Raw genomic sequence first — 144,179 nt, forward strand, 5'->3', positions numbered from 1 at the left:
CATCCCAGACCTGGACTAAAGCATCCGCCAACTCCTGGACAGTCTGTGGTGCAACGTGGCGTTGGTGGATGGAGCGAGACATGATGTCCCAGATGTGCTCAGTTGGATTCAGGTCTGGGGAACTGTTGGGAAATTATGATTAAAAGACTGAACAAATCATTTTAAATGGAATTGTAACTAAGTAAACTTATACTCTGTTTTATTATATCTGATTAACAATATGAGTTCATAAGAAGGGATTGTGTGACACAGACAAGGAGTAATTAAAGTTAATGAACACCATTCCAACTAGGAAGGAACTAATGGGTTGGGGACTATGTAAACAAACAAGGTCGTTAGCCTATGGTTGACCCTACAGAAACTTAGCTCTGGGGTTTTTAGATAAGACAGTGAGTGCATTCCTAAGTTTTCTGTTAATTAGAACTGTCAGTTCAGTGGTGATCGATAATGTTGAGGGGTCAAAAGTTATCTGGGAGTGTGTTAGTAAGTTAGAATGAACTTTTCACCTCACTTTGTCCCGGTTGAGAGGAGGGGATTCTGTTAAAGCAATAAAATGACGTCATGATCTGTATATAAACTGTTGTTTGTGATTAAGTGGGAGCGTGCTCCGAGAATAAATTATATTACCTATTATTGAAAGACTGGTCAACGTCTATTTTATGCAAACAAGAAATCTTAGAAATTCTCATAAAATAGATTAAGGGCTTTCAATTGATGAAAGCACATTGGCATAATTCAATTACAGTAACAGGAACGGGCGGGCCAGTCCATAGCATCAATGCCTTCCTCTTGCAGGAACTGCTGACACACTCCAGCCACATGAGGTCTAGCATTGTCTTGCATTAGGAGGAACCCAGGGCCAACCGCACCAGCATATGGTCTCACAAGGGGTCTGAGGATCTCATCTCGGTACCTAATGGCAGTCAGGCTACCTCTGGCGAGCACATGGAGGGCTGTGCGGCCCCCAAAGAACTGCCACCCCACACCATGACTGACCCACCGCCAAAGCAGTCATGCTGGAGGATGTTGCAGGCAGCAAAACGTTCACCACGGCGTCTCCAAACTCTGTCACGTCGGTCACATGTGCTCAGTGTGAACCTGCTTTCATCTGTGAAGAGCACAGGGCGCCAGTGTCGAATTTGCCAATCTTGGTGTTCTCTGGCAAATGCCAAACGTCCTGCACAGTGTTGGGCTGTAAGACCTGTGGACGTCGGGCCCTCATACCACCCTCATGGAGTCTGTTTCTGACCGTTTGAGCAGACACATGCACATTTGTGGCCTGCTGGAGGGGATTTTGCAGGGCTCTGGCAGTGCACCTCCTGCTCTTCCTTGCACAAAGGTGGAGGTAGCGGTCCTGCTGCTGGGTTGTTGCCCTCCTACGACCTCTTCCACGTCTCCTGATGTACTGGCCTGTCTCCTGGTAGCGCCTCCATGTTCTGGACACTACACTGACAGACACAGCAAACCTTCTTGCCACAGCTCGCATTGATGTGCCATCCTGGATGAGCTGCACTACCTGAGCCACTTGTGTGGGTTGTAGACTCCGTCTCATGCTACCACTAGAGTGAAAGCACCGCCAGCATTTAAAAGTGACCAAAACATCAGCCAGGAAGCATAGGAACTGAGAAGTGGTCTGGTCACCCCCTGCAGAACCACTCCTTTATTGGGGGTGTCTTGCTAATTGCCTATCATTTCCACCTGTTGTCTATTCCATTTGCACAACAGCATTTGAAATGTATTGTCAATCAGTGTTGCTTCCTAAGTGGACAGTTTGATTTCACAGAAGTGTGATTAACTTGGAGTTACATTGTGTTGTTTAAGTGTTCCCTTTATTTTTTAGAGCAGTGTATAATATTTTCCACCCTAATTTGCAAATAAATTCATGAAAAATCCTACAATGTGATTTTCTGGATTTTTTCCCTCATTTTGTCTGTCATAGTTGAAGTGTACCTATGATGAAAATGACAGGCCTCTCTCATATTTTTAAGTGGGAGAACTTGCACAATTGGTGGCTGACTAAATACTTTTTTCCCCCACTGTATATCCTACGAACGGGACATTAAAAACGAATATCTTATGTTTCACCGTGGAGTCGTGGCTGAATGAAGACATGAATAACATACAGCTGGCAGGTTATACACTGTATCGGCAGGATAGGTCTATGTATATTTGTAAACAACGGCTGGTGCACAAAATCTAATATTAAGGGAGAACGTTTTCCTGTTTGCCTTAAGCGAACATGAAAATGCTCATCCAGAGGTGGCGCTCCTAGTGGCCGGGGACAAAACAGTACAGGACTGTTTTGCTAGCACAGACTGGAATATGTTCCGGGATTCTTCCGAGGTCATTGAGGAGTAGACCACATCAGTCACTGGCTTCATCAATAAGTACATCGACGGTGTCATCCCCAAAGTGACTGTACTTTCATAACCCAATCAGAAGCCATAGATTACAGGCAACATCCACACTGAGCTAAAGGGTATAGCTGCCACTTTCAAGGAGCGGGATTCTAACTCGGAAGCTTATAAGAAATCCCGCTATGCCCTCCGATGAACCATCAAACAGGCAAAGCATCAATACAGGACTAAGATCAAATCATACTAGACCGGCTCCAACGGATGTGGCAGGGCTTGCAAACTATTACAGACTACAAAGGGAAGCACAGACAAGAGCTGCCCAGTGACAGGAGCATAACAGACAAGCTAAATTACTTCTATGCTCGCTTCGAGGCAAGTAACACTGAAACATGCATGAAAGCATCAGCTGTTCTGGATGACTGCGTGATCACGGTCTCCGCAGCCGATATGAGTAAGACCTTTAAACAGGTCAACATTCACAAGGCCGCAGGGCCAGACGGATTACCAGGACGTGTACTCCGAGCATGCGCTGACCAACTGGCAAGCATCTTCACTGACATTACATTTTCAACCTCTCTCTGTCTTGTTAAAAGCAGACCACCATAGTCCCTGTGCCCAAGAACACTAAGGTAACCTGACTAAATGACTACCGACCCATAACACTCATGTCTGTAGCCATGAAGTGCTTTGAAAGGCTGGTCATGGCTCACATCAACACCATTATCCCAGAAACCCTAGACCCACTATAATTTGCATACCGCTCCAACAGATCCACAGACGATGTTCTCTCTATTGCACTCCACATTTCCCTTTCACACCTGGACAAAAGGAACAGCTATGTGAGAATGCTATTCATTGACTACAGCTCAGTGTTCAACACCATAGTGCCCTCAAAGCTCATCACTAAGCTAAGGACCCTGGGACTAAACACCTCCCTCTGCAACTGGATCCTGGAATTCCTGATGGGCCGCCCCAAGGTGGTAAGAGTAGGCAACAACACATCCGCCACGCTGATCCTCAACACAGGGCTGGTTGAGAGAATGTCAAGAGTGTGCAAAGCTGTCAAGGCAAAGGGTGGCTACTTAGAATCTCAAATATAAATTCTATTTAGATTTGTTAAACACTTTTGGTTACAACATGATTCCATATGTGTTATTTCATAGTTTTGATGTCTTCACTATTAATCTACAATGTAGAACACTGTAAAAATAAATAAAAACCTGGAATGAGAAGGTGTGTCCAAACTTTTGACTGGTACTGTAAATAGCACTTTTCAGTAGTGCTCAAAGCATGCCATTCCATGAGCCCAGAATTTTTGCTCCAACTGTAATCAATGAGCCCAATCAGTCCTCCATGACAACAAAATCATAAACAACAGAGTAGGGCTGGCTAATAAATCCTTAGTTTTGAGGTTATGCTCAGGTAAAGCAACATTGGCTAATCTATACTTCCATATTTCCAAGTCCTATTATTGAAGATCAAGATCATATTGGAATGACTGAGATACTGATAGACATTGGTTTTTAAAGATACGATTAAATTATATCATATGTAGTGGAAATCAATGGGTTTAGAAGAAGCCTACATAACCAACCCATAAAGTAAAATTTAACATCCATATGTGGCCAGCTATGTAAACTTTAACATTGATTTATCCTACAATAGCTGTTGTTCAATTGTTAACTGGTCTTCTAATGCCTCTTAAGGGGAAAGTAATCCAAAAGTAACTGAATGTAATCAGATTCCATTCAGTTTGGGTAATCCAAAAGTTACATTACTGATTGAAACTTTGGACTGTAACGGATTACATCTAGAAAGTAACCTACCCAACCCTGCTTACCAGAAATTCGACTTCCCCGTTCACCATTGGCTCCAATTTCAATAATTTGATTAAAATGTTATATGCCAATCCTTCAGCCATAGTTCTAACAGGCAATCACTGCCCTACTCTGTTCAGAATGACTAGAAGCAATAGACAGTACAATCCAATTTTTCCTTTGCTATTTTTATTATCCATGGCACCCAAGGCAATAACACTAATTTGCTTAAAATCTATTGATCACTTCACCTAATTATATGCAGACTATATTTCAGTAAATCTAGACGATGTATCTGAATCGCATCCAAACAGATTGAAGTTTATAAATCAATTCAAATTCGTCTCAAGTTATAAAAATGGATCTAACCAAATTAGCCTTACTGCCTCTCAAGACCCTGATGAAGGATCTCTACTTATGGAATCTCAATCATTTCCCAGTTTAAATACTTGGGATTAGATATATTTCCTTCTTTAGATAAAACCATTGACAAAACCTTTACAGAAAGCGCAAATCAATTCAATACGATCTCGTTAGATGGAATAATATCCCAGTTGCTTTAACAGGCAGAATATTTATAGTCAAAATGAATACTTTGCCACGACTTCCCATGGCTATTGGGATAAAATTCATAGTACGGTTTCAAAATGAAAATGAAATCTGTACCCTTGCCGATATCATAAAATGATTTGAGAACATTCTAGGATTTGAAAGATACATACTAAACAGATATAAAGCCCTCCATCACCCCCCCCCCCCCCGACAAATCAGACTGCCTCCATCTTACTTCTTACATTCAAGCAGGAAGTACAAAAGGTAAGATCTGTTCACCGCTGGTCTGACCAATGAGAACTTATGCTACAAAACACCTTTGATCACATGGACTGGGAAATGTTCAAGGTCGCCTCCGACAATGTCAATGTGTATACAGACTCAGTCACAGGTTTCATCAGGAAATGCACAGGGGATGTTGTCCCAATAATGACTATCCCAACTAGAAACCTTGGGTAACTAGCAACATCAGCACAAAACTGAGAGGATGGACCAACGCATTTACAGTGCCTTTGTAACAGGTATGAAATGGCTAGCTAGTAAGAGGGGTGTGCGCTAATAGCGTTTCAATCGGTGACGTCACTCCCTCTGAGACCTTGAAGTAGTTGTTTCCCTTGCTCTGCAAAGGCCGCAGCTTTTGTGGAGCGATGGGTAACGGTGCTTCGAGGGTTACTGTTGTCGATGTGTGCAGAGGGTCCCTGGTTCGAGACCAGGTAGGGGTGCGAGGAGCGGGACGGAAGGAACACTTGCATTCATGCTGTTGACCCGGATCACTGGTTGCTGTGGAAAGGGGGGGAGGGGGTGAGTGAAATGGTTAGCGGGGTGCATGCTAATAGTGTTTCAATCGGTGAGGTCACTCACTTAGACCTTGAAGTAGTTGTTTCCCTTGCTCTGCAAGGGCCACAGCTTTTGTGGAGCGATGGGTAATGATGCTTCGTGGGAGGTAGTTGTTGATGTGTGCAGAGGGTCCCTGGTTCGGGGTGAGGAGAGAGACAGAAGCAACTCTGTCACACTTTCAGAAAGTATTATACCCCTTGACTTATTATTTTGTTGTGTTACAGCCTGAATTCTAAAATCTACACACTGAATTGTGATACAGTGAATTATAAGTTAAATAATCTGTCTGTAAACAGTTGTTGCATAAATTACTTGTGTCATGCACCACGTAGATGTCCTAACCGACTTGCCAAAACTATAGTTTGTTAACAATACATTTGTGAAGTGGTTGAAGAAAGAGTTTGACTCCAACCTAAGTGAATGTAAACTTCTGACTTCAACTGTAAGTCAAAACTGTAACTAGGCTGCTCAGGAACAGTAAATGTTGTCTTGTTAAGCAGCTCCACTATATATTTGGCCTTGTTTTATGTTATCGTCCAGGTGATTTTGTCTGTGCTTAGCTCTATTCCATTTATTTTTATCCCTAATCCTTGTTGATGACAAGCATACCCATAACAAGATGCAGCCACCACCACCATGCTTGAAAATATGAAGAGTGGTACTCAGTGACATGTTTTGTTGGATTTGCATTCAGGACATACATTTTAATTTCTTTTACATTTTTAGCAGTTTTACTTTAGTGCCTTATTGCGAACAAGATGCATGTTTTGGAATATTTGTATACTAAACAGGTTTCCTTGTTAGGTTAGTATTGTGGAGTAACTACAATGTTGCTGATCCAGCCTCAGTTTCCTCCGATCACAGCCATTAAACTCTGTAACTGTTTTAAAGTCAGCATTGGCCTCATGGTGAAATCCAGGAGCGGTGTTCTTCCTCTCCGCCAACTGAGTTAGGAAGGATGCCTTCATTAAGTTTGCCTATGACATGACGGTGATGGACCTGATCGGCGACGAGACAGCCTACAGGAGGTTAGAGCCCTGACGGAGTTGTGCCAAGAGAACAGCCACTCTGTCAACTTCAGCAAAACCAAGGAGATGATCGTGGAAAACAGGGGGAGCACATCCCTATTGTTATCGACAGGGCTGCAGTGAAGAGGGTAAAAAGCTTCAGGTTCCTTGACAAATGACCTGACATGGTCCAATCACACCACAGCCGTGGAGAAGGCACTACAGTGCCTCTTCAACCTCAGGCAGCTGAAGAAATTCGGCATGGGCCCCTCAGGTCCTCAAGAAATTCTACAGCTGCACTATCGAGAGCATCTTGACCGGCTGCATCACTGGTACAGCATACATCACTGGGAGGGAGCTCCCTGCCCTCCAGGACATCTACTCCAAATCGTTAAGCACTCCAGTCACCTGAGCCACAGACTGCTCACTCTGTTACCATCTGGCAAGGGGTATCAGAGCATCAGGTCTCGGACCAACAGGCTCCGAGACAGCTAGTACCACCAAGCCATCAGACTGCTGAACAGCTAATCCCAGCTGTCACCCTGCACCTTAGAGATTATTTGCAATGACTACCCACACATCCAACCCTTACACACAAACCTATACACAAACACATGTGCACTCTCAAACACACACACACCCAGCCAACACTCCTGTCCTATTAGACAGCATATTATTTATTCCAATGCGTGACCAAGTCACTACCTACTTTATATTTGTGAATACAGCCCTATATTACTATCCATACTGCCTCTTATTACTTCTATTACTTGTTATCTTTTGACCTGACTCTGTTTATTGTTATTGGCTGAATTACTGCATTGTTGAGGGAGCTACTACATAAGCATTTCACTGCACCATTTATACCTGCTGTAAACTGTATGTGACCAATAGATTTATTTGATTTGAAGAATTATATGACCTGTATAGAAATACATGCATGCCTGTATCTCAACTAGAAGAATTGCATTATCTCCTCAATTTTCTCATTTACAACTCACATCCGTGCTTTGAACTCAACTCATTTTCCCAGAGATGTAGATTAGTCACCGCCTATGCTGCTGACAACGCCACGGAGAGAGGTTGGGATTGTTGACTTGGCTCGAAGCAGACAGAGTTTGCATCTCAAATGCCACCCTATTCACTTTATAACACAATGACCAGGGCCCAAATAGTGCACTATATTAGGGAATGGGGTCCCATTTGGGACACCAACAGTCATTCTATTCTGTTTCCCCATCATCAGGACTGCTCTATGCAGCCTTTCATGCTGAAAGCTATAGCTCCAGCTAACCCTCTGGGGGTAACTCCTGCAATGCTGCAATGCTCACTGAGTTGATGTAGAAACACTTACAACCAGACGTGGGCCCCCACTTCATCAACCACATTGATGTGCGAACATTAGACACACTTGATTTTGTCTTAAAATGTTAATGTATCCAATCAACTTGGATTTGATCTTGGAGTAGGCAACATTTCGGTGAGACTTAGAGTAGATGCCTTAGCCAAATCTGGCCTCTTCTTAGTGTTTTGGTGAATCTTGAGGATGAGGCTGTAGCCAAATGTAGCCCATTCTTCTTACATTGGTTTTGCTTGCAGTGAGGTGGCATGGTGTTATGGCTGTGGGCAGAGGGAAGTAAGAGAGCTGTTATTTACATGCACTACATTAGAGCCCTGGGGGTAATACAGGGGTATGGCAGTATAATGAAGAGGAGGTTAACATTGTCAACACCTTATTCGCTAATTGGATGAAAACGTTGTATGCGTGAAAGAACGTAATTAGTTACAAAATATCACAGCTTTTTCAGGGGCAAGCCAAGGGTATAATGTATTACATGTTGCTGGATGGTCAGTGTTGTCTATTGTTTAAGCTACACAGCAGAGCTCATCTTGTTTTATCATCTATCATTACGGAGTGGAACTGAAAAGCAGATTAAGCATGCTTTCATTTTATTCAATCATGTTTGATAAATACTTACAAATTCTCTGCCATTTATATGCACGTCTATTACTCTTACTCAAGATATGTAATGTTCGTGCTCAATACTTTGTTGTAGGGTAAGTTCATAGAAACGGGGTTACTCAGCACACCTCCTGCACCCGTTGCCATTGGCCCTTTTATTTCCTGGTATCTTTCCTGGTTCCAATTCTGTGTTTTCCCTTATAGTCCCATTAACTGTCCCCTGAGGAAATCTTACTCCAAAACAAGTGTGTGTGGAAAGAAGCACTTTTCTGCTTATGAGTGAGCCAGAGCATTTGAAGGGGTGGTGTTACATTAAAGCTAATGACAATATGTTTGTCTCACTTGCAAAGACAAAACGGAGGGGCAAATTAAGGTTTGTTGTGACATATTATTTCTTGATTGTATTAGAGCTCTGTGCAAACCGGCTAAAGCATGAAGTGATGTTACCCAAGCTGACAGGAATTGATGGAATGACCTTCTAGCTTGTTAAACTCCTGATAACCTCTCCATGGGACACTGAGAAACACGTGGAAAGAGACAGTTATGCCTCTATGATGAATTTGTCACTTATGTTCTACCTACAAAACACGGAGGTTGCATGGCCACAGGAGATTTGCGAAGCATACTGAACGAAAGGTAACTAGGGAAACAATGCATTAAGTAATGGTATTGGCTACATACAGCCGGATCTTGGATTGTCATTTAGCTGTGTTGATCTTGGCTCATTTTACGTAAATGCTGGAATTATGAAAATGTGTTACCCTGTTCATTGGCTATGCCATTTATAGTAATTTTGTTTGCACATTTAACAGTCCAAAACATAAAAATAAAAATCACACTATTGCAGTTCACATTATCAGCTTCCAGAAAATGTGAAAAACCAGTCAAACCAATTTACGAGCTGTCAATAATGACCTGGGCTCAGTGTGGGAAATTCCTTCATGTTAATATATCACAGATGACAATCTGCCTGAAAATGAATTGCCTTCTCCACAAGGTAATCTGCAATGAGGTGTGTAATTAAGAACATGATGAGGACGGTGCTACGCGACATCATTTGTGTGTTTTTAGTTTAAGCGATCACCGACTAAACAAGTGGAAAACTGATGATGCTCTCAAACCCTTCAGATTATGACAAATACATTGGAAGAGGATAGTAATTAACTGCTGCACTGAATGTTTCTAGTACTAGGATGTTCCTGTAACAGATTCAAGTTGAGAATATTCGAGCAACGCTCAGAAGCCCAGGAGCATATTGAATTAGTCAGGAAATGAAGTGAAACATAATCCGTGACAATAAAAAAATTAAAAATAAAATCAAGCTTAAAAATGTCTCCTTTAATGTTAATATCAGTTTAGTGTGAATCCCTTTTAACGTCACCCAACACAGGATTTAATGTTCTCCAGCACACAACATGGGACCCACCCTTGGCCCTGCTCTAGTTTGCTAACCCCTCTAACGGACTCTACTGCTATGGGACAAAATAGGGTGGGGGGGGGGGGGGGGGGAGACAGACAACGTATAGAAAGGGGGTGACAGTAACCAGGCTTCGCCCACGGAGGGGAGAGGGAGCTGCTGGATGGTTGACCGTTCACACCCGGTCGTAAATTCAAAGAGAGGGAGACTCTCTCCCTCTTTATCAACCAAAGGAATGCCTTTTTCTAGAGAAACCTCTGCCCGCCCAAAACTCTAAAGTCCATAAAGTGAATGGAACAATATCTCTAATGGAAAGATGTGGGAAAATGTAGAAAACTAATGTAATATTGGTTTTTTATTTTGTAATGTTATAAAAAAAAAACGGTATGGACTACATAGTGTAACTTGGAAAGGATACCCCTTATATCTGTCAAGTTTTCATACAATGTGTTTTGCATACAATGTGAAAATAACGTGTTTTTGTTGAGATAGGAATGTGATTTTCTAATAATATCCTTTGCACATTAAGTGGCCACTCCCCGAGTGAGGTCAGAAGAGCGTGTCAGAGGGACAGAGCCATCTCCTTTGGCCATAGTGCATAATAGCCTTGGCAACGAAATTAACATTAGACCAAGAAACGTGAAGCGAGAACTACATGTTTTAAATGGTCGAAACTCTGAACCTCAACACAAGGTGAAGAAATAAACTCACCTTCCTTTAGACCAGAGAGAGGAACAGCTTCAGCTCATGTCTATCATGTTCCAAATCCAACACAAGGAGGAAGAGGCGAGAAGCTCACCTCAGACAATCACTGGGACAGCTGATGAGATGGCATCAGATATCAAGAAAATATTACCTAAACAACTATCCTACTATGCTCATCACCAATGGGAATCATTGACACGGCTGATTAGCCTGTCTTCAGAGGACCAATCTTCCAGAACGAGTGGAAGGGAACAGTTCCACTCGTTCTGCCCCAGACTACATGACAAGTCATTGAAGCCACAGACAACTACGGACATTGACCTCGTGGACAATCAGAGCCTTACACCCACAACTTTCCGAGAAGGCATGGTTCCGACTGAGATACACGACGAATGAAAGCATTTCACACAAATACATTGATTTTTTATTCCAAACAGGCGGCGGTTCATGTGCAGAAATTACACCAATTGCTCTGGTAATAAATAATGCGCAAGGCTGAGGTTTTTGCAGATCCAAGGTTATGAGCATTCAGAATAAGTATCTGATAAGAGGTAATGATTAATAAGGTAACTATATTTATCTATGTTATAGGTAAAGACCTTAGTTTTATTCGGGAGATGGTAACTCTAAACAACTTCTACCGTGGAGCCCCAAATCCTAATTATTTAATTGTTACATAATCATTTAATCAGGTAACAATTAAACAGTTAGTGGATTAAATAACAGTCATCAGAATGTGGGGATAGGCTCTCGATTTCTAGGGCCCAACGATGCCCCACAAAATAACAGTCTGTATGGTGATATCCAGATCCGCACGGCTCCCTGTCCTGGACCTCGAACGGTCTGAGACTCTGCTTGGCGACGTCACCGATGGCCCCGCCTCAATCAATAGTGGCTTTAGTGCCATCAATAGTGGGGCTTTCAGTACTGTGGAAGAAGATAGCCCAGAGAGAGAAGAGTAGTGTAAGGGGAACAGAAAAAATCACATCCCTTACTTGGTGGAGTTAAAGCTCCTAGATCTGCACTGTACCAATGCCTCTCTCAGTCCTCTGCTTTTGGATCACCTCAACTCCACAGCCCCAGTTCGTCAACAGCACAGCCGCCCACTTTCTCACTTGATTTCGCCAGGAAGACTTCTCATCCCGCAGACACTGGTCCAGTGCAATCACAGCAAACACCCAAGACATGGCCACTTGCATATGGGACCGATCCCCAAAAAGAGACATTATCCACTCAACTCCCAGCCCCGAACAACACAAAACACAGGGCTTTTAAAGGACAGCTACCTGTCTGATTAGCTAACTTGCTGCTGGTGCGTCTGATCACACCAGCCCTGCCACCCACTTATCCACATAACTACCAATCCATCTCGTGACATTATCATACAATCAAGTTGGACAAAAGTGAAAAATAAACTTCTGCTCTCTGTTAACTGTTATTATGTTTTGTGCCTGGTTTGTTAATGCAGTTAAGCCTCCACATGTGTTAATGTTAACACATTACAGTAATAAATAACACAAATATATGAGAACAATATTTTTTGGTGAACAAATTTTGGCGTTATAATAACGTTGCAACGTAGCAACATGGAAAATCATTGTGGAAATCAGTTGCATCTAAAGTCAAAATCCACAATGCAATGCTCTCTCTGTAGGCTGGCTGGCTAGCTAGCTAGGATTGTCTGACATTCTGCTGGGTGGGGCGTTATGTGTTCCTTCATTCATTGGATTCCTATCTCCTTTCTATAATATCTCTGGTAATGGCACCATGCAATGCACCCTGGACGAAAGAGGCAGACAAATAGGAAAAATATGCTAGACCCTCAGTTAAATTACACATTTTTCGAGGTAGGAATATCTCAAAAGTGTGATCAATGGCTCATTCGAGAGAAGACATCCTCCCAAGTTATGACATCGGTCAGTATTGAAATCTGACATGTACAGTATGATAGACGTTTTTGTGATCTAAAAGTCACAATCCTATTAATTTCCAGTGTAGTGAGAGCGATTTTATCACAGTGCTAGGTCATACCGGTCGGATTTCTGCCTGCTTGAACTCCAATAACTCAGATACATGTGAAAATATGAAATGACTCAGGGAATCAATAGAACATCACTCAGAGATGCACAAAGACAAAAATTCAAAATGGGTGAACCGTTCCTGTAATACCAAAACGACACCATTTTTCCAAAACAAAGATCAATTTATAAGTAGAGATGTTCAGCACTTCCTCGTAATTTGCCCTTATAACGGTATTGCTGATTGAATTCAGTTTCAAGTGGCACTCCACTTCCCAATTTAGGTCAACAGCCGGAAATACAAAATCACGCTCATCATAACAACAGGGGACTAAAACGAACAGACAATGCATGATTATGAATCTGTCGCAGTGTACACGACGCGGAAAGGGTGTCCATGCAATCTGGTGTGGGGCCTATAGGGTTAGAGTGAGGTTGCTCAGTGGGTTCAGTGCTAGAGACGTCCTTGGCATTCAGAGCAGATAGGAGGGAAAGATGGGTCATCATAGGAGCACAGCATACAGAAATCTGTGGAGGTAGTCAAAGTCTTTTTTAACTGTAATGCAGTTCATTGGTGATGATGACATGAACATGTGTTGGGGTTGACATCCATACAGCATTATACTCTGATTTTAACCTCAACATAGTGTGAAATACACATGTAAACAGCCTAAATGTAAGCAAATTTTGCCTGTGGGGCAATGAGGAGATTCATGGTCTTTCCCCACAGTATCATTCCCCCTCTCGTTTCCATGGCATTTCCATTGTTTAGGTTGAGTTCCAATGACCTATTTACCACATCTATTTAGCTTATCCAGTTATTTTTGTCTGGTTTCATGGTCAATAAAGACATGGGATGAAAATGTATTTATGTTGTCCCATTGTAATCCCATTTTTTTGTTGGTTTCATGGTCAATAAAGACACGGCAAATTTAATAATTGAAATGTATTGATCTACTGCTTAAATCTTTTAACGACAACTGCTCAGCAATAATATATCCCAAAAATATTGTAGGCCTATTTATTTAGACAGCATGTTTTTATCAAACAGGGCTCACATGCATTGAAATAAACAAACACTGCAAAAAGGTAGAATATCCATGTATTGGTCTTTTTTCCGCTTTCTATGAAAAAAGCCCCTTGGTAGAGAAGATGAGTAATGTTAATGTCAGGGACCGCAGCACTGCTGTAGTCACAATGTCACATATAATCTACACTGTCCGCTTCAGTGGTTTCCCTGGTAATTCATATCACAGATTACTTTCAACTGTGAGCAACACTGAATTAATTGCAGATTTGTTTGCTCGTACTACAATATAGGCTGGTGTGATACATATCATAGGGCCATTACAGCTTTCACTGATTACATTTGGAATGAATAGACCCCCCCCCCCCCCCCCCCCCCCCCCGTCTATTGTCAATTGGTGTGTTTCTGAAAGTCACAGTTTGTTCCAAACACTGTTTAGAGATAAACATTGGTTAGATACTGTAGCTCTAAATCCCCTGAAAGGAAAGGGCTGTAGACATTAAAGCCACCCCCATCCTCCATTGTGTATGAACTCCCTCTTATCATGCCCTTCTTTCGCTAATCTCTGCACTGCCTCAGTCCTCAGTCCGTTTTTTACTTGGGTCTGTCCTCTACCTTCTTCTCTTCTTTCCCAAGTTAACACACTGGTCGGGTTTTGTCAACAGATCGGAAGGATTTTGAAGGAGGCTATATTAAATCTCTCGAAAGGCGTCTTTGAATAACTGAGTGGATTTCGATTTCGATTTCGATTCGTATTCTCAGAGAGCAGTTCCAAGAAGGACACATCTCAACCCTGGGCTGAGCTTTCCCTTTGAACCTCTGTTCTTTAGATTCCTGCGGTAGGGTTTCAGGTACAGAGTGATCCGCAAGCCGTTCATGCCTAAGATGACAGAGGCTGTTGATGTATTGTTCAGTAGAAAGATGAATGGTGTGGAGCTATATGCTTAGAGAGGCCTGACCCGGAGATGTGCCTGTAGTTCTACTATGTATTCAGGGCAGAGCGCCTTCCCTCTACTCGGATTGGCAGGCCCCATGCTTCTTCCATGATCAACTGACAGGTACCATGTTGAATCTCTAGCTACAGACACAATGAAAGAGGCAAGTAAATCCATGCACAGGGGCAGATCATGAATCAGGCAGCACACCACTAGCACATGGCACACCCCCTCTACAAGGCAGGGATACGCAACTGTCCCTATGAGTCATTTCAAGTTGATAGGAAGTACGCTTGGAGAATGAATTATAATACCTGCCACTAAGTGAGACATTGTTAATAGGATGACTTGTCGTCAAGTTTAGTCATGGATTGTATTCAGCCAGTGAATTTGCTTCATACGGTATATGGCACTGTAAAGGGTTCAATATTAAACCCTTTTGTAGTCTATATAGAACCTTTTGGCTGTATACCTATGGTCAGAATGTAAGAACCCTTTTTGGAAAAATATTCTATATAGCCTACGAGGGTTCTACAGGTAACTGCCAAAGTAAAAGCATCGGCAACATAAAGTGTCTTAATAGGGCGTGGGGCCACCACGAGCCACCCGAACTGCTTCAATGCGTCTGGAACTCTATTGGAGGGAAGCGACACCATTCTTCCAAGAGAAATTCCATAATTTGATGATTTGTTGATGGTGGTGGAAAAGGTTTTCTCAGGCAGCGCTCCAGAATCTCCCATAAGTGATCAATGGGGTTGAGATGTGGTGACTGAGACACACACACACACACACACACACACACACACACACACACACACACACACACACACACACACACATACTCTTTAACCCATAAGAGTCAAAGCTCTATCTAAGCCGGGGGGGGGGGGTCGATTAAGCAATATGGAATTGTTTTAAGAAGGTTATACCAAGGGTCATTTTGCTATTTGAGTTTGAATTTGAAGACCACTTGAATTATAAAAAAAAAATTGAAAGAATTATTTGATAAAGTATTTTATTTGGCCTTACTGCTTTTAGCCCATACAAACGACAGACGCATTGAATAACATATTCACGACATGGAACAACAGATAGTCCCAAATACATTTCAAAAGGAAGTTTGTCCTAAAATGTCTCTCCTATATCTGAGCGATATAAGGAAGGTCATGTTTATATTTATTTAACCCCATATTTTTGGCATTAAATAGTCTCCATATATACTTCCATTCACTTGTTTTAACTGGTTCCAGGGGCCTTCGGACGAGTCTTGTGAGGTGTCCTAGAGCAAAACAACCAACATGTTTGTGAAAGTCTCACCTTTGCTCAGAGGGGTCATATTAGTTTGGACGCGACAGAAGTTGGCAGATTGGCTGTACCGACTTCAGACGAGTCTCCTGACACTTGTGGAGGTCTTAAAGCAAAATGGAGAACACCATTGTGTTCGTGAGAGTCTCGTCTTTCCATAATAGTTTGTAGGCCAAAATGTTTGGATGCTACAGACGATTTTGTGAGAAGACCGATTTTCATGGTCCGACAAACACCGCTCTAGCTCTGTCACCTCTCACCACAGATGCGGAAATTTGACATAGGCGGATGTGGTGGATTAAAACACATTCCATGCAAAAATGGACATCTCTAGTTTAAACTGATGGATTTTTATGGTGATTTTTTTTAAATTCGAAACTATTGTAAACCTATGCTCATTTCAGACCCCTCTTTCAAAGTGGACATTTTTATACACTAAGCATGGTGGGATGCTAAGTGCTTAAGTAACCTGCTTCCTTTACTCAAGTGTTTCCTTTATTTTGGCAGTTACCTGTATATAGAACCTTACAAAGTGCCATATATGAAGCAAGCGATAGAACCCTTTTTCGTTCTATATAGAACCCTTTTTTCTAAGAGTGTACTAAACCTACAATATTCTAGAATATTCTATTTTTGGACTGAGGGTTAAGGCTTTGACTGAGGGTTGAGGCTTTGTCATTGACCTATCACTTCAAATGCACAGTTGTGCCTTTACTACCCTGTCAAGTGTCAGTCCAGCTGTTGTCAGCTCACTGTCATAAGGTCCCTGCCCTTTTGAAGTTTTCTGCCATGAATAGTTTATACAATAAATAGCACATTTGACTCCATATCAATTTAATTCAGTATAACATATTGCTCAGATGCTCTGTGAATTGACCTGTCTATTTTCCATTAGAGGTGCAATTTCATTACATTTTAAACATGTTTGGTGCTGCTGTAAGTAGAAAGGCAAGGACAGTGTCTGTTTTTACATCTAGTAGAACAACATTTATTTGTTGTGCAGCATCCTTCAAAATGCCAAGGCATGTGTCTCCAGTAGCCACTGCTTCTAAGAGTTGGCAATGTGTGATAATGTAATCTTGTGTATTAATCAGTGTACTAGGCATTGGTGTTGGTGGACATACTGTACTGCAGACCCAAGATGGTAAATTAAACTTGCAGTGGTTCTAATCTCTGCTCTGACACCACTGAGTAATGTTCACCATAACTGTTATTACCCTGTAGTAATGTATAGTGTGTGTGTGTGTGTGTGTGTGTGTGTGTGTGTGTGTGTGTGTGTGTGTGTGTGTCTGCAGCATGTTGGTAATATGTCAGCAATGGTACGGCAGAGACTCCTCCAAGCAGGCCATGCAATAGTGGTCGAAGTTGGCATATCGTACATGACACTAGGTCCATTTTAATCTAAACTTTAACTCATACGTCTCCATAGGGAGACTCCACTGCAATGCTAGCAGTTAATGTAAGCAGCTAAGGGATGCTCCTCTCATCTGCTCCTTCAGTACAAATCCCTCTTCTAAGGGTCCCAGTTTGAGCACCTGCCACCGTATCATAAATGAATGCATCTTTAAATCTGATAAATCGGTGTATTTTCCCGTGTGTAGTTGGGTATTTAATTGATTTCAGGCTACCTTCACTGTGGCTGCTGGCTGCTGGTAAGGATGTTTCTCTCTGTGCAGAGTCGACTGCATCGAGGCTGCTCAAGGCTAAACTGATGCCAGTGGTGTAGTGAAGGGTATACACCGTATTTTTCACTGGGCATTGCGTATACTCCCTTCTTAATCCCCAGGATGCGTATCCTAAGTAGTGTAGTGGAGGTATACACCGTATCAATTAATACGGCTGATGGAACAGATCAGAATGTTTAGCTTAAGACGTTCATGAACTGTTATTTGTTCACATTTTAAAGGCAGCATTGTGCACGCGGTGGTAGGTCCAAGCATGAATGTGCACCGATCATGCAAGTGGTTTCATGGACAGAGATGGAAATATCCATTAGGAATTTAGAGAGGGTAGATCTAAAGATTCAACAACTATCATGGTTTTCTGTCACGACTTCCGCCGAGGTCGGTCCCTCTCCTTGTTCGGGCGGCTTTCGGCGGTCGACGTCACCGGTCTTCTAGCCATCGCCGATCCACCTTTCATTTTCCATTTGTTTTGTCTTGGTTTCCCGCACACCTGGTTTGCATTCCCTCATTACTCGTCTTGCATATTACCCCCTGTTTCCCCCCATGTCTGTGTGTGGAATTGTTGTGAGTAAATGTATGTGTACTCCAGGTTGGTTCGCGCCGGGTTATTGTAACCTGTGTGCGTTTAGTTTTCTTAGTACCGTGTTCTGTTCGACCTCAATAAAGGGCTCCGTTTGCTCCCCATTTCTGCTCCTGACTTTGCTGCAGCCAGTTACGCACACCTGTACAGTTTCTAATGTGACTAGGATCATGCCGTTGGCTGCTAGACAGTGAAAGAAAGTTTAATGCATGTGCGGAAGTCTTTATAAAATAATTGTGTCTACATTTCTATGGTGGGATTTTGTGTATAGGCTACTTTGAGGCAATGTAAGACATGCCTCATAATATTACAGGCCTAATCTTCTCCTGGTAGATGGAAAGCCTTTCCCAAAAATATTATCTTTTAAATGTTAACTAGCTGTGCCTGGCAGAAAGATATCATGATTATTTGCATCAATCCATTTGACCACTTGTTTTCGAACTCCATCTCATGTTCTACAGAAACATTGCTAACCAAACAACAGCGCTAGTTGCCTGAACACTTGTCTTAAAGGGTAACTACATTAAAAAATCTCAAAAGTGGTTTCCTAATGTGGTTTTAAGCATTGTTAAAGACATAGAACATCCACTTGTCTTTTTACTGAAAGAAAAAGTGTGACTTTCAGAGCAAAAGCCTCTGATACCCGGGAATTTCTGACTCAGTTAACAGCCTCATTTATCTGTTTCAATAGTAGGCCTACTATTAGCTTACTGCAAAGTACAGCTTGGGTTGGCCTGACTCTGAAAGACCAATATGGGATTTATCCTTTGAGATCATTCAGCGTGTGTCACTGTTTCTCATATAATTTCTCACAATGGGCGCATTTCCTTTGCCGGGCGGGCCATTGGGGAATTGTTTGGCAAAATTAAAGTATACCCACTTCTTCAGGCACCACTACACCAATGACTGGTGCTAAGCTCAACAGAGAGAGGGGGAGGCTAGGAGGTATTGCTATCTCTCTCTCGCTCTCTCGCTCTCTGTGCTGCAATATATTCTAATCTCAGACAGAGCTATCGCTGCAGACTGAGGCAAAATGTCTCCCAAGCACGTTCAATCGATGTTGTATGGTTCTTGATTTGGCATGTGGATGTACATGTATTCCTCACAGCAGATCATCTCGATTCTAGAACACTAAGGGGAACAAATGGCCACAGTGTTCCATGTATTCATAGCATCATAAAGAGTCCCTTTTATCTTCATCTGACACATTTGCTTAATCTCATTCAATCTCAAAATAAAACAAACCTTTGGAGAATCTGTTATCTGGGCATCTATTCAAAAAGATGTTTGATATTCATAAGAGAACGTCTCCTTTATTGATATTCATTCCGTCTAAACTTCTGTGTGTCTTCCTCCTCCTTTTGTCACGCATATATTCTGTGCACAACATACAGAGTACTATTTACAGAGTATGTTATGTTATGTTTTGTCACCCACTACAAATTCACATCTATTCTCCACACACATACTCTCTTCATTTGATCACTCTGTTGTCGCAGATTATTTGCCTGCATAGCAGGAAATGCTAACTGTACTGTATTCAAGGTTAACAAGGCTTCTAAAGTTTGTAATTTCCAATTTAAAATGTCCATTTTGAAAAAAGTCCCGTAAAACCCTTGGCCTACAATTTCCACACCTCTGCAGAAATCTAATTAACACAATCAAAAAATCCCTATCAAAATCTATTTCTTTAAAACTAGAGACATCCGTTTTTTTTGCATGGGCTGTGTCTCAATCCACTGCATCTGCCGATATATAGCAGTGTTTGTCAGCCCCTGTGACATCCCGAAAATCGGTCTTCTCACAAAAAGTCTGTAGTTTCCGACCGGTTTGGCCTACAAACTATTGTGACCACTCTATAGAGACTCTCATGAACACACCCACAAGCCCATAGGATGCCCACAAGCCTCACGGGACTCGTCTGAAGGTCCCTGCTACCAGTTTAAAAAATGAATGAAAGTACAGTGCTTTCGGAAAATTATTCAAAACCCTTGACATTTTTTACATTTTGTTACGTTACAGTCTTAATCTTTTTTTCTTCTTGTATTTTATCCCCCTTTTTCTCCCAAATTACAATCTTGTCTCATCGCTGCAACTCCCCAACAGGCTCAGGAGAGGTGAAGGTCAAGTCATCCTCCCGAAACATGACACGCCAAGCCGCACTCCGTAACACCCGCCTGCTTTACTCGGAAGCCAGCCGCACCAATGTGTCTGAGAAAACACAGTTCATCTCAGTCAGCCTGCAGGTGCCCGGGCCTCCACAAAAGAGCTCCCCAGCCAAACCCTCCCCTAACCTGGATGACGCTGGGCCAATTGTTTGCCGCCCTATGGGACTCCTGGTCACGGGCGGTTGTGACAGCCTGGGATTGAACCAGGGTCTGTAGTGACACCTCAAGCCACTGGGCCAAGCCACTGGGCCACTCGGGAGGCCCGTTACAGCCTTATTCTAAAATGGATTCAATGAAAGAAAATCCTCATCAATTTACACACAATAAACCATAATGTTTGCAAATGTATTAGAAATAAAAACAGAAATACCTTATTTACATAATTATTCAGACCCTTTGCTATGAGACTTGAAATTGAGCTCAGGTGCATCCTGTTTCTATTGATCATCCTTGAGATGTTTCTATAACTTGATTAGAGTCCACCTGTGGTAAATTAAATTCATTGGACGTGTGTTGCAGCACCGAAGGTCCCCAAGAACACAGTGACCTCCATCATTCTTAAATGGAAGAAGTTTGGAACCATCAATACTCTTCCTAGAGCTGGATGCCCAGTCAAACTGAGCAATCTGGGGAGAAGGGCCTTGGTCAGGGAGGTGACCAAGACCCCGAAGGCACATGACAAAGCTCTTAGAGTTTGCCAATAGGCACCTATATTAATCTGAACCTAGAGGAAAGTCTTTGTCCTCAGGTCTGGAGCGAAGCTGAAGTAATTCCACTACCCAAGAGTGGTAAAGCGGCCTTTACTGGTCCTAACAACAGACCTATAAGCTTGCTGCCAGCTTTTAGCAAACTGTTGGAAAAAATTGTGCTTGACCAAATAGAATGTCATTTCTCTGTAAATAAATTAACAACAGACTTTCAGCATGCTTATAGAGAAAGGCACTCAACATGTACTGCACTGACACACATGACTGATGATTGGTTGATAAGAAGAAGTTTGTGGGAGCTGTACTGTTAGATTTCAGTGCAGCCTTTGATATTATTGACCATAACCTGTTGTTATGCTATGGCTTTTCAACCTCTGCCATATCGTGGATTCAGAGCTGTCTATCTAATAGAACTCAAAGGGTTTTCTTTAATGCAAGCGTCTCTAATGTCAAACATGTGAAGTGTGGTGTACCACAGGGCAGCTCTCTAGGCCCTCTACTCTTTTCTATTATTACCAATGACCTGCCACTGGCATTAAACAAAGCATGCGTGTCCATGTATGCTGATGATTCAACCATATACGCAACCACAGCTAATGAATTCACTGAAACCCTTAACAAGGAGTTGCAATCTGTTTTGGAATGTGTGGCCTTTAATAAACTGGTCTTGAACATCTCTAAAACTAAGAACTAAGAACATTTGGTACAAATCATTCCTTAAGTGCTAAACCTCAGCTGAATCTGGTAATGAATGGTGTGGCTGTTGAACAAGTTGAGGAGACTAAATTACAAGGCATTACCTTAGATTGTAAACTGACATGGTCAAAACATATAGATTCAATTGTTGCAAAGATGGGAAGAGGTCTAGCCGTAATCGAGATGCTCTGCTTTTTTGACATCACTCTCCAAAAAGCAAGTTCCGCAGGCTCTAGTTTTGTCTAATTTTGATTATTGTCCAGTCGTGTGGTCCAGTGCTGCAAGGAAAGACCTAGTTAAGCTGCAGCTGGCCCAGAAGAGAGTGGCACGTTTTGCTCTTAATTGTAATCAGAGGTCTGATATAAATACTCCACATGCCAGTCTCTCTTGGCTAAGAGAGACTGGCAATCCCCGGTTTAGACAGCGATTGGACTCCAGAGGGTTAATTATAATCCACTAAATAAATCACATTTCTTGTTGCTGTAGGGTTATTTTCTACTGTGAGAATCTGGTCAATTTAAGATTGTACACCTGTACACACCACTATGTGAAAGCAAACTGAAGTGACTTGAGTGGGGGGTTGATCACAACAGGAATTAGGCTATTTGTGAAGTGAGTGACTATAACTGCTCTGGACTGAGTGAGGAGGGATCTGCCCCTAGACATTTTCTACGGTACAATATCCTGCTGACTGGCTTGCTCTCGCCTCGCAGTGCCATAGAAACGGCGTTCCTGAGTGCAGTGGAAGCGCATTCTGTCTAGGAGCTAGCGAGGGAGGGGATCGAGAGGAGAGAGAGAGTGTGAGAGAGAGAGGGACTGAGTGAGTAAAGAAGAGAGAGTGAAAGAGAGAGGGAACAGGGAAACATAGTGAGAGAGACAGTCACCGGTGAGTACCATGCAAGCTGTCACTTTATATTGGATGAGTTTGTGAAAATCCTTTGCTTTGAGCTCTTTCTTTCTTTTGATCTTTGATTTCTCCAGGTGGTTTTCTCTGATGGTATGGCTGTGTGAGAAACAGGTTGTCAGTTTTGGGGGGATGAGAGGAGAGAGAGAGAGAGCCTAGCCCTGTCTTGTCTGTGTGATGCTTTGGTCTTCGAGGCAAGCGGATGGACGGTACACCTCTGGCTTTTGTTTGCTGAATGGCTCAAGTTCATTATTGTTGCATAATTAAATTGTGTATGCATGTGGCACAGTGTGTGTGTGCGTGTGCATGTGCGTGTGCATGTGCATGTGTGTGTGTGTGCGTGTATGTGTGTTTGCCTCTTCAAAGAGGGGGCTATCCACTGATCCTTTTAAGCGGGGACAGACTGCTCACTTCTTATTTGTTGATTATGTTTTGCCACTATTTCAATCCAACCAGTGTCAAATCAGTGTCTTCTTGGCTGTGAAACAAGTCTGACCTTCTATTTCGAATAGTGTCTCTTTCTCTTCTGTATCATTTATGAAGTACTGTGTAAATATTTGATAAGAATGATTTTCTACTGCCACAGCTTTTGGCCGCATCTTTTTTCACACCTTAGCTTCAACCTAGGGTGAATTTGCCAAAATCTGACTTATTTTCTGTCTCTTGTATCTATGTAACTTTTGTATATCTCGTGTATTTACTGTATTTTGATCAATATACAGTACCTGCAGAGTCTATATCTCTTGTGTTTTCTAATGTATCTCTTGTGCATCCATAACTACGTAGTCAGTGGTCCTGTACAATAGTACTGTAGCAGGGGCACATGTTTAGCTGCATAGCAGGAAATGTACAGCAGAGAGTCAGGTTAGTCACAGGTGTCTGCTATTGTTTCCTCCCATCAGGTAGTTAACCCATGTTCTCTGTGGACACATGAGCCGTGCATGGGTTTCATTATCAAACCTCAGCAGATGGATCAGGGCTCTGTCACATTGATTAACGCTCATGGTCTGCTGCCAAGCTAATGTGAGAGACGGACCAGGGTGCCCTTTGCTTGCTTTCATCTGTAGCTAGCACATGTACAACACAGATCGGACAGAACATCATTATGTAGTTCACTGTGTATTAGGTTATAGAAGTCACTGGGGTAAGGTACTTATAACTATACTGAACAAAAATATAAACGCAACTTGTAAAGTGTTGGACCCGTGGTTCATGAGCGGATATTGAAGTCGGAAGTTTACATACACTTAGGTTGGAGTCATTAAAATTCGTTTTTCAACCACTCCACAAATTTCTTGTTAACAAACTATAGTTTTGGCATGTCGGTTAGGACATCTACTTTGTGCATGACACAAGTCATTTTTCCAACAGTTGACTGTGCCTTTAAACAGCTTGGAAAATTCCAGAAAATTATGTCATGGCTTTAGTAGTTGGCTAAGGTGTATGTAAACTTCCGACTTCAACTGTAAATGACCCCAGAAATGTTCAATATGCACAAAAAGCTTATATATTACCAAGATAATCCATCCACCTCAGAGGTGTGGCATAACAAGAAGCTGATTAAACAGCATGATCATTGCACAGGTACACCTTGTGCTGGGGACAATAAAAGGCCACTCTAAAATGTGCATTTTTGTCCCATAACACAATGCCACAGATGTCTCACGTTTTGAGGGTGCGTGCTATTGGTATGCTGACTGCAGGAATGTCCACCAGAGCTGTTGCCAGATAATTTAACGTACATTTCTCTACCATAAGCTCCCTCCAACGTCATTTTATAGAATATGGCAATACATCCAACTGGCCTCACAACCGCAGACCACATGCAACCATGCCAGCTCAGGACCTCCACATCCGGCTTCTTCACCAGCGGGATCGTTTGAGTCCAGCCACCTAGACAGCTGATGAAACTGAGGAGAATTTCTGTCTGTAATAAAGCCCTTTTGTGGGGAAAATCTCATTCTGATTGGCTGGGCCTGGCTCCGCAGTGGGTGGGCCTTGCTCCCAAGTGGGTGGGCCTATGCCTTCCCAGGCCCACCCATGGCTGCGCCCCTGCCCAGTCATGTGAAATCCAGACCAGGGCCTAATTTATTTATTTCAAATGATTGATTCCTTACATGAACTGTAAACTGTAAAATCGTTGAAATGGTTATTTTAAATTTAAATTTTATGAATTGATTTGCATTGGTATTTATAGGGATAGGATCTCTTGTTGGCAGTGGATTGTGTCTATAAAGAATTTTTCTGCCAACCTCAAATTGCTTTAGATTGTTTGTGGATGGCTGGGCATTCAGTGAAGAATGATGATTGCATCTCTGTGGTAGGTATTGGTCCCCCATAGAGATAAGACTTTTTTATCTCTGGGTCCCCCACATACCTTCACCTGTTCCTACGGTGCTGTTCCAGGCTGCCCGTCACTCTGTTCCCAGCAGAGTACAGCAGTAGGAGGGAGCCTAAACTAAATAAATCCTTTCCTGCCTAATCAGTTTTCCTTTGAGTCATGCCAAAGACTGGACCCTGGTGGCGTACGAGGCGGGCAAGCGGGCAAGAGGCTGGCGGCGTGTGTGCAGGCAGGCAGCAGCCGTGACATGATTGTGGTTGATTAGAATGACCGCAGGGGTCTTTCTCTCTCTCCCTTTTTCTGAGGAAGAAAACAGAGGGATGGATGGTCTTTTTTCTTCATGCTGCACATTTGACAACTTCTTGTTAAAATGTCACTTGCCTGTAAAAAGCCCCAGTGAGGCAGCTCAATGTGTGACTAGTGATGCACAATGGAGCAATAAACGTCACTGAGTAATGTGCGTGTGGTACGGTTTTCCACAGTTTCCAATGGCCTTTTGGAGATACAATCTGTGGATGCAGCGCTGACGCTGTCAAACGTGCCCTTCTGGGTGATACATGATGAAAGGCTCGATGGTGATGGTAGCCATTCCTCGAGTTCATTTTCACCTTCAATGCATCATGATGACGTTGCCCTCTGACTCCGACCACTGTGGCCCTCTCATTGGTTCAGAGACTCACAACGATGATGCATCAACATCATCTCTGTATGCTGGCTGGAAGTTGTGTTTCACGGCAGAAGACCAAGGTCAGATTACATCAAGGCCATTGTAACAGATGTCATCGTTAACTCTCTTGCGTTGTGTAATAAAGAAAGGAATGCCGGCCAGTGGCCCCAGTTGGTCCCAGCACATTAGATGTGCAATGCTTGATGTTGTTGATGGCTGTAGATAACATTAACCCCTTGGATAGAATTTTCAGACTGGGATTTGCAATAATCAATGACAAAAATGAAAACAATATGACAAAATACAACATGTGTAAGTACCTCATAATAGATAGTGACAGCACATTAGATGTGCAAAGCTCAATTTTGTTGATGGCTCGATTGCATGAATCTGTAACTCTGTATTAGCAGGGAGCTAAATACAGTTAGAGACCATTACATTTAGAGCATGCTAGCTAACGTGTTCATACAGCAATAACATACAAAAGCACATCACAGGAAGCCCCCAATATCTAACAAGTACCATACACATATACATCAGGAAATGTACACAGAATATAGTATTTCAGACTGGGAAGAATTGGCATTCGCAATCTCCCTCAATCTGCAAGCGTAGCCAATGACAGTACAGTTATTGAACCAACCATTTGGAATACATAAACACTGAAAACATATTGCTGCATTGGGAAGTGGAAACATAACCAACCCTTTTACACCGCTATAGAAAACAATATTTAACAGCAGTTTGGAGTAGTGGCTACTGACTAAGGAATGGCTTATTCAAAGACGTTGTGAGTTTTTCAACACAGGATTTCAATGGACTGAAAAATGGATGTAAGCTGTCAAGAAGGAGGCACATGAAGGTTGTCAAGCGTCAGAATTCCAAACTGACCATGACTGGTCCTGTTGAATACGTTTAGAATGAACATGAAACACTCTTGATCAAAAGGAGTAAGTAGGCTACTCGTCTCATTTTGAACTCTGCAGTGGACCTATATGCGGTGTGGGAGTGTAATGATTGTCGTTGGGAGAAGGAGAAGAGGACCAAAGTGCAGAGTGGTACGTATTCATAATGATTTTAATAAAGATTAATACTGGAACAAAAACAACAAACCGACAAACGAACAGTTCTGCAAGGTGCAACAAAAACACTAAACAGAAAATAACTACCCACACCCATAGTGGGAAAACAGGCTGCCTAAGTATGGTTCTCAATCAGAGACAACGATTGCCAGCTGCCTCTGGTTGGGAACCGTATTAGGCCAAACACATAGAAATAGAAAACATAGAAGACAAAACATAGAATGCCCACCCCAATTCACGCCCTGACCAAACTAAAATAGAGACAAAAAAAAGGAACCAAGGTGACGTGACGTGACCAAGGTGAACCAAGGTGACCAACGTGACAGCACCTCCCCCCCAAAGGTGCGGACTCCGGCCGCAAAACCTAAACCCATAGGGGAGGGTCTGGGTGGGCATCTGTCCGCGGTGGCGGCTCTGGCGCGGGACATGGACCCAACTCCACCATAGTCTTGGCCCACTTAAGGGGCGCCTTTGGAGCGGCGACCCTCGCCTCCGACCTCGGACTGGGGACCATTGCAGCGGGCCCCGAATAGACGGGAGACTTCGGCGGAGCCGGAGTGAAGGGCGTCTCCGGCAGCTCCTGACTGACGTGCGGCTCCGGCAGCTCCTGACTGACGGGCGGCTCCGGCAGCTGGAGGGAGACTCTGGAAGCACCGGACAGGCGGGAGAACCTGGAGGGAGGAGACGGAGAGACAGCCTGGTCCTCGGAGGAGGCACAGGATAGACCGGGCCGTGGAGGCGCACTGTAGGTCTTGAACTAAGGACCTGCACAGGACGCACTGGGCTGTGCAGACGCACTGGAGACACAGTGCGAAGAGCTGGCGCAGGATAACCCGGGCCGAGGAGACGCACTGGAGACCAGACGCGCTGAGCCGGCTTCATCCCTCCTGGCTTGATGCTCACTCTAGCCCGGCCAATTCGAGGAGCTGCGATGTAACGTACCGGGCTGTGAATGTGCACTGGCGACACCGTGCGCTCCACCGCATTACACGGTGCCTGACCAGTACGACGCCCCACCCGGTAAGCACGGGGAGTTGGCTCAGTACTCCTACCTGACTCCGCCAATCTCCCCGTGTGCCCCCCCAATACATTTTTGGGGCTGCCTCTCGGGCTTCCTTGCTCGCCGTGTTCCCTCAAATCGCTGGCTCACTTTTCCTGCTGCTTCCACGCTCCTGGCTGCCTCCACCTGTTCCCATGGGAGGCGATCCCTTCCATCCAGGATCTCCTCCCATGTGTAGGATCCCTTGCCTCCAGAATGTCCTCCCATGTCCATTCCTCCTTATAGAGCTGCTCCTCCTTACCACGCTGCTTGGTCCTTTGGTGGTGGGTAGTTCTGTAATGATTGTCGTTGGGAGAAGGTGAAGAGGACCAAAGTGCAGCGTGGTATGTATTCTAATAAAGATGAATACTGGATAAAGATGAATACTGGAACAAAAACAACAAACCGACAAACGAACAGTTCTGCAAGGTGCAACAAAAACACTAAACAGAAAATAACTACCCACACCCATAAAACATAAAACAGGCTGCCTAAGTATGGTTCTCAATCAGAGACAACAATTGCCAGCTGCCTCTGGTTGGGAACCATACCAGGCCAAACACATAGATATAGAAAACATAGAAGACAAAACATAGAATGCCCACCCCAACTCAAGCCCTGACCAAACTAAAATAGAGACATAAAAAAGGAACTAAGGTCAGGACATGACAGGGAGGTTGAAACCTAAAGAGATAGTGAGAGGAAGCAGAAAGCCCATGACCTGAACTTTGAGTAGCCTCACCCACAGCCGTTGATTGAAGTGGTGTCAATCATCGCAACACTATACTGAGAGCATTTGAACTAGTCTAATGCACCACATGCTCTCGTCTTAATGCATCCTCATGCTGTCATTTGCAACATCCCCCTGTGAGGATGTCCCTTTATCAGTGTTGTGCCTGTGCGACTTCGGGGTCGTTGTCACGCTGGCATAAAATGTCGGGAGACAGGTGCAGGAATGCGTAATGTTTTTTAAATTATACCCAAATTACGGCGAAAACCAAACAGACACTATACAAAACAAAAGGGCACACTTATACTAGTACTAATCAGTGGGAATGGGTGACAGGTGTGCGTAATGAAAGTTCCCGGAGGGATCCGTGGCAGTACCCCGACACGCGGCACCAGCAGTGCAATGACACCAGCCTCGGGGACGCGCACAGGAACGCAGTGCGGGTCGATCAGGACCCGATGCAGCTGCCGAAGTTGCGTAGTTGTCAGAAGGGCCAGTAGCAGACGGACAGGTTGTGGCGGCATCGGACGGCCCAATTGTAGCTGCTGAAGTTGCGTGGTCGGAAGGACTCCTTGTGGCAATCCTTGTGGCAACGTCAGACGACCCAGTTGCAGCTGCCCCAGTCGCAGCGTCGTCGGACGGGCTATTCCCGCTGTCTTCCTTAAAGGTCCATTATTCTGTCACGTTGGTATGAAGATGAAGTTGATGAAGTTGATGAAGATTAAGTTTTTTATTAAGCCCAAATTACGGGGACGAAAACCAAACAAACACGTAACAAAACACAGGGTAGAATCCCAAAACAAAAGAGCGAGGAGTACTTCGAATAAATAACACACGCGCACAGTGATTAACTCACAGGACTAGACCCGTAATTATCTGCGCAATCGACAATGGCACGAAAGCCAAAACACGCAGCACAGGTATTCACACGCACCGACAGACATTGTAACAATAATCAACAGGACACTGGTAAACCAAGAACACACTTATACAATTACTAATCACTGGGAATAGGGGCCAGGTGGGCATAATGAAAGTTCCGGAGGGATCCGTGACAGTCGTCTTAGACTCCATTAAATGTCCATCTAGCTTAGCGCTTTAATAAACTATCAAGATGTGTTAATAACCTAATAATAGGAAGCAAGACTTATCTCCATTTTTATTATATTCATCCACATATCTTTTCATACCCAATCAAAGGCAACAAGAAACCATCTGCCTTTCCACTCTATGTACCAGCACTCATATCTTTATATGTGACAACTGGTAGTTAGTGGTTATTCATTGCTGAGAAATGGCTTGTTTTTTGGGCAATAAAGCATTTTGTGGGAATTAAGCTTTTTTTCTGATATCTATTTAGATGGAAAATGGGCTTAATCTATTTTTTATAGCAGCTCGAATGAGACCTGACAGTTTTATTGTGATACCTTTGGAAATTAAAACCTATGAAGTGGCATGGCACAGCGTTGGGCTGGGCTGCTGCAACCTGATCTCAGAGCAAAGGGTTTTATGTTTTGCTAAAAATGTGTGCCACTCCATTTAGTATGATATGCTACTTTACTTAAGGTTGCATTACATTGTTCTACCAATGTAATAGTGGTCACATTTGACACGTTTAGGATGATATATTGCATTCAACTGCTTTAGTATGATATGCTACATTAGGTTAGGGTTTAAGGTTAGGGTTAAGGTTAAGGTTAGGGTTAGGAGTTAGGTTAAAGGGTTAAAGGGTTTTAAGGTTAAGGTTAGCGGAAGGGTTAGTTAACACACTAAGTAGTTGCAAAGTAGCTAAAAGGCAGTAAGTAGTTACGAATTAGCTAAAGTTTTCTGTGATGAGATTTGAACATGAAATCTTTGGGTTGCTAGACGTTTGCATTGTATGCCTACCCATCCATCCAACCTGACCAATCACCCTCCTTTTGTTTTTGCCTTAAGTAACCTACTGTCCATTCCAAACGTAACATACAGTATCAAACTAATTTGAGTGTCCTGGATTTACATTTACAAAGTTACGTCTAGTCAATGTAATGTAGCCTAATGTAAAGTAAAATATCATGCTAAATGGAGTGGCATGAGTGAGTGAGTGAGTGAGTGAGTGAGTGAGTGAGTGAGTGAGTGGTTAACAGGAGGGGCTGGGTTTCAACGAGGCTAAGTCATGATACTCCCGTACTGTATAATCAGTTATGATCTTCTCATATGTTGAAGTTATGCAGAGTGTGTCAGGAGTTGACATTTCCTCACAGAGGATGTAAGCAATTGTATAGAATGCATAGAAATAGAATGACTAGAACATGGCATCATTGACTTGAATGGTGACGCCCGTTTGATTCCTTTATTCGTTGTATTCATTTATTCTATTTATTCTATACTTTTAATCCTATCTGATTGCCGAAATCCGATCAGATAACTTTTAAGAAACTGGGTCTTGGAGATAAAAATGAGGAATAAAAGCAGGGTTGGCATGCCGAATGGCACAGGCCCCCTCATTTTCTTTCCATTTGTACACTGAAAATGCACAAGAGAGCCTATTATTTATTATACACATAATTATTTCAAAAACAACATATTTTTGCGCCTCTGAATAATAGGCATTATGAATTTAATATGAAGTAGACATGACCAGAGGGCTATCATTGTCAGTTTATTGTCCTCGTGAAAGCAGGGCGTGGAATTTACATGTACACATTTTATGTCATTTCGCAGACACTCTTATCCAGACTTATTTACTGGAGCAATTAGAGTTAAGTGCCTTGCTCAAGGGCACATCGACACATTTTTCACCTTGTCGGCTCGGGAAATTGAACCAGCTGCCCAAACGTTCTAACTGCTAATATACCTGCCGCCCTATACATATATTACAATACATATAATACACCATTAATTTCTATTGGGCGCAACATCATCTGAAACACAGCTAAAACAAGCTGCAAATGCATCCAGCAAATTTGTAGAGTCACACACGTGATGTAGTCATTGCGTGCTAGGAATAGGGGACCAAATACTACACTTTTGACTACTTTAATACCAGACTGGCCTCAGAGCCATACGAAACACATTCCACGTATTTCTGAACACCTCCAAGACGTATAATATCTACTAATAGAAATGAAAGAAGGGAGGATGGGTGGGTGGGTGGGCATAATCTGCGACCGTCTAGCAATCTAAAGGATGCATGTTCAAGTCGAATGGGGAACAACTGTAGCATTTTAGCTAACCCCTCCCTTAACCCTTATTTTTAAACTTAACCCAATTAATCTAAGCTTCTACATACTGTAAGTTCACAGAACCTTTGTCCTTTTAATTCCCGTAACCTTTCACGTAAATTACCCTAACCTTTGTTGTTAGTTCACCTTACCATCAACGTAAATTCTCACCGTAATTGTCCTTTGTTGTTACCACGCAACAAGCAACCTGGTCTCAGAGAAAGACATACTGAGTGTACAAGATATTAGGGTCACCTTCCTAATATTGAGTTGGACCCCCTTTTGTCCTCAGAACAGCCTCAATTCGTTGGGGCATGGACTCTACAAGGTGTCGAAAGCGTTCCGCAGGGATGCTGGCCCATGATGAATCCCAATGCTTCCCACAGTTGGGTCAAGTTGACTGGATGTCCTTTGGGAGGTGGACCATTCTTGATACACATGGGAAACTGTTGAGCATGAAAAACCCAGCAGCGCTGAATTTCTTGATACACTCAAACCGGTTCGCCTGGCACCTACTACCATTCCTCGTTCAAAGGCCTCCTTTAACCGGTTTCCTCCCCTTCATCTACACTGATTGAAGTGGATTTAACAGTTGACATCAATAAGGGATCATAGTTTCCACCTGGATGCACCTGGTCAGTCTATGTCACGGAAAGTGTTCTTAATGTTTTGTACACTCAGTGTATGTTCTCAATTTAAAATGATATCAGTAGACATTTGTATGATATTGTACAACCGCTATTCCATTCATTATGTAAGCTAACGTAACATATCATACTAAATGCAGTGTCACAGATTTAAGTACAGAATAATATGAATTGCCCTGAGACAACGTTGTTAATACACATATAAGAGAATTTCTCCAAATACGTAGGACTAGATACATGAAGTGCTGTCATTTCTAAACAGTAAAACAGATATGCATGAAAATACCCTAAAATACCAAGTGACATTCTGTACTGTCGCCTTATTTGAAACGTTTGATCTCAAATCCAAAATGCTGGTGTATAGAGCCTAATTAAAAGTTTCAGCTTCACTGTCCAAATAAATACGTAGGGAAGTGTATTTAGGGCAGTCCACTCGGTGACAGGGTTGAGCACAGGGCAGGGCTGAAGGCTGTAAGCAAGACATGAAGCAGAGAGCCAGGAGGAGCAGAGAGCCAGGAGGCAGGCAGGGGACACGGCAGGGGGAAAGTCAACAGACTGCAAGGGCTGGTCAGGCGTTAAGGCTTAGGTATGTAAGGGCTTGGCCTAGTGCTTCCAGGATGGTCCAAGGTCTGAGCTGGGCAGGTATGGAGTGTTCTCTGCTAGCTGGAGATGGGAAGAGTAGGGGGATTGCTTTCAGCAGTGGAGAGAAAATAAATAGGAATATGGAATAAAAAGGTAGTCTAGTGCTGGCTGGAAGGATTGTCCAAGGTCAGGCTCATCTGGTAGCTGGAGACTGAGTACAGTCAGGTGTAAGGGAAACATTGCACTGTAAACAAGCTTATATCTTTAAATACAAAACATTCATCCATGGAATGACTTCAGTGCCTTCCTCTCTGTGTGAACCTGTGAGAGAGAGCTGGGGCCTCATTCATCAAAGGTTGGTATTTATACTTTTTTTTTAACTTGACTGGAAAGTGTGAGTATTTCTACACACTTTTTTTTTTTAAACACGTACGCACAACTTTTAGTGGTTGGTCAATTGTATTGCAAATATTATTATTTTGGGGGGGAAATGGAGGTGTTTGATCCACAGGAATTATAATAATGCTAGGGTAATACAAACATTAAAACATAGGCCTAATGATAAAACAGATGCATTTGCCAATGGTAAGAAGATCGCATAGCAGCATGTAGCCTAATAAAAGTAACTGCCAAAATAATGGTAACACTTAAGTAAATGAACGATACAAATCACAAAATCAGGTGCTTCCACACAGGTGTGGGTCCTGAGTTTATTAAGCAATTAATTAATTTAATCTCAGAGCATATACCAAGGCAGGACATTTTCCCACCAGAAAAATGTTTCCATCAAATTGAAATGTTGCGGATAAAAGGCTGCGCGTGATGACGCAGTGCACAAACAAAATACTTTCGATAAATACAAGTTCAATGGGTATCCGTCACGTTTTGAACTTCACTGATGGTTTTCGCACATACAATATTTTGAGTTATATAGCGAGCTGGCATTGGCGCATGCGTTCTAGCCAACAGCTAGCATATACAGTGTGGGTATAGCCTACATGATGCAGACAAGCATCGATGATCAAGTCACCAAGAATAAGATCCTTGATATTTATCGGAAAGGAGCATCTAGCTTATCACCTTGCACCTTCACCACCCTGTGAAATTCATCACTTGTTTCATCTGTAGCCTAATGAACTGCATTTTTTCCCGAGTCGTGGTGGGAGGAACACACAACATGTCATTTAATTCCATATGATGGTTATTACATCAATATCTGGCCTGTCATTTAAATGTTTTATCCAACATGTACTTCACTCGCTTGGAAAGGTTGGATGGAGACCTGGTTATAGAAACCAAAGAATGTATTGATGAACAAAATATTGTGTGTGGAGGAAATGGAATGGGATAATGACAAGGAAATATGATGATGGCCTGGAGATGGTGGGTGTGAGTATGTGGGTCTGGGCAGGTGTGATGTAGTTGATTGTTTAAAAATGTGGGCTGTAGCGTTTAATTTTAAATGGTTTGAATAGGCAATCAATATTGCAGAATACGCTGCCAGTGTTTGGCTATAGGAGGCATGCATTTTTTTTGTCAAAGGCCCAGTTCCAACTTTTCCAAATCATATAGCAAATGAGGGCATTTTTGCTACCATAAAAGGTGGGCTTTTTCCAAGCGAGGTTGCAACGCTCATTCATGAACACACAAAAATAGTAAGGCTCTGATGAAAATGTGTATATGTTGCGCACGACAGTTTAATAAATTGCAATAATTTGTTGCTCCCGCAAATCCTAGGATCTCCACATATGCCAAAACTTTGTAAGAAATGTACACATGGTTGATTCATGAGGCCCCTGGAGAGGATCTGGAGAATCCTGGCAGCCGGTTAAGAGGGCCTGGCCGGCACACCAAAAGCTGTTTGTCAGAGATAGAGGCTCCTGGTCGGCAGGCAGACTAATTGCCTGATAGGACCAGGGGCCTCATTTATCAATCATGCGTAAATCTCACAAAATTGTTGTGGTCCTTTGTGACGTAGATGGTAGAGCAAGGTGCTTGTAATGCCACGTTGGAGGGTTTGATTCCCAGGATCCCCGAAAACAGAAGGTCCGGGACAAGGTAGCACATCCGGTGAACAGGTCAGGGTTACATAGCCACAAGCAGAACAGTTGAAACTGGAGCAGCAGCACGGCCAGGTGGACTGGGGACAGCCAGGAGTCATCAGTCCAGGTAGTCCTGAGGCATGGTCCTAGGGCTCAGGGTCATCCGGGAGGGAAAGGAGAGAGGGCGAGAGAGAGAATTAGAGGGACTATACTGATATTCACACAGGACACCAGATAAGACAGGAGAATTACACCAGATATAACAGACTGACTCTAGCCCCTTGACACAGACTATTGCAACATACAGTGCATTCAGAAAGTATTAAGACCCCTTGACTTTTTCCACATTTTGTTATGTTACAGACTTCTTCTAAAATGTATTACATTTGTTTTTTTTCCTCATCAATCTACACACAGTACCCCATAAGGACAAAGCGAAAACAGATTCTAGACATATTTTAGACAAATGTTTTACAAATAAAAAACAGAAATACCTTATTTACATAAGTATGCAGACCTTTTGCTATGACACTCAAAATTTAGCTCAGGTGCATTCTGTCTCCATGGATCATCCTTGAGATGTTGCTACAACTTAATTGGTTGGAGTCCACCTGTGATAAACTCAATTAATTGGACATGATTTGGAAAGGCACACACCTGTCTATATAAGGTCCCACAGTTGACAGTGCATGTCAGAGCAAAAACTAATCAATGAGGTTCAAGGAATTGTCTGTTGAGCTGTTGTTGTCTTTCAGAGGCAGGGACTGGGAGAGTAGTCATGATCGAGGGAAAGATGAACGGAGCAAAGTCCAGAGAGATCCTCGATGAAAACCTGCACCAGAGCACTCAGGACCTCAGACCTTTAAATCATCCCTTCACCTTCCAACAAGAAGACGACCCTAAGCACACAGCCAAGACAGCACAGGAGTGGCTTCGGGACAAGTCTTTGAATGTCCTTGAGTGGCACAGCCAGAGCCCAGACTTGAACCCGATCGAACATCTTTGGAGGGACCTGAAAATAACTGTGCAGCAAATTTCCCCATCCAACCTAACAGAGCTTGATAGGATCTGCAGAGAAGAATGGGAGAATGTCAGGTGCGTGAATGAGGACCCAAAAGCGAATTAACAAAACAGAGTTTCTTTAATGACGAAACACACGTAGGCTCAGATGGACAGGCAGATTCCGACAGGACAGGACAAGGTTAGATGAACAGGCAGATTCCGACAGGACAGGACAAGGTTGCAGCAAACACGACGATAGTCTGGTTCAGGCATGAGTAACACAAACGAGAATCCGACAAAGACAGAAGCAGAAACAGAGAGAGATATAGAGACCTAATCAGAGGGAAAAAGGGAACAGGTGGGAAAAGGGGTGAACGAGGTAGTTAGAGAAGACAAGGAACAGCTGGGGGAAAGAGGGGAAGAAAAGGTAACCTAATACGACCAGCAGAGGGAGACAGGGTGAAGAGAAAGAACAGGAACAGGACACAACATGACAATACATGACAGAGAAACTCCCCAAATACAGGTGTGCCAGGCTTGTAGCGTCATACCCAAGAAGACTCGAGGCTGTAATCACTGCCAAAGGTGCTTCACCAAAGTACTGAGTAAAGGGTCTGAATACTTATGTAAATGTGTATACATTTGCGAAAAATTCTAAAAACCTGTTTTTGCTTTGTCATTATGGGGTATTGTGTGTGGATTGATGAGGGGGGAGGGGAATGATTTAATCTATTTCAGAATAAGGCTGTAACATAACAAATGTGAAAAAAGTCAAGGGTTCTGAATACTTTCCAAATGCACTATATGTACAGCAGGACCAAATCGGAGAGATAGTTAGGAACAAGCCCATGCAATGCTTTGTAGGTTAGAAGTAAGACCTTTAAATCATCCCTAGCCTTAACTAGAAGCCACTGTAGAGAATTTGCTGCCATCAACTTCCTTATGTCTAAAACACAGGCTTCCAGGGTAGGCCATTTTTGGGCTTCAACATGTTTCATCGAAATGTACAGCTGTGTGTCGTCTGCATAGCAGTGACAGTTGACATTGTGTTTCCGAACGACATTACCAAGAGGTAGAATATATAGTGAAAACAATAGTGGTCCTTAAAAGGAACCTAGAAGAACACTGAAACGTACAATTGATTTGTCAGAGGACAAACCATCCACAGAAGCAAACTGATATCTTTCCGACAGATAAGATGCAAACCAGGCAAGAAGTTGTCTGTGTAGAGCAATCATGGTTTCCAATCTCTCCAAAACAATGTGGTGATCGGTGGTGTCAAAAGTGGCACCAAGGTCTAGGAGCACGAGGACAGATGCAGAGCCTTGGTCTGGGGCCATTAAAAGGTCATTCACCACCTTCATAAGCACAGTCTCAGTATTATGATGGGGTCTAAAACCAGACTGAAGCATTTCGTATACATTATTTGTCTTCAGGAAGGCAGTGAGTTGCTATACAACTGCTTTTTCTTACATTTTTGAGAGGAACTTGGTCAAGGTTTGGCTTTTTCAAGAGAGGCTTTATTACTGACACTTTCTGTGAGTTTGGTACACATAGAGAGCCGTTTATTATGTTCAACATAGGAGGGCCAAGCACAGGAAGTAGCTTTTTCAGTAGTTTAGTTGGAATAGGGTCCAGTATGCAGCTGGAAGGTTTAAAGGCCATGACTACTTTCGTGAATGTGTCAAGAGATACAGGATAAAAAACTTCAGTGTGCCCATTGATCCTAGGTCCTGGCAGTTCTGTGCAGACTCAGAAGAACTGAGCTTTGGAGACAATTCATGAATTCGTCACTGCTGAAGTGAAATCGTCTCTTGGGGAACGATGCTTTTTAGCTAGTTTTGCGACAATATAAAAAATACATTGGGGATTGTTCCTTTTCTCCACAATTAGATTGGAAAAATAGGCTGATCGAGCAGCAGTGATGTCTCTTCGATACTGCAGGGTACTTTCCTTCCAATCTAGTCAGAAGACTTCCAGTTTGGTGAAGCGCCATTTCCGTTGAAGCTTGCTTCAGGGCTGGGGTATTTTCTGCATACCAGGGAGCTAATTTCTCGTGACAAATGTTTTTTGTTTTTAGGGGTGTGACCGCATCTAGGGTATTATGCAAAGTTACATTTAGATCCTCAGTTAGGTGGTTAACAGATTTTTGTACTCCGACGTCCTTGGGTAGGTGGAGGGAGTCTAGGAATCTTTGGGTTGTCCGAGAATTTAAAGCATGGCTTTTGATTATCCATGGTTGGGGTCTGAGCAGATTATTTGTTGCGATTGCAAACATAGTAAGATGGTGGTCCGATAGTCCAGGATTATGCAGAGAAATCCACAATATTTATTCCAAGGGACAAAACTAGATCCAGTGTATGACTGTGGCAATGCGTAGGTCTGGAGAAATGTTGGACAAAACTCACTGAGTCGATGATGACTCCAAAAGCCTTAAGGAGTGAGTCTGTGGACTTTTCTATGTGAATATTGAAGACACCAAAATGTGAATATTATCTGCCATGACTACAAGGTCCGATAGGAATTTAGGGAACTCAGTGAGGAATGCTGTATACGGCCCAGGAGGCCTATAACCAGTAGCTATAAAAAGTGATTGAGTAGGCTGCATAGACTTCATGACTAGAAGCTCAAAAGACGAAAACATACACAAATGTAATGTATAGAAATGTTTTGTCGTAAATGTTAGCAGCACCTCCGCCTTTGTGGGATGTGTGGGGGATGTGCTCACTAGTGTAACCAGGAGGAGAGGCCTCATTTAACACAATAAATTCATCAGGCTTGAGCCATGTTTCAGTCAGGCTGTCACGTTCTGACCTTAGTTCCTTTGTTTTGTCTTTGTTTTAGTATGGTCAAGGCGTGAGTTGGGGTGGGCAGTCTATGTTTGGCCTGGTATGGTTCTCAATCAGAGGCAGCTGTCAATCGTTGTCCCTGATTGAGAACCATACTTAGGTAGCCTGGATTCACTTTTGAGTTGTGGGTGATTGTTTCCTGTGTCTGTGTGTTCCACACGGAACTGTTTCAGTTTGTTATTTCACTTTGTTGTTTTTGTATTTTGTCGTGTTCAGTTTGTTCTATTAAATATGGACACTTACCACGCTGCGCATTGGTCCTCCTCTTCTCCTTCATACGATGACCGTTACACAGGCCAATCACATCAAGGTTGTGATCAGTGATTAGTTCATTGACTATGACTGCCTTGGAAGTGAGGGATCTAACAAACCTCTACAGGATTGGTGGGTCCCTCTCAGGTTGAGCTAACGTAGGCTAATGCGATTAGCATGCGATTGTAAGTAACAAGAACATTTCCCAGGACATAGACATATCTGATATTGGCAGAAATCTTAAATTCTTGTTAATCTACAGTAACTGCACTGTCCAATTTACGGAAGTTTACATACACCTTAGCCAAATACATTTAAACTCAGTTTCACAATTCCTGACATTTAATCCTAGTAAAAATTCCCTGTTTTAGGTCAGTTAGGATCACCACTTTATTTTAAGAATGTGAAATGTCAGAATAATAGTAGAGAGAATGATTTATTTCAGCTTTTATTTATTTTTCTTTTTTTTCTTTTTTTCTTTCACCACATTCCCAGTGGGTCAGAAGTTTACATACACTCAATTAGTATTTGGTAGCATTGCCTTTAAATTGTTTAACCTGGGTCAAACGTTTGGGGTAGCCTTCCACAAGCTTCCCACAATAAGTTAGGTGAATTTTGACCCATTCCTCCTGACAGAGCTGGTGTAAGTGAGTTAGGTTTGAAGGTCTCCTTGCTCACTCACACTTTTTCAGTTCTGCCCACAAATGTTCTATAGGATTGAGTTCAGGGCTTTGTCATGGCCACTCCAATACCTTGACTTTGTTGTCCTTAAGCCATTTTGTTACAACTTTGGAAGTATGCTTGGGGTCATTGTCCATTTGGAAGACCCATTTGCGACCAAAGCCTGAACTGATGTCTTGAGATGTTGCTTCAATACATCCAAATAATTGTCCTCCCTCATGATGCCATCTATTTTGTGAAGTGCACCAGTCCCTCCTGCAGCAAAGCACTCCCACAACATGATGCTGCCACAGTTGGGATGGTGTTCTTCGACTTGCAAGCCTCCCCCTTTTACCTCCAAACATAACGATGGTCATTATGGCCAAACAGTTCCATTTTTGTTTCGTCGGACCAGACCAGAGGACATTTCTCCAAAAAGTATGATCTTTGTCCCCATGTGCAGTTGCAAACCGTAGTCTGGCTTTCTTATGGTGGTTTTGGAGCAGTGGCTTCTTCCTTGCTGAGCGGCCTTTCAGGTTACTTCAATATAGGACTAGTTTTACTCTGGATATAGATACTTTTGTACATGTGTTCTACAGCATCTTCACAAGGTCCTTTGCTGTGGTTCTGGGATTGATTTGTACTTTTCGCACCAAAGTACGTTCATCTCTAGGAGACAAAGCGCGTCTCCTTCCTGAGTGGTATGACGGCTGCGTGGTGCCATGGTGTTTATACTTGTGTGCAATTGTTTGTACAGATGAACGTGGTACCTTCAGGCATTTGGAAATTGCTCCCAAGGATGAACCAGACTTGTGGAGGTCTACAATTATTTTTCTGAGGTCTTGGCTGATTTCTATTTATTTTCCCATGATGTCAAGCAAAGAGGGACTGAGTTTGAAGGTAGGCCTTGAAATACATCCACAGGAACACCTCCAATTGACTCAAATGATGTCAATTAGCCTATCAGAAGGTTATAAAGCCATCACATCATTTTCTGGAATTTTCCAAGCTGTTTAAAGGCACAGTCAACTTTGTGTATGTAAACTTCTGACCCACTGGAATTGTGATACAGTGAATTATAAGTGAAATAATCTGCCTGTAAACAATTGTTGGAAAAATTACTTGTGTCATGCATAAAGTATATGTCCTAACCGACTTGCCAAAGCGATAGTTTGTTAACAAGAAATTTGTGGAGTGGTTGAAAAAAGAGTTTTAATGACTTCAACCTAAGTGTATGTAAACTTCCGACTTCAACTGTATTACAGTGAAAGAATACCATGCTATTGTTTGAGGAGAGGAGAGTGGAATAATGCATTTTTAGCCAGTTAGATTTGCGTCCTGAGCTACTGGCAGTTAGATTTGGGTCCTGAGCTACAGGCAGTTAGATTTGGGTCCTGAGCTACAGGCAGTTAGATTTGGGTCCTGAGCTACAGGCAGTTAGATTTGGGTATGTCATTTTTGTGTCGAAAATTAGCCCTATTTTATATGTGAGATATCGCAATCTCTTTCAATAATGACAGGAATGGAAGAGGTCTTTATTCCATTGAGATTGCTAAGGCGAACACCGCCATGTTTAGTTTTGCCCAACATAGATCGAGGCACAGACAAGGTCTCAATGGAAATAGCTGAGCAGGCTGGCTAAATGCCTGCTACCTGGCCTGCACCCTATCTCAATGTGGAGCTAAGCTAGAGGAGTTAGAGCCCGATCTATGTTGATAGATAATATGAGAGCAACCCTCCAGGTAGGATGGAGTCTGTCAGTTCAGCAGTTCAGACTTGGTCAATGCTTGTGGGTGAGTCCAGACAGAGGGCCAATTATCTATAAATTCTATATTTTGGGAGGGGCAGAAATGGGCTTCCAACTCGGCTATCCTCACTACAAGGCGATAGTTCTCCTGTGTATTATGAGTACAGCAACTGCAATTAGATGGCATGGCGTTGATGTTACTACTTTTTGTTGTTTATCATGTCCAGATAAGGCGTCCGAGGTGAAAAACGTTGAATGAAAATAGTAGAGCGAGGAAAAACCTATGACATTGGTAAATGTGTTAAATGCAAAGTTTTGACAAAACGGTTATTAAAAGTAAACAAACAGCAACAGCAGCACGGAGACAACGTGGTGTGGGCAGAATGTTTTTTTTTTTTTATTAACAATTATTGTGAGGAACTTTGTCTTACATTTCCTTTCAATCATCCCATCCCGTTTTCCCCCACACAAAATCAGGGATGCTGCTACTATGGATTCCATCTAGCCCCAACCCTAAATAACACCATTATCTAATAGTAGACCTCACCCCAGCTCAGTGTGAGAATGAATGTTACTGTGGGGGTGTCTTATATTCTTTCCCATAATCCATTCCCATTTGCTCCTCACACCTCTAGCAGGCAGGCAGATTCACTGGACATTTACGCACACCTCTGGCAGGCAGGCAGGCAAGCAGCTATGTTGGAGCCTAACCCTTGTCTTCCTTGCATGCTGTGGAGCTTAAGGATTTAGGGATGCAGAGGATTAGAGGATTTCAGATTGCGGAGAGGAAGAGAGAACAAAAAAAAAAGAAGAGAAAGCCATGAAATGCAGCTGTCTAAAAATGGCTCAGGTGCTGCAGCATCTAGATCAGAACCCATTATTTCACCCCCTGAGGGAGAGAAGAAAGAGAAGCCACCATTGAGAGCCCATTGTTGCATGCCTGGGAGGGCGTGCTTTAGAATACTTAGAAGTAAAGGAGGTAACAGGGACATGGGAACCCTACCTTTAATCTTCTTGTAGTTTCCTGGGTAAACTACTCTTCAATTATACTAGTATACTATACAAATGATGTGATCTTTTTCATGTTGTACTGTGTCTTAAGATATTTGCATTTCTTGTGAACGTTGAAATTGTGTGAAAACCAGATTGGAAAATACCGCATTTTAAATCACAAGTCTTTCAAAGCCAATTTCACTTGGGGAGTTTGGAAATGCCACAGTTGCACATCTAAATAGTACATTTTAACAGTAATATTAGGGTTTCACAGCTGTCTGACACAAAGCAATGAAATGGTTGGAATCATATCCCAACAAAAGAGCCATCCTACTGGGCACACACTGGTTGAATCAATCTTGTTTCCATGGAATTTCAAATAAAATCAAATTGTATTAGTCACATGAGCCGAATACAACAGAACAAAATGCAACAAAATATGGATAAGAATAAGAAATAAAAGTAACGTAATTAAAGAGCAGCCATAAAATAACAATAGTGAGACTAAATACAGGGGGGTACCGGTACAGAGTCAATGTGCGGGGGCACCGGTTAGTTGAGGTAATATGTACATGTAGGTAGAGTTTTTAAAGTGATTATGCATAGATGACAAGAGTAGAGAGTAGGCCATTTGATTAGGTGTTCAGGAGTCTTATGGCTTGGTGGTAGAAGCTGTTTAGAAGCCTCTTGGACCTAGACTTGGCACTCCAGCACCGCTTGCCGTGCGGTAGCAGAGAGAACGGTCTTTGACTAGGGTGGCTGGAGTCTTTGACAATTTGTAGGGCTTTCCTCTGACACCGCCTGGTAAAGAGGTCCTGGATGGCAGGAAGCTTGGTCCCAGTGATGTACTGGGCCGTTCACACTACCCACTGTTGTGCCTTGCGGTCGGAGGTCGAGCAGTTACCATACCAGGCAGTGATGCAATCAGTCAGAAAGCTCTTGATGGTGCAGCTGTAGAACCTTTTGAGGATCTGAGGACCCATGCCAAATCTTTTCAGTCTCCTGAGGGGGGAATAGATTTTGTCGTGCCCTCTTCAGAGATTACATTGAACCAACATGGAATAGAAGTTAAATTGATGTCTGTGCTAGTGGTGCACTGGTCAGCTGTTTGTTCACCCGCACCCAACCGCAATTGCTAATAACCCATCCGCAACGGCCGACTGTATGTGATAAAGTGAAAATCTTTAGCAGATACTTTTTCTAAACCCGAAAAGGGAAAACTTCTAAATGTTATTCAGCGAAAAAGGCAAATATCCAAATCGGATTTTAGTAACCACATTGTGGGCCTGTACATCAATCATGATGGATTGACAAATATCCACTTTGTTACATGTGCAACAATCAAGCATCCTTCTGTCCCCCACGTTCTGCATTCCATTGACCTCTTTACCACATCTATCCCCATTACCTTCCCTATGTCTTTCCTGGAGTTCAAACTAATTTTTGTGTCTTTGAAATCCAGACACAAGGTATCATAAAGGTGTTTTTTGTTCTTGTTCTGATAGCCTTCTGTTAAAGTTATACATGTTTGTTATCAAGGAAGTTGTTAAGGAAGTGAGTTTGTGTTTAAACAGGACGTACCGCCCCCCCTACCGTCAACCAATCATGTCAATGTGGAGCTATGCAGATTCCTCTGCAATGTTACAAACTTCGGGCGGTGCTCGGCATGCTAGGTTGCTTCTGCTTATAATTTGTAGGCTATATGTCAGTCAACTTGTCTATAATTAGGTAGGCCTACATACAGCTTCTCTTCTGTTGTTATACTGTACAATGCCCTAGAACAGAGTTTCTGTTTTGGTTTTAGCCCTAGCACTACACAGCTGATTTAAATAATCAAAGCTTGATGATGAGTTGGTTATTTGAATCAGCTGTGTAGTGTTAGTGCAAAAAAACAAAACATGCAACATGTAAAGTGTTGGTCCCATGTTTCATGAGCTGAAATAAAAGATCCCAGAAATTTTCAGATGCAAAAAAAGCTAATTTCTCTTGAATTTTGGGCACAAATTTGTTTAAATCCCTGTTAGTAAGCATTTCTCCTTTGCCAAGACAATCCATCCACCTGATAAGTGTGGCATACCAAGAAGCTGATTAAACAGCGTGGTAATTACACAGGTGCACCTTGTTCTGGCGACAATAAAAGGCCACTCTAAAATGTGCAGTTTTGTCACAAAACACAATGCAACAGATGTCTCAAGTTTTGAGGGAGCATGCAATTGGCATGCTGACTGCAGGAATGTCAACCAGAACTGTTGCCAGATAATTTAATGTTAATTTCTCTACCATAAGCCGCCTCCAATGTAATTTTATAGGCCTGCATACTCACCAGACATGTCACCCATTGAGCAAGTTTGGGTTTCTCTGGATCAATCTGTACGACAGCGTGTTCCAGTTCCCGACAATATCCAGCAACTTTTCACAGCCCTTGAAGAGAAGTGGGACAAGTTTCCACAGGCCACAACCAACAGTCTAATCAACTCTATGTGAAGGAGATGTGTCATGCTGCATGAGACAAATTGTGGTCACACCGGGCACTGGCTGGTTTTCTGATCCACTCCCCTAAATTTTTTTAATGGTATCTGTGACCAACAGATGCATATCTGTATTCCCAGTCATGGAAAATCCATAGATTAGGGCCTAATTTATTTATTTAAATTGACCGATTTCCTTATGTGAACTGTAACTCAGTAAAATCTTTGAAATGGTTGCATGTTGCATTCATATTTTTGTTCAGTGTAAGCTGACATCGGTAAAGTTTTCTCTGTCATCTCTGCTTCTTTCCCAGAGAAAATACATGAAGGTACCGGGGGATAAAATGCAATAACGGAAAAGAAAAGGGAAATATTTTCTGTGCAACATTTCTAAATGACATCAGTTTGACTGGTTGTAAGGAAATACAAAGCTGTGCAAACTACCCAACATGTTTCTGATAAGATTTCAGTTCGGCTTGGATGCATATTTTAGGTGGTTGATATACTATCAGCTTTTAATATGCTGGTAAAGACAGCACCTCTACAGATGGTATCTAACTGGGCATTGGCATTCTCTCAACAACATTTTTTCTCTTAACGAATTAAACTCCGTAATCCTTTTTTCCTCTTTGGATCGACATGAACCTTTTCTGCCCTGAAAGCATTTGGGGATTGGTGTGTAGGCTATTTGGCACGCTTTGTGCACTTACAGTTAGGACCTAAGATTTAGGCTTATGCACCATTGCCAGATTGCCTAAAACAATTAAAGAAAAACCTCAGTGTAGCCTATAGATATAAATTGCTCAAGAATTATATATTTATGAATTTGTTAAGGTATTGTTTTTCCCTTTATTCAACCCGCCACCCACCCATCCTTCATCCACGCAATATTTCATGGCGGGTTATGAGTCAACCCGTGCATCACTAGTCTGTGCCTAGTGGGATGTCTAGGAGATGTGATATTATAGCACAACTGAATGCTCCTGTCTTTGATAGCAGCGTGACTCTGAGCCACTCTCCATTGCTGTGGCTCCCCTCTCCTTCGCAGGGAAATATCAGCTGTCATGGGGATGTGTTGTTGGAGGGAGAGCCTTGAGTTGTAATTGAGGGGCACAAGGCAGGGATAGAACCGCTGCTCCCACCTCCCTCAGAGATGTCCCTTTCCAGAAAATGAGCGAAGCAAGACACGCCAAAGATTTTAATTCATTTGATCACCACGGATACTTAAGGATCTTGAAAGATTTAAATCCAAAAGGTCGACCTTGGCTTATCATTAAACACTCTCCTTGTTGCATTGTGGACTGCAACATGTGTAATACAAGTTCGAATGCATCATTACTAATGCAATACAACTCATGTTGTGCACTGCAAGCAGTGTATTTGGTATCTCTCGCACCGTGTCGTTAGGTCTTTGCAAAGATGGACTGGACAGTCTTGTTTTTGCTGGAGAGCTGAGTCGATTCATAACAGCCAGGAGAGAGAGTGCATACATCTGTCTAATGACTAGGTTTCTATGGAAACCAGGTTATATTTTGAAGGCACTTGAGGTGAAAAACCCCAGGGCTTCCGTTTTTCTCTTTGACTCTGCTTCAAAACAATGCTTAATTAAATTAGTGGGCTATTCTGAAAGGCTGCATATGCTCCAGACAAGGCCTAGCTTGGTAGCACTTTATATTGGCTGAGGTCTCAGTCAGCCCTTTTTATCTTCCATTATCCTTATATTTAAATAGGCTACTTTACAGTAGAGCTTTTTACCGGGCCTACTGGCGCCAGCGTTGAGCGTGATGTTGATATAAATGTATGTTGGAGCTTCTGAGCTTTTATGACAAAACAATACAAATACATTTAAATTATGAATCCTTTTTTAAAATTATAAGTCCAGAAACATGACATATTCTGTCATGTGGTCTTTTGATACAAGGCCTTTGTAGGCTAAAACACATGGATTGATGTTGTGGGTTGAATCACAGCTACAGTGGCTTGCAAAATTATTCACCCCCCCTTCGCATTTTTCCTATTTTGTTGCCTTACAACCTGGAATTAAAATAGATTTTTGGGGGGTTTGCATCATTTGATTTACACAACATGCCTACTACTTTGCAGATGCAAAATATTTTTTATTGTGAAACAAACAAGAAATAAGACAAACAAATCTGAAAACTTAAGCATGCATAACTAATCACCCCCCCCCCAAAGTCAATACTTTGTAGACACACCTTTTGCAGCAATTACAGCTGCAAGTCTCTTGGGGTATGTCTCTACAAGCGTAGCACATCTAGCCACTAGGATTTTTGCCCATTCTTCACAGAAAAACTGCTCCAGCAAGTTGGATGGGTTCTGCTGGTGTACCGCAATCTTACCACAGATTTTCAATTGGATTGAGGTCTGGGCTTTGACTAGGCCATTCCAAGACATTTAAATGTTTCCCCTTAAATCACTTGAGTGTTGCTTTAGCAGTATGCTTAGGGTCATTGTCCCGCTGGAAGGTGAACCTCTGTCCCAGTCTCAAATCTCTGGAAGACTGAAACAGGTTTCCCTCAAGAATTTCCCTTTAGCGCCATCCATCATTCCTTCAATTCTGATCAGTTTCCCTGTCCCTGCCGATGAAACACATCCCCACAGCATGATGCTGCCACCACCATGCTTCACTGTGGGGATGGTGTTCTCGGGGTGATGAAAGTGTTGGGTTTGAGCCAATTTTAGTCTCATCTGACCAGAGTACCTTTTTCCATATGTTAGGGGAGTCTCCCGCATGCCTTTTGTCGAACACCGTGTGTACGGCTTGAGTGTATGGCTTGAAGTGGTCCTATGGACAGATAGTCCAATCTCCGCTGTGGAGCTTTGCAGCTCCTTCAGGGTTATATTTGGTCTCTTTGTTGTCTCTCTGGTCTCTTTGTCGCTCCTTGCCTGGTCTGTGAGTGTTGGCGGGTGGCCCTGTCTTGGCAGGTTTGTTGTGGTGACATATTTTTTCAATTTTTTAATAATGGATTTAATGGTGCTTCGTGGGATGTTCAAAGTTTCTGATATTTTTTTAGAACCCAACCCTGATCTGTACTTCTCCATGACTTTGTCTCTGACCTGTTTGGAGAGCTCCTTGGTCTTCATGGTGTCGCTTGCTTGGTGGTGCCCCTTGCTTAGTGGTGTTGCAGACTCTGGGGCCTTTCAGAACAGGTGTATATATACTGAGATCATGTGACAGATCATGTGACACTTAGATTGAACACAGATTGGTTGCACCAGATCTTATTTAGGGACTTCATAGCAAAGGAGGTGAATACATATGCACGCACCAATTTTCCTTCTTTTTTTTTAAATACATTTTTTGAACAACTTTTTTTTTTCATTTCACTTTACTAATTTGGACTATTTTGTGTAAGTCCATTATATGAAATCCAAATAAAAATCAATTTAAATTACAGGTTGTAATGCAACAAAATAGGAAAAACACCAAGGGGATGAAAACTTTTGCAAGGCACTGTACATGTACCACTACTGCACTAGCTGTCGTTAGTATTTACTGTGGTTGGACCTTTCTCATTTACATCATGGTGTAATGTTATGAATCAAAAAATATTGGCCCAGGGAGAGCCAATAATTCAAGACACCATATTGATGTTTAAACCATTGGGAGTACTCCAGCTGGCTTAGAGATAAAGCACAGATGCTATGTCTGTGCTATTAAAATAGCAATAGTCAATCATCTATCACTGCATCATACCTCAATATTTTCTTCATCACCTTTCTAAATCCACACCTGAAGGAGATCTTCACACAGTCGTGTCAACATCTGAGAGTATCGATTGAGTAGCCTAAGCTGACTGGTTCTGTCATGAGAAGGCGTCCTGAACAATTCCTGTTGGTTGATTGTAAAGCTGATCCGTCTTGGGAGGATGTGATCATCAATAGTGTTTTAAATGCTGAGGTCAGTCCGTTCCCACGCTGTCTGTCTATCTATCTGTCTGTCTGTCTCAGTGTGGTTGGGCCCAGCACCCCACTTGGAGTAACGGCCTCACACTGCTCTGCTTCCTTACCCTATACTATTTGTTTGTCGGTTTGGGAAGGAACACCACCCTTGCACCATGACCAATACTCTGTGTACCTCCCAAAATGGCACCCTAATCCCTATATAGTGTACTACTTTTGACCAGAGTCCATAGATCTGGTTAAAAGTATGGCACTGTATTGGGAATAGGATGCCATTTGGGATGCAGCCCCTACCTGCCTGCCTGCCTGCCTGCCTGCCTGCCTGCCTGCCTGCCTGTCTGTCTGCCTGTCTGCCTGTCTGCCTGTCTGCCTGTCTGTCTGTCTGTCTGTCTGCCTGCCTGCCTGCCTGCCTGTCTGTCTGTCTGTCTGTCTGTCTGGGAAGGAACACAAAAGACTGCACCATGATCAGCCCCCAGTGGGCCTTGGCCTCGCTGCCCAGTATCTACAGCTGCAGCACTGTCTAGTGTGTACATTACATCACACAGAGAGAAAATAGAACTTCACTGCCTCTAAAGCTGTGGGCGTACATCACTGTCTCTAGTGTGGACACCACTGTATGTAGAGCAAATAGAGCTCTGATAACTGTATGTCAACGATCTAATGTGCGGAAGTGTCTTAAGACAGACTGTCAGTGCACGCAGTATTTGGCTCCGTGTTCCGATGATTCAATGTCCGGTTATGCTGTCATATTGGGGAATAAATATGTGCTTAGGATAATTAATCGGATACTAACTATCCCTTTATCAACCAATTGGTAATGTGTTTAATGTTATCGGTGGTTACATATCTTGGGGAAATTCTTCTCAGCCATCGTAGACCATTTCAGCAACATAAAATATCCAGTCTATGCCCCCTTCAGATAGTCAACATAAACCATCAATCTACTGTATCTTCTCATTTTTCATCACAGCAACTGAAAAATGTGCCAGTGATAGGTTGGTCAACACTGTCCTTTGTGCAGAGCTGTGAGGAATGGTAGTTGACCAGGAGAAGTCATGGCTGGGGATAATGTTGAAATCCCCTAGGAGCAGAGGCACAAATCCCCCAGTCTTGGAAATCTAGTCTCTATCTTGGATAAGCCTAAAGCGCTCCGTACTGGACACTCAATTTAAAAAATGATTTGATGGATGGTTTCTGAACATGAGAGTTTTCATCTGAGTAAAAAATTACAGTTTTTATCTGTGGACATTTGAAAGTTATAAGTGCACTCGAAACCGTAAAGCATGCATGAAGATATCTAATAATAATAATACAAGATCAGGTAAAGTGTGAAAGGATTCTGAAAGGATCAAATGTAGAAAAAGAAGAATCCGTGCTGATATTGCGTCCATGTTTCATTTGAACCACTTGCAAATCTTCCTCTTTAAATATTATGTCATAGGCTATAATGTAACTGTTGAACAAACAAATATCCTGCAGTAATAATGTTTAACATATGCTCATATTTGTCCATTAAACTGAGAAACAGTTGAGCCAGCTGAATTTATAAAAGGAACTAATTGAATCTGCCTCGGAGCAGGTCGTCTTATCTATCTAACAGTTGGGAATTATGTTGAGATTGGAGTCAGAATACACTTAGAAAGCCCCAAGATGCTCAGGGACTGTTCAGTGTGAATTATTGCAGACAAATCAGAGTAATCAAGACTGCAGCAGCAAAGAACGAATGCTGCAGCAAACCGAAGAAATAAAAGTCAATTTCCACTGTGGAAGTATGGAAATGTTGGCAAGTATCAGGTGGAGAAAAATAATTACATTGCATCAAGAATATATTTACTGTATAACACTGGGTGAAGCCAAGCCAACAGTGTGATGTTTTCTCTATGCCTTCTCAATTCATATTAATGTTTGCTTGGTGCTGCCTGTCAGCATTTTCGTTGGCTCTCCAGGTCTTTGGATCCCATTTGTTCTTCCAGAAAGCATATTCATAATATTGAAAAAGAAATGACTTGGGTTGTTCCAAGCCCACCCCACCCCCGTCTCATCTTAACACCCACACACGTACAGATAGGCTAGAAACACACCCCATTCATTGATGCAACTATCTCTGCGGCAGTTATCCCAAGAGTCTTTGTTGCTATTGAAATAGATGATATGCCTATTTATGATTTATCAGAGTTAACTGTAATTACTTTTTTTTAACTCAGTTGCAAGTCTAACAAAGTGTGTGCTACTGCGATAACAACTGTGTGTGTGTGTGTGTGTGTGTGTGTGTGTGTGTGTGTGTGTGTGTGTGTGTGCGTGCGTGTGTGTGTGTTACTTATCTTTTTACTGCTTTAAAGCTGTAATCCTTAATGGGGGAACTGCCACATTCGTTTGGGATATTACAACGACAAAGAAGTTACTGCAAACAACCAACACATTTTTCCCCCCTCGGGCATCATTGCACACGTGATAGAACAACAAAATATGTACAGCAATTTTTGTGGACCACACTGCTCGACGCACCTCACCTCTGTTTCGTTCACGAAACAAAAACAATAACAAAGGTGCTGGGGTGAACAGTGGCACTTTATCCCCTCATGCCGAGTCCATTTCTAAGGATGAGCTTTTATGTATTCATCACACACATCCATACAGCAATGAAGACAAATGTATAATATGATCATCAATCTTCCGAAAACAGGTTGGATAGTAAACATTTGGCTGACCTACCGCCAGTATTTCATTGCCACTGATACAGCAATACCAATCTACGGTGTTAATGTGATGCTGCACCCGCTGTGCCATACTGATCTACTGTTCCATATTTTGTGTTTCAATCTAATTGATTCTGATTTTCTTCTCACTGTCTCCACCATCTGTTTGTCCATATTGTGTGATCCTGCGTTTGGTCCCTGCGGATCTGCTCCAGATGTCACTTTTGGCCTCCTACTCAGCGTGTTTGTGGTGTGCGGACTTGTCCTGTTGACTCTTTGTGCCTTCGCCTCCTGGAAGCTGTGCTGGGTGCCTTACTGGCAGAACAAGGCGGCAGCAGCCCTTTCCTCCAGCTCTGCAGCCCTGACCCCGGCCTGCGGTCCACCAGACGACTGCCCCCCCTTCCACCTCCACATCCACCCTCCTCAGCCCCAGCATCAGTTCCTCCCAAGCCCCAACCAGCAGAAGTCACCGGTCACCATGGCAACGGAGAAAGTGAAGGACCCGATGGGTTCCGTGGGTTTCCTGGAGGCTGCTGTGAAGATAAGCCACACGTCACCTGATATCCCAGCGGAGGTGCAGCTGTCAATGAGGGAACACTTTATGAGGCGCACTCAACGCATGCAGCGGCAGGCCACTGAGCCTGCTTCCTCCTCCAGGTTAGCACACACTCGCGCCATCGACATGAATACATAAACACACAAACATACGCACACACAGAGGCGTGGTCAGAAAACTAAAAGGCTCAGTTAGTTAGCAGAAATATCAATAGTCAGTTCTAAAGAATCCCAGGAATTGACAACCCTCATAGGAACCTGACAGTACAGGCCAAATATTCACATAATGGCAACAAAGATAGAAAATGCACTTTTAATCTACCTGAATCCACTTGAGTATTCCACAGCCGCACACACACACGCACACGCACACACACACACACAAACACGCACACGCACACGCACACACACACACGCGCACACACGCACACACACACACATACACGCACGCGCACACACGCGCACACACACACACACGCACACGCGCACACACACGCAGGCACGCACGCACACACGCGCACACACTAACATAGACACACAAATACATACAGAAAACTGAATGGGTCTGGTAGTCAGCAGAAATATCAATCGTCAGTTATAAAGAATCCTCATAGGGACCTCACGAATCTCCTAATAACTGCACTAAGAAAGTTGGTCATTCATTTTTTATCCGAATCCAATTTGTTATTCCGCAGCCATTTAAAAATACAGTTTCTGCATGATTATCACAGTGCAAAAAGGCAATTAAGTTTAATTTTGTTTTGGTCCTCCCAAGCCCATATACTTTCTGCCTGTGAGCCATTTGGTGCTGTTAATTTAAAATATGGTAATTAACATCTCCAGATCACTTCATGAGAAGTAATGGAATACAGTTTAGCGTGGGGGGAAACACCAGTAAAACAATCCCACAGCTATTATTTCACATAGCCACAACTCCAACAGGGGGTCTGATTATTGGATGTATCTCAAATTGTATTTCAATAACATAATCTCTATGTGCTGTTGTCTTGTAAGACCCCATACCCGTATTGAATAACAGACCCTAAGATGAGGACCATTTGTACTACTGAGTAAAATAAATTGCATCGAGGACCATACGCTTCTTGGTTGCAGAAACACTATTAAGATTCAAAAATCACTTGGAATTGAAATCACCTGCTGGGCAATCAAGCACAATTCTTCAAACACTGACTCCTCCAGGCACCATAATGAAGCTGTTTATATTTCCCCCTCTCTCTCCACTGTCTCTGCTTTTGTATACACTGCCCTTTGCTACTGCCGATTGCATGGTTTTATAAGGTTCTCGTATTTTTCCCCCCTTTCTCTCCTCCGTCTCCTCTGTCTCTGCAGACACAGCTCGTTCAAAAGGCACCTGCCCAGACAGATGCAGTCGATCAGCCTGGACCTGGGCAATGACTATTTGGATGAGGATGAGCAGCCCACCAGCATCGGACGCATCAAACCCGAGCTCTACAGACAGAAGACCCTGGACACTGACGAGTCCGCCAAGAACAGCAACGCCAAGAACTGTGGGAAGATCAACTTCTCACTGAAGTACGATTATGAAAATGAGGCCCTCCTGGTCAACATCCTCAAAGCCTTCGACCTGCCTGCCAAGGACCTGTGCGGCAGCTCCGACCCCTACGTCAAAATCTATCTTCTCCCTGATCGCAAGAAGTTCCAGACGCGCGTCCACCGGAAGACGCTTAACCCCACGTTTGACGAGTCCTTCCAGTTCCCCGTGCCTTATGATGAGCTGGCTGTTAGGAAGCTCCACATGAGTGTGTTTGACTTTGACAGGTTCTCCAGACATGATATGATCGGGGAGGTGGTGGTGGATAACCTCGTTGAGACGTCAGACCTCTCCAGAGAGACGGACATTTGGAGGGACATTCAGTACACCACAACTGTAAGAAGATATGTCTGTTTGTCTCTCACTTAAAGCAGAGTTGACATAGTCTGGTCCGAGATCTGTTTGTGCTGTCTTGCCAACTCCTATGGCCATTGTTTGGCATAGGAGGTGGCAAGAGAGCACAAACAGATTTGGGACCAGCCGAGAGTTAACATTGTTCACATGTGTAACCAGTTAGAATAATAACCTCATTCAAATCATTATGCCCCCCAGAAAAAAAGATGAACATTTTATTCAGTGTGTCATAAATACTTTTCTAACGTAAGATGTTGTTCTCATCATAGTTATAAGCTAAAGGCATAACAAGTACTTGTAATCATCACAAAGGTCGTGAAACTGTGAAGAAATGTGATCCTTCAAACGACATACTAAAAGTGGTCATTAATTTTTACACTAATCCTTTTTTGATGGTGTCATGAGGATGTCTTGTTGTGCTAAGTGCAGTAGTGCACTATGTTGTTGGCATATGGGTTGGGAATCTATTCGATGCTTCTTTTCACTGGAAGGCACTTCAGTCAGAGTATTGTGGCCCTTATTGTTGAACTTCAGCTGCCTTTGGAGGCACCGCTCAATAATCTAGTAGTTATTGCTAAAGTGGCAGAAAGCAGTTGCCTCGTTGCTCAGCACACACATTTTATTGAACAAGGAAATGACTCACTGCCAAAACTCCCTAGCTCACCATCTTGCAGGCAATTGCAAAGTTAAGTACGCAGTATGCAGACAAGGTGGTTCGAAATGTCTCATGAATTGTTTCATTAAGGACGCAGTAGATTAAGCAATACCGGGGTTTAGGAGCATGTACATGTATAACATGAGCCTGAGCCTTGGGATGGACGAAAGGACTGTTTACAAATGTAAATGTTTAGGGCTGAGAATAGAGCTGAGAACCCCAAACGCTGGTCAGAGGGGGGTTTGTGTGGAGAAGAGTATCAGCCGGCGGCTTTACTCTGTTAATAGTTAATAGATCATGGGAATGTATCGATAATACCAACCCACGGGCATTAGGAAGATAAAGAGTCTAGAGGGGGCGGGCTGGGAGAAGGACGGAGCGAAAGAATTATTGGCATCAGGCAGTGTCTTAGAGCATGTTTGATCCGTACAAACTATTTCGGGAGATTAATCAATATCTGTAATACATAATAGAAATGTGTAGGTAGGCCCACTGTTTCCACTGCTTCATCCCGTGGTGACATAGTACTAAATGACAGTGGCTGACTAGAAACTCAGAGGAATTGAACGGGTGTGGTTGTATTGCTTCAGAACTCAAAAAAACGATCTGACCTGAGCCATATCTTAAATTTGCTATTTTCCCAAATAACATTGACACTTGCAGCCCATGCCTTCGCCCCACACCCAACCCCTGCTTTAATCCTTGCCCTTTGGCTACAACGCTGCACTAACACCCTGAAAAGTAATACTTTTTTACTGAGAGGAGGCATTAATAACAGGTCATATTGCCTTCAGACAGAGAGGGCAAAGGGGCAATGCTTAAACTAACTGATTTGAGAACATTACTGCAGTCTCCACATAGTTCCTTAGCTTCGTTTCCTGTAACCCACTATAACTTTCTATGTTGTATGTCTTTAGATGTGTAATTCCACAAAAGGGCCATAGAGTGCCCATTTGTCACTGTCCTGCAGATTTTTCATTATAACTTCTTGAGCGTGAGCCTGATAGTCAGTTCTGCGTGCGATGGCAGGCGTCACACAAATATAGCTCTTGAGGGATATTGTAATGACTTTGTCTTTAGGGCCTGAAGGAATCCTTCCAGTGCTGTGTGTGTGTAACTTTCATTTTTTTCTGTTTGTTCCCACAGGAGAGTGTGGACCTGGGAGAGATCATGTTCTCACTATGCTACCTGCCCACTGCTGGACGACTCACTCTCACGGTCATCAAGTGCAGGAACCTCAAGGCCATGGATATCACGGGATACTCAGGTAGGTATGTATGTGTGTGTGTGTGCGCGTGTGCGTGCGTGCGTGTGTGCGTGTGTGTGTCCATGTCTACGTGCATATGTGTGACTCATTGTTTGTGGTAATGACCCTGACTGTTACATACGAAATTATAAATACAGTCACATAAAATGTAAAATAAAAACAGCAAACTAAGTGAAGTCCTCTCTACCGCTTCTAGTTCTGTGGGAATCTATTAATATTCATCAGTGGCAATATGAAGATGTCATCTCCAGCAGCTTATTTCTATGAGGTTTCAGGCGGTGTTCATTGTTATGTAAGTTTGCATCCCAAATGGCAGCCTATTCTCTATATACTGTATGAGCAAAAGTAGTGCACGATGTAGGGAATGGGGTGCCATTTGAGACACAACCTAAAAGTCTGCTGTTCCATATTCCATTTATGTTATCAATAACCAGATACCATTGCAGGAAATATGTTTGCTTCGAAATGAAAGTGACATTCACTGTGAGTTAAATGTCATGAATCGGGTTGTATTCATTCAACCCAAAATAAGACATGTTATTATTTACCTCTCATCTTTATTCACATTTGACAAGTTATACATCCCTCCTCAGAGGATTTACATGTCTCCCAGTTGTTGCTGAATTAAACTGGGTCTGTGTGCAGTAAACCATGGCTAATCAACGGTACCCTGAAGCATATTTGGTTGCAAAGCAAGCCCTCCTTATATTTTGTTTATGAATCGAGGGCAGCTTACATCTGACTATTATACTGGCATAATGTATCACAGGAGCTGACAGATGAAGATTGAAATCAGTATTCACCACAATAATGTTTCACTTTATCCCGTTAAAGCACTCTGTCAAATGCCTTCACTTCCTCCGCTTTCAACACTTGAGGTGTTGACTCATCAATATTTAATGTACAGTGAATTATTCCAGACATTTTCAAGGATGATTTTGCTATATTTAGGTTCAAGTAGAGCAGGAGTGGGAATACACATGGGAAATACATATGGGAAATGAAATTGATCGCCGCAGCTGCTGTATCAAAACTGATGTGTTTGAGTTAAGGTGAGGTCACTGTAGGCCTACAATAATTAGAATAATATTCGATTCTCAAATGCTGAGACAATGCCTGCATGTCAAGTGTTATAGAGGTAGATCTACCCTATCTCTATCGAAAAATCACACTAACAGAGACTAACATCCAAGCAGTGAAAGACAAACTTGTCATCTCATTCTCTCAGCATGTCTCTCGTGACAGACTGTTTGCAGGAAATTTGATTCGAGGATTAATCTCAAGATAATGTAGCTATAGAATATAGAATTTAGATTCGTTATAAGCACCTCATACCTTTCCCATTCTCTCATTGGCAGATCCCTACGTCAAAGTGTCTCTCGTCTGTGACGGGAGGCGTTTGAAAAAGAAGAAGACAACCATCAAGAAGAACACTCTGAACCCCACGTACAACGAGGCCATCATCTTCGACATCCCCCCAGACAGCATGGACCACGTCAGCCTGCACATCTCAGTCATGGACTATGACTTGTACGTACTGTTTCAAAAATATATATTGGCACCTACAGTTTAAGTCGGAAGTTTACATACACCTTAGCCAAATACATTTAAACTCTGTTTTTCAAAAATCCTGACATTTAATCTTAGTAAGAATTCCCTGTCAGTTAGGATCACCACTTTATTTTAAGAATGTGAAATGTCAGAATAATAGTAGAGAGAATGATTTATTTCAGCTTTTATTTCTTTCATCACATTCCCAGTGGGTCAGAAGTATACATACACTCAATTAGTATTTGGTAGCATTGCCTTTAAATTGTAACTTGGGTCAAATGTTTTGGGGTAGCCTTCCACAAGCTTCCCACAATAAGTTGGGTGAATTTTGGCCCATTCCTCCTGACAGAGCTGGTGTAACTGAGTCAGGTTTTGTAGGCCTCCTTGCTCGTGCACGCTTTTTTCAGTTCTGCCCACAAATTTTCTATAGGATTGAAGTCAGGGCTTTGTGATGGCCACTTGTTGTCCTTAAGCCAGTTTGCCACAACTTTGGAAGTATGCTTGGGGTCATTGTCCATTTGGAAGAGACATGCGACCAAGCTTTAACTTTCTGACTGATGTCTTGAGATGTTGCTTCAATATATCCACATAATTTTCCTACTTCATGATGCCATCTATTTTGTGAAGTGCACCAGTCCCTCCTGCAGCAAAGCACACAACATGATGCTGCCACCCCTGTGCATCACGATTGGGATGGTGTTCTTTGGCTTGCAAGTCTCCCCCTTTTTCCTCCAAACGATGGTCATTATGGCCAAACAGTTCTATTTTTATTTCATCAGACTAGAGGACATTTCTCCAAAAAGTACAATCTTTGTCCCCATGTGCAGTTGCAAACCATAGTCTGGCTTTTTTATGGCGGTTTTGGAGCAGTGGCTTCTTGCTTGCTGAGCGGCCTTTCAGGTTATGTCGATATAGGACTCATTTTACTGTGGCTATAGATACTTTTGTACCTGTTTCCTCCAGCATCTTCACAAGGTCCTTTGCTGTTGTTCTGGGATTGATTTGCACTTTTCGCACCAAAGTACATTCATCTCCAGGAGACAAAACCCGTCTCCTTCCTGAGCGGTATGACAGCTGCGTGGTCCCATGGTGTTTATACTTGCGTACTATTGTTTGTACAGATGAACGTGGTACCTTCAGGCATATGAAAATTGCTCCCAAGGATGAACCAGACTTGTGGAGGTCTACAATTATTTTTCTGAGGTCTAGGCTGATTTCTATTTATTTTCCCATGATGTCAAGCAAAGAGGCACAGAGTTTGAAGGTAGGCCTTGAAATACATCCACAGGTACACCTCCAATTGACTCAAATGGTGTCAATTAGCCTATCAGAAGCTTCTAAAGCCATGACATCATTTTCTTGAACCCTCAAAGGTATTTAAAGGCACAGTCAACTTAGTTTATGTAAACTTCTGACCCACTGGAATTGTGAGACAGTGAATTATAAGCAAAATAATCTATCTGTAAACAATTGTTGGAAAAATGACTTGTGTCATGCACAAAGTAGATGTCCTAACCAACTTGCCAAAACTATAGTTTGTTAACAAGAAATTTGTGGTGTGGTTGAAAAACGAGTTTTAATGACTCCAACCTAAGTGTATGTAAACTTCCGACTTCACTGTCAATACAAATCTGCCGTGCACACTTTCCAGCCACTTGGTGGGAGTCTGTCAAGAGAGACAATGTTTGATTGAACTCAGTTGTACGTCTGCTGAAACTTTGTCAAAACATTTAACTCAGACGCTTCTCTCAAAGGAGTATTCTGTATCTGTGCAGTTTGCACGATACGCCTCCTCGAATAGAGCACTCTGTGTGTTGTCTATTTCTTTTTAAACAAACTGGACAACAAAGAGAAAGAAAAGGTCAGGAGTCAGGACATTCGCTTCGCTGGCTGAAGCGATGCTCTGAGGGTCGTCTTTATCAACAAGCATGGCTGGTTAAATGGGTGCAGGTGTGCTAGTTCATTAACACGTGTGTGTGTTGCTAACTGGCAAACCGAGTCGACTGTGGTTATCAAATTGTCCTTGTTTTGTTTACTAGTCAGTCCCTTCGATCTAGGATTATATTGTGGGTGTAGGGATTATGACGAGGGAGAACAAACATCACCATTGGTCTGAGCCAATCCAGAGAGGAGTTTGTTGGTGCCGTTATCGTTTGTAGTTGTTGAGCACAAACCCTTTCTTCATCGCATTTACATTTCAGACATAATCTCTCAAAGAGATATGGAAATGTCCCCTTTTAACCACCTAGATGACTCAGCTCTATTCACGTGAATTACAACCGCGACACGATCACCTCACCTCTCCCTTTCACTTCTTGCAACTGTATCCTCTGATAACAAAATGTATGTAATAAGAGTTGGAGATGCCAAATGAGTTTATTTAAGGTGAATTCCACTATTTTACGTTGGTGGGTTCACAGAATATTTATTTTCTCCATTTACAACGCTGCATGTAACACAAATTCAGCTATAGAATCAACCCTGCATTTTGTAATGTGGTGTGTCTGAAGAGCAGGATTAGCTGTAATGTTGTGTTGTCGTTGTGTGATGTTGTCTGGCCCCTGCAGGGTTGGTCACAATGAAATCATTGGTGTGAACCGTGTGGGGTGCAGTGCTGAGGGGCTTGGCAAGGGCCACTGGAACGAGATGCTGGCGTACCCACGCAAGCCCATTGCACACTGGCACCCCCTACTGGAGGCCAAGAAATCAGAGAAAGAGGTTAGTTCGTACAGCACTTTGCAGTGTGTGAAGAATAATGTGTAGACTATATTTACTATACGTACTATATTGTATATAGTAAAATAAACTTTTTTTCAACGATCACATGTCGGATAAAATCAATGTCAGATATTGTAACAGTGTAATATCTATGTTCTAACTGTGTGTGTGTGTGTGTGTGTGTGTGTGTGTGTGTGTGTGTGTGTGTGTGTGTGTGTGTGTGTGTGTGTGTGTGTGTGTGTGTGTGTGTGTGTGTGTACTGCAGTGGAAAACGCGGACGGCCAGTTTTGACAGCCAGGGCTCCTGCCCCTCACCCAGGCGTCCTGCTAGCCCCTGAGCAGAACCACATGTGACCCTAGCGGAACGGCCCAGGTTTGGTTTGGGCCTCTTCTATCTCTCCTACTGATCTTACTTCCTGTCTGTTCTGTCCGCCTGAGCCTAAGGAGAAACATAACCCCACTGAGTCTCTCTCTCAGTCTTCACTTTCCCTCAAGTGTAGCCACAGAGTGCTCCCAGTCCTAAGACCAGATCCTGGATCAGCATCGTCAGTTATTTGTGAAAGTAACGTTGTTTTAAAAAAAAATCAACATTCGAATGACTGATCTGGAGTCAGACCTAGTACTTGGGAGGCTTTGGTTTGGTTTTTATCCTGAGCTGATCTTTTCACGTGAGTCCCCAAAGGGGAAGATTGTTGTCTGAGTGGAACAGCAGAGTGCCGTTTTCCAGTGTATCTATCTTTGGGTTGAGGCTGATGGAATGTGATCACAGCGCTCTCACAGGGACTCGGTCTAAACACACTGACGTTTCTGCTCAGCACTGCAGAGCTCTTTGATGAGAGGCCCCACATGGAAACCACACTTTGAATGCAGTTGATGTTCCCCAGAGAGACAGAGAAAGAGAACTGAAGGATATGGGGTAAGATAGGAACTGAAGGAAAGTGGAAGGAACTATGGAATGTCTAAAGCCGTCTGCCCTTCCTTTCTCCTTTTGTGCGGCAGTAACAAAAAAAACATTGTGACACAGTCAAATGTGTAGTTCTTTCACCAAACATTAACTGTCATAGTAACCACGCCAAACAAGGCAACAAACTCATTTGAAAATAGTAGCTATGTTGTATATCTTCTCGACATAAACCATTACATTTTCAGGAGTAATGAACAAGAGCTTAAAGGGGTGGTTTGAATCAACAAATATGATTAGCACATAATACGAGCACATTGCAACAATGTTGGAGCATAGCACCTGAGTGTCTTTCTATGGAACAACGAAGAGTTGACTAGCACACAGACTCCGAACCACCCTTACCTCTCGCTTTGTTTTCTCCTAGTCGGTCTTGGTTCTTTTACCTCTTCCATCGAAGTGTATTCTCATTACTCCTGTTCCCATAGTTTTCCTCTCTCAGCTGAACGTACCGCACTTCTTCAGCACCTTCTTATCGTGTTCTGTTCTCTGGGGTTGTTTTGAAACTGTACAGCACAGTCCTCTATCTGCTCATGTAAAGTTTGTATTTCCCACCAGAATACAAATTAGGTATAGAACTAGTATTGTTGTGTTTTGGGAGTTTTCCTTATCCTGCAGCGTCCAGACCTCTTCTCCAGAATAGGAGAATATGACCCTCGGTGGACCAATAATCAACTACTCATTTCTTATTTTCTTGTCTATCATAAGCCAGAGGTACACTGGAGCAATTTGTAATGGGGTGACTTTCAATCTGCTCTTTATACAAGGATTAGTTTATTGAATATTGTTGAGGAGTTTGATCTAAATCCAAACATATGATTTGCGTTATTGAACATTATTCAACAAAATCCAATAAGTCAGCGTTTACGGTACATGTAGGCAGTCATGTAGCTACTTCTTCTACTGTTTTTTTAATGGTTGTACTGCTGGATATTGGACAGATATACAGTACCAGTCAACAGTTTGGACACACATACTCATTCAGGGGTTTTTCTTTATATTTTACTATTTTCTACGTTGTAGAATAATAGTGAAGACATCAAAACTATGAGATAACACTTATGGAATCATGTAGTAACCAAAAAGGTGTTAACAAATAACTGTTTGCCTTGATGACAGCTATTGCACAGTCTTGACATTCTCTCAACCAGCTTCATGAGGAATGCTTTTCCAACAGTATTGAGGGAGTTCCCACATATGCTGAGCACTTGTTGGCTGCTTTTTCTTCACTCTGCAGTCCAACTCAGTCCAAACAATCTCAATTGGGTTGAGGTTGGTTGATTGTGGAGGCCAGGTCATCTGATGCAGCACTCCATCACTCTCCTTCATGGTCAAATAGCCCTTACACAACCTGAAGATGTGTCTTGGCTCATTGTCCTGCTGAAAAACAAATATATGCGGATATCATCTGTTCACCTACTCTGCGTCTCACAAAGACACGGTGGTTGGAACCAAAAATCTCTCAAATTTGGACTCATCAGACCGAAGGACAGATTTCTACCAGTCTAATATCCATTGCTGGGGTTTCTTGGCCCAAATAAGTCTCTTCTTCTTAATGGTGTCCTTTAGTAGTGTTTTTATTGCAGCAATTCGACCATGAATGCCTGATTCACACAGTCTCCTCTGAACAGTTGATGTTGAAATGTGTCTGTTACTTGAACTCTGTGAAGCATTATTTTGGGCTGCAAACTGAGGTGCAGTTAACTCTGATGAATTTATCCTCTGCAGCAAAGGTAACTCTAGGTCTATGGCAGTCCTCACGAGAGCTAGTTTCATCATAGCGCTTGATGATTTTTGCGACAGCACTTGAAGTACCTTCAGGTTGACTGACCTTCATGTCTTAAAGTAGTGATGGACTGTTGTTTCTCTTAGCTTATTTGAGATGTTCTTGCCATAATATGGACTTAGTCTTTTACCAGATAGGGTTATCTTCTGTATACCACCCCTACCTTGTCACAACACAACTGATTGGCTCAAACGCATTAAGAAGGAAAGAAATTCCACAAATTAACTTTTAACAAGGCACACCTGGTAATTGAAATGCATTCCAGGAGACTACCTCATGAAGCTGGTTGAGAGAATACCAATAGTGTGCAAAGCTATCATCAAGGGAAAGGGTGGATTTGTTTAACAGTTTTTTGGTTACTACATGATTCCATATGTGTTATTTTATAGTTTTGATGTCTTTACTATTATTCTGCAATGTAGAAAATAGTAAAAATAAAGAAAAACCATAGAATGAGTAGGTGTGTCCAATCTTTTGACTGTATAAAAAGTTTAAATAATATTGGTTTGATTATAATTGTTATTTAGTCTATTTCTACATTGTGGTACTATGAGTACAATCTAATAATTGATGTCATCTCAATACCTAAATGTGTATCAAACAAACAAAAGAAAACAACCCGATTGGTGTATAGTTTTTTGGTGCCAAACGTGTTTGTAGCAAAGGTAAACTATAATTTGTTCTGTCACAATAATGATTAAAGTAATGTCAGTCATTGAAATTCCCAACCCACCCTTTCGTAAAATGTCTGGATAAAAGAGTCTGCTAAATGGCATATGTTATATATTATTAATTCATGTTTTCTTTCCAGTGAGACTCATTATATTCTGTGCTATGTAGTAAATGTATTGTTTCAATTATTAGAGAAAATACAGCAGGGATTACAAATAGTTTTTAATAATAACTTGTGCAACCAAACATGGGCTACCAATTAATTGATTTATTTTCCATCATTGTAATTGTCTGCATTATTTCCAATCCCCCACATATATATTTTTTTAAATATATATGAATATATATATATTTTTAAAATATATTTTCCTTTATTATTTTCCCTAACCCTACCACCTCTCTCCTAATTGGGGTAAAGTAATGGACAACAACACTGAGGCTTCTACTTCCAGCTGATACTGTACATACAATATACATTTTATGAACACAGCATATTTTACAATAGCTTTCTTTTGTTTTTAGTCCCAGTCTTCAGATACCCTCAACCCCTCCCATCTATCTCTGAAGACCATCCAGTTTTGATTTCTATTTGCCATATATTTTTCAACTGTGCTCTGATGTTTCACAAATGTTCCAAACCTTTCAATTCTCATAGTTTCTACAGGTTGTAAATTAAAGATACCAATTTGATTGGATGGGTTCTTGTTTGACCCAGTTGGGTGATGTAAGATGTAATAGAAATCAGGAATCTTCCTTAATGTTATTTTATGTTGACCATGAGTGTTTTGATTATTTTACTAATTGACAAGCACATGTTTGAAAGCACATAGAGAAACAGGTTGGTATAGTGGGTATCAGGAAGTGGGTGTTGTTTACAGAATGTAAGGAGCGGTTTTAAGAGGCACCTTCTCTAATTTAAGCTCTTGAGTGCCCTAAACCAAAGCCTCTGCATTAATGTATCCTGTCAACACAACATTGGCACTGTGGTTATGTAGAAGTAGTTGTTTGAACTCTTTCTCCATGCATTCTATCTACACAACTTTGGCACTGAGATTTGGTAGTAGTAGTTGTTTTTTAACCCAGGGGGTTATAGTGACTTAATGATAGTACTGGAATGGCCATCCAGATGACAATGTGGCTTCCGCCTGACTACAACTATGCAGCAAAAGCATGTTTGAAGATGGTATAAATCAAACAGAGGATGCAGAAGAAGCATGGTAAAAGTGAACAAATGTACTTAACACACACACATCATATTACTGTTTTAGCCATTTCCTTCCTCTAGAGAGCGCAGGCGTTTACCTCATTTCGTCTGGGAGACAGACAAAACGGACAGACAGAGATACAGACAGATAGTCTGGGGGAAACTAGCCTAGAGATAGTCGCAGGCCAATTTCTTGCAGTGAGTCAGTGACCTTTCTCTAATTAGCAGTTGGTAGGTCTATGAGACACAATACAATGAGTCACTTGATGGATTCCCTCACACCATTATTGTGTCTTTCTTCACAATAGGATTGTTCAGGTTTCCTCACATACTATATTTACTGGTTACAATCGTGATAAGATCCTTCCTTCCATTACTGGTAGACTCCTCATATCTGACTCACTCCAGTTTGTTTTTAAAAAAGTATGGTTTTATGTTTTCTCACATATATACAGTAGGTATACACTTGTTGATTACATTTCGGATTAGATTTATGTCATTTATTTTAGACTCCTGATATTTGACTCCAAGTTTGTTTCTATTTGACAAAAATGTATGAAATAACTGACTGTAGTTTTGTTCTTCCTCTGTTTCAGTGGTGTGTTTAATGATGATGATGATTTTCTGTTCTGACAATATGGACTAGTGTGTTTGTATCCATAGTACGTAATGATATCATGTGATATACATTTAGCCTCAGTTTATGTACTGTTTTAAAGACCTTTATCTGTTGTTATTATTATTGTTGTGTTTCTCAATATGATCTTGTATCCTGTCCATTCGTCATGGACAGCACGGACTTTCCAATTTTTTATTGAAGATTTGTACTTGTAATATAACTGTTTTGACAACTGTTCTTGTAATTGAAGCCTGTTAGGGTTGATTTATTTCTGTTTCCGTTTAAATCCTGAATTGTTAATGACTCATAACATGAGGTCCAATGTGTAATAAATTGAACAAAAAACGAATGATCTGTTGCGTATTTACATTTTTGTTTCATTTCAATTTATTTTGCAAGAACGAAAGACAGAAGTTATGAATTATGGTGGTGCAAAGTTACATTTAAAGATGTACACTACCGTTCAAAAGTTTGGGGTCACTTAGAAATGTCCTTGTTTTTGAAAGAGAAGCACATTTTTTGTCCATTACAATAACATCAAATTGATCAGAAATACAGTGTAGACTTGTTGTAAATGACTATTGGAGCTGGAAATGACAGATTTGTTTATGGAATATCTACATAGGAGTACAGAGGCCCATTATTAGCAACCATCACTCCAGTGTTCCAATGGCACGTTGTGTTAGCTAATCCAAGTTCATCATTTTAAAAGGCTAATTGATCATTAGAAAACCATTTTGCAATTATGTTAGCACAACTGAAAACTGCTGTCCTAATTAATGAAGCAATAAAACTGGCCTTCTTTAGACTAGTTGAGTATCTGGAGCAACAGCATTTCTGGGTTCGATTACAGGCTCAAAATGGCCAGAAACAAATAACTTTCTTCTGAAACTCGTCAGTCTATTTTTGTGATGATAAATGAAGGCTATTCCATGCGTGAAATTGCCAAGAAACAGAAGATCTCGTACAACACTGTGTACTACTCCCTTCACAGAACAGAGCAAACTGGCTCTAACCAGAATATAAAGAGGAGTGTGAGGCCCCGGTGCACAACTGAGCAAGAGGACAAGTACATTTCAGTGTCTAGTTTGAGAAACAGATGCCTCACAAGTCCTCAACTGGCAGCTTCATTAAATAGTACCCGCAAAACACCAGTCTCAACATCAACAGTGAAGAGGCGACTCCGGGATGCTGGCCTTCTAGGCAGAATTTCTCTGTCCATTGTCTGTGTTCTTTTGCCCATCTTAATCTTTTCTTTTTATTGGCCAGTCTGAGATATGGCTTTTTCTTTGCAACTCTGCCCAGAGGGCCAGCATCCCGGAGTCGCCTCTTCACTGTTTAGGTTGAGACTGGTGTTTTGCGGGTACTATTTAATGAAGCTGCCAGTTTACAGCTGTGCTAACATAATTGCAAAAGGGTTTTCTAGCTTGGATTAGCTAACACAACGTGCCATTGGAACACAGGAGTGATGGTTGTGGATAATGGGCCTCTGTACGCCTATGTAGATATTCCATAAAAAAAACTGCCGACTACAATAGTCATTTACAACATTAACAATGTCTACACTGTATTTCTGATCAATTTGATGCTATTTTAATGGACAGAAAATGTGCTTTTCTTTCCAAAACAAAGACATTTCTTAGTGACCACAAACTTTTGAACAGTCGTGTATGATGAATTATGGGTGGCACACATAATATATATATTTTTTTATTCATGTAAGATTTCTCCTCTGTAAAGTTTTTGTGACTTTCTATTTTTCTCTGATTGTGCCGATGAACTTTAGCCGGAGACTGTCACTTTCACGACTACGTATGTCAAAGTGAACAACAAAGCAGGGAAGCAGCAGGGAAGAGTAAATTGGATGAACTAAAACAAGTGGAATGCAAATAGCCAAATTAAATCTTGAGGAGAGCTGGGCCATACATTCCATCAAGGCATTCAATTATACACCGTTTCTGATCTCTGCCCCGAATAAATCCAGTTGTTGCGGACATATTACGATTCCAATCTAATTCAAAGCTCCATTCAACATCAACTGGGGTAGCAATAATATGTTTGGTAACGGGCACCTACAGTACAGTAATTCAATGCATTATTTCAAGTAAAAAAATACAGAGGTACATTTTCCTGTAGAGACAATGTATACAGTATGGACTATGGGGTGAGTGGTATCAAAAAACAAATATGTCTCCAGTGATAGTCTTCATGTTAGAATGTTTTCCGGTCTCGGACTAAAATGTTATTTGACTAAAATGCCCACTAGTCCATCCACTTAAACCATTAGCTTCCTCGTCATGGACAGTTTGTAAAGGATCAGGTAGCCGTCGTCCCAGGCATAGATCTGTTTCTCCTGAGGGTTGTACTTAAGGCTGGCGTGGAGTCCATACCTCCTGGGGAAATACAGTAGCGGAGCCTCCTCATTGGTCACCGCATCGTTTACGTCAAACACACACTGAACACGAGAGCGACTAGGCACCCTAGTGTTGTAGACCACATAGACCGTCCCACAGACCACAAAGGCTGCCTCCGCATTCTCCTGGGGACACTGTGTATCCCACATCTGCTCGATATCCAGGCTGTCTGGGTCCATCTTAGCCAGGTTGATGGACTCACTCTCCCTGGTGGTGTAAAGGGCCCAGAGGCCTTCCTCATCGGCAGCCAGGTCCACAGCAGTCTCTGGGTTGAGGCTGTAGACGGGTCTATGGTCTGCCACCTCCACTGGGAACACAGCACTGTCTGCCAATGTGCCATTCGCCAGGTCATACTTAATCACCTGGAGCTCGTCGGCCCCCTCCATCACGTAGTAGGCATAGCCATTGTAGACGGCACATCCAGTGCCACTCCACAGAGAGGGCAGTCTTATAGGCCTGCTGTGGGCCACTCCTGGGTAGGACGAGAAGTCTAGAACAGAGCTGAACTGGTACACGGTGTCCTCTGCCGTGCCGTTGAAGACGTAGACCTTAGAGGTCCTGGCGTCTTTAGTCCACATGCCCTTGGGGCTGCCCATCCTCTTCAGGATCTTCATGGCTCTGATGCTGGAGATTATGTCTATACAATCTGTTGATAGGGAAATGGAGGTGGTGTCGTGAAAAGCCGTTTTCATGAGTGGTCTTAATAACATTGTCAGATGTAATGAAAAATCGGGTAATTATGAAGACCTTTGTGTACAGTATACTGTATAAAATGACAACAGATAATTATTATAACATATCAAATATTACTATTATAAATGTTAATGGTCTATTTGTAGTTTTTAAAATCAAAGATGAGTTCAGGCTGGTCAGGCTGGGTCTCATAGCCTAGACGTAACATAGTAATTGTAAATCCGGGACACTCAAATTAGTATGATATGTTACGTTTAGTATGGTTACATAAGAAAGATGTTTACTTATAATGCAAATGTCTAGCAGCCCAAAGGTTGCAAGTTTGAATCTCATCATGAAAATGTTAGCAACTTTTCAACTGCTTACTACTTTTTAGCCACTTCCAAGTACTTAGAATCTTAGCCAACCCTTCCCCTAACCCTAACTTTAACCCTTTAACCTAATTCCTAAACTTAACCCTAATCTTAACTCCAACCCTTAACCCTAACCCCTAGCCGAGCTAACATTAGCCACCTAGCTAACGTTAGCCACCTAGCTGGAATTCGTCAAATATCATGCATTTTGCAAATTCGTAACATATAATACAAATTGTCATTCGTAACGTATCATTGTCAAATGTGATGGACATCCACAGATGAATACATACCATATGAAACATTACATATCATACTAAATGGACTGTCTCGGATTTACTGACAGAATACGACTAAATGCTCTGAAACCAGGTTGGTTAGCATCCAGGCATCCAGTTCACATTTCCTTCTCGTGTTGCGTTAGCATGCCTCCTTGCCCACCTGATGTGTCCTTGCCCACCTGAAACATGTTTTGGTGTCTACTTCAACATGCAGGGCACATCATGTACCCCGCAGGCTGCAGCAGGCTATTTCAATGCAGTCCAAATGAAAATGAACTCGACACAATCAAAGGGAAGTGGAAGAAACAGCTACATTGTGCTTTGGAAAATGGGAAAGATGGGCGACACAGATATGCTGCAGTATAGCAAAATGGTCTTTTGCTGAAAGAAAGTACATTTTAGCTCTCAAGACAACAAAGAGACTTACTCTTAATTAGGATAGAGTGTGTCCAAATCATTGACAATGGGGGAGGGGGGGGGGGGGGGTTTGCTGTTCCGTATGCATGGAACACTCCTTGAATATGGACTTTCAAAGTATTGCCACTGACCTGAGGTCAGCATCTGGTTCCCCCTTTCAGGTAGAGTTAGAGCTCCTGGTAAACACTTTACATTAATGTTTATTTGAAATGTATACACAAATAATTAACGGTTTATAAACTACTTCTAAACCTTTTATAAACCTTTTTTTTATGTTAATGTGCTACCGAACCTGAAACTCTTAGTGAGACGTCTGTTTGCTCTGTGTTTTACATGAGGTTATACAGTTGACTAAATGAACCTACTGTCTGTGAAATAGAACTTTGAATTGCAACATTATTTGTACCAACCCGCTGTGAGTCACATCGTAGGTAGTAAAGCCAGACTACTCGTGTCCATGAAGTACAAATTGGAGACTGGTTCCCCCCTTGAAATAAATGACTCATAGCCAACTAGCGATAAATCCATAGGAAAATAAAATTAATGACTAGCCTACCCAGTGATGCAAAATGTAGCTCTAAATTGCAACAAAAAAAAAATGACTTGAAACAAATCTTTGTTTCCTACCTCTTTTCCTGTGGAATGGGTTTTCAGGGGAGGACACCAACTGCCACGAGTGGTAAAGAGCTTACTGTAAGCCTAAAAATACTGTAACCATGCTCCATAAGCCAACAGGTCTCCCTTAGCCAAGTCTCTTTCAGGCAGGGAAATGAAGGCACTAGATCAAAGGCGGTCATCCTGCACAGGACGTCAGAGCTCTACGCCTCACGCTCCCCCCCAACTCCCCCCAACTCCCCATACACTGCTCCTCTCTCTACTCACCCAAGACTCTGGAGTACCCATCTTCCTCTCCCCCTCTCTTCCTCTCCTTCACCCGCTCCTTCACCTCCAGGTCCACATCCACCATTCTGTCTGCCTGGTTCACACAGGGCTTAGCGGGGTTTTGGGTTTCGATGTAGTCCATCTCTCTCTCGACGCGGTCCACTCGTACCCCTGTCCCCTCCAGGTCTTGGCGCAGGGTCCCGTGGTCCTGGTTTAGTCCCTTTATAAACTCAGCAGTCTGCTTCTTGAAGTGCCGCAGCTCTGTGTTGTAGCGGTTCGACTGCTCGTGCCATATGAGCATACGATCCTGGGGGAGCATAATGTGTTATCGAGGACGTTGATTTGGTGTGTGGCCGACGATTGAGGATTACTGTAATGTTGGGTGAATGTAATTGTCCTAGTATCAGACTCTAGTTCATTCCAATCGCACAGGTCTTAGGCACAAGGACAACACTATGGACAGAGTTCTGAGAAAACTGTATCAGGTGTTGGTGTTAGAACGCGTGTCAAACCAAGGTCATCGTGATCATTTATCGTGGCAGAAGGTATCAGCACCCATCAACATCAATTCCACCATCAAAACCTCACAAGAGGAAACAAGTGTGTTGTTTATTATCACAATGTTGTTCAGTGATCTGGTTCAGTGACAGTGAACCACAGAGGTTGACTCATGCTAAGATTGACGAAAGGTCAAATAGGGGGTGCGTTACGCCAATGGATCATGTCATCGAGAGAGGTTGAGAATAACAAGGAATAACAACGGATTATTTCTCCTCTGTCTAAGACCCACAGTTGAATTTTCTCTTTTTTTTTTTACTACTGTACTTGAGTGAGTCCTTGTTTGGATTGGAATAAAAATACTAAATAAAAATAACTTTCTGAATTGACTTATTCTAATTACTAATGTAAGAGTCGAGCCAGCGGCATCACGGGAGGGAGATTATTTTTAAAAGATCAAAAGAACAGGAGGGGGTAGGAAGATTTGAAGGATAAACAAATGATTCATTTCAGTCAAGTAAATGTTATTTGTATTCTCACACTATTTTCCCAATTTTTTTGGGTGCTATATTCGAAAATGCCTCGAAAGAGGAAACTGGTGACATGGTCATAATGAATGGATAGATTGGTGCATATAAATAATACAGTTTTTCTCAATTGCTAAAACTCAACTTCTGAAACCTTGCTCCATTTCCTGAAAACATTAAACACAAAACCTCATCTTCAAGCGCTATTTACATAACCTCTGACTCCTCTTGCAAAATGAAACGTTCGCCTGAAAAACAGTTTTACCTGTGTTCAAAATCAAACACTGCTCTCAAATCATAAACAAAGTGATCAAAATGATATACACTCTCAAGCAGTCAGCAAACAATACACCGAAAAATAGAAAACACATTGTTCAAAACATATAATTCTCAGGAGAAGTACATTTTTTATTAAAAAAAATATTCATATTTTTCCATCATTGTCTTTTGATGAACGGAAACATGTTCTATCATAGTAGCTCAAAATTGATCAGAAATTACTACTCTGCTTTGCTCTTTGCAATTTTGTTTTTTGTTCTTCCTCCTCCTTGTACCCCTATTTTTACAGTACTGTACCCTGCATCTCACAAACCTGTCCTTTGTCTCTGTGATACTGTAATTCTTGTTCTTTGTTGATATGAACCTGCAACCAGTCAAAATCTATTGAGCAGTCAGTACTGTTAATAAATGGAAAGGACAATGTTCAGGGCCATACAATTTGTCCATTGTACAGTATACAGCCTACAATGCACTGTACTACAGTATCCATTCTCAGACTTTCTCCTTCCCACCTTCAACAACCTGCTTGCTCTCTGAACAGGCTTATATTGGTTGTGTCGCATCATTTGAAACAGGTTAAATCACTTTTGAGTGGTTGTGTTCAATCAATGACATATGTTCTCTATTTGTATTTGATTGTGGCCACTTGTGTTTACCAGTATGGACGACATGTGCATTAGAGTGCAGAATGTGTTTTGAGAATGAGAATGTGTTTAGAGATTTGCTGAAAAATCTAAGTGAGATCTGCAAATTGTGTTTTACCATGTTTAATGGTTTAAGGTATTGACAACAGACTGCATAATTAGCTAAATGAGTCCAGGCAACTGAGAACTTTGTTCAGCCAATGGGTTTTAGTGTTTTAGCAATAGAGAAAAACTGTAATACTGTAGGATCTAAAGCAGACAGAATGGAGCTGCATTCCACTACTTGGACACTTCATCACACAACATATACTGTAAGCAAACTTGGCATAATCAGTATAGAATAGCTGCAATATAGGAGGAGTAGAACACACTCCCACAAACCTGGCATATTATATTTGACAAAATGAATATTGTACAGTGCCCCAGACAGCCTTTTCATTTGGCCAAGAGAAATTGCAAGGCACACCTGTTCTTGCTTATTCTAAAGAATATGATTTTACCATTATCACTTTTTGTCAGTAACTGCTGTAAATGTTCCTATTGTTTTCATTGTCAACGTGTTGTCATCTTTGTGCCTCATGAAGAGTTTCACACGGCTTAGTGTGTATTCTGAGAAGGGGAAAGAGAATAGGAGAAGTACTCGGGCATAGATACGACAGCTCACGGCCACTGATATTCTCTAAGGGCCTTAGCCCGAGAAGTTGATGAGTCAAACAGAGATTGTATTAATTGGATTGCTTTAGTCAACACATAAAAATATATAAATAAAAAGAAACCTTGCCGGCAGACACTGAGCGCGAACTAAAGTTTTGCAGAATGCCAGAGATAAAGCCTGACACATGGCCTTGAATCTCTGTCCTTGATTTCACAGTAACTGCTGTTTGCTGTTCTTTCAGAAGGATGTTGTCTCACTAGCATTCAAAAAGAAAACTTGATTCACCATAGTTGCGTCATTGATTCGATTCCTGTTCCTTGCCTAAAACTTGTCCTACACCACTTTAGGTGGAGTTGTGCGGTGTAAAACGGTTGTTTAGGAGTTTGTCTCTTACCTCAATGGCAAGGAATCTGTTCTCCAGATAATCCATGAGACCCTGGTAGTAATACTGACCGTTGGTGAGGACTAGGACTAAGGAGAGGAGGAAGGGGACAGCCGTTGTCATGGTTGATAGATCCAAGGGACAGTCTGGGCGTCCTGTACGTAAGTCCAGGTAGCAAAAATACTTCCTCCTGTCTGGTCCGGTCTCCTTGTGGTCTACTGATGGTTGGTTTCCTACAGAGTGTGAGTGTTCGTGAATAACTCTGTGTGTGTGTGTGTGTGTGTGTGTGTGTGTGTGTGTGTGTGTGTGTGTGTGTGTGTGTGTGTGTGTGTGTGTGTGTGTGTGTGTGTGTGTGTGTGTGTGTGTGTGTGTGTGTGTGGAGGTGAGAGAGAGAGAGAGAGAGAGAGAGAGAGAGAGAGAGAGAGAGAGAGAGAGAGAGAGAGAGAGAGAGAGAGAGAGAGAAGGGCCAGGTTCTTGGGTTTCAAACTCTTTGGCTCGCTCACGTAGCTGGAATGTTTTCACAAACTCCCAGGGAGGAGCCTTGTTCCTCTAGCCCCTTTCTGTCCTCAAAAAGTGAATGTACTGTTGTACTGGACACTGGGCAACACTGTGTGTGTGTGTGTATGCGTGTGTACATGTGCTTGCGTGCAAGCGAGTGTGTACGTGTGTGAGTGTGTACGTGTGTGGGGGTGTACGTGTGTGGGTGGGTGCGCCCGTGCATGACTGTTGATAGACAGTTGTTTATGGATTTAAAAAAAATAGTAACAAGGCTATATACAGGTGGTACCGGTACAGAGTCAATGTGCGGGGGCATCGGTTAGTCTAGTTAATTGAGGTAATATGTACATGTAGGTAGAGGTAAAGTGACTATGCATAGATAATAAACAGAGAGTAGCAGCAGCGTAAAAATGGGGCAGGGGGTGGTCAATGCAAATAGTCCAGGTAGCCATTTGGTTAGCTGTTCAGGAGTCTAATGGCTTGGGGGTAGAAGCTCTTAAGAAGACATTTGGACCTAGACTTGACGCTCCGGTACCGCTTGCCGTGCAATAGGAGAGAGAACAGTCTATGACTAGGGTGGCTGGAGTCTTTGACAATTTTTAGGGCCTTCCTCTGTCACCGCCTGGTATAGAGGTCCTGGATGGCAGGAAGCTTGGCCCCAGTGATGTACTGGTCCGTACACACTACCCTCTGTTGTGCCTGGAGGTCAGAGGCCGAGCAGTTGCCATACCAGGCAGTGATGCAACCCGTCAGGAAGCTCTCGATGGTGCAGTTATATAACTTTTTGAGGATCTGATGACCCATGCCAAATATTTTCAGTCTTCTGAAGGGGCGTTGTCGTGCCCTGTTCATGACTGTCTTGGTGTGTTTGGACCAAGACAGCTGGTTGGTCATGTGAACACCAAGGAACTTGAAGCTCTCAACCTGCTCCACTGCAGCTCTGTCGATGAGATCGGGGGCGTGCTCGGCCCTCCTTTTCCTGTAGTCCACAATCATCTCCTTTGTCTTGATCACATTGAGGGAGAGGTTGTTATCCTGGCACCACACGGCCAGGTCTCTGATCTCCTCCCTATAGGCTGTCTCGTTGTTGTCAGTGATCAGGCTGTTGTGTCGTCGGCAAACTTACTGATAGTGTTGGAGTTGTGCTTGGCCATGCAGTCATGGGTGAACAAGGGGACTGAGCACACACCTCGAGGGGCCCCCGTTGTTGAGGATCAGCATGGCATATGTGTTGTTACCTACCCTTTACCACCTGGTGGCCCCGGGGTCCTTAGCTTAGTGATGAGCTTTGAGGGCACTATGGTGTTGAACGCCGAGCTGTAGTCAATGAATAGCATTCTCACGTAGGTGTTCCTTTTGTCCAGGTGGGAAAGGGCAGTGTGGAGTGCAATAGATATTGCATCATCTGTGGATCTGTTGGGGCGGTATGCAAATGGTGTTGATGTGAGCCATGACCAGCCTTTCAAAGCACTTCATGTCTACAGACGTGAGTGCTACGGGTCGGTAGTCATTTAGGCAGGTTACCTTGGTATTCTTGGGCACAAGGACTATGGTGGTCTGCTTGAAATATGTTGGTATTACAGACTCGGTCAGGGATAGGTTGAAAATGTCAGTGAAGACACTTGCCAGTTGGTCAGCGCATGCTAGGAATACACGTCCTGGTAATCCATCTGGCCCTGCAGTCTTGTGAATGTTGACCTGTTTAAAAGTTTTACTCACATCGGCTACGAAGAGCGCGATCACACAGTCGTCCGGAACAGCTGGTGCTCTCATGCATGCTTCAATGTTGCTTGCCTCGAAGCGAGTATATGAGTCATTTAGCTCATCTGGTAGGCTTGTGTCACTGGGCAGCTTGCGGCTGTGCTTCACTTTGTGGCCCGTAATAGTTTGCAAGCCCTGCCACATCCGACGAGCATCGGAACTGGTGCAGTAGGATTTAATCTTAGTCCTGTATTGACACTTTGCCTGTTTGATGGTTCGTCTGAGGGCAAAGCGGGATTTCTTAAAAGAGTCCGGGTTACAGCTCTACCCTTTAGCTCAGTGCGGATGTTGCCTGTAATCCATGGCTTCTGGTTGGGTTATGTACGTACAATCACTGTGGGGACGACGTCATCGATGCACTTATTGATGAAGCCAGTGACTGGTGTGGTGTACTCCTCAATGCCATCGGAAGAATTAGGGAAATATTCCAGTCTGTGCTAGCAAAACAGTCCTGCAGTTTAGCATCTGTATCATCTGACCACATTCTGACCACTTCCATATTTCGTCACTGGTACTTCCTGCTTTAGTTTTAGCTTGTATGCAGGAAGCATGAGGATATAGTTATGGTCAGATTTGCCAAATGGGGGACGAGGGAGAGCTTTGTAACAGATCCACCAACGTGTCGGCATCGAGTAATTGTCTCTGGCCCCCTCCCAGTTAGGGGGAGTGATGAGCTCTACAGCAGAGTCTCACAACTCAATCGCTGGATGAAAACTGTTTTCTGCCCCTCCCAAAAGATAGAATTTGTAGATAATTGGCCCTCTTTCTGGGACTCACCCACAAACAGGACCAAGCCTGACCTGCTGAGGAGTGACGGACTCCATCCTAGCTGGAGGGGTGCTCTCATCTTATCTACCAACATAGACAGGGCTCTAACTCCTCTAGCTCCACAATGAAATAGGGTGCAGGCCAGGCAGCAGGCTGTTAGCCAGCCTGCCAGCATAGTGGAGTCTGCCACTAGAACAGTCAGTGTAGTCAGCTCAGCTATCCCCATTGAGACCGTGTCTGTGCCTCGACCTAGGTTGGGCAAAACTAAACATGGCGGTGTTCGCCTTAGCAATCTCACTAGGATAAAGACCTCCTCCATTCCTGTCATTATTGAAAGAGATCATGATATCTCACATTTCAAAATAGGGCTACTTAATGTTAGATCCCTTACTTCAAAGGCAATTATAGTCAATGAACTTATCACTGATCATAATCTTGATGTGATTGGCCTGACTGAAACATGGCTTAAGCCCGATGAATTTACTGTGAAATGAGGCCTCACCTCCTGGCTACACTAGTGACCATATCCCCCGTGCATCCCGCAAAGGCGGAGGTGTTTCTAACATTTACGATAGCAAATTTCAATTTACAAAAAAAAAAATGACGTTTTCATCTTTTGAGCTTCTAGTCATGAAATCTATGCAGCCTACTCAATCACTTTTTATAGCTACTGTTTACAGGCCTCCTGGGCCATATACAGCGTTCCTCATTGAGTTCCCTGAATTCCTATCGGACCTTGTAGTCATAGCAGATAATATTCTAATCTTTGGTGACTTTAATATTCACATGGAAAAATCCACAGACCCACTCCAAAAGGCTTTCGGAGCCATCATCGACTCAGTGGGTTTTGTCCAACATGTCTCTGGACCTACTCACTGTCACAGTCATACTCTGGACCTAGTTTTGTCCCATGGAATAAACGTTGTGGATCTTAATGTTTTTCCTCATAATCCTGGACTATCGGACCACCATTTTATTACGTTTGCAATTGCAACAAATAATCTGCTCAGACCCCAACCAAGGAACATCAAAAGTCGTGCTATAAATTCACAGACAACACAAAGATTCCTTGATGTCCTTCCAGATTCCCTCTGTCTACCCAAGGATGCCAGAGGACAAAAATCAGTTAACCACCTAACTGAGGAACTCAATTTAACCTTGCGCAATACCCTAGATGCAGTTGCACCCCTAAAAACTAAAAACATTTCTCATAAGAAACTAGCTCCCTGGTACACAGAAAATACCCGAGCTCTGAAGCAAGCTTCCAGAAAATTGGAACGGAAATGGCGCCACACCAAACATGAAGTCTTCCGACTAGCTTGGAAAGACAGTACCGTGCAGTACCGAAGAGCCCTTACTGCTGCTCGATCATCCTATTTTTCTAACTTAATTGAGGAAAATAAGAACAATCCGAAATTTATTTTTGATACTGTCGCAAAGCTAACTAAAAAGCAGCATTCCCCAAGAGAGGATGGCTTTCACTTCAGCAGTGATAAATTCATTAACTTCTTTGAGGAAAAGATCATGATTATTAGAAAGCAAATTACGGACTCCTCTTTAAATCTGCGTATTCTTTCAAAGCTCAGTTGTCCTGAGTCTGCACAACTCTGCCAGGACCTAGGATCAAGAGAGACGCTCAAGTGTTTTAGTACTATATCTCTTGACACAATGATGAAAATAATCATGGCCTCTAAACCTTCAAGCTGCATACTGGACCCTATTCCAACTAAACTACTGAAAGAGCTGCTTCCTGTGCTTGGCCCTCCTATGTTGAACATAATAAACGGCTCTCTATCCACCGGATGTGTACCAAACTCACTAAAAGTGGCAGTAATAAAGCCTCTCTTGAAAAAGCCAAACCTTGACCAAGAAAATATAAAAAACTATCGGCCTATATCGAATCTTCCATTCCTCTCAAAAATTTTAGAAAAGGCTGTTGCGCAGCAACTCACTGCCTTCCTGAAGACAAATAATGTATACGAAATGCTTCAGTCTGGTTTTAGACCCCATCATAGCACTGAGACTGCACTCGTGAAGGTGGTAAATGACCTTTTAATGGCATCAGACCGAGGCTCTGCATCTGTCCTCGTTCTCCTAGACCTTAGTGCTGCTTTTGATACCATCGATCACCACATTCTTTTGGAGAGATTGGAAAGCCAAATTGGTCTACACGGACAAGTTCTGTCCTGGTTTAGATCTTATCTGCCGGAAAGATATCAGTTTGTCTCTGTGAATGGTTTGTCCTCTGACAAATCAACTGTAAATGTCGGTGTTCCTCAAGGATCTGTTTTAGGACCACTATTGTTTTCACTATATATTTTACCTCTTGGGGATGTCATTCGAAAACATAATGTTAACTTTCACTGCAATGCGGATGACACACAGCTGTACATTTCAATGAAACATGGTAAAGCCCCAAAATTGCTCTCGCTAGAAGCCTGTGTTTCAGACATAAGGAAGTGGATGGCTGCAAACTTTCTACTTTTAAACTCGGACAAAACAGAGATGCTTGTTCTAGGTCCCAAGAAACAAAGAGATCTTCTGTTGAATCTGACAATTAATCTTAATGGTTGTACAGTCGTCTCAAATAAAACTGTGAAGGACCTCGGCGTTACTCTGGACCCTGATCTCTCTTTTGAAGAACATATCAAGACCATTTCAAGGACAGCTTTTTTCCATCTACGTAACAGGCCTCCCAATTGTCCCTAGAATTTCTAAGCAAACAGCTGGAGGCAGGGCTTTCTCCTATAGAGCTCCATTTTAATGGAATGGTCTGCCTACCCATGTAAGAGACGCAAACTCGGTCTCAACCTTTAAGTCTTACTGAAGACTCATCTCTTCAGTGGGTCATATGATTGAGTGTAGTCTGGCCCAGGAGTGGGAAGGTGAACGGAAAGGCTCTGGAGCAACGAACCGCCCTTGCTGTCTCTACAGGGGCTGAGTCAGTGGCTTACTGGGGCTCTTTCATACCGTCCCTGGGAGGGGCGCGTCACTTGAGTGGGTTGAGTCACTGATGTGATCTTCCTGTCTGGGTTGGCGCCCCCCCCCCCCCCCTTGGGTTGTGCCGTGGCGGAGATCTTTGTGGGCTATACTCTGCCTTGTCTCAGGATGGTACGTTGGTGGTTGAAGATATCCCTCTAGTGGTGTGGGGGCTGTGCTTTGGCAAAGTGGATGGGGTTATATCCTTCCTGATTGGCCCTGTCCGGGGGTGTCCTCGGATGGGGCCACAGTGTCTCCTGACCCCTCCTGTCTCAGCCTCCAGTATTTATGCTGCAGTAGTTTATGTGTCGGGGGGCTAGGGTCAGTTTGTTATATCTGGAGTACTTCTCCTGTCCTATTCGGTGTCCTGTGTGAATTTAAGTGTGCTCTCTCTAATTCTCTCTTTCTCTCTTTCTTTCTTTCTCTCTCTCGGAGGACCTGAGCCCTAGGACCATGCCTCAGGACTACCTGACATGATGACTCCTTGCTGTCCCCAGTCCACCTGGCCGTGCTGCTGCTCCAGTTTCAACTTTTCTGCCTTATTATTATTGGACCTGTGCCACCCGGCACAGCCAGAAGAGGACTGGCCACCCCACATAGCCTGGTTCCTCTCTAGGTTTCTTCCTAGGTTTTGGCCTTTCTAGGGAGTTTTTCCTAGCCACCGTGCTTCTACACCTGCATTGCTTGCTGTTTTTTGGGGTTTTAGGCTGGGTTTCTGTACAGCACTTTGAGATATCAGCTGATGTACGAAGGGCTATATAAATAAATTTGATTTGATTCGATTTGTATGTGTCTCTCTGTGTGGAGTAAAGGTGGTCTAGATTTTTTTCCCCCTCTGGTTGCACATGTAACATGCTGAAATGAGGTAAAACGGATTTAAGTTTCCCTGCATTAAAGTCCCCGGCCACTATGAGCGCCGCCTCTGGATGAGCATTTTCTTGTTTGCTTATGGCCTTATACAGCTCGTTGAGTGCGGTCTTAGTGCCAGCATCGGTTTGTGGTGATAAATAGATGAAAGCTTTCTTGGTAAATAGTGTGGTCTAAAGCTTATCATGAGATACTCTCTCAAATGAGCAAAACGTAGAGTCTTAATATTAGATTTCGTGCACCAGCTTTAATTTACAAATATACACAGACCACCCCCCCTTGTCTTACCGGAGGCAGCTGTTCTATCTTGCAGATGCACGGAATGTTGACAGCATATTGTTCCCTCCCACACCGTTAATGAGATTACCTCTCTCCCACTTCAAGGCGATTACATTTCTCTGATTTTAGAGAGACGAGCAGGTACAATACACTTTGAGTCACTGTTCACATGCTGTATTTCATCGCACAGATAAGTATGGAGGGATAAGTACATACCAGGCCTCAATGGAGCAGGGATGGAGTGTGGAGGGATGGACAGATGGAAGGGTGGAGAGATGGAGGAAAAAAGAGATGCATGTGTAACATGAGCCAACTTTGTGATATTGTCATTTGCTCAAGCAGGAGTGACCCCTTCCGGAAGCATCTGCATATAGCTATGGGGCACACCTGAATGTACCTGCATAGAATGTTGTATTTCTGTCTTCAATCCCAGTTGCAGATCACAGGCAGCTCTCCCCCAAACTACCTTTAACACGGCTAAACAACTACATCTAACAGACCCTGTATACCAGCCCAACCTGGTCTCAGAGTATTTCATATTATTCTATAAGTAAATCCGAGACACTCCATTTGGTTTGATATTGTAGAGACCCTGGGTTTATAAGCGCGGAAGTCGACTCTGCCGCCCGAGCATGCTTTTGCGGCACAGTCGATAGCGCTCCGGACCTCGGGCTCGAAGGTCGAGGATACGAGACCTGCTCCCTGCTGTTTCATTACACTGGTGTCAGAAGTGATCGGCCCTCGCATCCACGACAATGCGTGTGTTTGGCCGGTGAGCGCATTCCTGTAAGACGTAAAGTCGCAAGCTAGCGCGAGGACGCGCTCTTTGAAAGGAGGGAGTAGTGTAACGACCCTGGGTTTATAGCGCGGAAAACGGCTCTGCCTCCCGAGCATGCTTTTGCGGCACAGTCGATAGCGCGCCGGACCTCGGGCTCGAAGGTCGAGGGTACGAGACTTGCTCCCTGCTGTTTCATTACAATATGTTACATTTCGTATGGTACTGTATGTATATTATAGCATATTGGATGACTGTCACTCATATTCCATTCACCCAGGTCAATGTAACATTGATAGGTTTAAGCTACTACGTGATACTGGAATTTTCCCTGTACCCATTATGAGGTTGCTAGAACCTAGCCTATGAATGAAAGTTTACAACGTATGTGCACCTGTTGAGAGAATTTTGAGTAATCAAGGTGACAGACAGTTATACATTCAATACCGCCTTCCACATGGTTGCCTGCATCTAGCTAATCTAGGGTGTAATCATTAGTCCAACAGTTGCAAATTAAAGTTTCTATTGGACAAATTCAACCAAAATGGCAGAATGAATACACCCCTGATCAAACGCAAACACAGTTCACTTTCATAGCAGCCACATAAAAACAGAATGATCACTTTGCTCATTGCATATATAATTCCATCTCGCAACTATTCTCCTCCTCCCACCTTTTCCTTTAGCTTGTGGACTTCAGTGCACAACACATCAGCTGTCTGTGACCAGGCGAGAAAAAAAAAATCCAAGCCAAACCTTCATATCATGACCGCTAACCGCTACACACAGCCTATATCAATGTCACATCATAATCTACTAGAACTACTAGAACTAACGGGTTAGTAAACCCGGTACAATCATGCAGTAGAGTGTACAGTCAGAAAATAGTTTAGAAGTTCCATCAGTGGGCCCCGGTGGCAATAAATTCCTAAAACCAAAAGCTTACCTTGACTTGGAAGAGTTCCAGTGTTGGATAGCCATAGCCAGCTAGCTAACATAGCACCCCTCTCTTTTTGAGCCAGGTGTTTGAGTAGGCTAAACTAGCTAGCTGAATTAGCTTGCTATGTGAAAGTGAAAGAAAAATAGAACCAAATATAGTTTTCTCGCTCGCTCTCTCTCTCTCTCTTTCTCTCTCTCTAGCTTCTTCTTAATTTTGGAAGAAATTAATTTGTTCAAACTATTCAACTATTGTCTTTCTCTCTCTTTGAGTCAACTACTCACCACATTTTTTTGCACTGCAGTGCTAGTTAGCTGTACAGTAGCTTATGACAGTGCTAGATTAATTATCTGATCATTTGATTGGGTGGACAACATGTCAGTTCATGCTGCAAGAGCTCTGATAGGTTGGAGGACGTCCTCTGGAAGTTGACATAATTACCGTGTAAAGTCTATGGAAGGGGGTATTGGTGTCAATGAACCCAGAGGAGGACAGAAGGTAGCTGTCCTCCGGCTACACCATGGTGCTACCCTACAGAGTGCTGCTAAGACTACTGTAGACCATTGCAAAACATAGTTTTAATATATTACTTGGTGCATGTGAATATATTTAGTATAGTTGTATCTAAAAAGGAAAACTTTTTTCATGTTTCACTATTTTAATTTTTATGAAATTCACTGAGGAGGATGGTCCGCTCCTTCCTCCTCTGAGCAGCCTCTACTGGTATGTATTCATTTGTGGACGTAAATCACTCATTTTGTATGATATGTTACAAATTACAATCCGTATTAGGAAAGGGGGATACCTAGTCAGCTGTACAGCTGAATGCATTCAACTGTAATGTGTCCAACCCCTCTGTATGTTACAGATTTGCAAAATGCATGATATGTCATGAATTATAGCTAGGCTAGGGGTTAGGGTTAAGATTAGGGTTACATTTAGGATTTAGGTTCAAAGGTTAAGGTTAAGGTTAGGGGAAGTGATATTTAAAGGGGCAGGGTTAGTGTTAGCTAACATGCTGAGTAGTTGCAAAGTAGCTAAAAAGTAGTACGTAGTTGAAAAGTTGCTAATTAGCTCAAATGCTAAAGTTGTCCATGATGACATTTGAATGCGTTATATGCCCACCCATCCACCCTGGCCAACTACCTTACTTTCATTGTTGCCTTAAGTAACCATCTGTCTTATGTACTATACCAAACGTAACTTATCATACTAATTTGAGTGTCCCAGATTTACATTTACTAAGTTACTTCTAGGGTAGCCCACTGTTATTTGAGGACACACATCTGGCTGACTGTCTGGCTAGTTTACACACTGTGTCTGAAATGGCACCCTATTCACTATATACTGTATACACAGTAGTATTATTTTACTCGAGGGTGGCAGGTAGCCTAGAGGTTAGATTGGGCCAGCAACCGAAAGTTTGCTAGTTTGAATCTCTGAGCCGACAAAGTGAAAAATCTGTTGATGTGCCCTTGAGCAAGGCACTCAACCCTAATTCCTCCAGGGTCGCTGTTGATAATGGCTGGCCATGACCCCACTCTCTCTGAGGGTGTCTCAGGGGGAATTGGGATGTGCAAAAAAAACATTGAAACACATGAAACAGGACAAATAGAAGCACCCACCAAATTGTTATTATAAACTAGCGTACTATATAGGGAACAGGGTCCTATTTTGGATGCATCCATTGTGTTTATCCCCCTGGGTTCTATGTGGCTCTGTTTAATTATAGCATATGATTGATGTGAATCATTCGATTGTAATATCGTTTTTATCTCTCACTGATTACATTTTTGACGCACAATTTCATAGTGTCTGGGTCTCTCTCTCTCTGTGTGTGTGTGTGTGTGTGTGTGTGTGTGTGTGTGTGTGTGTGTGTGTGTGTCTGGGGTCTATTTTGTTATTTTATTCATGATCTGCATAGTTGAGTCATTGATTGGTTTGATGTGATCATAGGGCAACCGTTAATAATTCATTAGAGTCTGTTTAGTAGAGGCATATTACAAGAACCTATTACCCCCTGGCTGGGTGCAGATGTGTACTGAATACGGGAGATTTATTACCAGCTGAGAAGTGGTTTGTATACCCAAGTGCTTCAGTATATTCTGATGTGGATTGTTTGCCCCTTCTGTGCATGAATGGGTTCTACTAAGGGGACATGACTGGCCCTAAGCCAAAACCTTCACCCTAGCCATAACCCTAACACTAACTTAATGTTCACATCCCGGATGATAACCCTACCCATAACCCTTACCCTAGCTCCATGTCCACACCCTGTCCGATAACCCTACCCATAACCCTTACCCTAGCTCCATGTCCACAACCCATCTGATAACCCCAGCCATAACCCTAACTTCATGTCCACATCCCAGTTGATAACCGTAGCCATAACCCTAACCCTAGCCATAACCCTAACCCTAGCCATCTCCCCTTGCATGACTGGGGTAGATTAGATTTATCTCCATGCACCTTACACTGCTCTCCACTAGATGGCAGTAAAGGTTTGACTGAGTATTGGTTGACCTGATGTGTGGCAACAAGGCAAGAAGACATAACTTCAGTGTAAAAATGATCTGGTGTTTTGGCTGTTGAACAATAGTTGTTCTAATCAGATGAAATAGAAAGATATCAAAGATGGAGATGAAGAAATGCTCTGTGATTGGGTAGACCTATGACTTCAGAAGGCGTTTGCAGCCTTGACTGTAACCTTGCCAAAAGTCACAAAATGTTTTATTATATACAACATTCCCTTCTACTACCCCCACTACAATCACTTGTGCACCATATTGAATAAGCTACTGTTAAGAGTATGCATACTATTGGAGAATAACAAGGGAACATGTGTGCATTATTTATTTTTGACCTTTATTTAACTAGTCAACTAAGAACAAATTCTTATTTACAATGACGGCCTACACCGGCCAAACCCAGACGACGCAAACCCGCGCTATGGGACTCCCAATCACAGCCGGTTGTGATACAGCCTGGATTCAAACCAGTTGGTCTGATGTGACACCTCTAGCACTGAGATGCAGCGCCTTAGACCGCTGCGCCACTCGTGAGCCAGGTATCATAGACAGTGTTATATATAATTGGTCATGTGTATGCATGTTGATCGTTGCACTTACCTTCACACAAGGCCCATGGAGCCACTAATAAAAAGACAACCCTCTCTCCCACAACACAACCAGAAACCAAACGCAACACACTGATAAATATTAAGGAAAACATTCTTTATTGGCCTTGCATATTGATTGAGTGGATCAGAAAACACGACCACCTAGTGCCAGGTCGTATAATATAGCAGGCCATTACGAGGAGTAGCCGTAAATCCTTTGGACTCTTGTAAATAGCTTTAATACACCCAAGGCGCCAAATCACTTGACCTGCGTTAGCCCCGCAGTTTGGGAGCTTTCTGGCTGACTGAGTGCTCTGGAGCCAGCCCCTCTCCTCCCATTCTCTGGCTGTCAGTCCAGGTAATAGTCAAGGCCTTATTAGTAACATGCTCTCTCTGGGCTTCTTTTCCCTGGCTCCAACTTCAGGGGCACTCGTGCATTTAATCAGTCACTGAGAGGCAAGGAGAGAGGCAAGGCGGCTGCTTCTCTGACCCCTGGTGCCCCTGTCTCTCGCTCTCTCGCTCTCTCTCTCTCTGAGTCTCTCTCTCTTTCCCTCACTCTGTATCTCTAGTCTGGCCTCAGAGCCATACTAAACATACTTTACGTATTTGTGGGTTTTGGGTCGCGTCGGGGACAACTGTAGAATTTTAGCTAACCCAATTCCCCTAACTGGCTATGTAAATTATCCTAACCTTTGTCTTTAGTTCACCTTATCACCAACGTAATTCTCCTTTGTTGTTACGATGCATATTTTGCTGGGTGGCCTATGTCCATATTAGAAATACTGGTAGGTCCATTTTGTGTATATTTTTCCAAGTGGTATAAAGAAAACCAGTCTAAACATTCACCTTCGTTTTGGTGCTACTACTGTGAGCCATTGCATGTGCTTAGCTTGCTGAGCCGTTGAAGCCTATAAGACTAAGGGGCTGTGGACAGGACAGCTGCTCAGAGCAGAGGGGAAAAACACTGACAAAGCAGCATTTATCCACGACGCGCGCCGAGCGCTGCGCACAGATCCAGCAACAGCAGTTTGACCACTGGAAATAAAGACACAGTATGTGAGAATATCCAAGGAAATGCCGTCAGAGCCAGTTGTCCCGAGACAGGAGCACACAGCTGTTAGCCATACCCTCTCGCTCTCTCTCTCTCTCTCTCTCTCTCGCTCCCACTCTCTCTCTCGCTCTCTCTCTCTCTCTCTCGCTCCCTCTCTCTCGCTCCCACTCTCTCTCTCTCTCTCTCTCTCTCTCTCTCTCTCTCTCTCTCTCTCTCTCTCTCTCTCTCTCTCCCTGTCTCTCATTCTCTCATTCTCTCATTCTCTCTCTCTCTGTCTCTCATTCTCTCATTTTCTCTCTCTCTCTCTCTCTCTCTCTCTCTCTCTCTCTCTCTAACGCTATGCTCTGCTATACTGTACTGCATGTTACAGCCTTTGGCATGGCTGGGAATCAAAAACAACGTCAGTATCAAAGCCAACTGTGTCTGTTGAACCTCACAGATGTTTTCTAAGGTAATTCATATTAGGGGGAAGCAGAGTGGTGTGAATTACTGTACAAGAAGCATTTACAGTTTGTCTAAACAGCTGTAAACTACACTGAATTGCTACATGATAGGTTTACTACAAGATGAATAGATGTAACGGAGGTGGTTCTGTAAATCAAACTCATATGACTGGTAACCTTACCTGACACCTGAAGACGTGTGTTAGTGCTCCAAGATAATAACTAGGCTTTAACTCAGCAGGCTAACACAGTCGTGTGATGCTCAGGAGACCTTGGCCACATAGACATGGACCTTAATGAAGGTATCACATGAATACGCATTTGTACTGCATCCATGTGATGCATCTACTGTATGCGCAACACAACGCAGCTTTAAATGAGAGTGTTCCCAGGTCTCCCTCTCACCCTCTTACAAGTCTGCTTGACATGTTTCAGCATTGTTCTTGTTGCTGTTTCTCCCCTGGGAGCTGAGTGAGTGGGGGGGGGACATGAGCAGGGGGCGGACCTAGCTGTCCATTCCATTATATCACACAAAGCACTCATTACAGGAGAACTCCCATCTCCTCCTATACCAGCAGAACATGTCACCTCATGTTCCCCTCCGCCTGTTCCAAGCACCACACCGCAGCTCGTCCCCGCAGCGCTCATCCTCGGGACCTCCTTGGCACGGCTCTCTGTTCCTTACTGTGATTCACCTGAGTGAAATGCCTCCAGCTCTGATTAATGACGGCTTTATGGGTGCCAGGTAGGTTGTGAAATTAACAGGGTTGTATATTTATGGGCAAGGCTGCCTCTTCCTGTAAGCCGAATGAGACGTGCAGAGAGGTCCAAATCCTGAGAGAGGTTAGTCTTGCTTGCCAGACTGCATGTTCTCAATGTCTTTCTCCTGAGCTACGGCTGGGCCTAGGTAGGAATCTCTTATCTGAACACCAGTGTCACAACAACAGCATCCCTGTAGACTGGTCTGGAGTAGAAGGCGCGGGGAGAGAGAGACTTGTCAGCAGCTGCTTCAGCCTGTTGGACGGTGTCGAATACCTCTGTCATAGCGTACCTAATGGTAATTGCCAGGAGCGCTAAGAGCCCAGTGTCTTGTCTGTCTTGTCTGTTTATATGGGACAGATCATCTCTATAGGGGACACATCATCCTTAAAGGGGACACATCATCTCAACGATGGGTGTGACTGTGGAGAGACAGACAGAAGCTTGGTTCCTCCTGCTAGGGTTCAGACCGCTTTAGCATCTGGGAGCTACGTAGATCAGAGTGCTGCAAACTAAGTGAGCAAAAAAGAGAGAGAGAGAGAGAGAGACTGGGAAAGAGAGAGAGGGTCGGGGAGAAAGAGAGAGGGAGAAAGTGTTAGGGAGAGATGCCGCCTGCCCGCCACAGCCAGTCAGACTGTCTGGCTGCACAAGGATCTCCAGCACTCAGCGTCATATGATTCCCGGGTCAAAGGTTATCCCTACTGATGAATATCGGTCTGAGGCCAGTCTCTTGCTCCTCGACCACAAAAGAAAGGGAGTTGTTTTCACTCCCAGGGTCTGGACAGTTTATTTCAGGAATTCATTCTGCCAGCATGAGACTGTAAACCTGTCTGAAGCCAGGAGAGTTATGTCCACAAATATTATATTATTTTCTAAAGTTTTATCAGCCTGCCAAGAGATCTAGACAGTCTTTTTCATATAAATACATCGATTTAATATCCAAAAGGACTCATCCCACACCCTATCGCACTAGAGCCCATGTCTTAGCCAGCCTCGCTGAGATACTGTGAGTAAACCGCTACGAACAGAATAATCACAAGGTTTTTTTTTTAAAAACACGGTCAACAAGATTTCAACTAAAAGCTTCTGAAAGATTACAGCGTCTCCGCACGTGACTTCTGATGTATGGGATGAGACGTTTAAAAATGGATGGTAGAGCAGCGAGGGCATTTATGGGGCTAGATCAGACACAGGTTGGACATACACTATATACAATCACGACAGCTTTGATTTTTAGGACTGAAATACTATTGCTGATTCATTACCCCCTCTGGACCAGAGTGAAAATGGTGGTATTCATTTGGGCGAATGTATAAAAAATGAGTGCAACAGAAAACAAGTGTTTCTTATTGGACAAGTTCAGCCCATTTTCTTCTGTTTCGTGCCTAGTGAACACAACCCTGTTCTTGTCCGACTCTAGGCCCAGGATGATGGGAGCTCCCTATGGACTAGATTCAGATTCCCCCATCTCCATCTCTCCATTCCTTCTCCCATCCCATTAGAGGCAGAAGCACCGTCACCACATAGCATAGTTTAGCCTTTCCCCCCCCCCCGCCCCACAATCAAACCTGAGAAGGAATGAATGGTGCTCACACATTTTAACGAGGCAGAGTGTTGCCAGGTTTAACGTTTGCAGTTTATTAACACGGTAACAAGGAGAGGAGTGAGTGATGGCGGGTTGAGGGAGATGGCAGGAAGGCTGTACAAATCCACGCCAAGCCCAGTCCACATTCCATCACCATCCGGAGAAGGAGAACTCTAGTTGGATTGTTGACAGTGAACTTTTTAGAGGAGTGTAGTGGCAACATATCAACCAGCTCATATAACTTTCACTCACTTTTTCCCTCTTTCCTGTAGCTGCTCAGGGATTCTGTAAGTCATTTACAGCTCCAGAGTTCCTCTGTGGAGATGAGGGAACCTTCCAAAAGGAAAACCATCTATCTCTGCAGCACTCCACCAATCAGGCCTTTATGGTAGACTGTCCAGATGGAAGCCACTCCTCAGTAAAAGGCACATGACAGCCCACTTGGAGTTTCTCCTAGTCTGAGAGCGCCTAAAGGACTCTCAGACCAGGAGAAACAAGATTCTCTCATCTGATGAAACCAAGATTGAACGCTTTGACCTGAATGCCAAGTGTCACATCTGGAGGAAACCTGGCACCATCCCGATGCTGAAGCATGCTGGTGGCATCATCATGCTGTGGGGATGTTTTTCAGTGGCAGCGACTGGCAGACTAGATGAACGGAGCAAAGTACAGCGATATCCTTTATGAAAACCTTCTCCAGAGCGCTCAGGACCTCAGACTGGGGCAGAGGTTCACTTTCCAACAGGACAATGACCCTAAGCACACAGCCAAGATAATGCAGGAGTGTCTTCGGGACAAGTATCTGAATGTCCTTGACTAGCCCAGCCAGAGCCCAGACTTGAATCCGATCGAACATCTCTGAAGAAACCTGAAAATAGCTGTGCGGCAACGCTCCCCATCCAACCTGATAGAGCTTGAGAGGATCTGGAGAGAAGAATGGAAGATACTCCCCAAATACAGGTGTGCTAAGCTTCTAGTGTCATACCCAAGAAGACTCGAGTCTGTAATCGCTGCCAAAGGTGCTTCAACAAAGTACTGAGTAAAGGGTCTGGATACTTATTTTTTAATTTAATACATTTGCAAACATTTCTAAAAAACAGTTTTTGCTTTGTCATTATAGGGTATCGTGTGTAGATTGCTGAGGGTAGAAAAAACAATTTCATCCATTTTCGAAGAAGGCTGTAAAATAACAAAATGTGGAAAAAGTCAAGGGGTCTGAATACTTTCCAAATGCACTGTACATGATTACATTGTGCATGTTCATTTGTACAGTACTTATTATTCAACATGTTCTCACCTTTGATTTGAACTCACAGCCTCTTGGTTCATGGTTGCAATCTTGGTTCCAATCTTCCTGCTACACCACCATGCCTGTGTCAATGGCTGAGCGCACCTGTACTGCTACACTTTGGAATTTAACTCAGTTCTGTTACAAATACACTCAAGAAAAACAGTGTTATTGATCATAGTGATTAAGGAGTAACATAAAAACAGAGTAAAATTCCCCACCAACGTTAGACAACTATACAGAAATGCCTCAAATTGCTGTGATAATGATGAGAGAATAGTCAGATTAACTGATAACTAGAATAGCAGTGCCGACAGCACTATTTTTCTAAGTGCAGAGATATATTCTAGGTAATAACTGTGTTGGGGACTTCTGAGAACGCTACAGACTATGTGGCACTGCAGAACGATCAGCATTCAGTTCAAAGCCCATGTGAGGGTCATATTAAAAAGTCAGTATTAAAAAGATGTCATTGTCCCACTTACATAAAACCCCCAATTCCATTCCATTACTTATAAAACAAATGTCCCGAGAATGTCTTAAAAATGTCCTGACATTGTCCTCAACGACGTCCTGGAAACGTACAGGGAACTAGACAAAGCTCCCCCCAGAGAATATTCCCAGAGGAACATCATGCGATGTCCTGACGACTGGTAAAACAAATGTCATGAAAACGGCTTAAAAATGTCCTCACATGGTCTTCATCAACATCCTGGTAACTTACAGGGAAGTAGACAAAGACACCCCAGAGAAAGTTCCCTTGGGACTAGAAACATTTATGTCCTGAGAGTTCCCCTTGAGAATCCTTGACACAACATCCTGGCTAAAGCAAACTAGGACATGTGTGGAACATCCTTTTGTGCTCGTTGAATGACACGAGGAGAACGTCATGTCGTGTCTCGGCCTCCCGAGTCTAAGGTGCGGCAGGGTAGCCTAGTGGTTAGAGCGTTGGACTAGTTGCAAGTTCAAACCCCCGAGCTGACAACGTACAAATCTGTCGTTCTGCCCCTGAACAAGGCAGTTAACCCACTGTTCCTAGGCCGTCATTGAAAATAAGAATTTGTTCTTAACTGACTTGCCTAGTAAAAGAAATAAATAAAATCGTGGCACTAGAGATTCTGGGTTTGAGTCCAGGCTCGGTTGCAGCTGGCCACGACCGGGAGACCATTGCAGCGGTGCACAGTTTCAGCGTTGTCCAGGTTAGGGGGGGGTTTGTCCCGGCAGGGATGTCCAATCGCGCACTATTGACCCCTGAGGGCGTGTACGGGAGTGTATGCTGACACGGTCGCCAGGTGTACAGTGTTTCCTCCGACACATTGGTGCGGCTGGCTTCCGGGTTAAGTGGGCCTGGTTGGGTTGTGTTTCTGAGGAAGCACGGCTCTTGACCTTCGCCTCTCCCGAGTCCGTACGGGAGTTTCAGCGATGAGACAAGATTGGAAACCATGAAATTGGGGAGAAAAAAGGGGTAAAATAAAAGAAAATAAAGAAACAGGGTCATTCAAAAACCTTATTGTACCATACTGCCAGAAGTAAACCAGGAACGGTACTGATGTTTGCTGAATGTCCTGTCTAAAACATCTCCTTGTGGTCCTTGTGGTCAATGAAAACTTCATGTCAGAACTAGAGATTTGACATTTTCCCAAAAATCTACCAAGTTTCAATACCAGGAATAATTTGTATTTATCCAGAGATCACCGGGAAATAGAGCAAAAAGTTGGCAGCTCTCTGGGCCCTCTAATCTTTTATTAGCGATCCTATTAAATCTAAATCAAGTGAAAGTGTATCTAACCAAGATATGGTCACTCTGCCAGGGTTCTCCCTAAATAAGAAGGCGCTGCGCCACTATGTAAAGATTTCAGAGCAAATGAAACTGATACTTAGTAATAATAAACTATCTTTGAAAAAATACATATTTATCAAAAACGACTGCTTTCCGCACCTAAAGAATAGTAGGCCACAATTACACAGAACAATGTCGTATTATAAAAATAAAAAAATAGGTCATTTTATCTGCCGTCGGAGATCCAGTCTGCCCACACTAGTCGCCGCTCAACTCCATCGTAAATCGTGGAGTATAGCGTTGTCGAATCATACAAACTTTGTAACGGCAGTTGAAGAAAAGTCAGGTGACCAAAGTCGCTAAGCTTGCTAGATAACCTCCTTCAGCGAATGACAGAATATGTCCTATATTTGGCTAAATTGAGCTGATGATTATAGGCCTACAGATAGCAGACCAGCGCATGGATTACACGCAGGGAGATGAAGAGTATAAATAGTTTAAATATCAAAGTACAGTGCCTTGCGAAAGTATTCGGCCCCCTTGAACTTTGCAACCTTTTGCCACATTTCAGGCTTCAAACATAAAGATATAAAACTGTACTTTTTTGTGAAGAATCAACAACAAGTGGGACACAATCATGAAGTGGAACGACATTTATTGGATATTTCAAACTTTTTTAACAAATCAAAAACTGAAAAATTGGGCGTGCAAAATTATTCAGCCCCTTTACTTTCAGTGCAGCAAACTCTCTCCAGAAGTTCAGTGAGGATCTCTGAATGATCCAATGTTGACCTAAATTACTAATGATGATAAATACAATCCACCTGTGTGTAATCATGTCTCTGCATAAATGCACCTGCACTGTGATAGTCTCAGAGGTCCGTCAAAAGCGCAGAGAGCATCATGAAGAACAAGGAACAAACCAGGCAGGTCCGAGATACTGTTGTGAAGAAGTTTAAAGCCGGATTTGGATACAAAAAGATAAGCTTTAAACATCCCAAGGAGCACTGTGCAAGCGATAATATTGAAATGGAAGGAGTATCAGACCACTGCAAATCTACCAAGACCTGGCCGTCCCTCTAAACTTTCAGCTCATACAAGGAGAAGACTGATCAGAGATGCAGCCAAGAGGCCCATGATCACTCTGGATGAACTGCAGAGATCTACAGCTGAGGTTGGAGACTCTGTCCATAGGACAACAATCAGTCGTATATTGCACAAATCTGGCCTTTATGGAAGAGTGGCAAGAAGAAAGCCATTTCTTAAAGATATCCATAAAAAGTGTTGTTTAAAGTTTGCCACAAGCCACCTGGGAGACACACCAAACATGTGGAAGAAGGTGCTCTGGTCAGATGAAACCAAAATTGAACTTTTTGGCAACAATGCACAACGTCATGTTTGGCGTAAAAGCAACACAGCTCATCACCCTTAACACACCATCCCCACTGTCAAACATGGTGGTGGCAGCATCATGGTTTGGGCCTGCTTTTCTTCAGCGGGGACAGGGAAGATGGTTAAAATTGATGGGAAGATGGATGGAGCCAAATACAGGACCATTCTGGAAGAAAACCTGATGGAGTCTGCAAAAGACCTGAGACTGGGACGGAAATTTGTCTTCCAACAAGACAATGATCCAAAACATAAAGCAAAATCTACAATGGAATGGTTCAATAATAAACATATCCAGGTGTTAGAATGGCCAAGTCAAAGTCCAGACCTGAATCCAATCGAGAATCTGTGGAAAGAACTGAAAACTGCTGTTCACAAATGCTCTCCATCCAACCTCACTGAGCTCGAGCTGTTTTGCAAGGAGGAATGGGAAAAAAATTCAGTCTCTCGATGTGCAAAACTGATAGAGACATACCCCAAGAGACTTACAGCTGTAATCGCAGCAAAAGGTGGCGCTACAAAGTATTAACTTAAGGGGGCTGAATAATTTTGCACGCCCAATTTTTCAGTTTTTGATTTGTTAAAAAAGTTTGAAATATCCAATAAATGTCGTTCCACTTCAGGATTGTGTCCCACTTGTTGTTGATTCTTCACAAAAAAATACATTTTTCTATCTTCATGTTTGAAGCCTGAAATGTGGCAAAAGGTTGCAAAGTTCAAGGGGGCCGAATACTTTCGCAAGGCACTGTATCTTAACTGGGACTAACACTGTTAATAAATATCCATGTCTTTCCTCATACCTTTTGTTAACCACACATTCTCTAATGAAGCTCGCATATGGGTAGCAAGTACGAGACAGCACAGAGAAGCAGAGGAAATGGTATAGCAATATTTTGACATGCATAAGATGTGCTTTGAAAAGGCATTCTACGGATCACAGAATTTCCATGCGAGACAGGAGTCAGGAGTTTGGGTTTCAGTGGGTTTGGGACTGGATAGGGAAATAGCCTAGGCTCAGGACAGGAGAAAATCGAATTTTCCCTCATGCATCTCTGAATTGTTAACAGACTTCATGTCTGTGACAGATATGCATATGTAGTAAATTGCGCATTGGCCTATCAAATGTGTGACTGTCGGAACAGTCACAATGACAGCTTAAAGAGGCACACGTTGTTGTATAGGCTATACTGTATGGGTTTCCTGTAGGGTTTATTAACTGCATTCGGGTCGCGTCAATTATGCGTGTGGTTTGAATTCATGGCGACTTTGTTTGCAGTTAATAGGCTAGGCTAGAGGCTTCCATCCGACAACCTGTTTGGATAATGTGCTATTTTATTTTTTGTTAATCCGCTGCTGTGCATGTTGTGTATTTTGTGGAATTGCATTAATGCAATTGGTAATTTTGTATGTAACTTTCAGTGTCTTCTCATTTTATTTTTAACATTCACTAGTGAACATCAAAATACTTTATTGTAGCGTTTTACGGCGACTTAATGTACTGAACGTCCCTTTATGGTCCTGAGGTGAACGTCTTATTTTAATGATCTTAGAAGATTCTCAGAACAGTGGGATAACATATTGCCACAACCATAAAAGGGACCTAATGGGAATGTTGCCTAATGTCCTAATGTTGCCTAAGCACCTATGCTACCATGTCTGTTTTTCATGTCCAGGGATTATCACTGAGTCTATCAACTCATATTGGTCCAGAAGAGGTCCAGACCAGGACACTTCCATCCACACCAGCCCAGCCCCTCTCTACCGCTACCCCAGTCTCACTCCCTATTCTCAGCCCCTCAGCCCCCCAGCCCCCCTACCTACTAACATAATACCAACCCCCTATCCAAGTCTCAGTCCCAGCTTCTCTACTCCTTAGCCCCTCTACATCCCTTATCAGTCAGGGGAGACATAATGAGGGGGAGATTTAGCCTTTTTAGTGCCATTAGTTCTATTCCCTGTCTAGTCATAATCAGACCAGTGAAGATGCTTGACATGTTTTTCATTACGACATAGCTTAGTGGCGCTGTCAAATTAGGTAATCAGCTGGTGCCAGGCACGCAGGTACACCACACATGCACGCATGCACATATAAACACACACACACACACACACTGAGCGAGGGTGAACAAAAACTCAGCCCAGCCAGGTTCCAAACAGGGCACATTGTCTCATGTCTGTGTGCTGCGTCTGCAATTGTCTCTAATTCAGAAATTCTGACATTGATTCAAGGAGCTCTACATTCCATTGGCTCTTATGGTTTTTCCCGCTATGTGTCTTGGAGCCTTGGCCCCCATTAACACGATACCAATCTCACCAATGGCTCCAGTCAGTACGGGCCTCTAGCTCTCCCATGGGCTCCTCAATACAACCTTTCCGACTCCAGTCTAGGAGGATCCAAACATCCCCCACCATACCTTTCCACTCCCCAAGGAGGTGGGCATCAAGACAAACAATCAATGTCAGTGACAGATCCACGTCAGACAGATGAGATGGAGGGTAGGAGGATAATTATGGGAATGTTCTGAAAGACACTCTCTGTGTCATTATGACTTCGTCCACCGTCTTCAGTCTAAACCCAGGACAGGAACCTTGTCTCGACCTGGGGTAAGAGAGTCGGGGACAAATGGCCTTGTTTTGTTGTGCTTCTGTAATATATTTGGCTTTGTGTCCTTACACAATTTGTGCACTACCCAGAACCATAGTATGGAGAAACTGGGAGCTGGGAGCTGGGACGGATGGTTTGTTTTGTCGCGCTGTTGTGATGTCTCACAATACAGATGGGGATGATTTCGAGATTGTTTTGTGTTCTTACACTGTTTAGTACATATTGCATGTTGCATTTGAAAAAAAATCTAAGGAGACTAATAAGATAATTTGATGTGGGAAGGCCAGAAACAGGCACGGATGGAGCGTGTGTGTGAAAGTCGTATGAGAAAGTACGAAACTATAAATGCACTTGACAGCTGTGTAATTTTAGAATTGAAATGACAGGAAATTACACTATTATTGCTGTCTGCTCATAAAGAAAACATTTCCTCAGAAAGGCAGATGTAAAACAGATTTGCTAAATGAAGATACGAGAGATAGGATGGACAGTTTGAATTGACTTTATCATGGAGGGGATGAGTGTGCAATTTGCAAATATTTTGCAGGTATGAGTGGCCAGATATAATTACCAGTACTTCCCCTAATAAGCCACAGAAACCTTTGCAAAAGCAAAGGACAAGAATTCATAATAATGAACTTGCAGTTAGTTGGGAAGGTTTCTTTGACAGACTGGAAAGAGAAGTGTAACCTAGGCAAGGTATCTATATCTATCTAGGAGCTATGGTTACTGTAAATAAATGACCAACACGTACACCAACAATCTCTACCTTTCTGTCTAACTCTTTACATGGACTGATATGGACAGACAGAGGGGTTAGGTACTGTAAGCAGAAAAACGTCTCTCAGTCCTCCTGGCAAGGTGTGGATGCCTTCCTGGAGTCTCCAGGTCTGAAAAACAACCCCTGCTTCTGCATCTAGAGCACAATTTATAGAAAAACCTAGCGTGGCTCTCTGGCTGTGTACTTTGCTTATTCCAATCTTCCAATCTTCACTGAGCTGCATGTTATAATGTAAGCTTTGTAATGTAAGCTTTGACTAGGGGATCATTTACCAGCCCGCCCGACTAAGTAGCAAGAAAGAAGTAACGGGGGAGAGAGAGAGAGAGAGAGAGAGAGAGAGAGAGAGAGACTCCCCAAAGAGAAAGATAGTAGAAAAGCTTAAGGAATGCCACACATGACCCCTCCATTGCATTTCCTTTCACCTTTCTTTTCCGACAGAGAGACAAGAGAAAGGACTTAGATACCAAGCTGGTGTCATAGCAACAGTTGTGTTTAGAGCACAGGAGGCTGGTGGCACCTTAATTGAGGAGGACAGGCTCGTGGTAATGGCTGGAGTGGAATTAGTGGAATGGTATCAAATACCTCATTACATAGGGAAAACCCTTAGAAGCCTTAAGACCCAGATCAGTGAGCACCGCAGCAACATACGGACAGGTGAGACACAAAATCTGGTTGCTGTTCATTTTGTACAAGCTGGACATCCTATAAGTTCTCTGAGATACATTGGGATGGAAATGGTCAAGATGTCACGCAGGGGAGGGGACATTGAGAGGAAACTTCATCAAAGGGATTCTTTCTGGATCCACAGGCTGAACACACTGTCTCCTCTAGGCCTTAACGAGATTTTTGACTTTGAAGTTTTTGTGGTTTCAAAATGTCAAAATGAGTGTGTTTTTTTTATCCTAATTGAATAATGTGTGTATATACAGTACCAGTCAAAGTTTGGACACACATACTCATTCAAGGGTTTTTATGTATTTTTACTATTCTCTACATTGTAGAATAATTGTTGGCTGCTTTTCCTTCACTCTGCGGTCCTACTCATCCCAAACCATCTCAATTGGGTTGATTTCAGGTGATTGTGGAGGCCAGGTCATCTGATGCAGCACTCTATCACTCTCCTTGGTCAAATAGCCCTTACACAGCCTGGAGGTGTGTTGGGTCATTGTCCTGCTGAAAAACAAATGATAGTCCCACTAAGCGCAAACCAGATGGGATGGCGTATCGCTGCAGAATGCTGTGGTAGCCATGCTGGTTAAGTGTGCCTTGAATTGGAAATAAATAGATAGTGTCACCAGCAAAGCACACCCACACCATCACACCTTCTCCTCCATGCTTCACGTTGGGAATCACACATGCGGAGATCATCCGTTCACCTACCCAGTGTCTCACAAAGACACGGTGGTTGGAACCAGCAATCTACAATCTAGACTCATCAGACCAAAGGACAGATTTCCATTGGTCTAATGTCCATTGCTCATGTTTCTTGGCCCAAGCAAGTCTCTTCTTATTACTGGTGTCCTTTAGTAGTGTTTTTGCAGCAATTCGGCCATGAAGGCCTGATTCACACAGTTTCCTCTGAACAGTTGATGTTGATGTGTTTGTTACTTGAACTCTGTGAAGCTGCAATCTGAGGTGCAGTTAACTATAATGAACTTATCCTCTGCAGCAGAGGTAACTCTGCTTCTTCCTTTCCTGTAGCGGTCCTCATGAGAGCCCGTTTCATCATAGCGCTTGATGGTTTATGCGACTGCACTTGAAGAAACTTTCAAAGTTCCTGAAACTTTACTGATTGACTGACCTTCATGTCTTAAAGTAATGATGGACTGTCATTTCTCTTTGCTTATTTGAGCTGTTCTTAACATAATATGGACTTCTGTATACCATCCCTACCTTGTCACAACACAACTGATTGGCTCAAATGCATTTAGAAGGAAATAAATACCACAAAGTGACTTTTAACAAGGCACACCTGTTAATTGAAATGCCTTCCAGGTGACTACCTCATGAAGCTGGTTGAGAGAATGCCAAGAGTGTGCAAAGCTGTCATCAAGGCAAAGGGTGGCTACGTTGAATAATCTCAAATAAAATGTATTTTGATTTGTTTGACAGTTTTTTGGTTACTACATGATTCCATATGTGTTATTTCATAGTTTTGATGTCTTCACTATTATTCTATAATGTAGAAAATAGTAAAAATAAAGAAAAACCCTTGAAGTAGGTGTGTCCAAACGTTTGATTGGTACTGTATATTACTGTAAATACTGATCACATTCCTTGTGCATGATCATATATTTTGATACACTGAATGTCAAATAATATTGTTAATATTATTTGTACCTCCTGTTTCAGGAAGTGATGTCACTGAGTACTGCCCCTATATACAGTGGCTTGCAAAAGTATTCACCCCCCTTGGCATTTTTTCTATTTTGTTGCCTTACAACCTGGAATTAAAATAGATTTTGGGGGGGGGTTGTATCATTTGATTTACACAACATGCATACCACTTTGGAGATGCAAGATATTTTTTTATTGTGAAACAAACAGGAAATAAGACAAAAGAACAGAAAACATGAGCGTGCATAACTACCCCCCTCCAAGTCTCTTGGACATGCCTCTATAGGCTTGGCACATCTAGCCACTGGGATTTTTGCCCATTCTTCAAGGCAAATCTGCTCCAGCTCCTTCAAGTTGGATGGGTTCAGTTGGTGTACAGCATTCTTTAAGTCATACCACATATTCTCAGTTGGTTTGAGGTCTGGGCTTTGACTAGGCCATTCCAAGACATTTAAATGTTTCCCCTTAAATCACTTGAGTGTTGCTTTAACAGTATGCTTAGGGTAATTGGCCTGCTGGAAGGGGAACCTTCATCCCAGTCTCAAATCTCTGGAAGACTGAAACAGGTTTCCCTCAAGAATTTCCCTGTATTTAGTCCATTCGTCATTCCTTCAATTCTGACCTGTTTCCCAGTCCCTGCCGATGAAAAACATCCCCACAACATGATGCTGCCACCACCATGCTTCACTGTGGGGATGGTGTTCTCGGGGTGATGGGAGGTGTTGGGTTTGCACCAGACATAGAGCTTTCCTTGATGGCCAAAAAGCTCAATTTTAGTCTCATCTGACCAGAGTACCTGCTTTCATATGTTTGGGGAGTCTCCCACATGCCTTTTGGTGAACACCAAACGTGTTTGCTTATTTTTTTCTTTAAGCAATAGCTTTTTTTCTGGGCACTCTTACGTAAAGCCCAGCTTTGTGGAGTGTACGGCTTAAAGTGGTCTTATGGACAGATAGTCCAATCTCCACTGTGGAGCTTTGCAGCTCTTTCAGGGTTATCTTTGGTCTCTTTGTTGCCTCTCTGATTAATACCCTCCTTGCCTGGTCCGTGAGTTTTGGTGAGCGGCCCTCTCTTGGCAGGTTTGTTGTGGTGATATTATTTTTATTTTTTAATAATGGATTTAATGGTGCTCCTTGGGATGTTCAAAGTTTCAGATATTTTTTTAGAACCCAACCCTGATCTGTACTTCTCCACAACTTTGTCCCTGACCTGTTTGGAGAACTCCTTGGTCTTCATGGTGCCGCTTGCTTGGTGGTGTCTCTTGCTTAGTGGTGTTGCAGACTCTGGGGCCTTTCAGAACAGGTGAATATATACTGAGATCATGCGACAGATCATGTGACACTTAGATTGCGCACAGAGGGACTTTATTTAACTAATTATATGACTTCTGGAGGTAATTGGTTGCACCAGATCTTATTTAGGGGCTTCATAGCAAAGGGAGTGAATACACATTTTGATTTTTTTAGCATTTTTTTAAACAAGTTATTTTTTTCATTTCACTTCACCAATTTGGACTATTTTGTGTATCCAAATAAAAATCAATTTAAATTGCAGGTTGTAATGCAATAAAATAGGAAAAACGCCAAAGGGGATGAATACTTTTGCAAGGCATTGTATAGGACCTTCCACCCCCATCTGGGATATGGATGCCTGATGAAGACCTAAAGGTCGAAACGTTGTTACAAATAATATCAGCTCAGAGCATGAGCAGCAGTGTGCAGCGTTGTGCTTTCTGTTTTCCATCAAATACATCAAACACATGGTTTCCTTGTGTTTGATGCCATCCCATTTGCACCGTTCCAGACATTATTATGAGCCGTCCTCCCCTCAGCAGCCTCCTGTAGTTTAGAGTACCCTGCCTAGGTATCAGTGGGTCTTGGACTGAGTAACTGTTTGGAGAAACTTGGGTTGCTGTGAAAAAATTCAAAGCATGCACAAAACATAATATACAGGAGCTTGGCGTGCGTCTCCAAGGGAGAGACAGTCTCTCCGACTGTGTCCCAAATGGAACCCTATGCCCTTTACAGTGCACTACTTTTGACCATGGCCCATGGTCAAAAGTAGTGCACTATGTAGAGAAGTGGGTGACATTTAGGACACACACTCTGTCTGCTCTGCTCTCTGCAGGTAGCCTTGTTTGGAAGTGCTGACAAATAGGAGAGCGAGACAGAAAGCCACCTCTCATCCAAACAACGTCCTCTCTGCATTGTTCAGCTGCAATCTAGTTTTTGAAAAATTCCTATCTGTATTGTATGATTGGGAGAAAAAATGTTTTACTGCATTGCTTGTTACAATGAAGGGAGAACAGAGGAAGCACCCTGTCTAAAAAGCAGGTTGGCTTTTATTGGGATGATTAATGTACTAGAGGCAGCTCTGCAGAGTAGTCCCTAGCTTGCACAGTCAAAAAGTCATAAAATTGTATTATAAACCTAACCCTAACCTAAACCCTAACGTTAACCACACTGCTAACATTATGCCTAACCCTAACCCTCACCTTAAAATAAGACCAAGAGCAACTGTTTGTTGTCAAGAATTTTGACGATATATAGGGGGGCTCCCGAGTGAACGGGTTTCCCGAGTGGCACAGCGGTCTAAGTTAATGCATCTCAGTGCTAGAGGCGCCACTACAGGCCTTGGTTCGATTCCAGGTTGTATCACAACCAGCTGTGATTGGGAGTCCCATAGGGCGTGGCACAATTGGTCCAGCATCGTCCGGGGTTTGGCCGGGGTAGGCCATCAGTAAAATAAGAATTTCTTCTTAACTGACTTGCCTAGTTAAATAACTCTGCCTCCAGGACAGGGTACATCCCAATAAATATCAACCTGTTTTAAAAAGGCAAGCTACTTCACCAGATAAGACCTGAATAAGTAACTGAAATGTGCATTATCATTTTCCTCTGTGCCAAGAAGCCGAAATAAACCACTCACGACTTTGCAGTTCGATGCAAATGAACCATTTCAAGACAGGGACACAACCCATTAGTGCTTCGCTTCTACAAAACCTGTCTTGATTTATTCCTTGCAGAGACAATGATGCACAACACTGATAATGTTGCATTGGTACTTGGCACACGAGTAGGTAACCATTGTCACGAGCTGCCATAGATTTCTGGTGTGAATCACTGCCCACCATGGGAGGCACTCTGCTAAAGCCGTCACACCATCACCCCACAGACCCCAGTACGCTTCTAAACAGGGAGGAATCCTGCTAGCTAACTAAAGCCTCATTAAAGCTATACAGGCTTGTTTACATAACCCTGAACCAGTCAGACAGCCAGACAGAAAGACAGAAACCTCACAATTTCACAATGGGCCCATTCATAAACTCAACCTCTCCTCTCTGGGATAGGATAGGAGGTGGAAAAGGAGGAAAAACGGTTGCTCTTAGCATTTGGGCAGATGTAATTGCGATCACTCAGCTCGTCTGATGCTGATAATGGGGCGATGGGAAATTCCTGTCAGGTAGTCTCAGTCGAAGACGTGGTTTTGCAACCGCTTTGGCAGGCAGGTTCTTTCGGGTGTGTGTGTGTGTGTGTGTGTGTGTGTGTGTGTGTGTGTGTGTGTGTGTGTGTGTGTGTGTGTGTGTGTGTGAGGGTGCGTATGTTAGATGCCAGGACAGAGAATGAGTCGCGGCATGCTCACAAAGCTGTCCTTAAACACATTTTAGAAAAACATAAGACAATCAAAACTCTCAAGTATGTGCCTGGCATGGCATTCAACTCTCAAGCAATAAGGAGGACATCTATTGCTGAAATGGGGTGCCTTTCTCTTACCCCATTTCTTGGAACCCTATGGCATGGCAGATAAAAGATGTATGAGTTTTGGGAATTGCCCCTCCCTCTCATGACATCATTTTAAATACGGTAAGTCATTTGTATACCGATCCAGTCTTCATCCCTGTCCCAAACACACTAAAAGTCATGTCTGATTCACCTGTATAAGAAATGACAGGTTAGTGGTTAGTCTAACACAATTAACACAGGCAGTATAAATACTGGTAGAAGGGTCTGATACAGTCCAAATCCAGGCTTTAGATGCAGCCGAAATGGAATTTAAAGGGCTTTCCCTTGGATCAGCAGATTACTGTTGTAGTTTGACTGGTGTAGATAAAGTCTTTGTGTTTGGTGTGTGTGGGTACAGTGTATGGCACTTTGGGCTCAACAATGCTTCCATGAGCAGAACTCTCTTATTAAGGCATTCATGACTTGATGCTAACAAGCTCGTACAAGTGGCTGGACTGACATTTGTGCAATGGAGGCTAAAAGCTGCTTATTAGGGCCTTGTGATACACAGACCACCCAAGATATTTTAAAAAATATTTAAAAAATATCCATACCCTCATTATAACTCCATTATATGACTGGTCGAGGTGGTAAAAAGGCTTGCAATCCTCTCTGTAAAATGCTTTGATTATTGATACTTTTAGTCTTCTCCAATATACACTGAGTGTACAAAACTTTAGGAACACCTGCTCTTTCCATGACATAGACTGACCAGGTGAATCCAGGTGAACCCTATGATCCTTTATTGATCTAAATAAATTCACTTCAATCAGTGTCGAAGGGGAGGAGACTGGTTAAAGAAGGATTTTGAAACCTAGAGACAATTGAGACATGGAATGCGTATGTGTGCCATTCAGATGGTGAATGGGCAAGACAAAATATTTAAGTGCCTTTGAACAGGGTATGGTAGTAGGTGCCAGGCGAACTGGTTTGAGTGTGTCAGGACCTGTAACACCGCTGGGTTTTTTTCACTCTCAACAGTTTCCCGTGTGTATCAAGAATGGTCCACCACCCAAAGGACATCCAGCCAACTTGACACAACTGTAGAAAGCATTGGAGTCAACATGGCCCCCCCATCCCTGTGGAACGCTTTAGGCACATTGTAGAGTCCATCCTCCTGGCGAATTGAGGTGGTTCTGGGGGCAAAACGGGAGGCAACTCAATATCTGGAAGATCTTTACACTCAGTGTAAATGGCAAGCTTGTTTCAGCACTAACGTGTATTTAGTAAAGACAGAAATAACATAATATTTGACCATAGTTTAATTTTGATCTCATTACAATATATCATACTGTATTAGTTATTAAAAAGTAAATCAGTATAAGACATAATGGTACTCCAATCTGTGCTAGTCTTGAAACTTTATATAACCTGTAAATAAATCCCTAGGGTGAGAAAAGATATGAATATCCATTTGTGGTTACATTTGAACATAAACTCCATGTACGTCCAAATTCAATTCTTAACCATGTGTATTAATTAAATATTATAATAATTTACAGAAAAGTTAATCAACTACATGGCGGGGAAAAAAAACGTATAGATATACACAACACAAATCTTATATGTGAGTATTTTCTAATTTAATAGATAACATGATCAGTCTCTTTTGCTGAAACAACTGGCATTTTATAAAACAATATTTAACATCTTTTCTGCTTGACCAAGCATAACCTGGAAACACTGTATATTAAATACATCGGTATAAGACCGAATGGCCAACACACTCGCATTTCATTTAAACGCTCTAACCAAATTGGTTAGTTTGGATTTGAATCCCACAAAATAGTTCTAGACAGAAACTAATCTCTGTTAACCCAGAAGTAAAATGTTGTGTAAATTTGGTCAGCTGCGTGATTAACTTTTGTGTTCATACGTGTTAGAAATTGAGAGTTACAGCAAAAATGAAGTCTCCACCCTCACAAAAGGAAACTCTCAGCCAAAGCCCCCCCCCCCCCCCCCTTCTGATCCATGTGGGCACACGCACGAAGCACTCGAGGCGAAACAGTTTAAGCACCGCCTTCGCCCAATCCTGATAAGTCCAAATAACCAGTGACGAAACCCCCAAAACCGGAACTAATGTTGCTCTCATGCATCTCGTACAATGCATCTGAGCATCTTTGCATCATCCAGTGTATATACACACTCACAGGTCTATGTACTGTACATACTTACTGCCATACAAATTAATAGATTGACATAAAAAACCTTTCAAATAAAAACATTTCATTGAGTGATTTGAAGTCTTGTCTATTAGGATTTGCCTGTTGGAATGTACTTAATGTCTTTCTTGGCCCAAGGGAGTGCTTGCTTTCATGGTGTCTGTGGAGAGACACAGTCCCTAAAGCTTTCAAAACGGTACTTTCTCCTCCATGGATGGTGATAGGCCAGTAGCGTCTGTTAGTAGTCCAATTAGATACAGATGCCTTGCGTGGCCAGGGCCCTGGTGTCCAATGGGAAGAGGTAAGGTATACCCCCAGCTCCAAGGCAAGGACGTAAGGCTATACACCCAGCAACATGCCCATGAAGTCAGAACCATTCTGTATTATGATGGATGCCCCAGCTCCATTGTCCACAAATATTGAGGTGTACTGTCCAACCTGAGGAGACACAATAACATTTTAAATACAAGAATATGATTACTATTTGTTTTGTTATAGTGATACAACTCATTATACAGTCATGGGCCAAAAGGTTTGAGAATTACACAAATAAGAATATGATTACTATTTGTTTTGTTATAGTGATACAACTCATTATACAGTCATGGCCAAAAGGTTTGAGAATTACACAAATATTAATTTTCACAAAGTCTGCTGCCTCAGTTTGTATTATAGCAATTTAGCAATTTGCATATACTCCAGAATGTTATGAAGAGTGATCAGATGAATTGCAATTAATTGCAAAGTCCCTCTTTGCCATGCAAATTAACTGAATCACAACAAAAACATTTCCACTGCATTTCAGCCCTGCCACAAAAGGACCAGCTGACATCATGTCAGTGATTCTCTTGTTAACACAGGTGTGTGTTGACGAGGACAAGGCTGGAGATCACTCTGTCATGCTGATTGAGTTTGAATAACAGACTGGAAGCTTCAAAAGGAGGGTGGTGCTTGGAATCATTGTTCTTCCTCTGTCAACCATGGTTGCCTGCAAGGAAACACGTGTCGTCATCATTGTTTTGCACAAAAAAGGGCTTCACAGGCAAGGATATTGCTGCCAGTAAGATTGCACTTAAATCAACCATTTATCGGATCATCAGAACCTCAAGGAGAGCGGTTCAATTGTTGTGAAGAAGGCTTCAGGGAGCCCAAGAAAGTCCAGCAAGTGCCAGGACCATCTCCTAAAGTTGATTCAGCTGCGGGATCGGGGCACCTTCAGTACAAAGCTTGCTCAGGAATGCCAGCAGGCAGGTGTGAGCGTATCTGCACGCACAGTGAGGCAAAGACTTTTGGAGGATGGCCTGGTGTCAAGAAGGGCAGCAAAGAAGCCACTTCTCTCCAGGAAAAACATCAAGGACAGACTGATATTCTGCAAAAGGTACAGGGATTGGACTGCTGGGGACTAGGGTAAAGTCATTTTCTCTGATGAATCCTCTTTCTGGTTGTTTGGGGCATCCAGAAAAAAGCTTGATCGGAGAAGAAAAGGTGAGCGCTACCATCAGTCCTGTGTCATGCCAACAGTAAAGCATCCTGAGACAATTCATGTGTGGGGTTGCTTCTCAGCCAAGGGAGTGGGCTCACTCACAATTTTGCCTAAGAACACAGCCATGAATAAAGAATGGTACCAACACATCCTCTGATAGCAACTTCTCCCAACCATCCAGGAACAGTTTGGTGACGAGCTCGGGGTACAAAACATCGATATTTTGGGTCCATGGCCAGGAAACTCCCCAGACCTTAATCCCATTGAAAACTTGTGGTCAATCCTCAAGAGACGGGTGGATAAACAAAAACCCACAAATTCTGACAAACTCCAAGCATTGATTATGCAATAATGGACTGCCATCAGTCCAGAAGTTAATTGACAGCATGTCAGGATGGAGTGCAGAGGTCTTGAAAAAGAAGGTTCAACACTGCAAATATTGACTCTTGGCATCAACTTCATGTAATTGTCAATAAAAGCTTTTGACACTTATGAAATGCTTGTAAATATACTTCAGTATTCCATAGTAACATCTGACAAAAATATCTAAAGACACTGAAGCAGTAAACTTTGCGGAAATTAATATTTGTGTTATTCTCAAAACTTTTGGCCATGACTGTACAATAGTCATTATACAGTGCCTTGCGAAAGTATTCGCCCCCCTTGAACTTTGCGACCTTTTGCCACATTTCAGGCTTCAAACATAAAGATATAAAACTGTATTTTTGTGAAGAATCAACAACAAGTGGGACACAATCATGAAGTGGAACGACATTTATTGGATATTTCAAACTTTTTTAACAAATCAAAAACTGAAAAATTGGGAGTGCAAAATTATTCAGCCCCTTTACTTTCAGTGCAGCAAACTCTCTCCAGAAGTTCAGTGAGGATCTCTGAATGATCCAATGTTGACCTAAATGACTAATGATGATAAATACAATCCACCTGTGTGTAATCAAGTCTCCGTATAAATGCACCTGCACTGTGATAGTCTCAGAGGTCCGTCAAAAGCGCAGAGAGCATCATGAAGAACAAGGAACACACCAGGCAGGTCCGAGATACTGTTGTGAAGAAGTTTAAAGCCGGATTTGGATACAAAAAGATAAGCTTTAAACATCCCAAGGAGCACTGTGCAAGCGATAATATTGAAATGGAAGGAGTATCAGACCACTGCAAATCTACCAAGACCTGGCCGTCCCTCTAAACTTTCAGCTCATACAAGGAGAAGACTGATCAGAGATGCAGCCAAGAGGCCCATGATCACTCTGGATGAACTGCAGAGATCTACAGCTGAGGTGGGAGACTCTGTCCATAGGACAACAATCAGTTGTATATTGCACAAATCTGGCCTTCATGGAAGAGTGGCAAGAAGAAAGACATTTCTTAAAGATATCCATAAAAAGTGTTGTTTAAAGTTTGCCACAAGCCACCTGGGAGACACACCAAACATGTGGAAGAAGGTGCTCTGGTCAGATGAAACCAAAATTGAACTTTTTGGCAACAATGCAAAACGTTATGTTTGGCGTAAAAGCAACACAGCTCATCACCCTGAACACACCATCCACACTGTCAAACATGGTGGTGGCAGCATCATGGTTTGGGCCTGCTTTTCTTCAGCAGGGACAGGGAAGATGGTTAAAATTGATGGGAAGATGGATGGAGCCAAATACAGGACCATTCTGGAAGAAAACCTGATGGAGTCTGCAAAAGACCTGAGACTGGGACGGAGATTTGTCTTCCAACAAGACAATGATCCAAAAAATAAAGCAAAATCTACAATGGAATGGTTCAAAAATAAACATATCCAGGTGTTAGAATGGCCAAGTCAAAGTACAGACCTGAATCCAATCGAGAATCTGTGGAAAGAACTGAAAACTGCTGTTCACAAATGCTCTCCATCCAACCTCACTGAGCTCGAGCTGTTTTGCAAGGAGGAATGGGAAAAAATGTCAGTCTCTCGATGTGCAAAACTGATAGAGACATACCCCAAGCGACTTACAGCTGTAATCACAGCAAAAGGTGGCGCTACAAAGTATTAACTTAAGGGGGCTGAATAATTTTGCACGCCCAATTTTTCAGTTTTTGATTTGTTAAAAAAGTTTTGAAATATTCAATAAATGTCGTTCCACTTCATGATTGTGTCCCACTTGTTGTTGATTCTTCACAAAAAAGTACAGTTTTATATCTTTATGTTTGAAGCCTGAAATGTTCAAGGTGGCCGAATACTTTCGCAAGGCACTGTACTTCTCAACCCTTCTTAAAGGCTTTATATTCAGCTCAACCCTACTGGAGAATCTAAATGGTGAGCGTGGTTTGATAAATATAAGCCTACCTGTAGCTCTAGTAACCCTTGCACATTCACTGTGAAGATCTTGCTGTTACTTTCCAATCCAACAATCATCTCTAATGACCTGCAATGACGAAGAAAACAAAAAATGATTGATAATTAATCATCATCTTTTTTTCCTGAACTTTATATTTGTTCTAAATAACTTTACTTAATCCATACACACCTAACAGGTTCTGAAACGAAATCATCTAATTGCATGATACTTCATGCAAAATGTGTTTTTGTGCACATTAAATAAACATGTCGTTGCTTCATTTTGAGTCTTGAATCATCATAATCATTACAGTGAGTCTTTAATGAAGTCTGCAGTGCAGAGAGTAATATGTAATAGAGTAGGCGTGGAGTCTAGTCGTTACAACTCTTGCTGAGACCACTGGCTCCTGTTTCGTGGAAAACGCAACATTTTTATGGTGAATCAATCATGTTTGTCTTCACTTTAACTGCCATCGCAATGAGCCTCATTTCACATTCTCTGCATTTTCATGTGTGGGAGAGCGAGACAGGCTGGAGGCATAGGGGTGGAAAGGCAAAAAAAGAATGAGCCCACTTTTTCGGATAACAATATTATTTATACATTTCTTTCATAATACCAGGTTGTGAAGCAAGGTTGTTGGCCTGTATATATGGAGGAAATCTTGGGTACTGTTCGTTTCAACATTTCAGATTTTGCTTACTTTATATAAACAAAAAAGGCCAAAGTATGTGAACAACAGTTCTCATATCACCGAAAATGGGTGTGTAATATTCTGGTATTTACAAATGAGTGTGTAAAATTCATCCTTCACACATCCCAAAAAGGGCATTTCTCTATTCAGGGTCATATTCAATAGGCAACCAATTTTTAAAAAATAGGACTGAAACAGGGAGGGACTACCTGAACCTTTCCAATATGAAATGTTCCTTTTCTTCATTGCAAAATGTTTTGCTATGATGAAAACGACCCTGGCCTGTGGTGTTGGAAGCAGCAGCAGGGTTTCTCAGGTGTCAAAGGTAAGTCTAGAATGATTTTGGAGGCGAAAGGGACCAGGGGAAGAAGTGAGAGGACATTTCATTTATTAAAGCTGTGCTTCACTTTTACACAGGAAATGCCTAACTTGTTCCACACAAATCATAACAAACAACTTGTTTAACAACTCATAAAACTGGCATTAAACTCTGATTATCACGCATGGAATCAATGACTGCTGTCAATATAGAGCCTCAAGAACACGACAAGAAAGGCTGCCCTGGCAGACAATAGAATGGATTAGCTAACTCTTTTGGGGGTAAAGCAAAAATAGTTTTGGTATTGTTTTGTTTTTACTACACTCCAAGTATGTTGCAAAAGCCAGAACAAATCAGAACCATATGGTCATATGTTGAAAACGTTTGGAGTGGGATGACTAGATATTGAAGGCATTTTCAATCAGGATCTCAGCGATCACTGCCTCATTGCCTGTATCCGGTATGGGTCCGCGGTCAAACGCCCACCCCTCATCACTGTCAAACGCTCCCTAAAACACTTCTGTGAGCAGGCCTTTCTAATCGACCTGGCCCGGTTATCCTGGAAGGATATTGACCTCATCCCGTCAGTCGAGAATGCCTGGTCGTTCTTTAAAAGTAATTTCCTCACCATCTTAAATAAGCATGCCCCTTTCAAAAACTCCTTGGCCAACAGCCCCCCCCCCCCCCACCCCACAGCTACTTGCCCGAGCCTCCCCAGCTTTCCTTCACCCAAATCCAGATAGCAGATGTTCTGAAAGAGCTGCAAAACCTGGACCCGTACAAATCAGCTGGGCTAGACAATCTGGACCCTCTCTTTCTAAAACTATCCGCCGCCATTGTTGCAACCCCTATTACCAGTCTGTTCAAACTCTCTTTCATATCGTCCGAGATCCCTAAAGATTGGAAAGCTGCCGTGGTCATCACCCTCTTCAAAGGGGGTGACACCCTAGACCTAAACTGTTACAGACCTATATCCATCCCGCACTGCTTCTCTAAAATCTTCGAAAGCCAAGTTAATAAACAGATCACTGACCATTTTGAATCCCACCGTACCTTCTCCGCTGTGCAATCGGTTTTCTGAGCTGGTCACGGGTGCACCTCAGCCACGCGCTCAAGGTACTAAACGATATCATAACTGCCATCGACAAAAGACAGTACTGTGCAGCCGTCTTCATCGACCTGGCCAAGGCTTTCGACTCTGTCAATCACCATATTCTTATCGGCAGACTCAATAGCCTTGGTTTCTCAAATGTCTGCCTCGCCTGGTTCACCAACTACTCGCCTGGTTCACCAACTACGCAGACAGAGTTCAGTGTGTCAAATCGGAGGGTCTGCTGTCCGGACCTCTGGCAGTCTCTATGGGGGTACCGCAGGGTTCAATTCTCGGGCCAACTCTTTTCTCTGTATATATCAATGATGTCGCTTTTGCTGCGGGTGATTCCCTGATCCACCTCTACACAGACGACACCATCTGACCCAACAAGCTTCAATGCCATACAACACTCCTTCCGTGGCCTCCAACGGCTCTTAAACGCTAGTAAAACCAAATGCATCATTTTCAACCGTTCGCTGCCCGCACCCTCCCACCCAACTAGCATCACTACCCTGGACAGTTCTGACCTAGAATATGTGGACAACTACAAATACCTGGGTGTCTGGCTAGACTGTAAACTCTCCTTCCAGACTCATATTAAACATCTCCAATCAAAAATCTAATCTAGAATCAGCTTTCTATTTTGCAATGAAGTCTCCTTCACTCACGCCGCCAAACTTACCCTAGTAAAACTGACTAACCTACCGATCCTCAACTTTGGCGATGTCATCTACAAAATAGCTTCCAATACTCTACTCAGCAAACTGGATGCAGTCTATCACAGTGGCATCTGTTTTGTTACCAAATCACCTTATACCACCCACCACTGCAACCTGTATGCTCTAGTCGGCTGGCCCACGCTACATATTCGTCGCCAGACCCACTGGCTCCAGGTCATCTATAAGTCTATGCTAGGTAAAGCTCCGCCTTATCTCAGCTCACTGGTCACGATAACAACACCCACCCGTAGCACACGCTCCAGCAGGTATATCTCACTGGTCATCCCCAAAGCCAACACCCCATTTGGCTGCCTTTTCTTCCAGTTCTCTGCTGCCAGTGACTGGAACTAATTGCAAAAATCGCTGAATCTGGAGACTTATATTTCCCTCTCTAACTTTAAACATCAGCTATTTGAGCAGCTAACCGATCGCTGCAGCTGTACATAGTCCATCTGTATATAGCCCACCCAATCTACCTACCTCATCCCCATATTGTTTTTATTTACTTTTCTGCTCTTTTGCACACCAGTATTTCTACTTGCACATCATCACCTGCTCATTTATCACTCCAGTGTTAGTCTGCTAAATTGTAATTACTTCCCTACTATGGCCTATTTATTGCCTACCTCCTCACCCCATTTGCACACACTGTATATAGACTTTATTTTCTATTGTGTTATTGACTGTACGCTTGTTTATTCCATGTGTTGCTGTGTTGTTGTTTGTGTCGCACTGCTTTGCTTTATCTTGGCCAGGTCGCAGTTGTAAATGAGAACTTGTTCTCAACTAGCTTACCTGGTTAAATAAAGGTGAAATAAATACAATTTAAAAAACTTTATCATACTGATTTGTTGATAGATGATCAATAGACTGAGACGGTAACACTTCACTGTAGGTGTCCTTATGAATGCATTCATAAAGCCTTTACAACAGCTATATAGCACATACCATTTGTCAAATGCTTCCATAAGTAGTTCTAAATAGTTATGAGTAACGGCATAAGCTGTAATTAAACTATTTTTAATGGGTGTTAGAGATGACTGTTCATCCTGTTGTCATATACTCTGTCAACTGTTAATAACAATTGCTTTTACACCATCTGCATGACAACTTATGTCATATGTTATTGCATGCTACATAGGAGTCTAAATACCATGTGTTATAACAAGGTGTTATGTCATTTACCAACCTCTGTGTACCATTATTACATTTCACGGAATGATCGATGTCATAACATGTCATCTGCCCTTAATATAATGTGCAAAGACACCATAAGTAAAGTGACTTTAATTTGAAGTGTTTAACAATGATACAATACACGTGTCTGAGCTGTAAAAAATGGACCACGTCCTGGTATAAAAAAATATGAAACGCAACATGCAACAATTTCAAAGATTTTACTGAGTTGTAGTTCATATAAGGAAATCAGTCAATTCAAATAAATGTGTTATGCCCTAATCTATGGATTTCACATGACTGGGAATACATCTGTTGGTCACAGGTATATTAGAAAAAAAGATAGAGGCGTGGATCAGAAAACCAGTCAGTATTTAGTGTGACCACCATTTTCCTCATGCAGCGCAACACACCTTCACATAGAGTTGATCAAGCTGTTGATTGTGGCCTGTGGAACCTTTTCTCACTCCTCTTCAATGGCTGTGCGAAGTTGCTGGATATTGGCGAGAACTGGAAAACGCTGTCGTATACGTAAATCCAGAGCATCCCAAACATGCTCAATGGGTGATACGTCTGGTGAGTATGCAGGTCATGGAAGAACTGGGACATTTTCAATTTCCAGGAATTGTGTACAGATCCTTGTGACATGGGGCTGTGCTTTATCATGCTGAAACATGATAATGATGGCGGCGGATGAATGGCACGACAATGCACCTCAGGATCTTGTCACGGTATCTCTGTGCATTAAAATTGCCATCGATAAAATACAATTGTGTTCGTCGTCTGTAGTTTATGCCTGCCAATAGCATAACCCCACCGCCACCGTGGGGCACTCTATTTACAAGGTTGACATCAGCAAACCGCTCACCCACACAATGCCATACATGTGGTCTGCGGTTGTGAGGCCGGTTGGACGTCCTGCCAAAGTCAAGAGTTATGAATACTTTCTGAAGGCACTGTATATTATGAAGAAAATGGCTTGTTAGTCAGGTAACTAAGTAATAAGTAGTTGACGTTGCAATTGCGTTATTTTTACAACCAACGGATGGCAGTGGGGAACCGTCAAGGCAATCTATACATTCAGAGAAGGCCCAATTATAAAATAATTGTTGTATTTTTTTAAATATAAATGTCGTTTTCATTTCAATTTAATCTTTTGAATAATATTTCAATGGTATTCTGAATACATTCTTCTTTTCAATTAAATTTGGATTTAATCTCTTCCGTTTGTGTTGGAAAGGGTTAAAACGGAGGAGAAAAAAATATCTAATCAGGATTTTTCATTGATGGTTTCTGTTGAGATACATCTAGCTAGATAGCTCACCAGGCGCTAAGCCCTCAGAAGCTCGATAGAAGACGTCTGCCATTCAACTGAGCATAATTTTGTAGTGACAGTGGAATCAACCAATCACATTTTGACTTGTAATGGGTGGGAACAGTTTTTTTTATTGCAGCTCACTTGCTGTTAGCTATCTCTGAAAATAATGCATTATGTGTGTGAAATGTTGTTTCATTTAAACTTTAGATCACTGGTTACTTTATGTTCTGAACTGTTGTCACTTTTGGTAATAGTGTTATATTGATGGCGTTAGGTGGGTTACCATAAGTTAATGTAAGCACTGTGGTTGTTGTTACTGGTAATGTTAGTGTGGGTTCTGTCTCTGTGATTTTCTTGATTATTTAATTTGGTACAAAGAAATTTCCCCCACTGAAAGGCAAGGTTCAATAGCCACGGTTCGAGGCTGATGGACGGCTTTAGCTATCTAGCTAACGTTAGCTATCTGCTAGCACTAGCCAGCTAACTTCACTAGCTACAGGTGCAATAAAAATTTAAAAAACATACTCTTTGTCACGTTACACATTTACATCCTATTTTACTTGCACAATTACCTTTTCATCTTAACAAATCTTTTTTAACTCAACCTAACTGGGTCATTATTATTCAGATGGTTTACAAATCACAAATCCTGTTGTGCCCCAGCAACCTTGATTTTGTTGTAAAATTCTATTTGATTCCATTTCGTTTAAAAATGTTTGTGGGTTGTTGTTTTTTTGCAAGTTGATGGCATTATAATGTGTCCTTTTTTACATCTGGACATGGTCTAATTGGTTCAACTCGGAGCTGTTCATTGTCTCGTTGTCAACATAAAGAATATCTTAAGTACATATGTGCTCCCATTTGCCCATGTTTGTTAGAGATCCTTTGAATTGTAAAGTTTTATGATAGTTTCAACTCATCCTGTGGTATAAGCACACTCATAACTGTTTTATAACACTTCAAATTAATGTCATATGACATGGTCATGACATCAATCATTCCAGGAAATGTAATAATGTGACACAAGAGGTTGGTAAATGACATAACACCCTGCTCTAACACATGGTATGTAGACTCTTGTGTAGCATGTAACAACATAATGCATAAGGTGTCATTTGGACTGTTTAATAGCAGTTGTTATTAACAGTTGACATTAGAGCATATGACAACAGGGTGAACAGTTATCATTAACACCCATCAAAACAAGTTGAATTACATCTTATGCCGTTACACATAACTATTTAAAGCTACTTACGACAGCTTATGAAAAATGTTACATTGTGCTATATAGCTGTGATAAAGCCTTTATGAATTGATTCCAAAGGACACCTACAGTGAAGTGTTACTGACTGAGACTGATGGCACTCACGTATATCGATGACACAGGGATTCGATGCAGACCAGCACTCGCACATTGTCCCTGGCTCTCAGCTGACTCTTACTCCTCTTCACCTCATTGTGGTCTTCAGGGAGAAAACAGAGTTCATCTGAGGTCAGACATTATCCAGCTCAGAAACACCTCTCTGAATAAAAGGCCACAGAGTCCTCTGAAAATACATAATATTTTAGCAAAATATCTGTATAAATGGGGCCTCATTCATTGTCTCGATATTGAATTCCAACTTCCAAATCAATATATTTCCCAAGATGATTCCCTGTTAATTAGATTTCCTTATTGTAGAGAAGCATTCCCTACCGATATGAACATTAGCAGAGAACTGGTAGATCCCTGTGACGGGAGCCGTGAATCGTCCTGTGGACTGGTCCATTCCTGTCCCTCTGAGGAAGGCACCTTTAGCAAGAGGCTGGAAGGAAAAATACAATGTGACATGCGGAATGGAGTTATACAATGAGTGACAGATAGAAAATACCAAGTTTTACATCTCGAATTTGGGCTCAATTACTTTCTATACGTCTGCCAAAGTGAACACCGGAGAAATCAAATCCGAACTTTTCCAACTGACATTTCATAAACTTGGTATATGTCTACTCTTAAAGGACCAATCAGCAGTTGAAACAATAACAAAGCGCATCCCTGCCACTGTTTTGGTAAAATGCTGAGGGATGGGGCTGGAGAAATGTAACCACTCTCAAATTCATAGACAGAGCTATGGATACAAGGACTGACCATCCATGGTATCAAAGTTATAGTTTTAACCATGTTTTGAGGCTATACAGTGTTTGTTTACATTTACTTTGTTAACAAACATTGGAGTAAAACAAGCTTATATTTTGGGTTCTGATGGGGCACGACCGTTAAACTGAGCTCATGAGAACTGTATAAGATACATTCTTCAAGAATCAATGGGTATATATATCATTCATTTATAAATCCAAAAATGGATGTGGCAACTGCTGATTGCCTCTTTAACCTCCCGCCTCAGAATGTCCCTGGGCATAGTTCTTCCACTACAGCATGCTAATTTAAACAGTGTATAAATTTGTCCTCTCCACACCATATTCCAAGTCACAGACAGAGTGCCTTTTGTATGCCGACCCAGAAAGTGATGTGGAGCATTGCATTTTTGACCAAGGAGCCAGTCTGAGCTCCAGCCTGGTACTGCTTTGTCAGACTGTAGGGATGTGGTGATCCTTAAGGATTCCTGGCATCATTCTTATACATCATTGCTGGTTCAATCCTCAAACCCAATATTCAAACACGGCTAACAGGAAGAAAATAGAAAAATAGAAACCTGATTGTGAATATTAATATGGGCTTGATGTTGTGTGCTGAATGATTAAGAGTAAGACAAGAGGATCCAAAAGATGTTCAAGGGGGGGGTGACCAAATACTTCACAAACGTCTGCATCCTTTACAAACTTGTCGATTGTTCCTCCAAAACGTACCGTCTGAAAGTTCTGTAACTCCATCAGTGTCTTCTTGTCAATAACCACAGGTCCTTTGAGTTTACAGTGGAAGGCTTCCTCTATCCGCCTGTAAGAGGTCATTCCTTCCAGGGCGATGTGGGCCGTGGGTATCTGACTAGGACTGGTACTGGTCTGCCTGTCCACTGCAGCAGTTCTCCTCTCTGTAGCTTCTGATTAAAACACAGAAGGAATATGAGATCATCTCAACTAGAAAGATGACAATAATATGGACTTGACTTTAATCTTTAGGAAAAACGTTCTCTGGCACTACAGTACACCAATAGAGTAGTGAGCTTGCTGACCCAATATCTACCGTGGATGGTCAGGTACTAATGAAATACGCCCCCCTTCACTGAGACAATGATCCATCAGTAGTAACAATGCCATCACCAATGTCTTGAAATCAATGAGTCCTCTTATTCACAGTGAAGGCCAAGATCAGACTTTATCACATGTTGTGTCTTTATATGCCATTTTAGGACTTTATATGATGTCACCTTTTATCATCTTTTTGAACTCCTGGAGGAGGACTTCCTGGGTGACCTCTGCCCCGGGGGATCCAGGTGGTCCCTGGGGGCCTGGGGGGCCAGGAGGACCTGGTGGCCCGGGCTGACAGAGACCAGGAAATAATAACACATTACATAATAATATAGGATGATATGAATAAGAAGATAATCTGCTGTACAGCAGTGGAGGCTGCTGAGGGGAGGAAGGATCATAATAATGGCTGGAAGGGAGTCAATGGAATGGTATCAAACATGTGGTTTCCATGTGATTGATACCATTCCATTGACTCCATTCCAGCCATTATTATGAGCCGGCCTCCACTCAGCAGCCTCCACTGCTGTGAACACGATTTGAAACAGAAACTTGTTTCAATATTCAAACAACCAATATTCTACTTATGTATCGTACTCGATGCTTCGTGACCAATGTAATGAACGAACCAGTGCTTGATCAGCTAGCTTCTTTGAACCACTACTGAAGCCATTGTGATATTTACCAGTGGCCTTTTGCGTTTGCGGCACTTCCCAGGGAAGTTGCCTACAGGTCGTTTCACAAAGTCCATCCATGATCCCAGGGGATCCACTCTCTGGTTGTCAGGATTCTATAGGATACACGAGACAGAGAAACCCATGAGACATTTTTCATTCAACATCAAACCACTTCAGAGGTCTGATTTTGCAACGAAGACAGACCTACTATTAATCAATGATGCCACAAGGAGAGGCAGGTGTACCTACATAAACCTGGCTGATTGATGGTGAGTATTTAAACAAGTGCCCAGTGAAATAAAGTGTGATTTAAGGGTTTTGCCAGAATGTACTTACAATCACGCTAGTCCCAGACTGTTCTTATTCCTCAATCAAAACGTCTCTTTAAGGAGAACAGTGCTAATTGTAAGATTCATCAGATATTTCAGTCTGGAATAATTTCGCCCACCGGCACACAATGCAAAGTATTGTAACTATGTAACTGAATCCAATGAGTCATAATTTCTGCTTACCCTCCATTGGAAAATCTTGCCTTAAGATACTATTAAATGGTGCCAGACATCAAGGCAGGTCACACTGTTAAGTGAACTCTCTTTCTTTATTTCTCTCTCTCTCTCCATGTCTCCTTGCCGATCTACTGCCATTCCAGAGAGAGGGAAGAAGGCTTTTTGTGTCGTATCTTTCACTTTGCCAATTAACATTTCCATGAGCATACCGTGCATTCAGGACTCCCTGAAAAATGACTCTATCCATAGGATATTTTAGTGACCAATTAGCCTACGACAAGATTTCTAAACATCCAACAACACTTTCACCTATACCTAGCTACAAACATACCAGCAATGATTTATTTATTTTTTGGCACACAATTGAAAATCTAAGCTATAACAGGAAGGAAATGACCAAAACAACCCTGATGAACACAATAATAGATATGGAGGCATACTATAAAAGTCAACAGAGGCTGCTGAAGAAGTGCATGGACGTACATGATTTCTAAGCGGAAACTCCCTCGTGCTCGTGGTGATGATTGCAGACCTGTGATTGACATGCAGGGATTCTGGGTGTGTGGTGATGCTATCCTTTTGTTGAAGAACAACACCCTCGCATATCTCATTTATCAAAAATGAAAGGCCTCTGCCACCAAATAATTTCATTTGGGTGAAAAGCGATGCTGTGTGAATTCCAATAACCACAAAATGCCTTGAATCCTCCCCAAGCAAAGTCCCTTCTTCCTCCTCCCCAAACATCAAGTGACTGTGGTGGAGATAAAAGAGGAGATTAAGACAAGCCATGGAGGTGAGCTGTCTGAAATTGTATTTATTTAGGTTTGGCAGGAGGACACGGATCACTTATCTGCAAAACTAACATGCCCCCTTTTTCTTGACAGAAAGAGAGACTCACCTCTTGTTCTGTTCAAAAGCAACAAAGTAGCCCCTTGTTTGTCTTGTCTTCAATATACTGGAATAAAAAAAAGGTTTTATATTTTGGGTTTGTTTTTCTCTCTGTCTTCTCTCGTCTCTCTTTTCTTGTGACGGCAGACAAAATAAACAAGTTAAGTAACCCAGTGCCTTGTGCTTGTTAGACGTCTGTGGGTTTTTGTTGTGTTTTCGAAGCCTGGAGACAGATAAATGGCAGACAGATTTATTTTGTCAAGCCAAAGATACTGTTACTGCATAATCCACCACATCTTTTCCATAACACTGCAACACTGCCCGGGCCATTTAATTGGTTATACTGAACCTTTTTTTCTCCTTTCTACAGCTCATGCTGCATAGGAATTATCTCTAATTATACCTCTCACTTTCATACCGACCTTAAAAGCTCATAGGAAAAATTATTTGCGTTTGAGACGCCGAAAGAATCTGAAAGAGCTGCCTGCAACTCTATTCCTGAACCCCACGTTTGATTTAAACACCGACAATAATCGCTGAGGACCCTCTCTGACAACTCTGTTTGATTTAAGTGATGCACACTGAACATTGACAGCGGGTGAAACGCAAAACAAGGAACTTAACGCTACGCCTGGCGGTTCATCCTGCAAGTCTCAAAATAACTGCACCTCTCCTCTCACATTGATGTCATACATCGTACTGTATGTCAGATGTTTTTAGACCACCTCAAGTCAGCCCACACATGCAACTTATAATTATATATGCTGCCGTAGCTATTCCCCGCATAATAATAGCACTGCCAGGACAGGAGGCCTCTCTTTCTGCTTGTTATCGTCTTGTATTGTTAGCACACGCATGTGTAATTAAACGCGGAAAACCGTGCCCTAAAGGATTTTCGATATTTTAGGAAGTTGGCCTGTAACCAAGGTAATTATAACTGTTATTCAAACTGCAAAATGGAGCAAATCACTTTTTTTTTTACACTTTTATACCGTGTGTAGTAACACAACATATCATGAGAATTGCTATTTGGTGTCAGGAGTGCATCCATCAGACATTAAATCATGAGGATTTTTAGATCTGTTCAAGTCTTTTGTCTTTCTAGTATGGACACACATTCCTTACTTTCATTGAAAGCGCGTACGTCTCTCAGCATAATATTTTTGCTACCATGACATCCAATAGTGATAGATGGTGGCGCTTCCCACAGCTGGCAAGATATGATGATTCAATGCACCTCAGTCAAACTATCTTCAATATTCCCCAGATGAAGGACCGAGTCCATACACAGAGAAATTAAAATCCCACCGCATGACGAAATAGAAAAACTGTCAGTTACTGTATGTTCAATGCAGTTCCTATTGAGTTGTGGCGCAAATTAAACAATGTTCTCACTCACATACCTTTATATCAGCGCGTACAGCACATGAACAAAGTGAACAGGATAGATACAGGTATCAATCTGAACTTCCCTTTGATCCCGGCTGTTGTATGAGTGCCATCCAATGGCCGTGTCTTTCAACAGCTGTGAGAGCACACCACCCCAGTGGTGATTTGGAAAATGTGTCAGACATTCTTAAGGTGTTAAACTAAAAAGGTATTCCTAAGAACATCAAACACTGTTTGTCTGGCTCATCGGTGGGGGCTTTATTCATACTGAAGGGATGGTGTATATTGCTACATGCCCCGATCCTTATAGTGCAATGAACTTTACTTACAAATATGTAACCACTATATATGATGAACATCCCAGTTTGTATGCATGATGTACAATATCGTGACACTTTTGCAACACTATGTTGTTGAACATTGCATGTAAGGTTGCAAATATGTAATAGCCTACCTACAATGTATGCGATTCCCCAATTGTATTATTGCTTCATTATATCCATGCTCATTCAGGAAACAGTTGTGATGAATAATCCCTTTATTAAAGTGACTAGTGTTCCATTATTAAAGTGACTAGTGTTCCATTATTAAAGTGACTAGTGTTCCATTATTAAAGTGACTAGTGTTCCATTATTAAAGTGGCTAGTGTTCCATTATTAAAGTGACTAGTGTTCCATTATTAAAGTGACTAGTGTTCCATTATTAAAGTGACTAGTGTTCCATTATTAAAGTGACTAGTGTTCCATTATTAAATTGGCTAGTGTTCCATTATTAAAGTGACTAGTGTTCCATTATTAAATTGGCTAGTGTTCCATTATTAAAGTGACTAGTGTTCCATTATTAAAGCGACTAGTGTTCCATTATTAAAGTGACTAGTGTTCCATTATTAAAGTGACTAGTGTTCCATTATTAAAGTGACTAGTGTTCCATTATTAAAGTGACTAGTGTTCCATTATTAAAGTGGCTAGTGTTCCATTATTAAAGTGACTAGTGTTCCATTATTAAAGTGACTAGTGTTCCATTATTAAAGTGACTAGTGTTCCATTATTAAAGTGACTAGTGTTCCATTATTAAAGTGAGTAGTGTTCCATTATTAAAGTGACTAGTGTTCCATTATTAAAGTGGCCAGTCATTTCAAGTCTATGTATATACTGCCCTATATACATAGACTTGAAGTCACTGGCCACTTTAATAATGTTTACACATTTTTACTTTACTCATCTCATATGTATATACTATATTCTATTCTACTGTATTTAGTCTATACCACTCCGACATTGCTCATCCTAATATTTATATATTCCCTAATTCCATTCTAGTACTTTTAAGTTGTGTGTATTGTTGTGAACTGTTAGATTATTACTGCATTGTTGGAGCTAGAAACACAAGCATTTCGCTACACCCGCAATAACATCTGCTAAACACATGTATTGTGACAAACAACAATTGATTTGATTTGTATGTTTGTGATGTAGCTTGGTGAAATTAGGTAGAATTTTATTTGAAGCAATGAAAGGGAGGGAAATATGTCCCTGGGGCAGCATGCCATCAAAAACACTTTGCGCGTTCCAAATGACCAGAGCTGGTCAAAAGTAGTACACTATGTAGGGAATAGGCTGCCATATGGCCATGGATCCTGATTAAAAGTAGTACACTATGTAGGGAATAGGGTGTCATTTGGAATTCAGCCGCAGACATAACTGTTAAAACTTGTCTCTTTGGCTGCAATAGATCCTCAACCATAACAGCACTCCACATAGCAGGTAGTTTCTGAATCCTTAAGAATGAGAAAGAAGCATCGCCGCCGCCTCTGTAGACATAACGGTATAGCACATAACTCTGAGCTTGTTCTAATTTAAATGTCCTTATTAACTTGTTACTAAGTATCCATAATTTACTGCTTAAAATGCACCAACTAGTACAGAAATAAATAAAAAATACCTACACTGTGCAAACAATATCTTGTAATGTTAACTGACTAGTCCGTGACAAAGCTCTTAAAATAAAATGTTTGGAATGGACTCGTGTTTTTATCCTACTGTTTGTACCAAACAAATGTAAATGTGAGAGCAGGGTGCACCAGCCACACCAACAAATAAGCTTGTAAGATTATGTCTGATGTATGTTTTGTGAACAGGTACATATTTCGTTTGACGTGGGACAGGATGATGTAGAGGCGTCCCTAAATCCCTTGTTTTTACATCGTTATAGTCCTTTTGCAGTCATCCATGCATGCGTTTAGGAGGCTAACTAAGGGAGGGCCTATCGCATCCTGGGAGGCAAGGATCCCCAGGCTACAGTAGGGCTGGGCTAGGGGGAACCCACATGCTTCCCCACCGTCACGCATCCACCCGTTCCCCCCTAATGAGCATCCAATCCACCGCAGTTCTCCCCCGATGCACCTCATAGACAAGAGGATTTACCACCACAACACTAAATATGGTTAGACGTGCAACCCGTGCAACTGGTGCACCCTGCACGCAACGCTGCACTTTAACTTTGTAGAGATGTCACATAAAAGTTGTTGAGGATATGAGAAAAGTGTCGGCCTTTGCATATTAACCACGTGAAACGTAGACACCATTTTCATCTCTAGAGTGCTATCAAATGATCAAATGATACAACTGTAGAGGATCGAGCCCGTTTCAAGTCACAGTATTTGTGGGTATGCTGCACGTACACATATTCCTATGGTGTAGCCGTCATATCATCTTTCTTTTCTTTCCACAAAACAACTGCTGCAGTGTCAACATGCCATAGATATTTATGCAAACATTGAATGTGCATTCCTTTCCAGTGAAGACATGTAAGAGCTACTAAAGCAATCAAATGTATTCATGAAACCTCCTAGGGAATAATAACTGTGCTTAAGTCCCAAAAAATCTGAAGAGAGTCTGATTGCTGACACACCTGCTTTGTGTTCAAATTATAGTCTTCAAATTGCTCAAATGGGGGCTATTTCCCCCTGTATCTGTGGTAGGTAAGAGGATCCATTAAAAATGACTCTGGCTCCACTTCCATATCAAACTGAAAACTGAACCATTTTTCCAGACCTAGGTTCAAATACTATTTGATGTACTTCATTTGTAGAGCACAATGTTCTGAAAAACGTTTTGTGCTCGATTGAACTTGCAATGGAACTAATAGAGGATTCCCAAGCATACAAATCATGCCCACCAGGCACTCCAGAAAAACTTTGAGGGTAAAGCAAACACTCAAAGTATTTTCAAATATTTCAAATAGTACTTGATCCCAGGTCTGAGTTATGCTCCATGGTTTTATTCACTGTGGAATGCACCAGGTAGATACTGTAGATACTCATGAGATCTTTTCTACTCTTATGTGCTCCATAGCCTCCATTTGTGGTTCCGCTCTACCACATAAGTGCAGAGTCCTCCGTTCTGTTAGGTTTAAGCACTTTTATTGTGTAAGTACTGTGCTCACTTACTTTATGAGGTATTAAAAACATGTTGTAAGTGGAAAAGCACAAAATGTAAGAGGGAAATAAAAATGTCATTTATAGTTCATCTGAAAGGCAAATTTGAATAGATGCCAAATTCTCCCTGGCTTCAACACCAGTCAAATGTAGGTCTGATGTAAATATCACAGGAAGAAAAGAAATACATAACTCCTGCTACAAAACAACAATGGCTCTGAGAACGATTCAAGGATTGCCAACATTTTAACAATCATTTGCACGGCAGTAGGCGGAGACACCCTCATATTATTCTTTCTTTTCAAGACTCCAGTCCAATGTGAATCTGAGGTAGAGGAACATGATCAGCACATGATACGTATCAGGCAAGATTAAGGGATTTCTATAGATCTGGCATCAATTAGAAGTTATTCAAATAAGAGGTCATCCAAATAAAACAGGACCTCTTTGCCTCTTTTAAAGTTTTATTTCCAGGGGAATATCGTCCTAACAGTTGATTTTACTTGTAGATTTGAGATATAATGACAAAGGGCTGCTTATTGTTCTTATCGCTGTCTGTCAGGTTTTCAATGAGTGCATAAATTGATTGTGCAACGTGTAACTAAACAATGGTCATTACGACATGTTATAAAAGTCATACTCTCACTATGGGACCCTTGTTCTCACTGTTTCCCATCTTGTGGTTGGATATGGTGATGGGCAAGCTTAGTGGGCTATACTTCCTTTACCAGTGTGAGAGATGAGGTGTTTGTTTGTAACTTTTTACTACTTACCTAACTCTCTGTGTGTGTGTGTGTGTGTGTGTGTGTGTGTGTGTGTGTGTGTGTGTGTGTGTGTGTGTGTGTGTGTGTGTGTGTGTGTGTGTGTGTGTGTGTGTGTGTGTGTGTGTGTGTGTGTGTGTAGCCTATGTCTGTGTGTGTGCACCCATTGTGTCAGTGGGCCTAGTGTTTCCGGTGGGTGACGGGTCCGGTCCCCTGTGTGTGGGGCAATTCAAACGGTGCCACACACCCCTTCATGAATCATGGTGTTGGGATGAGAGAGGGGAAACTCAAGCCCTCCCCCAGGGCACTGATTAGCCATTACTCAACACGGTAGGTGTGATGTTTGATTTGACTGCCTCAACTACTGCCTTCACTGACCGAGCCCTTTGCTGCTCAACACGGACAGATTTCACTGCACTTTGGAAAGAAGTGACATACAAATGTATATATTGTTCACGCAGTTCTGCCCTCACAGTGTATTTACGGTGCTAGTCAGTGAAATCATGATAGAATGGACTGTGAACCATTACCCATCTATGTTATTACTTTGAGACATGCCCAGAAAGAATGGTAGAAGAAAACACATGTGTAGTGCTGTCAGCGATTTTAGCAGACATAATGTTGATTTTGGTGCAAAAGAATTACTGCTTGGAACAAAAGGTTACTGCTTTGTATCATCTCACCAAATTTCACAAAGTGCACCACTCCACACCTCAATTGTGATCAATTTCAAATGGAAAATCTCTGATGGAATGTGGTCTGCTGCATCCTGCCAACAGCGCTCACTGGGGTTGGGCCAGATACGAAATGAATGCCATCACAAGAAGACTTTCCACTGCATGAGCAAAAAGAAAAACATGCAAATGTAGAAACTGTTTGGCTTGTTTGAAGATACAAGCCGGTGTTCTCCTGCCAACATCACTTTAATAAGGAGGTTGTTTTCCCCAAAACATTACAGGTAGGGGAGAGTGGGGCAAGTTGAGCCAAAGGGGTTAATTGAGCCAAACATACACAAAATGAATAATTTGACCAAATATTTAGGAAGAGGGTCAGAATTTCATAAAGTCTGTGAAGGAAGAAACCACATGGAAAAAGTGGTTAGCAAGTTAGGTCCAAAAAAACAGATTTTCACCAAGTCAAATGAATGTATTGTGTTAGAGGTATCATCTAAACCAAAGTAGATCGTTTTAAGACTCTTCTATACATCTTCGATATAAAGGTCCTAAACCTAGTATGAAATTGTATCCTTGTAGCTGTGTGTGCTAATATGGTATAAATGTTTGCCTTGGAATTAGTTGAGCCAATGGTCATGGATTAATTTGAGCCAATGGTTGAGCAGATGTAAGTGTTTTCTTTGCAGTTGTAATGCAAGGCATTATCGCTGGGATATGAGGTAACAACAGACCCTGTGTTAAAAGTGTTTAAAAAGTACAAAGTCTGTGTTAAGGTGTAAAGCCTGTGTAAAATGATTCAAAAGATGAAAAAAAAGTGATTGTGGTGAATTGTGTTTGGGAAATAAAGATAGGCATGGTTTTAAAATGGTAGTGGTAACATTTCATTCAGTACAGAAATGTGTAGGCGGCTTAACTTAACCCTGTCCCACAGCTCAACTTACCCCATACCCGGGGGAAGTAGTGCCAAAAGACCCCTTCTCTTGGACAAGCTATGTTTTCAAAAACTGTAATGAATTTGGATTATCTTCAGGGATACACCACATCCTGAAATATACGTAGATATCTTTGTTAGAAAGAATGCTATATTTCCCTTGACTGAGTGAATGTAAAGGTGTGAGGATTAAGTGATACAACTTGAACAAACTAAGATTCCATCATGAAATAAAGCTACCAAACACCGCTTGCAGTTGGCATGGTAGACATTCGTTTTTTACTGGATGCTTTTTCATTGAACTCTGGATAATACAGCATTCCATTTTGCTGTGACATTGTCCATACAAAATGCATAATAAGCAGCCTGGCCTCAGAGCCAATACGAAATATACTTGATGTATTTCTGAGCATCCCCAAGACATATGATACCTACTAATGGTCTAGTGACTTAAGACAGAAACTAATGTAGGGAGGTTGGTCGGAAAGATGGGTGGGCATAATCCGCAACACTCTAGCAATCCAAAGGCACACTCTAGCAATCCAAAGGTTGAATGTTTGAGTCGTGTCGGAGAAAACTGAACATTTTAGCTAACCCTTCAGTTAACCATTATTCTAAAAGTAAATTCACCTAATGTTTGTTGTTTTAGTTCTCCAAACATTTGTCATTTTAGTTCTCCTAATCTTTGTTCTTAGTTCCCCTAACCGCCAACGTAAATTCTCCCAGTAATTCTCCTTTGTTGTTACAGCGCAACAAGCAACCTGGTATCAGATAAAGATGTGCAATACTATACGTCCTCCAGGATGTATGATAAGTCACATGATTCAATTAATATGCTATTGTACGACCAGGTAAGATGTATGATACTATACGACCAATATTGCATTCATTATGTAACCTAATGTAACGTAACGTCATTTATCATACTAAATGGAATTTCACAGATTTACGTACAGAATTAGAAAAATATCCCTAAGACCACGTTACAATAAGAAGTGCTCAATTTCTGTAGCCTTAATGAGTCTTATGTAGCCTAAATTAGTTTTGTTGCATTGTCTAACCTTCAACATCTACACTCTTTAACCTTAGGTGTAAAGTCTAAACCCCAGGGTCCTCAACTAGAGGTGACAGTATTTGGCCGAGACACTATCTGCCATAACACAGGGTCTTAGGAGTGATTATGTCATTACCCTCAGATTGTGGGAGACAAGATGAAAAGAATGTAAGTGAGGGGGGCACAGGGGGCTAATCCTTGTCGAGGTGTCCTCTTTCAGGACCCTTTCTATGGGGCTTTGTGAGGGGCTTACACGGCACGCTGCCCCAGTTTTTCTGGGCCGCACCGCCCCTATCGGATGTCCCAGACACAGCGGAGTCAGACTGGCCCTGTGAATGACAGCATCAATAGGCTGGGAACAGTACTGCCAAAGCTCTTTAAATATCTGCCCACCTAACTTTCCCAGGAATTACATCATGGCAGTCTGCCTGTGGCCTGTTGCTGGACCATGGGGGGAGATGGAGGGGGGCGGAGGGGGGCTATGGAGACAGAGACACCCTGGGCTCGGGTTGGATAGATGGGAGAGAGAACTGAACAGATATATCCCAGTGGGGTGCAGAAATCCTCAGTCTTCAGCAACCTGGGGGTTGACACAAGGTCATCCTTCAGAGCCTTCTGCTTTTACAGGGCAAACCAAGTCAAATAAACACAGCCAGATCATAATGAGACAGGCTAGGGCTGACTAATGTGTTCTTCTTCTTGAGAATACAGAAACAAATCCTCACTCTATCTATGGCAAATAAAAGTCATAGGCTAACCAACCAACCAACAGGGCAGAGAGACAACCTGGTAGAGCTTGGACTGGGAGGAAGGGCTGGTATTGAGCGGATGGGGCAGTGAGGGTTGTTTGAGAATGCCAACACAATGGGTGGGCTCAAGGCAAAACAAATACCTCTTTGGAAACTCCTGGAAATATGTAATACCAGCAATAAACCAATAAATAAGAATGTGAAAGGTCAAATGCTGTTTTTGGACAGGGAAACATAAATGAAAAGTAGATGTATGAATCAGTGGCAACGGAGCATTTTGTGTTTACCCGAGTACCACATGGTCTATTTTCAACAGAAAACAACTTTTACTACACCTTTTTCATATTGTACGTTTGGTGTAAAAATACAAGTTTCTATCTGTATGCCAATTACTGTCCATATTTTATATTTAAATAAATACTATACTTTGGCTACACATTTAGAGAATTTAGACTAAACTGTCACATCTTCTTATCCCTAATTCACGTTGATTCAATCCCTCTTGAGCCCCGATTTGTCAATATACAATCCTTAAATCTGATAGGCTGGGAAATTGGTGTTAGCCCCCCATAGTGAGGACTAATTGGTGCATTGATCATCCCACATTCCACACATTCTTCAGGAAGTCATCCATTTAGGTTTGCACACATTTCAGACACAACTCACTTTCTCAGGCTTGACCCAGTAGGGCAAACCTGTTCTACGCGGTCTATTGCCACTACACCACTACACTCATTCTCTCTATAAAACACTTTGACATGAATTATGCATTCATAAAGCCTGAATCAAGTCCAGATAAATCTGTCAGAGCATGTTACCTGCCATAGCCAGTCATTGCAATCCATAATTTAACAAGTTAATTATCAGCTCAAGTATATATCTCAGAATAGATTCCAAGGTTAAGAGAACGCGATCAGATCATAGCAGGTTGTTTGAATTTAGGTAGCACTACCGCAATGTTATTTTCTATGAGGTTTGTACTTTGATATTCATAAGATAAGGTTATCAAAATCAAGTCACAATCCAAAACCGCTAATAAAGTTCATGACATATTCCACATACTAATCATAAACATTCTTCTGATGTTCAGCACTCGTAGGATCAGACCAAATATACACATTTCGGACATTAAGTTTGAAATACACCAGCAGATCGACAGAGCAAAGAGGCTGGTGCTGGTGACTTCAAAACCACATTTTTTGTCCGTTTCAAATCAAACATTACCTTGGTGCTCCCGCCGACCTCTTCGCTGTTGGAGAGGGTAGTGTTGTATGCCTCTGTGTGCTGTGGGGGGGTCTCCTGTGTCCTCTTCCTCTCCTTCTTGGCATCCACCCCTTCCAGCAGGACAAACTGGGTCCAGAACACCACAGCCAGCACGGCCAGCGGCCCACACCACATCTTCAACAAACACAAAATCAACCCAAAGATCCCTGAAACTTCGATCAACTGACCCAGTGGTCTGTCCAAACTGTCCAACGATTGGGAATAATAATGTTGTTGCCCGGTTACAAAAATGCAAGGACCCCAACCAAGATGATTGGACCTCAAACTGGAGGACTACAACAACACTGACTCCTGGTTTGGCTGCCTGCTGCTGCTCTCTTCCTGATGATCTTTGAGCCAGACAGCAGTGTGTTGCTGGAGCTGGAGCACAGCTAACTCTAGCCAGAAAGCCAGGCGGCTTACTCAACTATGAAATGTGGTCCCGGGGAATGACAGATCGGCACAGATCTGACAGCAAATAAACCCATTAGTGAGATTTTTCACGCTTTCTGCTCTGTGGGGGGGAGGAGGGGGATGCAGGGGGCAAAGGAGAGAGAGGCAGAGAGGAGGGGTGTTTGAAGCTGGGGGAGGGAGGGAACCCTTGGGTAGAAGTGGATGGTAGAGTTCTTTATCACCCTCTTTCTTGCTCTTTCTCTCACACTGAGCAATGGATCTTCCTCATAGCATTTCGATAGTTGGGTAAAGTGGAAGTCCCATAATAGTTGGGATTTTCTTCAGAGAATACCGCTTGGCATTCAATCCCTCAGTCCTCCTCACACGTGCTTCCTTCAGGAGTAGACAGAGAATGAAAAAAAGTCCAAGGGGAGTTGGAGATGGTCCAATTTTCTTAGCCTTTGAGAGTTTCCTTCTTCTTTTCTCCTTAAAGGGTATAAAATTGGTCCCCCGCAGCAGCAGATCCAGAGAGAAAACCTCAAAGTGGTGTTAAAAACACTTTGAGGGTTATTAGCCACACAGTCTCTGCTGTCCAGGACACCCAGCTGTACATAACTCACTACTGCTCATTCATCAACCCAGTCCGTCTGCTCTGGGGTGACAAAAACATGTGCAATTTCACCTCAGAGAGCCCTGTTTGTCTGCCTGTGTGTGTCAGTGTGTGTGGTAGGTCCCTGTTGCTTGCTTGCCTCGTTACACACTCTCACTCTCTCTCTCCTTCTCTGTTGCTCTCTGTGACTGAGCTTACAGGAGTGCTCACAGTGGAGTTTTATCGTCACTCTCCCTCCCTCTCTCTCTCTTTCTTCCTTCCCCTAGCTGCCTCTATTTTTCTCATCAGTGAATTGGCAACCCCGCTGGCTTGTTCAGTCTCTGTTTTATCTCATAGATGAAATGCTTGACTCCTTTTTGGACAACTGAGGAGGTTCTTTGGCAGACAAACTACAGTGTGTGTGTGGTGTGTGTGTGTGTAGCTCTGTGTTTGGATCCAAATCATATTTAGCAATTGATATACGTACCTTGTGTAATCTGTTGTTTGACAAATTGCCAAATCTGACTGTCCCATGTTGGTGGGGGGGGGGGGGGGGGGGGGGCACATAGGCTACATGTACTTGTTCTCGTGATTTTAATAGGTGTTGAAATAGGATCTGCTTTTACAAGGAGTCGCCTCATTCAATAGTCGCCTCATACAATAGCCTGTCTGGAATGTTCTGGAATGTATTGTTCCTCACTTACATTTGATTGTTACATAAACAAACACAGTATAAAAAGAGTAAGACATGGTTTATAGTAAATCTCTTGATGCTGATCCCTTTGTCAAAAAATGTATGTGGAGACCAGTTCAAATAAGGAATGATTCTCTTGAGAGCGATGTTAAATGTTTACAAAAGAAATGTATAATTTTATGCCAAGAGCAGAAATGTTTTAATTTCAAACAAATTCATCTCATGCATGGGATCCACACATACCTGCATTAAAGCTAGAATCCTTAATTGAAATAATAACAAATCGGACACCCTACCTCAGTTTTGGTAAAAAGCTGATGGATGGGCCTGGAGAAATTGAACCACTCGCAAATTCGTAGGCAGGGGCATGGACTGACCATCTATGATCTCAAAATGATTGTTCTAACCATGTTTTGGGGCTATAGGCCTACAGTGTTTGTTTACATTTACATTGTTTACAAATATTGGAGTAAAATAAGCTTAAATGTTGGGTTCTGTTGTGGTACGGCAATTGAACTAAGCTCATGAGGCATTTATAAGTTACGTTCTTCAAGAATCAATGGGTATACAGTGAGCTCCAAACGTATTGGGACAGAGACACATTTTTTACTGCTTTGGCTCTGTACTCCAGGACTTTGGATTTGAAATGATACAATGATACTATGAGGTTAAAGTGCAGACTGCTTTAATTTGAGGGTAATTTCATCCATATCGAGGGAACCGTTTAGAAATTAAAGCAATTTTTGTACATAGTGTGTGTGTGTGTGTGTGTGTGTGTCCCCTCCCCCATTTTAGGGGACCAAAAGTATTGTGACAAATTCACTTATATGTGTATTTAAGTAGTAAAAAGTTAACTATTTGGTCCTATATTGATAGCACGCAATGACCACATCAAGCTTGTGACTACATTGGTGTGGCAGGGTAGCCTAGTGGTTAGAGCATTGGACTAGTAACTGAAAGGTTGCAAGTTCAAATCCCCAAGCTGACTAAAAGTACTGTAATTTCTAAAACAGTTCACCTGATATGAATGAAATTCAAGCTGACAGTCTGCGCTTTAACCTCATATTTATTGTATAATTTCAAATCCAAAGTGCTGGAGTACAGAGGCAAAACAACAACAACAAATTGTGTCACTGTCCCAATACTTTTGAAACTGACTGTATATCATTAAAGGTAATGATGTTGCCACGAGCAGCACAGCAAATATTGAGATGAGCGAGATGTGAGACGTTGCTCTCACATAGTCCCACACAGTATCTGAGCATGTGCATGGGTTAGCTTCATGCTGTTCACAGCTTGGTATTGTTTTGTATTGTTAGGTATTACTGCACTGTTGGACCTAGGGACATAAGCATTTCGCAATAACATCTGCAAAATGTGTGTACCCTACCAATACATTTCCAAAAATAACATTTCTCAGAATTTCTTATCAACCACTGAGACCCTAGTGGTCAAAGTCTGCCTAAATAAAACCTGCATAGCCTAGTTACAGTTACACATACTGTACTTTTGAGGTGATGATCTGGATGGAGCCTCATCACTTATGTTTTGTGTAGAAATATAACTTTTGTGCACAGTGCCACCCAGAGGTGAAGTTTAAAAAAAGTGCACCAAACAATCGTAGCTCTAAAATCAGTATTGTTGTCCTACTAACTTGAGCATTACAGAGTCATAGTAATCAAGCATTATTTACATGTGAAAATGTAATTGGGTGCATTACATTTTATTAGTGACCAACTTGCACATCCACAATGTGGCTTTAAATGTGACAATTACCAACTCCCCCGCTAGTGGTCAGTCTACTGTAGATTGGTGGTTTTCAAATGCCATCTTTGTAGACTGGGTAACGCTCGTTTTGCCTCGACCGGTTCCCCTGATGCATGGAGAATTCTTTGTAGAATGGTCGTGAGTAAAACTCAATACCCCAGGGCACCAAGCGATTCAAAAACGAACGCCCCCAATTTCATCAGGAAGGACGAAATCACAACCTGAGTGACAACAGAGAGAAATAGGAAGAGAGGCCAACTAGGCAGAACATTTGTCTCTCTCCAGCAGATAGCGTTTGTTCGTTGTTCCGCCGCCAAGCAAGGAGTTTTTGTATGGAGATCAATGAGTTTCGAATTGGGGCAAAATAAAAATTAATGGCTTATTTACTGCGTGAGATATGAGTAGGGCACGTGACATCCCGGCAGCTCTTTAAAATAGCACTTAATATCGGAATTGTAAAGATGCCTATGCATATTCATGAGATGAGGCTAGTAGCGTAGCCTCTATGTCAAATCAATTGAAAGGGCTTTATTGGCATAGGAAACATATGTTTACATTGCCAAAGCAAGTGAAATATATTATAAACAATACAAAATTAAGATAAAAAGTACACTCACAAGTTTCAAAGGAATGGACATTTCAAGTGTCATGTTATGGCTATTGTATAGCGTTCTCTCTCTCTCTCGCTCCCTCTCCATTGAATACAAGCGGTTGACGTCAACAGCCCTCATCGAATATAAAAAAAAAATAATTAGAATAATGACACGTATCCACCAGGATAGGCGAGCGCTAGACATCCTGCCGTGCCGCTTTGTGCACAACGACTCCCATGGTAAGGGCGGAGACATGTATCTTGTCAGTATATCCATAATCTTTGGTCAGACGGCAACGTGGTGACGCAATCTGTGTACACACGGCGTGAGTAGCAGCTTGTTTCCTGAAAATATAAATCACCCAACTCACCTAATCAAACATTTGCTGTGTATGCGGATTGATTCGGTAGTTAGAGTGAGACGTTTGCTCCTGCGTGAAGTTCGTAGTGGCAGCCACGTGTACATGAAATATAACCTAGCTAACCGTTTTGTTTTGCTCGTACGACGATGCACTCTCGCCATTGCTAGGTGGGCTAGCTAACTAGCTAGTGCCTTATCTCTTCAATTGCCTGCAATTTATTTTGAGCAGCGGTCCAGATTTTGTGTCGTTGGAGTTCAACACTAGGTAGGTCATCAAGCCTTGTCCTCTCATCAGCTAACGTTAGCCGGCTTATTAGATATGCTGGGGTGTATTCACTAGTCTGATTCCGTTGCAAAACGTTTCGTTTGTTGTGAAATATTTTGCAACTGAAACCGTTTACTCCAAACGAAAACGAGAGTTTCTATTGGACAAATTCAAGTAGGACCCTCCCCGTGTCGGTCTTTTTGTTTCCTAGAGTAAACGGTTTCGTTGCATAATATTTATTTAACCAGGTAAGTTGACTGAGAACACGTTCTCATTTACAGCAACGACCTGGGGAATAGTTACAGGGGATGAATGAGCCAAATGTAAGCTGGTGATGATATGAGGGACAGCTTGGGAATTTAGCCAGGACAGTAGGGTTAACACCCCTACTCTTACAATAAGTGCATGGGATCTTTAATGACCTCAGAGAGTCAGGACACCTGTTTAATATCCCATCCGAAAGACAGCACCCTACTCAGGGCAGTGTCCCCAATCACTGCCCCAGGGCATATATATGTTTTTTTTTAAAGACCAGAGGCACTCTGCCTCCTACTGGCCCTCCAACACCACTTCTAGCAGCATCTGGTCTTCCATCCAGGGACTGACCAGGACCAACCCTGCTTAGCTTCAGAAGCAAGCAAGCAGTGGAATGGAGGGTGGTAATGCTGCAGGTTCATATAATGTTTTGAAGCCATACAGAGCTGGTTACGATTCCAATTTCATCCTCCAGATGGCTAAACTCCAATGTACTGATAGGGGAAAGACCAATTTTCTTAGAAAAAATGTATAAGGAAGGTATCATGTTTAAGGCTGCAATATGTGACTTTTTGGGCAACCTGACCAAATTCACATAGAAATGTGAGTTCTAGATGTCATTTTATTGAATGCAGTTCTGAGTGGTAGATGTGGTCTATGTGCACTATTTCTGTTTCCCGTTAAGTTTAGTTTTTGCTTCTTACTTTTGGTTTTGTACACCAGCTGAAAATACAATATTTTTGGTTATTGAAAATATATTTGACTATTTGATACAATGATTCTCTACACTTAACATTGCTTGTTTTGTCACAAACTGAAACTGTTACAATTTTAGCAACCAGGAAATGGTAGTGCGATTTCTGCATTTTGCACCTTTTTAATATAATGCAACCATTTGGCATTTTAGAGAGCTTGGTCCTTGTAACGCTTATCAGTCTAATGATCTAATACACTTGTTCAACTTGAATAATAGAATATAAGTTTCAATTTCTGAAGTTCTACATTTTCTGATCCACTCATGCGGGGTGGATTAGTGTTGCCTACACTATAAAATAAAGTGGTGTATTTAATGTAGTCCTTGGAGGCACACACTCACACCAGATATCCCCAAAGCAATGCTATACCATTCTAACAGCCATGGTGCATTGTCAGGACACCTAATGGAGTTAACTCTCTTGGTACTCTCACAGACCGCGACGACATGAAGTTGTGCGTTTAGACCCTGCAGGCTGCCCTTCAAATTCGCTACAACGTTATCCTCAATCCCCTGCGTATGCCAACACTTTGCATAGAGTCTAACAGCTAGCCTATATGTCGAAATTCCAGTGGCGACCTGTAATTTGTTTTTTGGGGGGGGGGCTACCTGTTTTACATGTTATTTTGGAATTAATATGTGTCACATTAGTTTGCAGACAATCCTTTTTTTAGTTGAGTTAATAAAGCTGCATATAAACTTGATCTCTCTTTTGCTTTCTTGAGTAAGGCAGCTCCAAAATGCAGGTGTTTCAGCCTAGCGCAGTGCCATCAGAGGCCATCAGACTGTTAAATAGCCTTCACTAACACAGAGGCTTGCTGCCTACATACAGACTCAAATCATTGGCCACTTTAATAAATGGATCAGGAGTTACTTTAAATAATGCCACTTAAATAATGTTTACATATCTTACATTACTCATCTCACATGTATATACTGTATTTTATACCATCTATTGCATCTTGCCTATGCCGCTTGGTCATCGTGCATCCATATATTTATATGTACATATTCTTATTCCATCCCTTTAGATTTGTGTGTATTAGGTAGTTGTTGTGGAATTGTTAGATAATACTGCACTGTCGGTACTAGAAGCACAAGCATTTCGCGACACTTGCATTAACATCTGCTAACCATTTGTATGTGACCGATAACATTTTATTTTATTTGCATTCTGTGGTGGTGGGACAGCTAGCGGGGAATACGGAGCGTAGGGGTTGGTAATGTTCTCTAGTTGTGCCGTGATTGGTTCAGTGTTCTGTCACTCATAGGGACACTACGTCACCGCCAAATGGTAGAGCTCGAAACTTCAAGCCCCTTGGGTGCTGCCATAGAGTTACATTAGAAGTGCCCATCCAAGAAAGCTCAAGGTCATTGGCCACAGATAAAATTACGTCAAATCACGTTATATCTTCCGCAGCTTTGATTGGACTGATCATTCTTTCAAAATATTAGCTAGCAAGCTAGCAGTCGTCATCGTGAATCAAGTCGACAATCTACTGGCAAATCCTTTTTAATTATTGTCATATGATGAGAAATTATAGATAAAACATATCGGTGCTCATCGGCCATTGGACATAAACATTACACAACAAGTTGGAAATCTCAAATTGAAAAATGAGTGGTTTGGAAGGAATCAGTGGCTAACTGCAAGCATTGCAAAGCAATCACTAGCCTGCTATTCAGTGGACTGGGTGTGTGGTCCCAAGTCTGGGTTTAAGGGTATTTTTCCAAGCTTAAAAGGATAAACATTCTACATTGGTCATGGTGACAATCCAGCATGACTTCTGCCTCACTCATAACATCTGGGAAATCTGATTTTAACGAGTTCAAGATAGAGGTCGACCGATTAAGATTTTTCAACGCCGATACCGATTATTGGAGGACCCAAAAAAACGATACCGATTAATTGGACGATTTTATTTATTTAGGCTTATTATCTTGTGAGTGTAGGCTAATGCACGGCTTGCGTGTCCCTGTCGGGCTCACGGGCTTCCCCTGAACACCTGTGATGGATGGGGCGCGGGGTCGGTTAAAGCGCTGGGACAAGGATTTTAAGGTCCATTATTCTAACCTATTACAGGCCTAGATTAGACACCAGCCTCTATGTTGAACAAGTAGCCGTTAGCAGTGTAGCAGAAACAAATTGCATAACGATGCCCCTGTTTTGGGATAACCTATGCATCCTTCATTCCTCCCATCCTTGAAGACATTTTTTACACTAGGCAACCAAGTCATGTCAGTTTAGTGAACATTTCTATAGCCTATGATCATTGATCTAATATCAAATCAAAGTTTGTCTTGTGTGCCGAATACAACAGGTGAACAGTGAAATGCTTACTTACAAACTCTAACCAATAGTGCAAAAAAGGTGTTAGGTGAGCCTGTTATATGTGCACAGTGGAGGATTTTAGCTTGTAAATCTTGGAGGGGCAAACTCAACATATTTATGTTTTATGCATGCCAGCAAAGCCACAACACTAAACGATACATTAATTGCACTATAACGGTGACAAACGGTGCCCACAAACTGTTAGGGCCTACATAAAGCTGTCCCAACAGCAGAGCTTTCTTTACAGTACCATGGAGTGAATCCTTACCACTGCTACACCTGGCTATCAGCGGAGCTTTGTCTGGCAGCAAACCAGTTCATTCAACCTAATTTACTGTGTTTTTAAAAAAGATAGCTGATATGGCTGACTTGCTTCAACAAATGTGGAGTCTACTGACAATTGAGATGTATAAACTATAGCACAAGGGAACAATGAGCGGATAGGAGGCAAATCCGTAATTTCGATTAAGACATTTTAATGAGCGAGCTAAGACGGACGTAGTCAATATAATTAACTGGATTGTCGTTTCTCTTTGCTTATTTGAGCTAGTCATGCCATATGATGGACTTGGTCTATCTTCTGTATAACACCCCTGCCTTGTCACAACACAACTGATTGGCTTAAACGCATTAAGAAGGAAAGAAATTCCACACATTAACTTTTAACAACGCCCACCTGTTAATTTCAATGTATTCCAGGTGACTACCTAATGAAGCTGGTTGAGAGAATGCCAAGCGTGTGCAAAGCTGTCATCAAGGCAAGGGGTGGCTACTTTGAAGAAGTTTTATATTTTAGATTCTTCAAAGTAACCACCCTTTGCCTTGATCACAGCTTTGCACACTCTTGGCATTCTCTCAAACAGCTTCACCTGGAATGATTTTCCAACAGTCTTGAAGAAGTTCCCACATATGCTGAGCACTTGTTGTTTGCTTTTCCTTCACTCTGCGGTCCAACTCATCCTAAACCACCTCAATTGGGTTGAGGTCGAGTGATTGTGGAGGCCAGGTCATCTGATGCAGCACTCCATCACTCTCCTTCTTGGTCAAATAACCGGTACACAGCCTGGAGATGTGTTCGGTCATTGTCCTGTTGAAAAACAAATGATAGTCCCACTAAGCCCAAACCAGATGGGATGGCGTATGGCTGCAGAATGCTGTGGTAGCCATGCTGATTAAGTGTGCCTTGAATTCTAAATAAATCACTGACAGTGTCACCAGCAAAGCACCATCACACCACCTCTATGCTTCACGGTGGGAACCACACATGCAGGGATCATCTGTTTACCTACTCTACGTCTCACAAAGACAGGCGATTGGAACCAAAAATCTCAAATTGATGAAATTAGCCTGTTCATGTAAAAATGACCAAATACACAGTTTATACTAAAACTACCAAAACGAGATATTATGGTGAACCTGAAAAAATAGAATCCGAATGATTTTAAAACCCCAATCAGCAGTTGGATGCGAGTTGTGTGTCTACTCCGGTAAAAGACCAGCGCATTTGGTAACAATGAACCAGCTAATTGCTTTGGCTTTCACTCAACTAATAAAGCCTATGCTTTACTAATGTAGCCTACGCAAAGCTATACCTGGCAAAAGCCAGGTGAATATCCTATAACAGTGATAGGCCTTGTAGACTAAACTCCACTCCATGGTGAAGGAAGTTAACCAAAGGCATACAGGCAAGACCAGGCGTTGTGGAATCTAGCAACATCGATTCGCCCAAGGTTAATACTTTTAAAAAAAAGAAGTGAATTATGAAATGCCAACCATGTACCTATATTTGTCCTCTGTAGTTACGTGCTTTTCTTTGCTGAAATCTGTACTTTTGCTGTTGCTGTTGCTCGGTAGTGGTATTTAAAATAACAAGGTGGGCGTTTTCATGATTCAAGTTTTTTAAAATATTGGTCTTCAGCAAATCAACGTAGTTGGAGCTAGATTCCACAAAGCCTGGTGTCGGCTCCAGCCTTTGGTGAAGTTCACCAGAAACTTCCTTCACCATGAAGTTGAGTTTAGTCCGCTAGGATAGGCCTACCTCGTTGACACGAGCAACTATGTCTCCCGCACTGTTCTTATCTGACAGTCGTAGTCAGTTACATGCATAAAAGTTCAATAGGCTATGAGCTGGACGCATAATTTCAGACACAACAGAGAATATATTTTCGGAATAAAACCATAACATAATAAAATAAAACCAACATTACTGAATGGTTATTCTTAACGTTTTAATCGGTTTTCTGACCGACGCTTGCTTAATTTGGATCCGTTTGGGCTCCCTCGGACTGATACTCTAGTATCTTAGGCACAGGTCCCCGGTTTAAATGTTTATCGGTGAACGTTACATCCCTAATGTGCATCTTTCCCTTTCAAGAAGATTTGTTTTGCATCTAGATATGTGGGGTCCATATGTCACATAAACACATTTTCCATTCAAAATGTAAATTGCTGCTGATGGAGCTCATTAGCTGGGCCTCTGAGCTGTGTGTGTGTGTGTGCAAATGATGTATGTGTCTATGGTATATGGAGGCACCTGAGCTGAATCATAAGGGAGGAAACTAAGCAATTACACCCCCCCCCCCCCACACACACACACACACACACACATATTTGATCTAAAATCATCACCCATTAATGAATTGTTATAACTAGTAATGACCAATATTTATCTTTAAAAATGTGCTATGACAGCCAAAGAATAGGCACAACTTTTGATTTCACCTCAGTCTCATAATCAAATGGTTTAAACCGTTTGGAAGTTTTGATGGACTCCAAGTGCGCTCCTCTTCTTCTCCCACTTTGACCATGCCGCGCTGTTGGCAAAAATGATGTCCTTGTTATGACTAGCGAGCCAAGAACAACACTATTGTAGTCAAGTGATGAGGCTATCCACCTTACCCAGTGTTGTTGTTGTAGACAGGTGTGTTCATCAGTCCGTGAGCAAGCAAGGACACTGAACCTGGAAGAAGCCATGGCTAACTACTGGAGGACGGCTTGGCGCAGACACCTTCTGGCTGTGTCCATGGCCCTGTTCTGCCTGCTCCACAACACCATGGACGTCCATGCCCGGCCAGCTAACATGTCATCCCTGAAGGACAAGAACAGCCCCACCAGTAAGGAGGAGAATGAGATCCTTCCCCCAGACCATCTGAACGGGATGAAGCTGGAGATGGATGGTCACATCAATAAAGGCTTCCACCAGGAGGTGTTCCTGGGTAAGGAGATGGAGGAGTTTGAAGAGGACTCTGAGCCCAGGAGAAACCGGAACAAGCTCATTGACATCTTCAGAAAGTAAGTGGGGATGACTGGCTTTCAATGTCTTGACTCATGAGTCATATACATACTCTCTGTGTTGTGTACATCCACCAGATGTTTCCAGTTTTAGCTGTGCAGAGTGCCTGCGTTGTGTTTCTATCATTTTGTGTGGGCCAAATTGTGAAATGGTGTGTAGGTGCGAGGTTGTAATTACGATAAATCCACATTTCTTAGTTGGGAGTTTGGATCTTGTCTAAGTAGCCTATACCCATCCAGTTAACGTGTACACCGTTCATGGTCCGGTTCCTATTCTAAAGGATAGGGTGGGCACGAACAAATGAGGCTAGATTATCTTTTATGATAAACAAAGCAGTGTTCCTGAGAATGGAGACGAGAGTGCACCGACTAGGTCAACCGCAGCAGTCTTAAGTAAATATCTGGCCTTATCCACCCCACACTGGGTAAGCTAGGTGTCAAGTAGTAAAAGCTAGGAGTCTGATTTTGTAAATACTGTTGAAGCGAAACAGTCCAGGTATTTTAGTCCGACTTGTCACCCTCGCCAAATTTCAAGGTGCCTTGACAAATCCTCACTACCGTTCCATTATCTTGACCCTATATGGCGAAGGAGTGACTGTGTTGGAAAAGCATGAAAGCTGAAACATTTTCAAAGCATATTTTGAGCTAAGGTTGCATCTTACTTAGTTAGAAAAATAATCTGGGTTTGTGGCTGAAGCAGATATATGAGAGTGGGTTTGAATAAACTACTTGAACTCGATATTCCATTTGAGTGTTTGTTTGAAAAAATGCTGACTGTCTTCAGGGTGGACTTTAATAAAGATAAGAGCGTCAGTGCCAAGGAGATGCAGCGCTGGATCGTGGAGAAGACAGAGGAACACTTCCAGGAGGCTGTGAGGGAGAACAAGATGAGCTTCCATGCTGTGGACCCAGATGGAGATGGTAAGTGAGACGACAGTCGTATCTGGATGAAAACAGACTGAAACAAACAGGGACTACCTGGACTTGTTCAGCAATAACCAATATTTTTCATTTTCTGTAGCTGTGGACTAATGAATACAACCCTGATACATAGCCATGATGGTGACCTATTCGTTGAGAGCAATGCATTTGTTACCGACACTGATGTCCTACTGTTAGGCCTCCGACCTGAAATGTGTGGGCCACAATACATCTCAGACCTGAAATGTGTGGGCCACAATACATCTCAGACCTGATGACAATACAGCACTGTTTACCAAAACTGCCTCAAAATCCTTCCTAAACGGTCTAGCCCCAATCCCTAAACTGTTATATTTTCGTCATAGGCCATGTGACATGGGATGAATACCGGGTGAAGTTTCTGGCCAGCAAAGGATTCAACAAGAAGGAAATGGCTGACAAGATAAAGAACAGTGAAGAACTGAAGGTAGACGAGGAGAGTAAGTTTATCCACAACAATACGACCTGCACAACACTATTCTGGTTGTAGTCCGTGCATTTCTACTGCTTAATCAGGAATTCTGGCTTTTCTGACTATCCTCTTTTCATACTATCATTGAAACTGACCTACCCCCAAACCAATATCATCCCCCCCCCCCCCCCCCCCCCCTAAGTTTTCCTGATCACATTCCGATAGTAGCCTATTGCCCCTAGCTCTGCCAGTGATGCTTGTACTTACTGTCTCTTCGCAGCCCAGGAGGTGCTGGAGAGTCTGAAGGACCGCTGGTTCCAGGCTGATAACCCCCCAGCCGACCAGCTGCTGAACGAGGACGAGTTCCTCTCCTTCCTGCACCCGGAGCACAGCAAAGGAATGCTCAAATACATGGTCAAGGAGATTGTTCGCGACCTAGGTACGGTCTTCTCTACTCGCTCACATTTAGTTTGGATTGGAATTCAGTTTATTGTTTCTATGTATCATGCTATACGTTTTAGTATAAGTGATGGTTAAGAGTATGAAAACGAGAATGAATTAAAGGTGGAAGACAAACATGCAGAATGAATACATAAGTTGTGGATGACCATGATCGATCATGAAAAGTGTTACTATAAAGCTATCTGAGTGTGATGTGTATTTTGTGTTGTTTTTACAGACCAGGACAGTGACAAGAAGCTGACTCTGTCGGAGTTCATCTCCCTGCCCATGGGCACTGTGGAGAACCAGCAGGCTCAGGACATCGATGATGACTGGGTACGAGAGAGGAAAAAGGAGTTTGAGGAGGTCATCGATGGCAACCATGATGGCATCGTAACCATGGAGGAACTACAGGTGGGTGCTGTGTGTGCTGGTTATACTGCAGGACCTGATGGCATGGTCTTTTCTAATAAAAAAGGGGTTTGGGTGGGCGTGGCTAAATTTGCCAGAACATTTCCTGCAGTTCTACACATTTTCCATGGAGCTGAGAGAAACTTTAGCAACTTTTGCAGTTTTAAAAGCAAATGTCCTATAAGCAACACATTTCCTCCCATTCTATGCATTTTGCCATGGCTAATGCTGTTTTTTAAATAACAAATAAATACTACTAAATTCATTGTTTTTGGAATTCTCAGTTCTCCCTCACTGTGTAGTTCATATTTTGGTGCTTGTTAGTTCTCAAAGATATTATACAAAAAAATATATATGTATATAGCTCCATTATCCATACTTTGTATATGATTTTAGTAGTTTAAGTTTACACAGTGTTTTTCCATCAAACATTCTTTTACAGTTTCCTTCTTCCCCTGTCTTTCCCCCGTGCTCTCTCTGCTCCAGGAGTACATGGACCCGATGAACGAGTACAACGCGCTGAACGAGGCTAAGCAGA

The 144,179-nt window shown here is 42.4% G+C and overlaps 4 protein-coding genes across 7 annotated transcripts in view; 2 read left to right on the plus strand and 2 right to left on the minus strand.

Moving 5' to 3' along the window:
- Window positions 1-22,538: 22,538 nt before the first annotated feature.
- LOC110491061 (synaptotagmin-6-like) lies at window positions 22,539-65,867 on the plus strand. The gene is made up of 7 exons (XM_090202905.1): window positions 22,539-22,662; window positions 51,820-52,261; window positions 53,510-54,068; window positions 55,888-56,008; window positions 57,367-57,538; window positions 60,127-60,277; window positions 60,543-65,867. The coding sequence occupies exons 2-7, from the start codon at window positions 52,083-52,085 to the stop codon at window positions 60,612-60,614; spliced, it is 1,254 nt and encodes a 417-aa protein (XP_090059031.1). The 5' UTR covers window positions 22,539-22,662; window positions 51,820-52,082; the 3' UTR covers window positions 60,615-65,867.
- A 14-nt stretch (window positions 65,868-65,881) lies between these two features.
- Window positions 65,882-73,948, minus strand: olfml3a (olfactomedin-like 3a). The gene is made up of 3 exons (XM_021566060.3): window positions 73,556-73,948; window positions 70,559-70,865; window positions 65,882-68,578 (listed from the first exon to the last, which is right to left on the minus strand). The coding sequence occupies exons 1-3, from the start codon at window positions 73,664-73,666 to the stop codon at window positions 67,794-67,796; spliced, it is 1,203 nt and encodes a 400-aa protein (XP_021421735.1). The 5' UTR covers window positions 73,667-73,948; the 3' UTR covers window positions 65,882-67,793.
- A 30,621-nt stretch (window positions 73,949-104,569) lies between these two features.
- On the minus strand, window positions 104,570-131,441 carry LOC110492069 (adipolin). 2 transcript variants are annotated; one of them, XM_021566061.3, is made up of 8 exons: window positions 130,086-131,441; window positions 118,482-118,586; window positions 117,976-118,087; window positions 117,458-117,648; window positions 116,307-116,415; window positions 115,980-116,073; window positions 109,303-109,381; window positions 104,570-105,925 (listed from the first exon to the last, which is right to left on the minus strand). In XM_021566061.3, exons 1-8 carry the CDS (start codon window positions 130,257-130,259, stop codon window positions 105,827-105,829), a joined length of 963 nt encoding a protein of 320 aa, XP_021421736.1. In that variant the 5' UTR covers window positions 130,260-131,441; the 3' UTR covers window positions 104,570-105,826. The 2 variants fall into 2 exon arrangements, with proteins under 2 accessions (XP_021421736.1, XP_036802868.1); XM_036946973.2 differs by having other exon boundaries at window positions 117,458-117,645; window positions 130,086-131,377.
- Window positions 131,442-133,652: 2,211 nt separating this feature from the next.
- LOC110492070 (45 kDa calcium-binding protein) overlaps window positions 133,653-144,179 on the plus strand; it is a 12,076-nt gene continuing 1,549 nt past the window's right edge. Inside the window, exons 1-7 of one of the 3 annotated variants that reach the window (XM_021566062.3) lie at window positions 133,653-134,785; window positions 141,043-141,417; window positions 142,202-142,338; window positions 142,704-142,817; window positions 143,070-143,228; window positions 143,469-143,644; window positions 144,128-144,179. The exon at window positions 144,128-144,179 is cut by the window's right edge and continues 1,549 nt beyond it. In XM_021566062.3, coding sequence (XP_021421737.1) covers window positions 141,098-141,417; window positions 142,202-142,338; window positions 142,704-142,817; window positions 143,070-143,228; window positions 143,469-143,644; window positions 144,128-144,179 — 958 coding nt within the window. In that variant the 5' untranslated portion in view covers window positions 133,653-134,785; window positions 141,043-141,097. The remainder of the gene's footprint in view (window positions 134,786-141,042; window positions 141,418-142,201; window positions 142,339-142,703; window positions 142,818-143,069; window positions 143,229-143,468; window positions 143,645-144,127) is intronic. The other 2 variants (XM_036946972.2, XM_021566063.3) reach the window with 2 other exon arrangements.

This window comes from Oncorhynchus mykiss, chromosome 16 (genome assembly GCF_057628025.1).
Source record: "Oncorhynchus mykiss isolate SJ-2025 chromosome 16, ASM5762802v1, whole genome shotgun sequence".
NCBI lineage: Eukaryota > Metazoa > Chordata > Actinopteri > Salmoniformes > Salmonidae > Oncorhynchus > Oncorhynchus mykiss.

Coding starts and splice junctions, on each gene's coding strand:
- LOC110491061 (XM_090202905.1), top strand. CDS start 52,083: ATGGCAACGGAGAAAGTGAAGGACCCGATGGGTTCCGTGGGTTTCCTG. Junction 52,262..53,509: donor GAGCCTGCTTCCTCCTCCAG/GTTAGCACACAC, acceptor CTGTCTCTGCAG/ACACAGCTCGTTCAAAAGGC. Junction 56,009..57,366: donor GGATATCACGGGATACTCAG/GTAGGTATGTAT, acceptor TCTCATTGGCAG/ATCCCTACGTCAAAGTGTCT.
- olfml3a (XM_021566060.3), bottom strand. CDS start 73,666: ATGACAACGGCTGTCCCCTTCCTCCTCTCCTTAGTCCTAGTCCTCACC. Junction 70,866..73,555: donor ACAGATTCCTTGCCATTGAG/GTAAGAGACAAA, acceptor ATGCTCCCCCAG/GATCGTATGCTCATATGGCA. Junction 68,579..70,558: donor TGGGTACTCCAGAGTCTTGG/GTGAGTAGAGAG, acceptor CCCTATCAACAG/ATTGTATAGACATAATCTCC.
- LOC110492069 (XM_021566061.3), bottom strand. CDS start 130,259: ATGTGGTGTGGGCCGCTGGCCGTGCTGGCTGTGGTGTTCTGGACCCAG. Junction 118,088..118,481: donor GCAAACGCAAAAGGCCACTG/GTAAATATCACA, acceptor GGTCTCTGTCAG/CCCGGGCCACCAGGTCCTCC. Junction 117,649..117,975: donor GTTCAAAAAGATGATAAAAG/GTGACATCATAT, acceptor TGTTTTAATCAG/AAGCTACAGAGAGGAGAACT.